We start from the raw sequence: 122,398 nt of genomic DNA, 5'->3' as shown, positions 1-122,398 counted from the left end.
ATTTAGGGATGTCTGTTTCACTTTCCACTCTGCAGGAACATGATTCTGTCAAGGCCTTTGTGTGGTCTTTGGTCCCTAAAAGGCTAGGACCCAGGGTAGATGCTAGTAGCCAAGGATCAGTGCACACGCCGCCACAGCGCTAAGACAAATCCACCCCCCCCCCCACACACACACACTTTTTAGTCACGGAGATAGTGGTAGGTAACACGGGGGACCTGAAGCACTGCATGGCTGTCCTGGGAAGCTCAAGTCTTTCAGTGCCGTGATTCTCAAAATCCAGACCTACCTTGCATTCTTTCAACACTGTGCAAAGGAGCTTCCATGGATGGGGAAAGTTTGGGTCCTGCCCCTGCTGTTTTATACCAGTAGGGCTGGGACAGCAAGTCCTGCACTGTGGCCTGGATCCTCCTCAGGCATGGATGGGGAAAGTTTGGGTCCTGCCCCTGCTGTTTTATACCAGTAGGGCTGGGACAGCAAGTCCTGCACTGTGGCCTGGATCCTCCTCAGGTAGCAAGTGCCTTCCAAGCAGGCTGACCAATCAACCGCTAATGTGACAGATGATCAGTACAAGGAGACAAATGGCCACTGTAATGACTGTACTAGCCCCAAGTATGCAAATGAGAAGTAAAATGTAGACCGAACAAGGCTCAGAAAGACCAGACCTAGTGTGGAGATTTGTATTGAAGGCTTCCCATAGGATGCATAGCTAAGCTAAGTTAGACCATGAATTTGTGTTGGCTAGGTGAAGAAACAGTATGTGCAAAGGCCCTGTGGCAGGGAGTAGCTTGGCACCGAGGGGACTGGAAAGAGGTACAGTGAATGAGTTTCAGTGACAGAAGGGGAAGTTGAGCAAGACTGCAGTGGGGTTGGCCAGGCTACACCCAGATCTCAAAGTACCAGGAGAGCCGCAAGAAGCTATCAAAAGTGTCTATCAATAATACAAAAATGTATAACAAAGCTTATACATTTAAAATAGGTTCCCCCCACCCCTGTTCATGTATTTAGACTGAAATTCAGGCAAAGGGCTCTACTGAAAGCCCTGGGGTCCAAACTGGAGGCTCTAACTAGGAAGTTTAAAGCATGATAGTTTAAAGCACAAGGCCAGACTCAATAGTGTCTTAAGTTTGGGTTTTATTGCTGTAAAGAGACACCATAACCAAGACAACTCTTATAAGGAACAGCATTTAATTGGGACTGACTTACAGGTTCAGAGGTTCAGTCCAATATTATCCTGGCAGGAAGCATGACAGCCTCCAGGCAGGCACGGCGCTGGAGGAACTGAAAATTCTCTATCTTGTTCTAAAGGAGAAGACCACTTACTGTCTTCCAGGCAGCTAGGAGGAGGTCTCAAAGCCCAGCCCTACAGTAACGGGCTTTCTCCAACAAGGCCACACCTCCTTACAACAAGGCCACACCTCCTTACAACAAGACCACACCTCCCAATAGTGCTACTTCTTGGGTCAAGCATATCCAAACCTCCACAAAAGCTGTTAACAGTTGCAGTTGACTTGTGAAGTACAGTTTCTCAGAGGTTTCCTGGGATGAGTGTGGAGATGGAGGGGAGAGAGTTTCAGATGAGAGTGGCAGTCAGTCTGAACAGACTCACAGGGACAGAGAGCCATGAAATGCCCAGTGAGGTGGACATGAAGTATCTTGGGGCTGCAGGGAGAAGTGGGGTTGAAAGAGATCTAGTTTGGAGTTGGAGATCATGGCTGGTGGAATATGACTGGGTTTCAGCAACAAGAGCACAGGCCAAGACACCTCATGAGGAACAGCACCAGCTTGACTTCCTTTACGGTCTGACTGAGAAGTCGGAGTCTCCGAGGAGGCTGAGAAGGAACAGCCAGAGAGGTGGGAGGGAGAGCAGATGAACGTGGAATTATGGGGCCAAACAAAGAGTGTGGCAAGGAGTTTCTGGCGAAGGGTCTGAGCACTGCTGAGCAGCCTTTCAAGAGGAGGCTGGAGGCGCATCCAGGATTTGGCAGCACCGCGCACAGCGAGAGCAGATTTGGCAGGGGATTGGCAGACGTGGGTAGCCAGACGGAAGGGTACTGAGAAGTGAATGGGCCGTGGGAAAGTGGGGGCAGTGTGTTCAGCAGCTCTTGACTGAAGTGTGCCTGGGACAGGAGGGGACACTGTAGGTAACAGGAGGCAATTCTGGGTCCAAGTGGATCCAAGCAGGTGTGACTGTACTTGGCTCTGAGAGAATAGGGCACATGTGTCATTCAGGTGGAGATAGATCACTGGTGGAGGAGGGTGTGGTGCAATCAAACGAAGGTTTCAGGGGACTGAGGAGGACTAAGAATCCAAGTGGGAACACAGCTGGGAAGAGGGTATTTGCCTAAAGGGAGTAGCAGAAACTCATGGGGTTTGGCATGAGAATTGGTAGAGGGAAGTGGGCTACTGGCTCCGAATTCACCATGATGGCTAGGTTCATGGTTGGCTGGAGTTTGGGTGATAGGAGCATATAGAGATGGGAAATTATAGTAACTGGAGGGTAAAAAATAGGAGGGCAGGGCACATGGGTGACTGATGACCAGTCAGTATTAATAATCTGGACACCTCAACTAGAGAAGGCAGGGTTAGCCTTTCTCGGAGACAAGACATAAGAGACTTGGCTCTATTTGCAGGAGAGCATATGCAGTGGGCATGGACCTGAGGGGAAGGATGCAGACTGAATGGGACATGGACCTGGGAGGTTTAGTGTCAGGGTGGAGTAGCAAGCTGAGGAGGAACCCTGGGAGGAGAGGAGGCTCTGTGCATGCAGCTGGGTCCTGGGGTCCTGATAAAGCAAAAGAAGAGACTGCAGGGAGTTGGGGGCATTGTGGAGACAAGGAGAGAGAAGACTAGTAGGGTATTGACCATTTGTCTGGGCATTTCTGTCAGCCAAGGAGAAGGTTGGGGCTTGAGGGGCTAGGATAACTTGGGCCAGAGTCTCCTGAATTCTGGGGCACCTTCAGAGGTCCAGGAATCTCAAGAGGTGGGACTCAACATGGGAGGGATATCAAAGAGAGAGATAGGGTCAGGATGGAGAGGACCCGGGAGAGCTGCAATTGCCTTAGGAAGCCTGTATCTTGAAGCCTGTGATGTCTTTAGCCTGCGGCTTCAGGGGCTCCCAGAGGTCCCACACCTGGAGCCCTTATGTGGTGTTGGAACATAACAAGAAGCAGCAGGGTTGGATTTATTTTTTCAGTCAGCTCTGATTGGCTCACTCATGTGTATGAACCTCTTCCTGTGGACAGTGCTCTTTCTGGCTTGCTCGCAAGCTTACGCTCATCTCAGCTCTCCATTCTTCCCTCTAGGAGGCTCCAGTTCCCAGATTCAGGGCAATGAAACCAGAATAGCACACACAGCAGCTGTGCTGCCTCAATAATACAAACATCTGGGTCCTGGGGCTGCCAGAGGTGGCTGGAGCCTTTCTGCATGCACACAGCCAACATCTTCCTAGTTAGAATTCCCCCCTGCCTACTTTCTCTTTCTTGTCCTCTCTTCCCCTTGGGGTCATTCTAACCCAGGTAGGGTGTTGTTATATGATAAATGATGAGAATGTGTGGTGCTCTCCCTGCCTCTCAGTGAGGAGAAGCAGGTGGGTAGCATACGTGTTCACAGATTCTTTTGGGGCTCTGGCTTCCCTGCAGCAAGTAGGTGGGTCCGTGAGCCTCCCTCCCTCAGAGGCATTGCATAAGCAGCCGCAGCCCTGAGTACATTCCCATGGTTACCGGGCTGGGAAAGGCTGGCCGAGATGGCATCGCCATGGCACCGGCATGGTCCACAGCTCTGCTGGGCGTGGCTCTGGTATGTGTAGCTCTGGTCTCTTGCTGGACAGATGGCCTTCACAGAGGGCCCTCCCAGACATCCAGTGGCCTTGGATATCATGATGTGAGGTAAGCAGACAGGAGCAGTCTGGGTGGAATTTGAGGGCTTCTCATGTCCTCACAGAAGGCCTTCAGTGGCTCAGCCAGCAGCCTTGCTGTGCGGTAGCTCTGAAGCCAGTTTTTCCTCATCAAGGGCTCAGCACAGACCAGATGGGCCAAGCCACAGCTCTGCCCATTGCCTACGCCCCCTTGGAAGCCCCTTACTCAAGCCCATAGGAATGAGGAGCCTGGGCTCCATAGCCATCTGTGTTTGGCCACCCTCAGGCAGGCTGTGCCCAGGAATGCTACAGTCAGGGATAAGATCTTCAGACCTAGGCCTGTCTGGGGGACACAGGAGAGCAAAGGCATGTGAAATGGGTGGTCGAGCTGTCAACGAAGCTGTGGGGATGGCTTGAAAGGAGAAAGTTGGAAAAGGGGGCTGGCAAGAAGGCAGAGGCAAAATTCTGTGTGTCTCTCCATGATCATATCTGCATATGAAGGCTCAAAGCTAGTCTCTGTGGTGCTGGAGCACAGGAAACTCCATGTAGAAGGTAGTTGGATGGGGAGCAAAGATGCTGTGTGGGGCCTGGGGAAAGCTCAGTAGGCATTCCTTCTATAGGGACACCACCAAGTAATTCCCTGAAGCTCAAGTTTGCGTCTGTGATTGTCCTATAAGATGTCCCACAAAGGGTCACCCAGTTCTTCCAGCCAACCAATAAGGATCATCCAAATCGTTCCAACCAGGATGATGTCCTAACCATTCTCTTGCCACAGTTTTCCATGTGTAAGTCACATCATGCTGCATCAGGCTCCATGCAGACCCTAAACTGAGACTCTCTTGTCCTTCACAGCCCATGTAATAAATAGGGACAAAATAAACCTTGTCACCTCCTTGACGTGACATTTTTTTAAAAAGTAGGACACCTGGAACAAAAAAGCAGAGTGTCCTCTCATTTGGCTGAGCACTGTATGTCAAGCCCCTCAAATGGTCCAGAATGTCTGTGGACGTGCAGTAAGTGTCAGCTTTGGAGCTAGACAGCCAGGAAGTCACCTATACAGCAAGGACCAGCTATACATTATCGAAGCATTCCATTTATATGGCCAGTCTTCCTTCTGCTTCACTTACGGCCATATCCACAGATGGAGAGGGTCCTAGTCATGATCCATAGCAGATGTCTGTCTTCAACTGTTTTGTGTTGCTAGAACAAAATGCTTGAAGTTGAGTAATTCGTAAAAACCAGGCATGAGATTAACTCACAGTTCTAGGTGCCCAAGAGCATGGGGACATCTCAGATTTGGTGAGGACCTCTAGGTTCCTCAACACGTGGTAGATGCATTACACTGGGAGCACATGTGGAAGGGTGTGTGTTTGAAGACTTCACAGGGCAAGGCAGAAAGGGGAGTCTGAACATCAGGAACAGCTTTGTAGTACCCCATTCTCTTAAGAATCAACTCATTCCCCAATATCAGCATTAGTTCTTTCCATGAGTACTTCTGACTTAATTACATGCCACGTGGCTCTACTTTCTAATACCTCCTCAACTCTAACACTGCCACCCTGGCATCTTCCAGCACATGTTCTTCCTGGGACACTGTCCAGCCATGGAAGCACCGACATGAACACACGGAGTGCTTATGAGGAAAGGGATAAGGCGTTGCTTTCTAGTGCTAGCCTGGAAAGTCTAGGGGAGAGAGAAGAGAAGGATTCTGGCAGGAAGGGGAGGGTCCCTAAGAAACACCCTTGTCCCACAGTGCCCCGTTATGTCTGTTGTCCCTGTCCTTGTTGTCAGACTCATCATTTGCTCTGGGGGTGGGGGGGGGTGCGATATATGTGCATGGAACAGAGAGCTCTCTCTGGTAGGATGAACATGGTGCAGGCTATGTACACACAGCCTGGCTGAGGACGCCCGGGTCCTGGTCCTGAATAAGCTGAATGTTCATTTGAGTGTGTACATATATGTGAGTGTGCATGCATCAGTGTGCAAGTGTAGGGGTGTGCATGTGTGAGCGTGCAAATGCTTGCTAGTGCACACACATGCTCTCTCGCATGTGTCCCTGAGGGTGAGGCACGTGTGTGAACATGTGCCTGGCCCTACTCTGATGAGGCCTGCTGGCTTGCTAGCAGCTGGAGTGCTTGCTATACTGACAGGGCCTGTAATCACGGGAAATTACCCAGCCCAGAACTAAAATTAAGGCTGAGGCTGCTACCACAAGACCTGCTTACAGAACAGGCTCCCGGAAGAAGGTGGCGGGGAGAGTGGGATGCTGGGGGTGGGGGTGGGGGAGTCTCTGCTGGGAGTTGGGACTTCAGGGGTGGACCAAGCCTGGCTGAGAGGCATGGAAGGGAGAAAGCCCAGATCTTATTGAACACACAGTGCTGGTGCCAGGGGCCACGTTGGCTGCTCACAGGCTGCCTTTTATTTATGTCTCCTCTCACAGCTTGGCTCCCCGCTCTACTACCTAGATGGTAGGAAATGGTCTTCTTTGCTCCCAAGAGCAGAGACTGAGCCTGAGGCTGAGATGTAAGGCTGGTCACTGCAGCTCTCGAAGGGCGGGATTGCCTGACAGCATGATGGTGCCTGGGTAGGGAGAAGGCAAGCTCTCTGGACCCTGTGTGGCTGATCAGTGTGAGTCCTCAAGGGTTTCTATGGCCTTTAACACTTGGTGGTTGGGTGCAAGGGCACCAGGGAGAAACCCAAAAGCAATCCTCCTGGCTTTACCACTCTCCAAGACCGGAAGCATGAGCTCTATGGGAGCTCACTCAGCTCTCCCGGGAGCTCAGTGAGACACACACTAGTCTATTGAGCCCTGCTCCCAGGCTTCACACCTTTGGACCTTATGGTTTCAGAGCTCTCCATGTTCACCTAGGGAACGTGGGACAAGGCTTTTCAGACATGTCTAGCATCAGTGTCTCTGCAAAGACCTCTCTGTGATCCTGTGAGTGAATCTTCTCCCAAGCCAGTGAGTGGATTGTTCATGGACAATGGATGGGGTCTGCAAGCGGGTCCAGGGCCGGGTGGATGGTTAGACATAGGTCCACTTTACTCCTACTCACCTGATCCCAGGAGAACCTAAATCATTAAATGTGGAGGTTACAGAGAGAAAAAGTGCTAGCCCAAGGCCCCATATGGCATTTGCTGGCACACAATCTTCTGGCCTGCAGCCAAGGAGTGGCTGCATCTGACTGAGCAATGAAAAAATGATCCAAGTGCCAGGCGCTGTTCTAGGACTCAAGTGTGTGCACGCACACCATTTAAAGAGCCTGCTGAACAGTTATCACCAGCTCCAAGTCACAAGTGAGGAAAGAGGCAGCTAGCTCTGTGATTTTGGGCACAGCTGAGTGGAAATGGCATGTGACCCTTCTACCAGCAGTCTGGCAGCAAAGTGTACAATCTACTCTGAATATGACTGAATATGTCCAATGTAGAAACTCATTCTGTATAGCCCCTGAAAATGCTCAGCAGGAAGAAAGCTCACTTTTCAGAGGTCCCGAAGCAACACCCTAAGTTGAGGTCTCATGCTGGACATGACTTGGAAAAGACAGTCACAAGGCTATGTGCATGTATCCTCTCAGTGGTGGTGAGCTGCCATGTGGGTGCTGGGAACTAAACCTGGCTTCCTTGCAAGAGTAGCAAGTGCCGTTAACCACCAAGCTATATCTAGGGTCCCTTGTTTCACTTTTTAAGCTTCATAAAGTTTGGAAACATTCAGCCCATTTCATAGATGAGAAGTTGAGATTTGGAGAAGTTAATCTGCTTGCCCCTCTTAGCTTCTGGGCTCAGCTCTGGGTCACGAGCTTTATCTGTTTTGTATCTCTGAGCTCTGGATACCCTGAGCACAAACAGATGTGGGCCTACCCTTTACCTTACCTCATTGGTCATCTCCCTCTTTATCCCGAACAAGTTCCCTCAGGACACCTTCCTGGAAGCACTAAAGGATTCTATTGGTCTGGGTAGAAGCAATAGTTTCCTCTGGTGATCTAGAGGCTTGCGAGAAGTGGGCCAGACTGAGGGGGTCATGCCTGGTTCCAGTGGGGTCTGTTGAGCAATCCATGGGCCCAGACTCACCCATCCCGAGGACTTTGCTAGTCTCTTCTTTGGCCTTCAGTCCACAGGGAGCAGCTGCAGGTGGGTAGACACTACACTTCTAGAGGCTGATGTATCATAGGAACCGATACTGCTCAGAGTGGCTCAGACCACAGCATTAACTGCTCCTTAGGCCTGCCTCCTTCTCCCATTGGCCCAAGTCCCTAGCTCAGGGCTCACCTTCAGGGCTAATGGGCTCTGAACTCTTGGCCTCTTCTTCCTGGGGGGGGGGGGGGCAAGTGAGGGGTGGACTCACTATGTAAGCTAGTCAGCTCCCCAGTCCACAGCCTGTCCCCTCCTATTGCTTATACCACTCAATCTATATCATTTGCCCAGGTTTCCTGGGGTTCCTTACTTCACTCAGAGCCAAACACTGAGCACCTGGAAGGCCTGTGTGCCTTGCATCAGGACCATCTTTTGCTTTTACTTCATTGACTTCGTTCCAGCAGGCTGGTCTATTTACTGTTCCTCATCCAGGCTCTTTGCACCCGCCATGTCCTCAGATGTCTGCATGGGTTACTCCTTCACCTCAGTGGGCTCTCCTGAGCAGATGGCTCCTTCTACTCAGAACCATGCCACTTCCTCTCTCTGCAGTTTTCTGTGTGTCCCCTCTTGTTGGGATGCATCTTAGCTCCCTTACTTAGCTTTTCATTGTTTCCCTGCATTGGAATATGCGTTCCATGAAGGTGGACGTCTTTGTTTAGTGTGTTCAATATCACCTGTGTCGGGACAGGCATTAGGGAGACGAGACTGTACCAGCCAGAGACATGGGCCAGTTCTGTGTGCTCTGGAAGCAAGACTCCGGGTGGGATCTCACCAGTAGGCTGTGGCGATGTTTAATTAATTTGCACCATATCTTACACATTATAAATGCCAAATAAATCATTATCATAAGGAAGAAATGGCAATTTGTGATGTGAAAAAAAAAGGAAAGAAAATGCTTAGAAATAAAATCAGATAAAAGTAGGTATAAAGAAGACTGGAACTCTGAATTCTTCCTTAACTCCCGAAAACTACTTTTCTAAATTCCTTGAGCCCAAGATCTCCTGCTCATCTGTTTCTGAGGCTCTTTTTTTGGGTTTTTTTTTTTTTTTTTTTGCCCCAGTGTCCTTTCCCTGTGTGGAATTCTGCTTTGGTACAGGACCTGGCCCCATACTGCTGGCTGCAAACCTACATGAAGCACCCTGGGCCAGGCTTCATAAGGAAGACTGCTCACAAAGACGTGCCAAGCAGACGGTATCTGCTCAGGGAGGTCAAGGACATAGGCTGCAGTGGTGTGTGCCTGACTAGGATTCCCTTCCTGCGGGCACCACGGAAACAGCTTTGGGTCTTCAGGACTCAGAACTTGTGCCAGTAACAAGACAGTGGGAGCGGTTTGACGGTGGCCATGCAGGAAATCTGCATCCAGGCAGGGGCTGAAAGCAGATCTCTGGCCTCCCAGCCTGAGATCCTCCAACTGCTTTACATGTGATCTTTGGAACTCTTGCAGGCAGCCTGGGTCCCCCTAGAGAATGCCATGGCCTTGACCCTGTGAAGTCTACAGGGCTCTTTCAGCACCCCTGGGGCCAAGGAACTCCGGGTTGCTGAGTTCTGCAGGGCTGGCTGGAGGCGTGGGAGTCAGGGCAAAGCTAGTTCTCACTGCAGCCCTTACTCGATCTGAACTCCCTTCTCTCTTGCAACCTTTCCAGGATCTGAACTCCCATGCTCCCCCTTGCCCTTTGAGATGGACAGTCCTTTCTGAATGTCTCTGGGGAGACCATTGCTTACCTTCTTGGGATAGACTCTCCCAAGGCCCAAGAGAAACGTGATCATCAGAGCTAGAGGGCTTTTTTTTTTTTTAAGATTTTTTTTTTAATGTAAGTACAGTGTAGCTGTCAGACACACCAGAAGAGGGCATCGGATCCCATTATAGATGGTTGTGAGCCACCATGTGGTTGCTGGGAATTGAAGTCAGGACTTCTGAAAGAGTTGTCAGGGCTCTTAGCCACTGAGCCATCTCTGCAGCCCACTAGAGGGCTATTGATACCTTCTTGCCATACTGGAAACTAGGAACTAAGGGCATGAAAGAGAAGTGACTCAGTTAAGGTCTAGGGCAGCCAGGGAACAAGAGGCAAGGCAGGTGTGCCTCAGACTCCAAGTTTTTGTTTGTTTGTTTGTTTGTTTGTTTGTTTGTTTGTTTTTGCTTTATTTGGCTGGTGTCCGGGCATCTACCTCACATGCTTGGTAACAGTATATTCACTGGGTCAGTTTATTAGTATTTAGAACTTCCTGTCTGCCCTTGCTCTCCTGACCCAGGCTCAAGGGTCAAGTCCGTAGCCATAGAGCCCTTCCTGTTTCCTCAGCTGGTGCCTTGAGGGACCCCCTACTAGCTGGGTCCTGGAGGGGACTCTCCATCTCCACAGCACACAAAAGGTCAGAGACTATGCTTGCTCATCCTTCTCTCTCGTGTATTCAGATTTTTCTGTTGAGCCTCTGCTCTGCTGTGTGCCAGAAACGGTTCCAGTGATCAAAACACACTGGTGAAAACAAATAATGCTGGAACCCCAAGGATTTTACTGGCCGTGCCTTTGACTCGTTCTCACCCACAGCATAGTCTTGAGCAGCTGAGAGGCCTGTAGCCAAAAGAGCAACCGGTCAAGGCTACAGCACGGATCTGAAGCACAAGTCGGGGCGAGACTAGGTTAAGACACAGCCATGCTTTTCTCTAGCTAGAAATCACAGGGGTTCCCTTTGACCCTCTCAGGACTGGAGGCGGAGGAGTCCCTGGGGACATCGTGAACATCTGGTAGCTAGGCCAGGGCAGAGAGCAAGAAGGACAAATAGACCCAGGTATCTTCCTGCTCCTAAGTCCCTGCCTTCAGGTTATGCTGGTCTGGTTGTCCCTACCCCAACCCCCAACTCCCAGCCATTCACTCTGGCACTCCCTCCATCTCCCTCTTGGTATGACCCTGCTCCTCCACATTTCAGGGCCCATTTGGGAGATTAGCTCTCCACAGGCTGAGAGGCAAGGGTCTGAGATAAGAGGTTCAGATGTGGGAGGAGGCTGCAGCTGGGGCGGGATGAAGACTTCTTGCAGGAGAGGAGGTCAGCTTTGGAGAGACTGGAGTAGGGTTGAGGTGAGATACCAGAGCAGTGAGCTCATAGTATATGATTGGAAATGAAGTGGTTGTAACTTGAGGACCCAAGGTAGCACAGGCTCCTCAGTTCTCCCTCAAATCCTCATCTTGAGCTTTCAAACCCTACTGCCTAAAATGTGCTCATTTGCACCTAGAACTTTTCACTGTATTTTCGGTGGTGCTGAGTGGCGGTGGAACCTGAGAGCGCAGACGTGCTAGGCACATGCTCTAACTGAGCTATACCTGAAGTCTAACCAGGGCTTTAAAGATGTCATTAAGGTAAAATGATATCCCTGGGGAGGCTCTAAGCCAATATGTTGGTGTCATGATGAGAAGAGGTGATTGAGGCAGAGGCAGAAAAGAAGAAAAGTCATATGAAAGAGGAAATACACCCACAAGCCAAGGAGTGAGGTCTCAGAGCACAGCCTTCCAAGGCAATGATTTTGGGCTCCTAGCCATGTGGAACTATGAGGCAACAAATTTCTGTTCTAGGAGTATCCTAGCCGGGATTGTTTGTCACAGTGGTCCCAGCTAAGTCATCTAGGAGTCAGGCTATTTGATTATGATTGTGTTCTCTGTCTCAGACGTGCATGTCTATGGACCACATGGAGGGCCCATTATCCAAGGACTCTGCTGGGAAAAGACAAATACTAGGGACAGAAGCCTGGTTTATTATTTCCATGTGTTTTAGTTAAATGGAGCCTCTTGTATCTATGAGGCACACCCAGAAGAGAAGGTGACATTCTTTATGTGAAAATCAGGCTGGCCTTTGAAGGGAATTGGTGATTTGTCTTTGCTTTCAATAATGCAAGTGAAAAGCAGATGCAACAATGCCAGTACAAGAAGATGGGTCAGCTGTGGCCCAGCTGCTGTCTTCATCATGGGCACTTCAAGGAGGGAGGTGGCTGTTTTACTCCTGAAGCCATCACAAAGCCTACAAGGACGAGTTCTTAAACACACAGCTCCGGGCTGGTGAGATGGCTCAGTGGGTAAGAGCACCCGACTGCTCTTCCAAAGGTCCAGAGTTCAAATCCCAGCAACCACATGGTGGTTCACAACCATCCGTAACGAGATATGACGCCCTCTTCTGGAGTGTCTGAAGATAGCTACAATGTACTTACATATAATAAATAAATAAATCTTAAAAAAAAAAACACACACACACACACAGCTCCTGCCTAGGAGGTCACTCATGAGACTTCTGGATGTGGCAGGGGCCAAAGGGAGACATTGGCTGTCCATGGCATAATGATAAGGATAGCTAACCTTCATATTCTCTAGACACTACAGACTCCGAGTTCTAAACAACAGTCTTGTCCTCTTTACTGCGCCTCAGCACAGTCCAGTGATGCAACACTGCTTCTCCCCTTGCTTTATCTTATGAGAAAAGTGAGGTGCAGAGATTCCATGACAAAGCCTGCCACCGAAGTTAAGAAGGGTGAGCAATACAGTCAGGTGTGATGGGGATGTGAAAAGGGAAGGCGCCCCCCCTCACCCCCGGGAAGAGGCTAGGGAACAACCATCTGGGCCACCCCTCCAAAGTCTTGCCCTCAAGAGGGACTTTAGGACACTCACTAGACTGTCAGAGAAGAGTGACTGGCTCTTGTTTGGGAACAGGGAGCAATCGGGATGAGGAAGACAAGTTGTACGAGGCTACTGGCTACAGGGCTGAGTAATGCAACGTCAGATGGATAAAGTGTGAACGATGACACACAGCTACCTTGGGTACTGGGAGACAGCTTGAAGCATGCAGATTTGTTAAGCACCTAGTCTTTCCTGAACAGTACAGTGGTAAGTGCTCTGGCTTATCTTGTGTGTATGTATGTATGTATGTATGTATGTATGTATGTATGTATGTTTGTATGTATTTACACAACATCAACCATGCTCATATTTGGCATCTTTTTCCCAGATTTTTAAAATATTTTACTTATTCATTTTACACCCTGCTCTCTGCCCCTTCCCAGTCATCCCCTTCCACAGTTCTTTCCCCACCCACTTCCCTTCTCCTCTGACTGGATGGGGTCCCCCTGGATATCCTCCCACCCTGGCACACCAAATCTCTGTGAGGCTAAGCACATGCTCTCCCACTGAAGCCAGACAAGGCAGCCCAGCTAGAAGAACACACTCCAAGTACAGGCAACGGCAGATTTGGTTTCCTATTTGGGTTCCTTTATAGAGTACAGACAGTGGAAAGAACCGTGGCTATAGTTGGCTGTCTTTGTGTGCACACCGTGACTTGCTGTGTCGCCCATGAAGCAAGGCAAGTATCTCTAGCAACATTACAGTGGTCCCTGTGATGCCCACAAAGAGATTTTAGTATAGTGGTTCCCATGGCACCCCTAAAGTCATTAGAGCACAGTGGCCCTATGTGGGTGTTAAGTATTCAGGAAAAAAATATTATCAGTTCTGGTCGTGCACAGATTTGTTTTTCTGGTAAGTACAATAATTATTTGCTTGGCACTTATTTTATATTGGGTAATATAAGAATTCCAGAGATGTTTTAAATATACTAAATGTGTGTGAAGCATGAAGACCGTGCTGTTCTGTGTTAGGAACTTTACTGTCTCAGGATTTTGGTATCCAACGGATATCTCAGACGTAAGATCACATGGCTGGTGAGGGAGGAATGACTTCATGGCTCTACTCTAGTCTCTCAGATGTGTCTACATCTATTTCTAGTACTTTGGTATGCTTTCCTCCAGAGGTCTGTAAAAGTTATTTTTGCAGCCAGGGGTGGTGGCGCACACTTTTAATCCCAGCACTTGGGAGGCAGAGGCAGGTGGATTTCTGAGTTTGAGGCCAGCCTGGTCTACAGAGTGAGTTCCAGGACAACCAGGGCTACACAGAGAAACCCTGTCTCGAAAAACCAAAAAAAATAATACATATATATACATATATATATATTTGCCTCCTAGCTTTAGGTATTAAATATTCAGACACATCCCCTTTATTCATCATGTTGTTTTTGTGGCCCCTGCTTCATTTCTTTGGCTCTTCACTGATTTGTGGACCAGAGAGTCCCATTATCTAATGCTATTTCTTTGGAGGCCATTTTGCTTCCTGAAATTTTTCCTCCTATACTTGGGATGATAATTCAAGATCTCCAGTTGATTCTTGGGTCTGCCAGATGTGGGGGCTAAGTGGTAATGACTAATGGTTTCTGGTTCTCCAGATGACTCCTGTCAGCTTGAGAAAACTTGGACTAGTTCTAGAAGACTTGAGTAAGAGGAGGACTTGGCGTCATAAGGTAGGTGAATAGATAAGACCCAGTTGGCTATGGAGTTTTCCTTTCAGAGGCTCAGAGAGATAGGGTGAGGACAAGTATGTCTTCATAGGGCGAAGCAAGTCAGGATGCTTCCCAGGGCTGATGGGAGGTCTGACACCCATGCTTCCACAGCTGCGGGAAGGAGCTGCTCTAGTTTCTAACCAAGGCCCTGGGTCTGCAGTCAGGTCTGGAACAGTGGCCATAGAATAGGCAATCAGAAGCAATGAGCTGTGTGCCCCCCCCCCTTCTTCTGGATGAACACTCCATTTAATAAGCTCAAGGAAAACAATCCCGAAACTGGAAAAATAAAGAAAGGGCCATTAGTTGTCTATGTTCTCCGCACATGTGATGTCTTTGTTGTGATCACAGGAACTGTCACCTGAGAACATATGTTTCTGTGTCCTGATGCCTCCTCCAGGGAGGGAGGCTGGTTCAAGGGGAACACACCATGTAGTTACAGGGTGAGCACAAGAGAGAAGAGACAGAGGATAGACGGTGACAGCAGCAGTCCTGGGGAAAGGTGATGACAGCCTAGGGAGGAAGGATGGATGTTAGGACCCTGTGCAGGTTTATTTCTCAGCTGGGGATGTGCCAGCTGGATGATATGAGTGGGAGGTACCAGAGTGGCATCCATGACCGCAAATTTATCCCCTTATCTGCTCAGCTACAGAGGATTTTGAGAAAGGTTGCCTCTTCTGGCCTCTCGTCCCTTGGGGTGGGAGTTGGGTTAGCTTTAGGAATCCAGCCCAACTCCTCCCATCCCAGACCCTCCCTACGCCCCCCCCACCGCCCCTGCCAAGGAAGAGCCTGTCACAGGAGAAGGATAACACTCCCGTGTCCAAGTCTTCATTTCACTTGCAGCTCGGCACTAATCCAATTGCTGCCTCTAACCTAATTCTCCATTGTTGCTAGAGTCCTTTGCTTTGCTGATATTAAAACTCTTTTCATTTAATTGTGCAGAAGATAGATCCTCCTTGGCCATCAGGTGGTAAATATAGAATAGCTGATGTGTAGCTCTAATTTCTTCCCTGGCAGGCCTCCTGCAGCTCTGAGTAATTGGGGACCACAATATTCTGAAGGGAAGGAGACAGGAAGGGAGAACAGGAACAGGTCTTGTGCCTGACATTATCAGGAGGTCATAGGTACAAGGCGTCTGCCTATGTCCATAGGGTCAGCTGCTTCTCCCCTGACTTTTATGTTACATGATGACTAGTAACCCTGAGATGCACAGGAATCTAGCACTTCTGAACCAAAGGTGACTAAGAGATGTTGTTCCACTGTAAAGAATGTGAGGGTTCATATGATCCCCAAGAATTGGATAATAAGCCCCTCACTCTCTTTAAGGGTAGAAAGTCCAAGTCTCTGTGCAAGGTCAACAAAGAGCCATACAAGAGCTCTTTTGATCTCTGAGGCCCCAAGTGACGATGGTGGACTGTAATCTTGTTTGGTGATCACAAGGTTTCCCAGCAAGTCACGGAAGGGGGGGGGGCATCAGTGCAGATGTCCTGATTTCCATGTGGGGGAGAAATAGTGTGTGGAAGGTGGGGTCATTGTGTGTTCCCGTGGTGGGGAGGGACAACGGTTCTGGGTACCCTTAGCATACAATAGGTTCCAGGTACCCAAGGTCTTTTCCATTCAAAGGGTGGGGGTTCCAGTGTCAATCACTGATCTAGTCTACAATCACAGCCAGCTGTGGAGGAAGAAGGAAGCATCCTTGAATGAACCTGTTTGGCTGTGACTGCAACTTCCTGGATACTCATGCTTTCCTAATTTCCCTAAGCTCTGGAAAACACAGCAACCCTCTCCATTTCCTTCAGGAGAATGGCAGCTTCCTCTGGGCCATATGCTAACTCCTCGAGCTTCTAGGGTCATCCCAAAAGACCATGGGTTTTGAGAGTGGTCCAGTTTCCCATCAGAGACTCCCCTGCACTGCAGTTCACTGGCTTCTCCTATCACCACTGCTCTTTAAGGACTGGTAAGAACATTTCTCCCAGGCTGGGTCCTAGGCTACCTATTTTTTGTCTCCAGCCTTATAATGAGACATGAGTTTGCTGAAGCTCCTTTCTCCTCAATACTTAGGGATCCTTGAGGGTCCATTCCTTCCAGGTCCTGTTACCTGGCACACCCATACTACAGCACAGCATGTCTCTGCAAAGACCTGCCTCTCCACTTCCCTGCCTGTTGCTGACCCAGGACCCTCAGAGCAAAGGGAGAAGACTCTCAGGGTTCAAGTAGCTATGGAACCCTCTCAACTATGGTCCTGAAGACACCAGGGTGCTTTCCAAGACTCTCTCCTGAATTTGTCTCCACTGATGCTTATCTCAGATTATAGGACCAAGCTTCTTAGCCTACAGGAGAATCGCCCTCCTAGACTTTACATTTTCAGAACCAGGAACAGCAGGGCATGCGACAGCTGGAAATACTGGTCCAGATAGTTTATTCATAGGTGTATCAGGGCCGGAATCATCACAGTTCTCGGGTCCTTTCAGTTCAGACAAGGAATCGAGGCCCTGAGGCCGGGTCTAGAAGGTATGCTCACTCAGGCTCCTGCATGACATCCTAAGGATCTTAAAATTTCAGATTCTGATCTAAGATCAGCATTTCTGATACTGTAGTGGAACACAGATGGAGGCCTCACAAGAACAATGGTCAGAACCACAGAAATCTAACTCCATCTCCATCTCACATGCTACCTAACCTCTCTGGCCATCAGTTTCTTAATCTATAAGATGAGGATTACAGTGGTACCTGTCTCCTGAGGTGGCCTGAGATACTATAGAGATAGCCTTTCCAAAGCACAGCACAGCATCTGGCAAGAGACACATGATTATTAATTACCTCACACTTCCCCTCAAACCAGTGCAAACCATAATGAGCTCTAGCGGTTCCAGCAATCACCAAGCAAGCATTTAATTTATTGACTTGGAAAATGGAAGGGCTCTGTATCAAGGGACCATTTGGATGAAGTTTTCAGAAAGAAGGAATGCACAGATGTCTTTTTTCTCCTCCATAGAAATTTCCTAGCACTAGGAAGAGGGTGCAGACTCACTCTGTCCGTCTTCAAACAGCCAACAGGAAGCAGGGGGGCAGGCACAAAGTCAGACCACTGCTGGCTTTCCCTGGGGCCTTGCAAAAGTCAGGGATGCCTTGACTCCTGCATGCTTTTCTTGTTTTTTTTTTTTCCCTAATGACTTCTGCTGCATGGGGAGCGGGGAGGGGGGAACATCTCAGGAAGCTGTTGGCAGAGTGCTAAGCAAAGATGTGAGCTCTCCCCAGTGATGGGAATAGAGGAACCTCACTTGCCCAGCACAAAACACTAAAGGAACACCGCAAGCTCAGAACAGTAGCTCCCTTTGATTGTGCATCGTCCTACGGTTCAAAATAAACTTATGGATTAGGCATAATAGCATAGTAAGAGAGAGACGAGCAACTATTAATAAAGAACAGCCATAGCATAACTGCAATAAAAGGTGCAAGGCCATAGTCATTTTCTCTGTCAGAGTATCTTAATGTACTGAGCCCACATAGTCTGGGATGCTGTGGGTGACCTAATGTCCGGGTGCTATGATGAAAAGACAGGGATGGTACTGGAGAGCCTACTAGGCTATGAGGAGAGAGGGTTCTGGAAGGCAAACCATTGGATGCTACGAGAATGGAGCTGAGAGCCAGTACAGCTGTTGAGTGGCCAGTAGGTCAGTGGGAGTAGACTCACAGTGGACACCATAGACCAAGGGATAATTCCTGCTTCCTCCTGGTGGGTGTGTATTGAGTTGGACGGTATGAATGTCGTCACATTCCCCAGATTAGTTCTGGAATTTTCCACTTAGTATTTTAGGCTGTGGCTGAGCAGAAGCAACTGAAATCAAAGAAAGCTCAAGGGAGGGCTATTGTAATATTTTATTAACATGATGTATTAAAAGATTAAAAATTAGTTTTAAAAAATCCATGAAAACCAAAGCATCAAACTTTTAAGCAGACGCTAAGCTGTGGCCCCTGAAAGCAACTGCTTTCTGCCTAATGTGCCTGATCTTGAGGATTAACTCTTCTGGGACCAGTGTTGTCTGTGGCTCTTAGAATTCAGACTTCTGAAAGCTCCATAGTAGCTCAGCAATGAGAGGCTGGAATGCATCAGCCTTCTCTGGAATGAAGTTACCTGCAAGATAACTGCCAAGGGCCCCAGCATTTTGCTTTCCTGCATCTATATGAGGCTCTTACTGTGGTTCACTTTGTACAGAAACTTAAAGAACTATGGACTGATGCCATGTATGAACCCATGCTGTCATGGAGGACACCGTGAGTTAGTGTTTTCCACTCCAGATATCAGGAGTCCTCTCTGCTGGTTTACCTCCTGTGCGACTTTCAGGCCCAGCCTAGTCTTCCCAGTTATCTTCACAATCATCCAGTCCCAGGGGTCTTTCCCTCAAGCACACATTTGAGACTTGACTGTGTCCTGAGCTGTGGCGTAGCCACACAGTTTTGAATTTTAAACTAGCATCAGCATACATTCAAAGTTAAATTGTACTGAAAGGCTCAGAGTGAAGTGGAGGAGATTACACACAGGTCCACTTTCTCCATGCCCAGTCTCACCTCTAGGGTGCAGTCACCCATAATTCTTTCGGCCATTTCCTCCTTTATTTAGCTCCACTGTCTTTAATAGGTGTATACATGGTATCACTCACTCACTCACTCATTCACTCATCCATTCATTTATTCTTTCATTCATTTACCTTTTTACAGCAAATATGGCTTAACTTCCTCATGTCCTTTCTGCTCCCTTTCCCTCCCTCTTCTCAACCAGCTGTTTTGTTGTTGAATAAAAGCAACCATTTTTTAAAAGCAACTACTGAGTCCTATTGTACCTTGGAGTTCATTCTCCTTTATCCAATGCTCGCTTTCCCTCAAATTAAATGTCTCCTTTCTTGTTACCTGATGTCTTTTGTCTAGGACTCTTCTTTCCAAATCTGGCTGGCTAGTGTCTGTCTCCTTCATCCACAGGTGCCTGCCTCATTCACTTCCTCTATTCTGGTTCGAAGCTACAGTTTGCTGGGGTTGACACATAGGTGTGTCTTAGGACACCAAATCTCATCATGTAACAGTCCTTTTTCTGCTTCCCTCTGTTAAGTTCCTCACACCCTGGATCTCTTTTCTTCCCCCTCCTTGGTTTGGGCTCTTGTCTCAGTGGCACACTGCCTTCCAGAGCAACTGAGGACAGGCACCCTGGCAGCAGCACTCGTAGGTACTGTCTGCCTGAAAATGTCTTAAACTTGGTGTTCCAGAGCACAGAGATGTGGGCTAGAAACATTTATCTCCATATCTTCTTTTGCTTATTTGAATTTTTGACACAGGGTATCACACTGTAGCCCACAAGGGTCTTGTCTTCTTCCTGATCCTCCTGCCAAGTGCTGGGAGTGCAGGGGCCATCATGGCTGGCTTCAAAGTACTAGCATAGTTCTCTGTTAAGCCCAGAACCATCTTGCTTTTGTGATTCCTGGGCCTGGACAGCTGAAAGGCCTCGGAAGATCCTAAAGTCTGATTATAAATATTTGTTTGCAATCGTCTCCACTGTTCTGGATGCTGGGTGAGTTCTTTGCATACAGACACTGTGTCCTACTAGCCTGGTAAACTTTTAGGTGTAATGTCCTTGATAACATCTTCATTCTGCTCTCACATTCTAGACTTTTCTCTGGGTAGTTGTTGGAATTTCTAGGCGGAGCTATACATTTTGTTGTATTTATTTATTTATTTATTTATTTATTTATTTATTTATTTTTATGTCCTACATTGGATTTAAAACACATTTTTTCCCCTCATGATTTCCATTTGCTTTGTCTTCTACTCTTGTATTTGATGCTGTTCTTTTCTATTTGGCTTGATTTTCAATAGTTCTTTTCTATTGTACTTACCTTCTTCACAGTTTCCTTGTGTCTAGATACAACACTCACACACACACACACACACACACACACACACACACACACACGAAGGAGGGAGGGAGGGAGGGAGGGAGGGAGGGAGGGAGGGAGGGAGGGAGAAGGAGAGCATTAGTTCACTGTTGGTGGGAGTGTAAACTGGCTCAACTAGTTTGGGAATCAATGTGGAGATTCCTCAAAAAGCTAGAAGTAGTTGATAAATCTATCATCTATGTGGTGGTTTGGATAGATATGCTCCTTTCAGAAGGCAAATGTTGCCAAGTAAAAAGCCTAGTGCCAGGTTTGAAATACCTCCCTTCAAGTTGTCAGGGATATCCTGGGGAAAGTCCAAAATAATACAAGCTATATTGCCATTTGTGATGGGTACTATTGGCTTTTAACTTGACTACATCTGGTATGAGCTACAACTCAAGCAGCTGGGAACACCTGTGAGGGATTTTTCTTAATTAAATCATTTGAAGTGGGAAGACCCACCTTTAATCTGGTTTACACTTCCTGTGGCAGCCTATATCAAGCATGGTGTGATGGGGCATGCCTTTAAGTCTGTGAGTTCAAGGCCAGCCTTGTCTACAGAGTGAGTTTCTGGACAGCCAGGGCCATTACACATTAAACCCTGCCTTGAAAGAAAAGGAGCTTTGGCTCTTAGTCTGCTTGAGCTCATTCTTTCTGGCAACTTCATTCCTTCATTGGTATTAGAGCCTACTTCTGCAGGATTCTGGAGTATACTGAGGACTACTTGAGACATCCAGACTCCTGGAGTGAACAACTGTTGGATTCTTGGACTTTCCATTGGTTGACAGCCCTTGTTAAACTAACTGCACCACAGCCTGTAACATGTTAATAAACCCCCTTTATACCATTCCCCCAAGTCATTCGTTCTATCAGTCCTGTGTTTCTAGAGAATTCTTTCTAATGTTCTATTGATCTTGATTGCTGTCTAGAACTTGAAGGTAAGACTATTGCTGAAGACACCATATTCTTTGGTCACTGGATATGGAGAATTCAGCTGGCACTGACAGGAAAGCATCCTCCCTGCTGGCTAGGTTTCATAGTTCTGAGAAATGCTTCCAGGAGAGAAAACTGTTATGAACACTGCAGGCTACAGCAATGACCAGCCTGGAAAATTCTGCCCAAGGGCACAGCAGTGGCACTCACGTTGTAGGAGTAGCCAATGGCCTTTTGATTGGATTTAAAGCTTGCTCCACAGGAGGAAAACACATTTCTGGTACATAAATATGTCCAAGAACACATGTCTGGAAGAGTTAATAAACTCTAGGGGTTCACCCACTATTATTAGTTTGATAAATGGACATAATATCAAAGTGTCCTTCAAATCTCTATTAGTGAGGCTCTCACTCCTTATCAGGGAAGGGAAGCTTCTTTGAGCACTATCTGGTGGCTAACACAGACATTCACAGCTGTTCAAAGAGCAGTGCATGTGTCTGTGTTATGTGCTCAGCCATAAACAGGACATCAATATAGTACCCTTCATCTCTAAAGCTCAGGAAACATCACAGAAGAAAAGATGTGATACTTGTAAGAGCCATTGACTGGGGAGAACCAGGACAAAGTAGTGTCTTCTAAATATGACTAAACCACTGGACTCATAAACCCACCACAACTGTGGTTACCTGCATAACACTTGTCCTAGATCAAACCAATGAACATTCCAACCTGGATGGGCCAGGAGGGCCATGAGTCTCCCCACCTACAGAAGGAGATATTAATGCTTACTGGATGCTAGGGGAGGAAGTGTCAGTTTTCTTTAATGATGTGGTCCCTGGTAGGCTGGCCACATTCTAGTGGGTGCAACACAAATGAGGCTCTGAAGGTTATTATTATTTTTAAGAGGACATAAAATTAGGAGAGGAACTCTGATGGGATGAGATGAAGTAGATCCAGTAGGGGTTAGGGGAGGAGTGTGTGTTTGCCTGTGCCTGTGCGTGTGTGTGATATGATAAGAAAGCTTTGTAATCATGTATACAATTTTTAAAAGAATTAATAGAACTATTATACTAAAAATAGGTGGCATGCTAGAGCAGGGCTTGTGATTCCAACCTCTAACATAGCCACGTGTCCAAAGATCGGGGCAGGAGGATCAAAAGTTAAGGCCAGCTTGCTCAAGAGAGTTCAAGACCAGCTTAGATGAGGGAAGTTTACTTTGGTTCATGGTTTCAGAGGGATCAGTCCATGTTCACTGGGCTCCATTGTTTCTGGACTGTGGTGAGGTAACTCATCATGTGAGGGCTTGGAGCAAGCAGAGCAGAGCTGCTTTCGTCAGAATGGCCATGAAGGAGACAGAGTGAAAAGGAGAAAGAAGATGATGGCAATGTACAGCCCCTAAGGGCATGCCCCTAAGATCTCAACACCTTCCACCAAGTAGGCACAGCCTTATTGTCAGCACTTCCTCACCATGCCATTTAATTATAAATCTATCCTCGAATCTATCGATGGATGCAGAGCCCTTGCGTTCTGATCATCTCTGTAGAGCCCCTCTTCTGACTGCTGATGCATTAGAGCACATCTTCAACACCTGGGCTCGGGGAGGGATGTTCACACTCAACCACAGAGAATCACTATTGTATGTGTGCGTGTGCATGTTTTCCCAGCATTATTTTAACCTCCTGTTTGTTTAGTTTGCTTTTCTTCTGTGTATTTCATAGTGTGTCTGGACTTCAGTCTGAAGTAGCAGGCTCTCCTCGGATGTCTGATGGCCTTTAGTTTGAGAATCTTTCATCATCATCTTGAAAGTTTCGCTTCCTCTCTTTTCAGCTGACTCCTCTATGTCCTGAATCACAGACTTCCTATTTCTTGGTTAGTTTCTTTCTTTGGAGTAGCATTTGCCAGGAACTTTCTAAGAAACACAGAGGAGGTGATTTTGTGAGCTCTTCATGTCTGACTACACATATTTTCCTTCTTTTATTCATTGTTTTACCTATAGGATGAGTGGCTTGATTAGAGATGGAACTCTAGGTTGCAAATGAGCTTCTGTGGAGCCTTCCGATGTTTCACTCAGTCATGCTCAGGCTTCCAGTGTTGCCGTGGAAACGCCTGATGCCATTTTAAGCCCTGCCCTGTGTACACCATCAATCAGTTCTCCTCTTGTTTAATTTTTTTTTTCTTCTGTCCCTGATGTTCTGAATTTCATGCCTTCTCATGTCTTCAGTGATTTGTTCCATAATTCATGGGCGTTTTCAAAGCAGAAACTCACATCCGTGAATTCTGGAAAAATCTCCTCTCTTCTGTTTGAAGGTATAGTTCCCTGTCTTCTCGCTGCTCTCCCACTCTGAAACTCCTGCCAATGAGATATTAGACTTTATGCTTTGAAGCCCCCATTTCATATCGCTTCTTACTCGTCATTTTATACTACTTTCCAAAAATATATTCCATTGCAACCTTTCTGCTTTTTAACTGAAGGTTTACTTCAAGATGTGACACTTTTCTATTTATTCTCTAAGAATGTTGCGTACTCTCTGGGTATTCAGTTAAAAATAGCATTCTGTTTTTAAGGAATGTTTCTCCAATAGTCTTTATTAACTTTTCCAAGACATTAGCTTCAACTTCAGCTTTTCCACATTACCTACCTGTTTCTGTGTCCTCTCACTTGAGTCCTCTATCTGAATCCGTCTTTGCTTCTCTCTTTGTCACAGAGCCTTCATATTGGAGCCATTTCTAATGTGTAAAGGTCTGTATCCCAGACAGAGATACTCATCATCTGAGAGAGTCTGTGCAGAGACACAGCTTGCCACATTCCAGCTTCTCTGGGGGCATTCGAGTGGTGTGGTGAGTAAGAATGAGTAAGAATGGCTCCTGTAGGTTCGTGTATTGGAATGCTTGATCTCTGGTTTATGGAACTATTTGGGAAGGATTAGGGGATATGGCTTTGTTGGAGGAGGTGTGTTACGGGAGTTTGAGGTTTCAAAAGCCCACACCATTCCCAGTTAGCACTCTGTCTGCCTCTCTGTCTGTCTGCCTCTCTGTCTGTCTGTCTGTCTATCTGTCTCTCCCTCTCTCCCTCCCACCCCAAACCTCCTGCCTTGTGCTTTTGGCTCAGCTACTGCTCTAGCGCCATGGACACCTGCTGTCATGCTCCCCACCATCAGAAAATGAACACTAAACCTCTGGAGCTTTGACCAACCCCCAAACTAAGGACTTTCTTTGATAAGTTATCTTGGTCATGTGTTTTATCGGGCAACAGAAAGAAAATAAGACCGGTGGCAAGCCCGAGTGTCTCTTTCTTGAGGTCTTTCCTTTTGAACTGGTAAACCTTTCCTGAGGAAACCTTTCATGCCTCGTGGCGATGTTGGGTAGAAGCTGGAGGCTTAAGTTAAGCTGTGTTCTGCTTTCTAAGAAGTCTTCCTTAACCCTGTCCTGGCCCTGACTGGCCAAGATTGAGGAAAAGACCTTGCACTGTTGTCTTCAACTTGGTGCCAAAGCCCCCTTGACCCACCAGTCTTGCTTGCCATGGAATTTTCAGCTTTATGAAGGAGGGCTTGCTGCAGACTTGCAGAAGGTATGTGCTTCCATTTACCCTGTCTCCCCAGCTGAACCCAGTGCTAGGGTAAAGTAGCTTTGGATTTGTTGAATTCATAAATGAATGCTATAATTAAAGTATGATTATATATAAATTATATACTTAATGTATAATTATGTAAGTCATAGATTGATGTTATAGCTCATTTATGGGAACATTAAATACTTGATAACTTAATGAGCCTATAGTCATGAATGACCGAAGTCCATTTTGGTATGGGCAGAGGGCAGAAAAGGGGGAACCATCCAGGAGTTCTCAAAGAAGTCCTTATAAGTCACCCAGACCTGGCCTCCCTGAGCCCCTAAAGAGAAAGCAGATGGGAGTTGAGCCACAACAATTCATCTGCTATAGCTGACTTGCTGCTGGAGGTGGAGCAGAAGATCCAGGGTTGGGGCACTATGTGTGCCTCCTGCACCAGCTCCATCTGGTCTTCTGAATGAAGCCAGAGAGGCAGAGTGTCTCCATGGGGAACCAGAGAGTCTGGACAGTGCCTCCAGCCCTCTCCCTTGGCATTCTGATATTGCTTGTGCTGCTATTTCATGCCATCACAGAATTCTCTGGCCATCTCAAACCCCCAGCCCCTCTTTCCACTGCTCCAACTGCAGGGGCTAGTTGTCAGTCTGGCTGGCTCAGTCTCCTAGTAATCATTTTTTGTTCCTACTACCTGACACATTGCCCATCTTGGGTGGACCTTGGCAGGAGCACAAACAGGCACAGGGCCAAAAACTCTGGAGTGAATGTCTGGGTGTGGTACAAGAATCCCTTACCACTCCTGCCCTGGTTTTCTAGTCTATAAACCATGTGTGAAAACGACATCAATTTATTGGATTGTTCAGTGGGTTAGCCACAAATTGCTGAGAACTCTGCCTGGTACACACCCACCTTACAAATGTGTTTCCCATGATCACCAAGCAAGTGCTTAGGAAAGATCTGCTGGGTTAATTGAATCAGGTGTTAGCAGTGGGATTATCACTCAGCTCTGGCAACCATGGCCTCCCTGTTGGACTTTCTGCCTCCCTCTGATCTCTTTCAGTCTGCCCTCTGTTCTGGATGCTCACAGCTTTGGGGAGGTCAAGCCTATTCTGCTCAACACTGTTCTATTTCTCTGCCTCTCCCCAATCCCACATGCACATGTGCACACAGATTGCTGAATGTGTTCACATACATGGGAGTATTTGCTCTTCCCATGGTCTCTTATGCTCCAGTCTGGTCCCATTCTCCCAGCTTTTTCTCCTCTCTCTGCAAACTCCTGTCCAGTTTTTAGTCCTGGAAACCCTCATGATGCCTTTGGCTCTGTTATCTTCACCCCTGGAAGGCAATTATTTTCAGCTATATCTAGTGCTACAGAGATTACCCTGTTAGACTTTCCCATTTTGTTACTCTCCTGAACTTCTTGAGGAGGCTCCCATCACAACTCTTTAGCCTATAGGAGCCCTCCACCCCCATTTGTTGATGAGCCCCACATGGACCTTAGGAAGAGTGTTGACCACCTCGGGCACAGTGACTTCCTTATGCTTCACTGGCTTTCTGTTCACCTGGGGAACAGTATTCTGAGGGCCTCAGGCTAAAGCAGTTCTTTTGTTTGTCTTGGCTGGGTCTCAGAGTTCTACTGGGCTCAGGACTGGGTTTGTCTTTTCTGCTCACCACTTCTGCACTATGCCATTCATCTCTCCCCTGTCTCTAGGCCCTTCCCTCATTACCCAACTTAGACTTAAAGGCTTAGGGCAGAGTTGAGGGTGAGCTGCCCTGTTCCATCAGCAGCTTCACCTACGCCCCCCATCATACCTTCCATCTGCTCTTTGCCCAGCTCCTGAGTTGTTGAGGAGGCAATGGAAGTAAAGCAAGGGAAAGGACTTGCACAGAGGTAGTGAATGGAGCTAGGATTGAGTTGTTTCAGTTGTGGGTATGAAGGGTATTCCCTGGCCTTCCGCCCCCACACCCTGGCAGCATCTCTCTTCTCCCATTGACATTAACTCTTCAGTACTCCACTTGGTACTGGACCACTTGTGCCACCCTGAAGGCATGGCCAAAAGTATTGCGTGGTGAGGAGCTGTCCTGAGGCTGAAGTGCTGAGGGATCAGGCACCAGTGCACATGAAGGGCATTGTCCAGGGTGGGTCCCGGAGTGAGCGCCTACTCCAGTGTTCTTTTCAGAGGGGTGCAAGGTTTGCTGCCTGGCTCTATGGGACTTGAAGTCTCATCTCAAAGGCCTTTTCCATGGCCACCTACAGCTCATCTGTCACTTTTACCTTAGTGTGAATGAGATCATGTTTTTTTTCTGTGAGTGCAGCCTCTCATTATTGAGGGCCCTAGAGATGGAGATGGAAATATATTTCCTGAGTTCACAGCCTACGCCAGGTGGTCTAGAAAGACTCCCTAAGCCTACATCTCACAGCCAAGGCTGCTCCTCAGGGCCCCCTGAGACACCCTTGTCACCATTCTCTGCCTGTACTCCCTGAAAGGAGACACTGAGTAGACACACAGGAAGCTGCAGGATGGCTATGGGCATGAGGAAAAGAGAGCAGACCCAGGAAGAAAAATGAAGTCCCTTGAACATTAGCAAACCTCTACTCTCTGCCTTGGCCTAGCACAAATCCCCAAATTCCCAGGGTTGCCTTTCTTTGGGGAGGACTGTAGGGGGTAGGGATAGTCTTTGTTTTGGGCCCCAGCCTGGCCTTGTGCCCTTTCCCTCTGAACTGTGGGTGATGTCTTCATTGTTGTTTTTGCAGTGTTTTTGGCATCTAGAGTGAACTCTGGTTGCCATGGCAACTCCAGCAAGGGAAAAAGGGAGAGGGTTGAGGGTATTGAATATATTCCACTCTCGGCTCCTTTTCTATGTGGGGTTCTATGAGGGCTAAGGCTAAGACTTTCCCCCAGAAAGCCCCCCCCCCTCAGCACCCCATATCTCTCCTGCCTGGCTTGACTTCATGCTGGCCACAGCACCTTGCTAGCAAGATTCCTTTAAGAGTGAAACCTGGGCTTCCTTCCCTGCAGCCGAAGGATGTGTTAGAATGGGGGAGGGGAGACCTCAAAGAAACATCCCCAGTTGGGAAACCACACAGACCCCTAGTTCTTCTGGGTACAAGGGAACAACAGGCAGGGCAGGAAGCCATCTAAGTGCTTAGAGAGTCAAGAGGCCTTGCTCTCTCTTTTAGGCCTCAGCAACAAAGGTGTGGAAGTCACTCTAGTGACGTGAGAGTCAGGTTTCTCAGGGTATCCAGGGAGCCCTCCAACACCTCAGGCTTCAGAGGCCTCTGCTGAAGTTCTTGCCTACATGTTCTACACTGAGAGGAAGGAGCCAGTGTACCAGGCTCGTCCTTTGCTGACTAGGGTTTGGCCATATTCTTTCTATTCTGAATCTCTAGCACAAGGTCTGTCCCCAAACAAGATTTGCAAGGATGCCTGCTGGGTGAAGGAAGGGGTTCTTACAGGAAAAAGTGAGCAAGTCTAGGGGAGACTCAGGAGAGGGGGCCGTTGGGGGACAGTATGTCACTGTGGAAGATGCACTTTTGAAGATGCTCCAGGTAACAGAGACTGGCTGGCCACTTCAGAGCACCTTTGGCTCTATATTCTAGACCCTTGACACCAGTTGGTAGTGGCGGTATGCCCATATATTTCACCTCCTTCCTTGGGTGATCCAGTGAGGGAGAGGCAGAGGCTTGGGGAAGCAAATGAAGAAGGTAGAAAAGAAAACCAGAAGCAGAACTAGTAAGAGGGAGGGGGTGGAGGGGAGGAGGCGGAGGGGACAGGGGAAAGGAGGATACAAAGCAGAGGAGTTGCAAGAGGGAGTATCCAGAAACATGATGAAGCGGTTCCACATCTCAGCCTGTACCACCTTCAGCCTGACAAAGCAGAATCTGTGTGTTTGTTGTGAATGTGTCCTTGGGGCGTCTTTATCTGGTGAGTTTAGATTCTTAGGCTGTAGATCAGATCACTCTAGGGCTCTAACCTAGTTCCTTGAGCAAGCTGACCAGAAACTGGCTCCTTCCCTGGTCTTTAGATATCCCATTCTTGGAACCAGGAGGCTTGTGATACCTAAGAGAATGTAGGATAAATCTACCCAGGCTTAGATGCCTCCCAGATGATCTCTAAGTGATTCGATGGCAAATACTTTCAATGCTTTCAGCTTCTGTGTGATAATATCTAAGTGGGACAATACCAACACTCTTTCCCTTGGAGGTGGTGTGAGGTTTGAATGACGCAATCCAGCTAGAGCACTAAGCCTGGGCATCATAAGGATTGTAGAAGTCTGTGCTTTTGTTCCTCGGAACCTTCTGTGTGGATGAGGAAGAATCCTACACTGAACTTCTGCACGTGATTCCTTGCTCACAGAGAGGGGTCAGTGATCCTGGCTCAGAAAGCAGCCAAGGATAGCATTAGAGCTTATGCTAAACAGGAGCAAGTAGCACGTTTCCCCTGTCTGATCCCCTCCTGGGCTTTTAAAAACATTTCCTTTCCTGCTCTATCTTTGATGAAGTGTCCACTGTACAGATGAGGAAACTCAGGCTGGAGGAAGAGAGGGGCTTGCTCGGGTCACATGGAAGATCCAAACAACTAAAGAAGTGGGGACTCACTGCCCAGGAGGTTCCTTTCAATGTGGACTCCGGCAGGGAGCTTGGGGACTGTAGGAGGACAGGGGACAGGCTCAGTTCCTGCCAACGGCACTCATTACCTCCCACTTACTGTTCTTTTGCTGATTCTGAACAGCAGGTACCAGGTCTTAATGCCACCATTGCCTCTCCACATCAGGAAGAGAAAATTGGACTAAAATGGCTTGGTGCTTTTACCTCACTGTTTGGAAGGGAATGAAAGGACAGCATAGGGCAAGTAGGCAGGGAAAGGATGGTTTCTGGATGGAATCAAGGCATGCCAGCCTGCAAGGGGCTCAAAAGCAGCAGTCCCTGAAAAGCAGATGCCTGGGGAGAGGCAAAGGTAAGGGCTTAGCAGGGCTCAGACCTCTCACTTACAAGATTTAGGTGTCTGAACCTCTTTCAGTGAATGAATGGTCTTTAAATATATTGGAGGGCATCTCCATGTGGGGCCTGGCAGAAAGACAAGGTTCACCTATAAATATAAGGTGGTTGAAACCACTGAGGAGACAAAGCTTGGTACTCAGCTGGATGAACGCAGGGAACAGGGAAGCACCAGAGCATCAGCAAAGATGTCAGCTTTCCCTGGGGCTGGAAATAGAGGGATCTCACTTATCTAGCATGCAGTGTGCAAGAGATGCCATAAACGCAGGGCATTAGCTTCTCTTTTTCATGCATCATCTTGAGACCTGCAGCCTGTGGCTCAGGACAAACTAACTATACAGTGCACTTCCAACAGAGATTGGGTTCTGTCCCCAATGCAGGGGCAGCCTAAGTGCTACTGATAAGATGATGGCCTGTGGACCACTGTCATTGAGAGGCAATGAGGGGAGTACTCAGAGGCACAGGAGGAATGGTAAAAGGGCTGAAGGTCTGTTCATTGTCATCCAGTGCTCCAGAGGCAAGTGAAGCAAGGTATGGGCCTGGTAGGAGCTTGTGGAAACCTATCATAACATGAAGTCTGTGGATAGAAAAGCCCAGATCTCAGAAGCCATGGCAGGACTACCATTTCTGCTCCCAAGGAGCAGTTTGGGGGACATCTTAAACATCTTGAAATGTGCCTTCTCCCATCACTCTGAACAAATACCTGAGCAAAAGCAACCTAAAGGGGGAAAGGTTTCTTTTGGCTTGTGGTTCAGAAGTCATGGCAGGGAAGACAAGAAGATGGAATGCTTGGTGTGTGGTGCACCTAGAAAACAGAGAAAGGATAATGACAGTGTTCAGTGGACTCCTTCCTCCTTTTCTGTGTGCGTATGACATCTGCATGTATGTGTACAGTGTGTGCAGGAATGTACATGTCTGTGAATGTGTGTGTGTGGGGTGGCTAGAAGTCAATGTCACTGTCTCTCTATTGCTCTCTATCTTATCTTTTGAGATAAATGTTTCTTACATAACTGGAATATCTCTAGTTTGGCTAGACTAGATCCAAGCTTCCAGGATCCACAGCTCTGTCTTTCAGGAGTGGGATTACAGGTAAACACCATCATGCTCAGTCCATTATGGACGCTTGGACATCCAAATGCAGGCATTAGTGCTTATGAGACAGGCACTTTTACAACGCCATCTTCCCGGTACCCCTTCTGCTTTGGATTCAGTATGGAACTCCACCATTTTAGATGGTGCTGTAGTTATTTTTCCATTGCTGTGACATAACACCATCATTGAGACAATGGAAGAGAGACTTTATTTGGGCTTTCAGTTTTAGAGGGAGAGTCTATAATGATGATAGAGGCATGGTCGGAGGCTAGAGCAGGAAGCTGAGAAATGACACTTTCAACCACACACATGAAGCAGAGAGCTAACTGGAAGTAGGATGACATTATGAACTCTCAAGGTCCATTCCCAATGACATATTCCTCCAGCAAGGCTGCACTTTCTGAAGGTTCTATAACATCCCCCAAATAGAGCTATCAACTAGGTACCAAGTGTTCCAATAGCTGAGTCTACGGGGACTTTTCTCATTCAAATCACTACAGATGGTGCCATCTATATTCAGGTGAGCTTTCCCTCCTCAGTTAAGCCACACTGGAAACATCTCACAGATATGCCAAAGGTAACAGATGTTCATCGTTAATGTCCCAGGTGTTTACTAATCCTATCTAGTCCACAACTGAAACTCATGAGTCTTATCCCTTTCAGCTTGACACTCAAACATCATAAATAGTAATATTTAACCCATAACATTCCACCCATCATCCTTCTTAGGCTCATGGAGATCTCACAAATGGAAAATGCATTCATTAGAGCATCAAAAGTTCTCATAGTCTTAAATACTAACACTTGTTCAAAAGCCCAAAGGTTCTTTCAAGACTCAAGGCAATCTCTACACAAAAGCATGTTGAAACATCTAAACCACAATAGCACATAGTAAATATCCCCTTACCCAAATGAAGCAAAGAAAGATTTGGCTCAAGCAAGGCCAAAACACAAGAGGGAAAACATTAAGTCTTTCAGCTCCATCCATGTTCAGCCCCTGGGGATCTTAATGACATCATCTGGGCTCCAATAGCCATTCCTCTGTTGATGCTACACGCAGCATATATCAACTCTCTTTCTCTTGGTCCAGATCCATTCAATGCAGCAGTTTCCTTCTACAGATTTCCCATGGTTTTAACATCACCAGCAGCCACAGGTCTCTACCGAAGCCTAGGCTTCACCATTACATTTTCACATAACTGAGACACACAGACACATGGACTGGCCTTGGTTGCTTTCTGAAAACGTGACCCAGCCTCCATGCCCCTCAGCTTGTATTGTGCAAATCTGCAAAGCAGCACCGCATGGATGATACCTTTAAGTTCTGCTCCCAGCTTGAGATGTAGCATGGGACCTTTATGCCACAGTGGTACTGGTCTCTATGCCAGCTGGGGTTGTCTTTTACAGGCAGCTTAGCTGGTCTCTGCCTCTTGCTCTGCTGTTCTGTAGGGGTCTCTCAGAAGTCCCTACCTCTTATCAACGTTTGGAGAAGTAGGAACCTGGTGCATCTGATCAGTTTCAGGGATCAGAAAGATGACAAACAAACATGAATGAACCTGAAAAAAACAAAACAAAACCAAACCTTCCTTCATTTTTGTCTAGCATAAGGACTCCCACATTCCCTTTAGTGAACAGGAAACCCCTGAAGAATTTTCAGCCCACTCTCTATTCTTTGAAAAGACTTTGCATTCCTAAAATATTTTATTTTTTCCTACTTGTAATTATGTACAAGTGTGTGTATATGCATTTGAGTATATGTAGGTGACAGTAGGTGCCCATGGTATTTAGAGACATTGGATTCCTCGGTACTGCAGAGTTGTGAACTGTTTGATTTGGTGCCAAGAACTGAACTAGGCTTCTCTGCAAAAGAAGTATGCAATCTTAGCCTTCGAGCCATCTCTCCAGTCTTGAATATGCAGTTTTATAAGGGGGAATCCTTCAAAGTGTGGGGTCTTACCATTAAGGAGAGTAAATGCTTGGTTTCTCTGTAACTGTTCTAACTTCATTAACAGTTATGGGAGGTATATCTACACGCCCCTGTTTACAACTTTAAATTGCCTCATGCTGTTTCCTTGTCAGGCTGCACAGTGGTTTTTCATTTGTTTGTTTGTTATCCTTCTGATCCCTGAAACTGATCAGATGTCCCAGGTTCCTACTTCTCCAAGATTTGATAAGAGGTAGGGACTGCTGAGAAACCCCTGCAGAACAGCAGGGCAAGAGGCAGAGACCAGCGAAGCTGCCCGGGAGAGACACTCCCCAACCTTCGGAGCTATTCTCAAGTTTTGGGTTTTCAGATTTTGTGAGCTATCACCCATGCTGGGATGGGATGAGATTTGGATAATGCAACCACCTTTGAGTCATTTCTGCCCCTGTATGTAATCCATCATCTGCACTCCTGCCAGCAACCTAATAAAGCTCATTGGTTCATAAGTTTGGACTCTGCTGTCATCCTTACTTTGCTCTGTTATCAATTCCCTATCTTGGGTTAGTGGGATTTAATTCACATTTCCCTGGAAATACTGTCACACAACAAGTTGACAGTCAAAATTAGCAATTATATGGAAATGATGTGGAAGCCAAGATTATAAGGAGTCTATTCTTGTGTGTGTTCAAAATTCATTATTTAATTATAGTATATATACATACATATATATATATATATACATACATATATGTGTATAATGTTCTTATATAATATATTTTGATCACATTCTTTCCCTTACTCAAGCTCCTCTCATATACTTACCACTTCCCTACCTGTCAAACTTAATGGGTTTTTTTTCTTTTTCTCTTAAAAAAATAAAAAAACAACACCTGGAAAAGTAAAAACAGAAACAGAAAATGAAAAATGAAAATCAAAACAGACAAACCTAAAAAAGAGAAAATAAATAAAAAAATAGCAAAACAGAACAAAATTAAAAAGTACAGGGAAAGAGGGGACATGGGGCACATGGAGTTCTTTTATCACAGCCAACTTCCTACAGCCTGCCCTGGGTGTTTTTGATAAGCCTAGTGATAGATACTCCATTGGAAAACCTGAATCAATTACAAATGGCTTTCTTGTTAGGAGCAGGACTTTGTGTCCACTTCCTCTTCTTGAGGCTGGTAGTTTGTCTGGTCTTGTGTATGCTGCCACAGTCCCTGTGAGTTCATGTATGTTTCAGTACTGTTGTTGTTGTTGTTGTTGTTGTTGTTGTTTTGGAGTTGTCTGCCATCTCTAGCTGTTATAATCTGTCTGCACTCTCTTTTGTACAGATGCCTGAGCCTTGATGGAATGGATTTGATACAAATATCTCACAGTGCCGAGTGCTCCAAAGTCTCTTACCCGTGGCATGATGCAGTCATGGATTTCTTTGCTAGTTACTATCTTCTACAAGAAGACACTTCTCTAACAGGGTTTGGGTGATGCTCTGATCTGTAGGCAGAGCACTTAGGAGTCATTTTATTGCTGTGTTCTTTTAGAAAAATAATATTAAGTTTTTTCATAGACCCATGACCTATCTAAAAAATCAGGGTTTTGGCCACTTTCTTAGTGTCATATATGGCCTAAATCCAAGTTTTAAAAAATGGCTGCTTACTCCCATGACATTTGTGCCCTTATTGTACCAGAATATGCTACAGGTCGGGCTCTTGTTGTAGGTTTCAGACTTTATAGCTTGGTGAAATTAGAGAACACCTTTCTCCTTCTATAGTGTGCTAAGTACCTTTCAGCACCCCAAATGCTAGTCAGTAGGTGTGAAGTTTCTGGCACCAGCTTCAAGTTTCCATGTTCAATGATATAAATTGTGTCTTCAAAAATAAGGCCTTATCATGAGGCTTAGACAGCCAATAGCCTTGGTAATAATAGCATGCTATGTTTTGGGAGAATCTGTAGGCAATGACTCAATAATGTAACTCATTTCTGGCACTGAAGGTTTTACTTGGTGGAATATGATGTCTAGTTTGGGCAATGTTTACCCCATTATACGGTGGCTCCATTTAAATTCCTTTTATTTATGTTTGTATTTCACGGTGCTTTTGGAGTAGTAAGTTTCTGTATGACTTTGCAAAAGGCCGTTGTTATTAATTGTCCTTCCCCATATTTCCCCATTTACCCTGATTTCCCAACTCCCTCCCCATTTAATCCTCCCATTTCAGTTTCCCCTTTATGTTTTTGTAAAACTATAAGCTATTTCCCCTCCTTTAGAAGATCACCTTCTACTCTCTAGGTCCTTACTAGGCAACTAACCTATGGGGTTTTATGGAGAAACACATATATAAAAAAGCTTGAAAGATAACATCCATATTTATGAGACAGTATACAACTTTTATTTAGGTTTTGGTTAAGGAGGTTAATCTTGTACTTGTGAGATAAGACACGACTATGCAGCTGCTCTGTCCTCTCACAGATCATCTACTCTGCATCTTTCCTCTGCCCTCTTTCCTTCTTTTTTCTCCCCCTCACACTTTTAGAATAGACCTCACACTAGGGAGAATAGACCACACATGTCTGAGTATGTCAGCATCTAGTGGCCTGGACTTTCTCCCCTAAGGATATAGGTATATACAGAGATGGTGACTGCATTTCATACAGGCACACCCACAGCCTATCACTTGGCGTCTCTGATAGATATTTAGAAGAACACTTAGGCTGGGACCAGATTTTGAAATAGCAAAGACCTCCTGCATATTGAACATTAGGGTACTGTCCAGGAGAGTTCAGATGCCCTGTGTAGTTTGGTACAGTAGTCAAAGCCCTGCACCTGACATACTGTGAATGATAGAGACTATTAGCATCCTGTAGTGGGTGCTGATAGCACAGGCCCTTGGCTCTATACTTGGAGCTCCTGATGTTTTTTGTAGCAGCTGTATTATTCTCCTAGCTGATATGCCTGCATACTCAGTCCACTAGTGAGTAGGGGGTTATCTGGACTGAAAACCTGAAGAGGGAGGACCAAGGGAGGTTCCTTATACTCATGCCCTCAGCTGTAGCACTCTCTCCAGGGACTCCCTGGATTCTACTCTAGAACTCAAACATTTTTCAATTATGGAGAATGCCAGGATATGTCCAAACTATGGCTTGCTTGAAAGTGGCTGACTGACAACATAAAGGAGCCCAGAGGGCTGTAAAAGCACAGAAAGGCTTCAGAGAATGCTGTCCAGTATGGTTTCTAATCATGTTTAACATCAGGGCTACAAATCTAACCAGGCGACTCAGTGACTAAGACAGATGACAGCAGAATGAATCTGACTACAGTAGGTTCTGGCCCAAGGCCTGATGACTGATCTCACACTTCCTGCCCAGCCAGGACAACCCTTGGAATGTCCTTGGTTATCCCCTTGGGATAACCCTGGGGAGTCCTAAACTGGTTGTATTTAGTGCTGTTTGAGATGCTGTCTTAGAATTCCCATTGCCATAATGAAATATCATGACCCAAAGTAAGTTTGGGCTGAAAGAGTTTATTTGGTTTATACTTCCACATTGTAGCTCACCATTGAAGAAAGTCAGGCAGGAACCTAAAATCAGGACTGATGCCGAGTCTGTGGAAGGGTGCTGCTTACTGGCCTGCTCTTCCTAGCTTGCTCAGTCTGTTATAGAACCTAGAGGTGATCTTACTCACAATGGGATGGACCCTCCCACATCAATCACTAAGAACATGCCATACAGACTTGCCTTACAGCCTGAACTTATGGAAGCATTTTCTTTTTTTTCTTTTTTTTTTTAGCGTTATCTTATTTTATTTATTTATATATATATTTATTTTTGTTTTTTCTTTTTTATATTTAATATTTTTTTTTGATTTTTAATATTTTTATTACATATTTTCCTCAATTACATTTCCAATGCTATCCCAAAAGTCCCCCATAGCGCCCCCCACTTCCCTACCCACCCATTCCCATTCTTTTGGCCCTGGCATTCCCCTATATTGGGGCATATAAAGTTTGCAAGTCCAATGGGCCTCTCTTTCCATTGATGGCCGACTAGGCCATCTTTCCATACATATGCAGCTAGAGACAAGAGCTCCGGGGTTCTGGTTAGTACATCATGTTGTTCCAACAATAGGGTTGCAGATCCCTTTAGCTCCTTGGGTACTTTCTCTAGCTTCTCCATTGGGAGCCCTGTGATCCATCCAATAGCTGACTGTGAACATCCACTCCTGTGTTTGCTAGGCCCCGGCATCATCTCACAAGAGACAGCTATATTTGGGTCCTTTCAGCAAAATCTTGCTAGTGTATGCAATGGTGTCAGCGTTTAGAAGCTGATTATGGGATGGATCCCTGGATACGGCAGTCTCTAAATGGTCCATCCTTTCATCACAGCTACGAACTTTGTCTCTGTAACTCCTTCCCTGGGTGTTTTGTTCCCAATTCTAAGAAGGTGCACAGTGTCCACACTTTGGTCTTCATTCTTCTTGAGTTTCATGCATTTAGCAAATTGTATCTTATATCTTGGGTATCCTAAGTTTTGGGCTAATATCCACTTATCAGTGAATACATATTGTGTGAGTTCTTTTGTGATTGTGTTACTTCACTCAAGATGATGCCCTCCAGGTCCATCCATTTGGCTAGGAATTTCATAAATTCATTCTTTTTAATAGCTGAGTAGTACTCCATTGTGTAAATGTACCATAATTTCTGTATCCATTCCTCTGTTGAGGGACATCTGGGTTCTTTCCAGCTTCTGGCTATTATAAATAGGGCTGCTATGAACATAGTGGAGCATGTGTCCTTTTTACCGGTTGGGACATCTTCTGGATATATGCCCAGGAGAGGTATTGCTGGATCCTCCGGTAGTACTATGTCCAATTTTCTGAGGAACCGCCAGACTGATTTCCAGAGTGGTTGTACAAGCTTGCAATCCCACCAACAATGGAGGAGTGTTCCTCTTTCTCCACATCCTCGCCAGCATCTGCTGTCACCTGAATTTTTGATCTTAGCCATTCTGACTGGTGTGAGGTGGAATCTCAGGGTTGTTTTGATTTGCATTTCCCTGATGATTAAGGATGTTGAACATTTTTTCAGGTGTTTCTCTGCCATTCGGTATTCCTCAGGTGAGAATTCTTTGTTCAGTTCTGAGCCCCATTTTTTAATGGGGTTATTTGACTTTCTAGAGTCCACCTTCTTGAGTTCTTTATATATATTGGATATTAGTCCCTTATCTGATTTAGGATAGGTGAAGATCCTTTCCCAATCTGTTGGTGGTTTTTTTGTCTTATTGATGGTGTCTTTAGCCTTGCAGAAGCTTTGTAGTTTCATGAGGTCCCACTTGTCAATTCTCGATCTTACAGCACAAGCCATTACTGTTCTATTCAGGAATTTTTCCCCTGTGCCCATATCTTCAAGGCTTTTCCCCACTTTCTCCTCTATAAGTTTCAGTGTCTCTGGTTTTATGTGAAGTTCCTTGATCCACTTAGACTTGACCTTAGTACAAGGAGATAGGAATGGATCGATTCGCATTCTTCTACATGTTAACAACCAGTTGTGCCAGCACCATTTGTTGAAAATGCTGTCTTTCTTCCACTGGATGTTTTTAGCTCCCTTGTCGAAGATCAAGTGACCGTAGGTGTGTGGGTTCATTTCTGGGTCTTCAATTCTATTCCATTGGTCTATTTGTCTGTCACTATACCAGTACCATGCAGTTTTTATCACAATTGCTCTGTAGTAGAGCTTTAGGTCTGGCATGGTGATTCCACCAGAGGTTCTTTTATCCTTGAGAAGAGTTTTTGCTATCCTAGGTTTTTTGTTATTCCAGATGAATTTGCAGATTGCACTTTCTTTCTTTCTTTTTTTTTTGGGGGGGGTTTTTCGAGACAGGGTTTCTCTGTATAGCCCTGGCTGTCCTGGCACTCACTTTGTAGACCAGGCTGGCCTCGAACTCAGAAATCCGCCTGCCTCTGCCTCCCGAGTGCTGGGATTAAAGGCGTGCGCCACCACGCCCGGCTGCTAGATTGCACTTTCTAATTCGTTGAAGAATTGATTTGGAATTTTGATGGGGATTGCATTGAATCTGTAGATTGCTTTTGGCAAGATAGCCATTTTTACAATGTTGATCCTGCCAATCCATGAGCATGGGAGATCTTTCCATCTTCTGAGATCTTCTATAATTTCTTTCTTCAGAGACTTGAAGTTTTTATTATACAGATCTTTCACTTCCTTAGTTAGAGTCACGCCAAGATATTTTATATTATTTGTGACTATTGAGAAGGGTGTTGTTTCCCTAATTTCTTTCTCAGCCTGTTTATTCTTTGTGTAGAGAAAGGCCATTGATTTGTTTGAGTTAATTTTATATCCAGCTACTTCACCGAAGCTGTTTATCAGGCTTAGGAGTTCTCTGGTGGAATTTTTAGGGTCACTTATATATACTATCATATCATCTGCAAAAAGTGATATTTTGACTTCATCTTTTCCAATTTGTATCCCTTTGATCTCCTTTTGTTGTCGAATTGCTCTGGCTAGGACTTCAAGTACAATGTTGAATAGGTATGGAGAAAGTGGACAGCCTTGTCTAGTCCCTGATTTTAGAGGGATTGCTTCAAGCTTCTCACCATTTACTTTGATGTTGGCTACTGGTTTGCTGTAGATTGCTTTTATCATGTTTAGGTATGGGCCTTGAATTCCTGATCTTTCCAAGACTTTTATCATGAATGGGTGTTGGATCTTGTCAAATGCTTTTTCCGCATCTAACGAGATGACCATGTGGTTTTTGTCTTTGAGTTTGTTTATATACTGGATTACGTTGATGGATTTCCGTATATTGAACCATCCCTGCATCCCTGGGATGAAACCTACTTGGTCAGGATGGATGATTGTTTTGATGTGTTCTTGGATTCGGTTAGCAAGAACTTTATTGAGGATTTTTGCATCAATATTCATTCATAAGGGATATTGGTCTGAAGTTTTCTATCTTTGTTGGGTCTTTTTGTGGTTTAGGTATCAGAGTAATTGTGGCTTCATAGAATGAGTTGGGTAGAGTACCTTCTGTTTCTATTTTGTGGAATAGTTTGTGAAGAACTGGGATTAGATCTTCTTTGAAGGTCTGATAGAACTCTGCACTAAACCCATCTGGTCCTGGGCTTTTTTTAGTTGGGAGACTATTAATGACTGCTTCTATTTCTTTGGGGGATATAGGGCTGTTTAGATCATTAACCTGATCTTGATTCAACTTTGGTACCTGGTATCTGTCTAGGAACTTCTCCATTTCATCCAGGTTCTCCAGTTTTGTTGAGTATAGCCTTTGGTAGAAGGATCTGATGGTGTTTTGGATGTCTTCAGGATCTGTTGTTATGTCTCCTTTTTCATTTCTGATTTTGTTAATTAGGATGCTTTCCCTGTACCCTCTAGTGAGTCTGGCTAAGGGTTTATCTATCTTGTTGATTTTCTCAAAGAACCAGCTCCTTGATTGGTTGATTCTTTGAATAGTTTTTCTTGTTTCCACTTGGTTGATTTCACCCCTGAGTTTGATTATTTCCTGCCGTCTACTCCTCTTGGGTGAATTTGCTTCCTTTTGTTCTAGTGCTTTTAGGTGTGTTGTCAAGCTGCTAATGTGTGCTCTCTCTAGTTTCCTTTTGGAGGCACTCAGAGCTATGAGTTTTCCTCTTAGAAATGCTTTCATTGCGTCCCATAAGTTTGGGTATGTTGTGGCTTCATTTTCATTGAACTCTAAAAAGTCCTTAATTTCTTTCTTTATTCCTTCCTTGACCAAGGTATCATTGAGAAGAGTGTTGTTCAGTTTCCACGTGAAGGTTGGCTTTCGATTATTTATTTTGTTATTGAAGATCAGCTTTAGTCCATGGTGATCTGATAGGATGCATGGGACAATTTCAATATTTTTGTATCTGTTGAGGCCTGTTTTGTGACCAATTATGTGGTCAATTTTGGAGAAGGTGCCATGAGGTGCTGAGAAGAAGGTATATCCTTTTGTTTTAGGATAGAATGTTCTGTAGATATCTGGCAGATCCATTTGATTCATAATTTCTCTTAGTTTCTCTGTGTCCCTGTTTAGTTTCTGTTTCCATGATCTGTCCATTGGTGAAAGTGGTGTGTTGAAGTCTCCCACTATTATTGTATGAGGTGCAATGTGTGCTTTGAGATTTACTAAAGTTTCTTTAATGAATGTGGCTGCCTTTGTATTTGGAGCATAGATATTCAGGATTGATAGTTCCTCTTGGGGGATTTTACCTTTGATGAGTATGAAGTGTCCCTCCCTGTCTTTTTTAATGACTTTGGGTTGGAAGTCAATCTTATCAGATATTAGAATGGCTACTCCAGCTTGTTTCTTCATACCATTTGCTTGGAAAATTGTTTTCCAGCCTTTCATTCTGAGGTAGTGTCTATCTTTTTCTCTGAGATGAGTTTCCTGTAAGCAGCAAAATGTTGGGTCTTGTTTGTGTAGCCAGTTTGTTAGTCTATGTCTTTTTATCGGGGAGTTGAGTCCATTGATATTAAGAGATATTAAGGAAAAGTAATTGTTGTTTCCTGTTATTTTTGTTGTTAAAGTTGGCATTCTGTTCTTGTGGCTGTCTTCTTTTAGGTTTGTTGAGGGATTACCTTCTTGTTGTTTCTAGGGCGTGGTTCCTGTCCTTGTATTGGTTTTTTTCTGTTATTATCCTTTGAAGGGCTGGATTCGTGGAGAGATAATGTGTGAATTTGGTTTTGTCGTGGAATACTTTGGTTTCTCCATCTATGTTAATTGAGAGTTTGGCTGGGTATAGTAGCCTGGGCTGGAATTTGTGTTCTTTTAGTGTCTGTATAACATCCGTCCAGGATCTTCTGGCTTTCATAGTCTCTGGTGAAAAATCTGGTGTAATTCTGATAGGCTTGCCTTTATATGTTACTTGGCCTTTTTCTCTTACTGCTTTTAGTATTCTATCTTTATTTAGAGCATTTGTTGTTCTGATTATTATGTGTCGGGAGGTATTTCTTTTCTGGTCCAGTCTATTTGGAGTTCTGTAGGCTTCTTGTATGTTCATGGGCATCTCTTTCTTTAGATTTGGGAAGTTTTCTTCTATAATTTTGTTGAAGATGTTTGCTGGTCCTTTGAGTTGAAAATCTTCATTCTCATCCACTCCTATTATCCGTAGGTTTGGTCTTCTCATTGTGTCCTGTATTTCTTGGATGTTTTGAGTTAGGATCTTTTTGCATTTTACATTTTCCTTGATTGTTGTGCCGATGTTCTCTATGGAATCTTCTGCACCTGAGATTCTCTCTTCCATCTCTTGTATTCTGTTGCTGATGCTGGTATCTATGGTTCCAGATTTCTTTCCTAGGGTTTCTATCTCCAGTGTTGCCTCATTTTGGGTTTTCTTTATTGTGTCTACTTCCCTTTTTAGGTCTAGTATGGTTTTGTTCATTTCCATCATCTGTTTGGATGTGTTTTCCTGTTTTTCTTTAAGGACTTCTACCTGTTTGATTGTGTTATCCTGTTTTTCTTTAAGGACTTCTACCTGTTTGATTGTGTTATCCTGTTTTTCTTTAAGGACTTGTAACTCTTTAGCCATGTTCTCCTGTAATTCTTTAAGTGAGTTATTAAAGTCCTTCTTGATGTCCTCTACCATCATCATGAGATATGCTTTTAGATCCGTGTCTAGCTTTTCCGGTGTGTTGGGGTGCCCTGGACTGGGCGAAGTGGGGGTCCTGGGTTCTGATGATGGTGAGTGGTCTTGGTTTCTGTTAGTAAGATTATTACGTTTACCTTTCGCCATCTGGTAATCTCTGGGGTTAGTTGTTATCGTTGTCACTGTTTAAAGATTGGAGCAGAAGCTGTGTTCCACTCACCAGCAGTCTCAAAATCCTGCGGCGGGGGTCGTGGGAAGCTGGCGGTACCCCGGTGCTGGTCCAGCAGGAAGAGGCCTGTGGTCCTACTCAGGCCGGTTTTCTGCTTCCCTAACTAATGCAGTCTCTGGTCCCGCGTGCAATTGGATTGGAGCAGAAGCTGTGTTCCACTCACCAGAAGTCTTAAGATCCTGTGGCGGGTGTTGTGGGTAGCTGGTGAGTGTCAGCCGACCCTGCACCCTAGCTACTCTGGTGCTTTTCTGGCCGGAAGAGGCTTGTGGCCCTATGTAGGCCGGATTTCTGCCTCCCCAACCAAAGCAGTCTCAGGTCCCGCGTGATTGGACTGGAGCAGAAGCTGTGTTCCACTCACCAGCAGTCTCAAAATCCTGTGGCGGGGGTCGTGGGTAGCTGGCGGGTGTCAGGTAACCCTGCGCTCTAGCTTCCCGGGCGCTGATCCGGCCGGATGAGGCCTGTGGCCCTACTCAGGCCGGTTTCTGCTTCCCTAACTAATGCAGTCTCAGGTCCCGCGCGCAATTGGATTGGAGCAGAAGCTGTGTTCCACTCACCAGAAGTCTTAAGATCCTGTGGAAGCATTTTCTTAATTAAGGTTCCCTACTCTCAAATGACTTTAGCTTGTGTCAAGTTGACATGAAACTACCCAGCACAGATGCTGTCCACAGATTTCTACTTCTCACATTCCATATCCACCTAAATGATTTTCAGATAGGTTCATTGAGGTTAAGACAAAGGAGTAACTTACAAAAATGGCTTTGGCATAGCCAGGGACACCAATGTAGGTTCCTACATCTTAGCCTGGCTTCTCCCAGATGCCCCTGAAAACATCTTCCTGCCTGGTGATTGAATTCCAACAGCTCTGTTTTAGAGAATAATTTTATTGTCCTGATTATGCATTTCAATGTTCTAAGCCACCTCCCATATGCTTTGGAGGCAGGCAGAGGAAACAGTATAAACGCATATATACAATCATTATGCTCCCATTGAGCATCAACTCTGGCATCTGTTACCTTGTGCAATGGAATAAAGGAAGATGAATCTGATCATGGGTCATAGTCAGTGTAAGGTTAGCAGCAGAGGTGCTAGACCCTGGGCCCACCCAGTGGGAAGATAGGATGTCATAGCCCATATACCTGGCAGGCATTGTGATGGTCTGTAGGCCCATGGTGGTTACTTACCATCCCTGCTTTTAGCACGAGTCCTATGGGATCCACTGGCTATAATCTTTGCTAAGTTTGCTAATGTTCCATGCCTCAGTTTCCTCATTGGCATTGTGATAATAAAATCAGCCCTCTTGTTTGAGGCTTGAACCTTGGAGCCTTGGCTTGGACTGGGGCAAGTAGAGGCCTGTCCCAGAAAGCAAAAGTCTAGGGAGGAACCCAATTCTTCACTCTGTTCTGGGATCTCATAGGCCTGTGTGCCATCTGAAACACTGTTTTGTTGAATCTGTGTGAGTGCTACTTTGGGTAAATGTGTAACAGGCATAGTAGCCCTTTGCTTGCCACAATGGAAGAATTTAGGGAGTGTTAGTTTCCTCTGCATTAAGACATGCAGGCTATCCTGAACGCCATGAGGTGGGAAAGAATATTAGAGGTGATGGGAGCAGCTGAGAAGGCCAGGCTAGACTAGAGGAAAATTCCATACTTATCAATTCACCCATTTTCTGGATATGATCTGTGTCTGGTCCCTGGTTGGTATCCTGGGGTAGGTAAGTATGTCTTTATAGTTCTTGCCCATCGTAGCCCCTATGCCAGGGGAAACAGGGTAGATATACAAAAGCTTGCCTGGTGTGTGGAGACACCAGAGGTTGGGGTTGAAGTACAGCTCTAATAATATGTAAATGCCAAACTGATTGAAAGGCATCCCTAGTGGAAGGAGCACATGGACAAACAGGAACAGGAGACCATCAGGTTGTAGCAAGTTGCCTCCCGCTGCTTCCCTTGGCCACCTCATTCAGTGAGCTCAGCACTCTTCCTGGGGGCGTCTCCCTTCCTGGAGGAAAATTCAGAGCTGTAGTAAACGATCAACTGACTAGTCTAGTTCTGAACCAGAGATCAAACCTCAGTGCTGCACAGGTTAACAGTATATATCGCAAACTCAAAGTCTCACCAGAACCTTGGAGAATCAGAGAGGCCAGTGGGAAACCCGAGTAAGGCTAACAGGGGTCCAAAGGCTTCTGGGAGCAGGGGATACCAGAAGAGGAGAAAGCCTTACTAGGAGACCTGAGGTTGCTCAGCCCTATCGCACAGCAGATGCAAGCTGGGAGCTTCTTCATATTATGCCTCACTAAGGAGACAGGCCTCTTCTCAGGCACAAGGCTGACATGTTTTGTTTTCCCCAGATGGGGATAATCAGCCTGTTAGGGAGCAGGGATGACAGCTCCAGCAGCAGGCGGGGGCTGGGGGCGGGAGGCCCCAGGCTGCAGGCAGCTTCCAGCTCTCAAGGGAGCCCAGGCTGCCTGTGTGACAACCTCCAGCAGGTGGGAATTTCTGTTTGCAGCGCAGAGAGGGCTGTGGAGGAATTTAACTCAGTTACATGAGCCCTGAGAATCAGCCTGGATCCCCTTTCCCTTTAATTTATGCCCGAGTGTCTGATTGAAGAACAGCAAGCCAGTCTTCCCCAGTTCCTCTGGAAAGGTTGATCAGGGGCCCTGCCTCGGGCCGAACTGGGCATCTCCAGATCTTGTGCAGAAATGTTGAGTCTAGCTGCCCAACTTCTTTGGGAAGACGCCCATACCTCCTAGTCCCTTGCTGAGATTCTCCTACCCCTACCAGCGCCCCAACCCTCAGCTTCCAGTCCCACATCCCATCCCTTCACTAGGATCTGTGTAAGGTTCTTTCTTGGTTCTGGTTCTGGTAAGGGTGAGGGCAGAGGTTCCTGCCACTTAAGGGGACGATGCCTAGGCAAGCCTGTTCTGAAGCTCGGCCAAGGTCTTTGGCTTGCTGTTAAGCATTTCTGAGCACTAGGCTAGGAGGTCATTTGTATCTTGTCCTGAGTCAGGGCAGAGCCAATGTGATGTCAGCCATTCTTCACCCTGAGGATAATGGGTTTCCTCCTTGAGGGTCTCTAGGAGTCTCAGAAGACCCAGCATCTGCAGACTGCAATGGGCTCCTTTTATATTTTCTTCTCACCCTATGTCAGCTTTCATTATAGGAGATCAGGGTAGGTTGGCCTTTCTGAGGGGATTCATCCCTGGCTCTGTCAAAAAATCCTCCCAATTCTAGGGCTGAGCCAACTCAAGGTTTCTCCGTCATAGCCCTTGGCTTCTCTCCCCAATCTCTTCTCAGCACCCCTTTTCTGGGTCCCACCCAGGATGCAATTTCCATCTCTGTGTTTACTCATTGGCTTTCTGCATATCAGAGTTTGGAGTCTCCTTCCATCTCCAGCTGTTCCTGGGAGCAAGTTTAATAAAGACCTTGAATAAAGTCTGGGGTCTTATCCAGGAAAACCTGCATGTTTATACCCAAGCCTATGTGTTCCTCTGTCTATGTACCTGGCCATCAGAGCCCAGGGTGAGCCAGAGTACTGGCTTAGTCTTCAACACTCCCCCTCAGTGAGCTGGTTAGCCAGGCTCTGCACCTCAGTCCCTCATGTACTTAGTGGTTGAATTCCTGTGAGACCCCAGCAGTATGCAGACAAGGTTGTTGTCCCCCCAAAAAAGCACCTCTGGGACCCCAGGCCATCTGGCCTTCTGCAGCCTCATGGAACAGCTTTCCTCCTCTGTGGTCTCCCTGGCAACACAGAGCCACCTGCCAAGCCTGCTGCCGGGGCCTGGTGCCCGAGCCGATCTTTAGTGCCACATAGAGATGGCTGATGGCAGGAGCCAGGGTGAGGCTCAGCCTTCCCAGCTGTCGCAGTCAGCAAATCAGACAAAGGCTGAGTTGGTGGGGGTGGGGTGCTAGGGCCAGGGGTCCTGGGAAAATAGCTTTGAGGTCCTGGCTGTATCCCTCACAGTGACCTTTGCTCTCCAAAACACTCTGTGGGCTTTTGTGACCTGGACCTCGGTTTCCCTACCTACCAAAGGAAGAGGCAAATTATCTATCTCTCCAGTTTAATGACTGAAGACAAGAATGGAGTTTAGATACAGAATAGACTTCAGGTAGCTAGTGGCCTTTGGACAGCTGCCCTAACTGCCCTACAGGTCTTTGTAGGGTGCATGTCTAATGGGCATTTATTACCAAATATCTCCAAGACCCAGAAGCTACTATGACCATTGCTTCACACTGCTGGGAAAGCATTCTTTCCCAGTCTCTCCCAAGAGCACCAGGTTCTGGTGGCTGAGCATCTATCAGATCATAGGCACTCTGCTAAGGACACACCATTGCTTTCCTGTCTTGAGAAATTGAGATGTTAGAGCTGCTTCTGAGAAAGGAGTCCAAAGGAAGGGTAGGTGTCTGGGAGAGCCCCAGAAACTACTGCTTCTGACCATGGACAACTGGGCAGATCAAGGACAGGACAGGAGGTGCCATTATACTTCAGCAGACTTCCAGGTTCAGAGCAATGATTCAGTAGCTTCATCTAGCCTGCGGCCCATGGGTTCCTAGTCAGGCCTTGTATAGCAGTGGAAATGGCTGATCATAGAGGGTTTCCCTTGGAATTAGGTAACTATTACCAAACAGCAAGTCCATGGGGGTTCCCCTCAGCTGCCGTAGCCCCTTTATGTGAAAGAAAAAGATGCTCTCTTTTCCCAGACTTGACTCTATGGTGAGTGGTCTTCATTCCCTTACACCTCCACAGGCTATAATTGAACCAGAATTGCTATCCATTGCAGATGGCCAAGCAGAAACTGAAGAGCAGCAATTCCTTGACCAAATACTAGAAAATCCAGGGGCAATTCCTGACCAGTCTCATGGGGGAGGTTATGTTGACATTGAGCCTGAGACCCAGAGGCCAGAACAAGGGCTTCAGTTCCTTCAACAAACACTAATTGAGATCACCTGCCTTTGCAAAGGAAGGGCTTGAATCAAGACAGACAAGGTCCCTTTGGTTTTGGTGCTTGTGCTATATAGAGAAGAGACTAGAATAACAGCATGGGAGGTGGGCATGGAGATACCTATACCTTGGGATGAATAGTGACCATAAAGTATTGGTAGATCTGGCATGAAGAAACACATCTGGCAAGATGCTTAGAGCTCTAAGCTACAGCCCACGTAAGAAGATGGATAAACAGAGTAAAGGTCAAAGGGAGAAGCAAAGCACATGGAGAGAACAGGTGGAGAGAATGAACTTGACCTGTCTCATATCACGTGAGGAGGCTGCAGGAACTGCAGCTAATGGCTGAGGAGGATAGAGGTGATGCCTTCTGCAAACTAGGGTCAGATGTGGTGACACTGTCAGCTCCAGGGAAGGGCTGGGACTTTATCTTCAGCACGGTGGGAAGCCATGGCAGCAATTTACAGTGCTTGAGTGAATCTGCTGTGGGGGGAACCATAAAGCAAGGGGACTATTTACACTCCTACTGGCCAGTGCCATTACCACTAGGCACACGTGGTACTTGAATGTTCTGCATGTGGCTGGTTCAAATGCAGATGTGGTGGGAATGTAAAATAAATGCTGGACTTCAGACTTGGCAATGAAAAAGAAGGCAAGACAGCTCATTCATAGTTTATGCTGGTAGAATTTTGAAATAATATTTTGAATTTAGTGGGCTTAATAAAATATACTATTAAAGTAATTCCCCATGTTTTGTTTTAATACAGCTACTAAATGTTTTGAAATTTTATATATGACTCCATTGTGGTTCCCATATTTTTCAGTGGGGCAGTGACAAGTGGCCAGAGATCATCGTGATTAACAGGTTCCTATTTCTAAGCACCAGCATGGTTTCCACATACCACTTGATTTTCACAACTACATAAGGGACGTATCATTCTTATCTTTGATTTATACATGGGGAAGCTGTGTCCCGGAGAGGCTAATTAACTCACCCAAAGCTGCACAGACACTAAGCACATAGCTGGCTGCATAGTCTGGGTGCTGAATCACTTCCTCTGGGGATGAGGTCTGCCCGTGGTGGAAGTGGTGGGGAGGGGTGAGTAGGAGTGAGTCAGAACCTGCGGGGGCTCAGCAGGCATCAGTGTGGGACCAGCAGGTACAGGGAAGCCTAAGGAAAGACAAGGGATCCAAAAGGCACAGGGGATCTAGGTGTGGACAGCAAGAAAGAGTGCTGCCATTCATAGAGATGGAGCGTGAAGGCTGAGAAGAGAGCCTCAGGAGATCTTTGTGTCCTGTCGAGAAGGTGGATAGATTTTCAGTGAGGTGTGGAGTGTAACTAGGTATTGTGGTCAGAGAGCCTTAGAGGTCAACAGGACGACCTACAGAGTTCAGATGTTGAGTGAAGGTCCTGAGTACAGCAGGAAGAAAAGATGGGGGCTAGGAGAGGATCTCGGAGGCAAGGACAGAGAGGCAAGGGGCAAATGCATCAGGGTGGAGGTGATGGTGGGCATAGTTCACTTTCACTTTCATCTCTCATCTTGAGAGATGCCCAAGGCAGAGCATCAGGGATACAGGGCATCCTCAAGCTAAGGCCTACAGGCACCAAGCTCATCCTTGATCCCTAAAAGCTACGTAGCCAGCCCTTCCCATGAAGGGCTATGTCAAGTAGCCTCAGAAATATACGAGCTCTTCAGAATAGACAGTGACCCCAGAAACTTGTTCATTTGGGTTCTGAACACACACTTTCCTTGGAACACTACTTATACAACAAGACTGGATTCTGGTTTGACAAAAGACTTGTGGTCACCTGATTCCTGGTGCAGCCTTGTCTGGCTTCCACTCCTAGCTGGCCCGTTCCTGTTTGTCTAGGGCTGGATTGGGCTCTCCTACCCTTTCATTAGAGCTGCCACCCCAGCTCTCCAGGTCCTCTGTCCCCATCTGTCCCCATCTGTCCCCATCGCTAATCTCTCCATCCCTGGCTTCTCTTCAACTGCACTGCCTGTGGAAACAAGTGCTTTGTCGATGGAAAAGCCCTTTGGGGACAAACACAGGAAATTAAGGAGTATGCACAGTAAGAAAATCCATTCTTCTTCTTGGATTTCTGAAATCTGTGCTATGGCTTCTGCTGAATGATTGGGATCTATTAGCCATTACTTATGCCCATGAGGTTGGCCATGTGGATACTATTAGGATAGTATCTGTTGGGGATACTATTGGGATAGATCTGGTGAGATTCTGCCACACTTTGTCTGTGCTTCTGGGGCTGAAAGGCCAATGGTTGTCAAGATGTCTTTGGTAAAATGAGCCTTCAGGTCATTGGCTAACACCCAGGGCAGATTTGCTGGTAGTCAGCTGAGACGGGAGTATTGTGACAGAGGAGACATATGCACAAGTATCCAAGATGTATGACTCCGAGTGTGATGTGCTAAGGGATAGTTTTCCTCAGGGACAAGATGGAACCAACCACCCTAGGTTTCAGTTCATCGGGTTACTGTTGCTCTTTGGGACTCTGGTTCTGACTACAAAATGAAGGTGTTGGATGGGTTTGGTTTAAGGTCATTTCATATATCACTCAGTCAGCAGCCTTGGCTGTTCATCTCTATGCTAAGACTCACAAGAGCCCCAGTGAATAGTGTCCAGAGCCCTGAATATAAAGGCAGAAACTGCTCCCCTCTCACTTCCCAGGCCAACTGCTACTTTGAAACCAGGCTTAGATGGCAGCTTGCAACCAATGTATCTGAAGCCTCTGCCCAGCAAGGGGGATCAGCTGTGTGTGAGTTCTAAGACCTCATGGAGGGCAGAGAAACATGGCTAAGCTGTGCATGAAGAAATGGAAACATGGCTGCCACAATGGCAGGTGACCCAACAAGGGAGGTGATAGAGTACAGGGGGACACAGTAGCCTTACCTGAAGGAGGAAAGGCAGAGTTGGGTGGTTGAGGTAGAGACTCCTTTAATTTACTTGAGTTGTTTCAATATGTCCCAGTGGGGTAGCCTGTTAGGACTTCCATGAAGAAGGGGGAATCAGCCACTGTCCTGGCCTCAATTCCTTTTTCTTGTCTCACCAGTGTTCCAGGAGCCATCTTATTAGATCTAATGCCATATACGGCAGATCAGGACTCTCTTTGAGGAGTCACAGGAGCCTCATCAGGCAGGGCTTTCATTGGGGCACAGTGACAGCATCACGAGATACAATTGACTAAGGATTTAGAGTTTGAGATTGGCTCAAACACTCTATATAAGTGTATGTGCTTTACAATAAACTCAAATCTGCACCCTGATTCCTGTGATTTGTCATGTGAGCCTCTCACTACCGCCTCCCCCATTCCTGCTCCTGTTCCCACATCTACCCTGGGGAGCAACAACAGTAGAAGATGGGGGCAGAAGAACCATCAGTATGGGGTCTGTGAGGCTAGTTTCACAGACAAACTTCTGTCTTGGTAGGGCTAACCATAGTTCTCTTCCTTTGTAGATGGGATCAACAAAACCACATGGTTAGTTATAAGGGGAATAACTGATAGCTTGAATGCTTATGAGCCTGCAGTATACACCAGTGCTTTCAGACAGGACAGCAGCTGCAGTGACAGAACTCACATACTGGTCCTACACAAAAGGCTCCTTCCTAAGGAGTCCTGTGGTGGCGCACACTCCCTGGTCGTCTTTGCCTAGGTCAGCTGCAATGCCTAGAGAAGCTCCTGACGTGCTGTGTGTGGGAGGGAAGTAGGCAAAGAAAAGAGGGTGATGCCACTCCAGAGCCCTTTATTGCTGAGAGGACAATATATGTCCAATCTGATTTCCATGTCACGTTCCCTATGGCCATTGTCACGGGCTGACTGGGCAGTGGCTAAGGGTCATCACTCTTTCTCATCACCAGGCAGGAAGAGGAGGTGTGAGAGGCCCTGTGGGGACAGGTGCTGAGTTCAGGTCTTCTCACTGTGCCCCTCCTCCCTGAGCCTTCTATCCTGGTGTTTCAGTTCTCATCTATCCAAGTAGTTCTGCCCTTGGTTGCTCGTGAGAGTCCAATGGGGAGCTTTAAGAAAGCCCAATGCCAGATCTTGTCTCAAATCCCTTCCATCAGAATTTGTACATTGTGCCTGGTTAGCCGAATTCTGAAACAGTCTTGTGCTGTCAGGGTGAAGAACTCCTGATTTGTTTCTAACCTCGTGCTTGCTCTTCCAAATTCAATCTTTTCTGAGATCCCCACTTGCCCCATTGATATCCCTTCCTGAGCTTCCTTTAGGATGCCTCAAACCCATCTGGCCCAAGTCCAGTTCTTAATCCATGTGAAGTCTGTCTGTCTCTCTCCAGGCTCCTGCCCCCATCAATGTATCCACCAGGTAGACAATCGTGCAGCCTGGTGACAGCCATAGAATCTGCCAGCTTCGACCTCCAAATGCCTTGTGGGTAGTCCATCATTCTGAAGATCTGCCTCATCAATAGTAACAGTGAGCAGCAGTGTCAGAATGAGAGAGAAGCAGACGCCTTCCTTGCATACTAATCCAAAAGGGCAATTCACACATAAGCTAGATCCTTCTTGTGAAGAAGCAGCGCTCTCCTCTTCACACGGTTACTCTGGGTTACACTATCACACTTCTGTTCCCGCCAATGGGAAGAAGAAAGAGAATGGTGCATCCGTGATTCTCCCTTCAATAGAATATACTCGATGTTTTCATCCCAGTGCCCTAAATGCTATCACATGCTCATACAACCTGCTCCTCAGCCCCACTAGCTGTGCTCTTTAGATGGCCTCTTGTTTCTCCATCTTTCTCTCTCTCTCCTTTCCACAATCTCCTAGTTCAGACTCAACCTGAGTCTGCAGCCAGCCTTTAAGTTCTGTCCTCTGCACCCTCCAGCCTCCTTTCTTTTTTGCATCTTGGGAAATACTGGTCCTCTCTTTAACTGCTTTCCTCTGAGCTGAAGGTTAAGACTCCTGACCATGTGATCTGATAGATATATATCTATCTAGATAGATATATAGATATATAGATAGCTCAAATTCAGTACCTGTCTTTTGCTGACTCTCTAACACATGGTCTGGGTACAGTGGGTCCCATGCATGCTGTACCTTTTCTCCATGGCCTGTGTTTTATGTTTTTTCCACTATAGTTCCCCTGACTCATGCTATTTCCCTGACTTGACCTTCAAATCTAAGATCAGGCAACTTCTTTGGGACAGCATCTTGAAATCTGGTTGGGATCCGACTGACCTGCTTCCCAATGTCAACATTCTAGTTGTGTTCCATTAAGAGCTTAGTCATTGCTTAAATTCTGTGCATTCCATTTGACAAAATGGCCTAAAGGATGCATCCCAGCAATTTCAGTGTGGTAGTGTGACTACCCCTTGAAAATCCTCACTGACACTGCTTGCTGCACAGATTATGAGCAACACACGTGGGAGTAAAACTCAGGGTCCCGACTCCCTAAGAACTCAAAGGAGATACCTTGGTAGGAGATGAGCAATGGGAAGTGTGGAGATAGCAGGCTCTTGTGTTCAACATAGAAATACAGGCCTGGAGGTGTCCCAGACCTGCTGGGCTCAAATGGGCTGCTACACATGTGGGTCTGGACCTCTGGAGTGATATCCTGCTTGGATCAATGAACACTGAATTCTCTATCTAGATTAAGGAGCTCGAAAAGGTAGATGCTACTGAAAAGGTAGTGTGATGGGCAGTCTTTATTGCCAACTTGCTTAGACAGAGAGACATGACCTAGAGAATGAGTCGAAAAAGTCTATGGGTGTGTCCATGAGGGTGTTAACAGAGAGGTACTTGACCTGTGGGATAGGAAGTGATGGGGGAGACTTGCCTTAACTGTGAGTGGCATCATCTATTAGCCTGGCGACCTGGACAGAATGAAAGAAGGAAGAAGCCAGCTAATGCACAGCATGCATAGTGTCACCATGTCTCTCTCCCCTTTCCCTCCTCCTCCCTTCCTTCTCTCCCCTCATGGCCACCAGGAGGTAAGTGACTTCACTCCAGGTGGTGCTGAGTTGAGTCAGCAAATGGCTTCTAGGAATGGCCTCAGCTGGGGTGCTGAGGGAACGAAGAAAACACAACCACCCAGATACATAAAGAAGCTGGGATTGGGTGGGCTCTCAAATGAAGAAACCTCAGCACCCCAGAAGCTTAGCAGGACTATTATAAAGAATTGATAGAGAGAGGCAGAGTGACTCAGTCATTGCAATTGTGAACAAGACACAAGATCATTAGATACAGATAAATAAGGAGGTAGGGTTTATAGCAAACAGCTTGGTCAATGAGGCAGGTTTAGCTAATATCAGGATGAGCAGTCTCTGTAGGGAACAGTCTTTAGGCTGTAAACATCTATGAGGAGAAAGCTATGGTGGAGATTTTCTGCACACTCTATCAACATCTACTAATGGGGCAGAAAGGAAGGCTTTGGAATTTCTTCTCTAGCCCAGAGTCTCACTTCCAGTGGGGAAAGACGAATTTGCTGTTTTCCGAAGGGTCTGAGACTAGGGTCCTGGGTGTGGCTGTGTTCATGTCAACAGCACACTTTCACTCAGGACCTACAGGGTGGTTTCCTTCATAGTCGCTCACCAATTCTATCACCAGACTGCATCTCCATCTCCAACAACATGACGCTGTTCCCATCATCCATGTCTTGACTCTGGGTGGGACTAACATCTGCCCACTGACCTCCACTTAGACTCTTTCTGGACAGAGACTGGAAGGACATTTGGCACAAAGCTACTTCTGAAATTAATGACACACACACACACACACACACACACACACACACACACACACACCAGGGCAGGATGAGTTCAGGAACACGGGAAGGGAGTATGGGCTGCTGTTAGTTTCTAGAAGCCAGTAGGTCTCAGGGAACCGACGATTCTGTAAGAAGAATCCTGTCTTCCGAGAGAGCTCTATGGAGCTGGAAGAAGTTCAAAGATGCCCACTGCTTGGAGACTCTGAGTAGGGTCAGGGCTCTGTCTTGAATGAAGATTACAGGTCATTTTGTGGCCTGAGCCAAGGCTTTCTCAGAAGCTAGGGTTAGAGGCCAGTTTGAGACAGGGTAGGGGGCCAGGCCTGGCTGGGATGCAGTAATGGCTGGCTTGAGTCTATTGTGGGCATGCTCAGGGCTTCTTAGGAACTTCTGCCATCTTTTCTGGGCTCAGTCTTTCTACTCTCCAGACTCTGGGTGTCGCCGTCCTTGCCTTTACCTCCCCATCATTCATGGCACAGACACACTCCAGGCTCTGGGTGTCACCATCCTTGCCTTTACCTCCCCGTCATTCATGGCACAGACACAGGGATTGAGAATTCAGCTATAGAAAACCTTCAGTATCTAAGGTTCTCTGCAGACTGAATCTGAGGACTGTCCTGATCAGGGAGGAGAGGGAAGTGCTGGGGCCTGGGGTCCTGCCAGCACTGGCAGCTGGATGAGCAGCTGTAATGGGATTAGGAACAGTCTTGCCCACCTCCCTCCCCCAGTAGCCTCATTAGGATGCAGTGTTGGCTCTGCTGACTGGGCCAGGCAGCTCTGTCCCCTCCCCCAGCTCTGCCAGTGCCTAGCAACCCTCACAGGGGAGCCCTTTCCCACCGTTCTGTCCACCGGCCCAGCCCTAGGCACACACAAGCATCACTTGCCTTTAAAAAAAAAACACTGAAAGGGAGCCAGCTGGTCTCTCCAGATCTTCCCATGATCCAGTTCTGAGTTTCTTCTGAAAGTCTAGGTTTCCTTTCCAAGTGTCCTGCTTCCTATCAGTGATGCTCGGGTAGTTTTATTGTGGAATCTCTGAGTCATGTGGTCTATTCTAGAAAGCCAAAACCTTCAGGATTTTAGGGCAGGGGTCTCAGACTTGGTAGGCTGGACTCTGGTACTTGGTGACTGTGTTGCAGAGGAGTGTATGGTCTAGAAATGGGGCCTATGGCTGTGGATCAGAGTGACACAGCCAAGAGATGCTGGGAAAACAGAAACTTCTTTTTATTCTCTGGAAGTTCGGTTTCTGAGGGTGCCTAGGGAAGCTGGGATTCAGTCTTCAGTTTCACAACAGTGTCCAGCTACCCTATACTGGGGCTGGAGCAACAAGTGAAGGAAGCCTTGGTCCTCAGGCAGTTTGTGTTGGCTTAGGGGAGACAAGTCTTACAGAAAGAGACAGGTGATGCATAGCATGTGCGCAGAGAACGCTGTGGAAGAAAAGGGCAACAGTGGTGTGGCTGTGCATTAACCCTAGCACTGCCAGGAAGGAAGGAAGGAAGGAAGGAAGGAAGGAAGGAAGGAAGGGCATCTCTGGTCTAGCCTGGGCTAAGTAGGGAGAGCCTGCCAAAAGCAAGCAAGCAAGCAAGTAAACAAACAAAAGTAAAGCAAACAAATTGGCAAAAACAATATGAAAAAAGAAAATTAGCAAGCAAGGAAAAACCTAACTTTATTTTTACATGTTTACCCTATGCTAAGCATCATACATCTCTCCAAGACACAAAGACATACACAGGCACACAGACACACACACACACACACACTTTCCCTAACAACCTTAAATACCCAACACTGTTATTTAGTTTTGCTTTCTCAGTGAGGAAATAGAGGCACAGGAAGTTAAATGTGTCAAACTGGCAGTTTGAACCCTGAAGGCTAGTTCTGAAGTGTCTGTCTTGCCAGTATTGCTTGCTTCAGTGAAGCAGGAGGAGATGACAGGGCTCATGGTGTCCGCGATATGTGAACGAGACTGAGGAAGGTAATGAGTGCAGAGATCTGAAGAAAGGGTTCTGAGCAAATGGGTTCCTTCTGGAGTGGGCTGGTTGCTTCTTCCAGCAATAAGGATGATGGAGGTAGCCCCTTAGTCTGGCACTGAGGGAGGCTTCCCACAGGGGGACTAGTAGAAGCAGCAGGCTCAAAGAGATACTGAGGCTAGCATCTTATGAAGATGCCTTAGCTCACCCCTGGCCAGCATCCTTCTATAACCTTTCCCTCCAGGCCACTGCAGATTAGTTTCCTCATTCTGTGGAAGTGTCCTCAAAACACAAAGAAGTGGCTAAAGAGACAGCCTGGTGACAGAGATGGTCAGTCAGGCTAATTAAGAATAATTGCAAACACCTCTCTCTCTGTGGTGGTCATGCCAGGGTGAAACAGATCCAGGGCTGATTTCCACAGGAACCTGAAGAGAAGGGCAGGGGTCGGGGAGGTAGCTGAGCATCTTTGACTCTTCTTGCACATCTGTCTCCTGATACACAGAAGTAGCATCAGTGACATTAGGGTTGAACCGAGAGGGCTGGCAGCATCTTTGGACAAACAACTTTATCTATCCAAGACTTGGGTTCTTCACCTGCATACATATGATTACCATGTCCCTAACCTATACAGCTTGATGAGTTCCTAAGATGACATCCCAGAGCCTGTCACATTGTAAGCTCCTGAAGAGTGCTGCATACATTGTTTCAGCCTTACCATCTGTGGCTTTGGACAGGTTGATGTAGTTATTTTTCTCTGTCCAGGGCTTTGGACTTCCTACCGAGGTATAATAGCCATAGGGGTTGGAGACTCACTTGTAATCAGCCCAGAGTGGATGCCCAATACTGGGTATGCAACCAGATAAGCACAGCCTCTGATTTCAGAGACCTGCTGTAGCAGGGAGTTCCAGTCCAGTCCGCATACTCCATGATCCAGAAGATGGGGACTGTGGTAGGTTAAAACTTAAGTACCTACAGTCCCTGTCCTTAGTGTGCAGTCCCATACTATCCCACCCTCTTGGGTGTGGACAGGACCTATAATATTGCGTGATTTTGATTTCTTGATTGGAGCTCTTATGAGTCAAAGGACAATGGATCTTGCTGATGTTACTGAGTCTGTTTCCCAGTGAGTTGCCTTTAGGTGTGGGAACAGCGAACTTACTATGAAAGATCTTAAGCCCATCAGATGAGCTCTTTGAAAGAGATATCAAGGGCAGAGAGGCAGCACAATGCTGAGGGTTACAGTGGCAAGATTGGGCTCTCAGCAGCACCTCTAAAAGCTAAGGCCCAAGTTCTACAACCACAGCGACTTAATTCAGCCAACCCCTTGGGATAAGACCCTGTGCCTCCATGGAAACCCTGGGCTGGGTCTCCTTTTGGTTGGTTCCTTATAACATTCCAAGCAGAACTCCCTGTTCAATCCCTGAATCCATGGCACTGTGACACATACCGGGTATATTACCTTAAGCCACTAAGTTTTCAGTAACATTTTGAGTGACACTAGAACATCAAAGCCATACATACTCGATCTTGAATATTTGCAAAGCCTTACGCCAGACCCTTCCCACAAGCTTAGGGTCTGGAGCCCAAGGACCCTATGAATTTTTTGCAGATAGTTCTCCCCATCAGTCACAGCAAAACCATTATTTTATCAGCGGCCAACATGTTCCCAAAGTTGATCATCAAATAACATTCTATTTGCTCTACTTTTAATATAATTATCAACATCATTTGTATGACACCAACTCAGGTCTCAGCCTGTAATAGGCCCTCCATTATTCTGAACTGCTTTTTCTGGGAATGGTTGTATTCATGCCTTACACAGGCTGCCTCCTCCCACACAAATTATCTGCAATTTCTATACCCCTGTGCCTGCAGAGGCTCTTTATTAGAGCCAGGAATGGTGTGGGGCTCGGGCAAACTGTCATTTTTAGAGCAGTTAAGACGGACTCCAGGAAAGTGCAGGGGCAGTAAGTGGGAACTGGCTTTGACTGTGATATCTGCAGGGAGGGAGTAGACGTGATGTATGAATTTATTGTGACAGGAGCTAGAGCTAGCCAGGGGTAGCAGACCTGCTCCTAGCTGAGGGTAGGTATGTGCAAAGTGGCCTTGAATTCATGTGTCCGATTTGTGATATAGGCTGGAGTGGTAATTTCTGCAACTGAAGAGGCTGTGCACAAATACCAGGTATGAAGAAGACAGAGAAAGGGATGTAGGGATATGAAAAGACTCCTATGGGTCAAGGGAGGGAGCAGAAGAGAGAGGGAGGGAGAGAGAGAGAGAGAGAGAGAGAGAGAGAGAGAGAGAGAGAGAGAGGAGATGGTGTGAGAAAAGAACTATTTCATTCTCCATCAACTATGGGTTCTGAGAACGTCTGGCTCCCATGAGTAACCAGTTGAGTCCCTGGGGAAGGCACTACAGAAGGCGAATGGGAAATGTCACTCATTCTCTGACAAGCATTGCCTGAGAGTGATGAAGCCCTGCCTCTGCAGACAGGCCCTGCGGTCTGCTTGCGAGCCCTCAGGAGGGAAGATCTCTATCCCAGAGGAGAAGATGTATATTCTGAGCATGAATCTGCGTGTGGTACCACCCACTGGCTCACACCTCTGGGGGTGCATGCTGCATGGGAAGGTGCACTGAGTATGCATATTTGCCTCTGCACTCCTCTGGGCTGGACTTGCACATCTATGTACATAGGTCAGAGAGATGTAGGTCTGCACAGGTCTCTTGCTTTTCCTCTGGGATCCAAGGAATTATTTATCTCATCCAGTCTACCCTGACACCCATATGTTCCAACTTTCCAGACGCGTAAGTTCTTATCTACGAGTTAGGGAGGCACAGGGCTGGTTCTGATCCAAGACCTGCTCTGCAGGTAGCTATAATGCCTTGTAACTGGAGCATCATTTCTGGTCCTGAGCCTTATGAGTGACAGCCCTAACTCTTGCCCCTGTCACCCCCCCCTGCTTCTCATTCCAAGTAGTCTTTGCCTCACACATCTCTATCCAGGACTGGGCTGTGGAATGGGTAGGGGCCAGAGAGAACTTAAGCCTGGTCTCTGAGGAATGCCTAGTCCCTCTGAAGATGCCCTTCTCTCCTTCTCAACTCCAGGTAGCTTCCAGGGCACCTCAGGGCATTTCAAGTACACCAAGGCCACTGTCTGCACAGCATGGCTCTAGATAGAGAACTAACATGCGTTTCCTTTTATCTCAGGGTGTCCTTAGGTCTGGGGACCAGATCCACCAGGTCCCTGCTCTGACTGTGTGAGCAGACCACTTTGGGAGGCTTGCACGCAAGGCATGGGGAGGGCTTCTCACAGTGTTCCAGAGCACTCCAGCTGTATGTTAAAACACCCTAGGGAGCTTTCAAAAAAACACTCTTACCCAAGCCTCTCCACAGACCAATTATCTAATTATCTGTGGTGGTGAGGCCTGGGCAGGGGTGTTTTTTTCAAAGAGATTCTGTTGAGAATAGTTAAGAAGGGTCCTTTCTCCAGCAGACAGGGCCAGGAATCCTGAGCAGCCTTGGTTCTACAGAGTGGGAGCCTGCCAGGGATGCCAGCTCTTTACCCCGAGACACCTGTGTTCTGGAAGGTATCGCTTATGTCTGAGTGGCGCCAGGGCTGGGCTTGTGTCACGGAAGGAACGGCTGTGCAGGAGAGATGAATGCTGGGTAGGGTGGCCTGGCATTCATCTCCCTCAATCCCTCATCTCAGGAAATTGAATTAAAACCCATATTTTTCAGCTGCTGCCTGCCCAGCTGGCTGGCTTGTGGAGAGGGATGAGGTAGTGAGCACCTCAGGGTAGGAACCGTGGATTTCCTCATTCTCCAATTCTGGGAGGGAAGGTATCTCAAGAGGACTCTGGGAACCTTTAGTTCCGACCCCAATGCTTTCCAGAGCCAGGCCGTGAGGGTGGGGACGGTAAGCTGCCAAGCATGGAGAGTCAAGGTTAGAATTTGACCTAAAGTTGGCTTTTTGGGTGAGTGACCATAGAGATAATGGGAAATCTTGACTCTGTTCTTGGTTCAGGGGACCAGCATTGGTATAGTTCTTATTCATAGGAACACATTTATTAGGAGAGCCGGAGACAAATCCCCGAGTCAGGCACAAGACAAAGAAGCCCATGCTGGGCCTACAGAATGGTGGAGGGCATAACTCACAACACATTCATCTGCTGGGGTCTGGTAAGTCATCTTTGTGCTCCTGTGACGTGAATCAACTAGGAAAAAGCATCACTCTTGGATGACTTCAGGCATACCTGCCTCCGTGTGTCATGGTTTCTCATCCCCCATTCTGCCCTTGAGGGTTCCTTTTAGGTTGGGTACAAGTAGGACCGTAAGTCTGACTGTCCTCTACCTGGAGTCTGCCGGGGACTCAGAGACACAGGCCATAGGCTGTGAAGCAAAGGGAAGACATATGGGTTTACATGAATGTCTCACTTCTTTCTGCACAGCTGGCTGCCTGGATAGAGGAAGACACCCACCATGACTGTCTTTCTCATATACCATGATGTGCACCTGCTAACACACAACAGAAAGCGGGGCTCTGGTTCCCAGACACAGACATGAAGAACCAGCAATATGTAATAAGCCAGGAACTGGATGCACAACCTCAAAGCGTCAGGATTCCCGCAGTGAAGTCCTGACTCTCAACATTTCTGGAGTGATCTGATCTACTGTGGGTAAGTGATTGCATCTCCCCCTCCCTTGCAGCCCCTAGTGCCAATGTCCTATGTTTCATGGTCCACTTCCTATGTGGAGGCTATCAACAGCCCTGCCTCCCCTTGAATGTCTCGCAGTTCGCAGGGTACGTTCACAGGTGACATCTCATTTGATCCGTCCTACATCAAGGCTGGAGGCCAAGTAGAGAAGCTGACCTCCAGTTTGGGAAAACAGACCGGAGAGCGATGCAGTGCGTTCTAGTGCTGATCCTGATTGACTGCTGACTTTCTGCCCAGCGTCTAGCTGTACTCTCACTAGAGGGACCCTGGCCACTCTTAAGAGAGAAGACATATTCCTTTGGAACATGGCCTAAAAGAACACAAGCGAGTGCCAGCTGTCGACGAGGTGACGAAGTGGGACCAGTGCTTCCTGGACTAAGTGGGGAATCGTGAACTTGCTGTCTGTATATAGGACACTCCATACATCTTTCTGGAGCATCAGGTTGCTTCCTATTCTTAGCCTTACTGTTTTCATTGTGAAGTAGGATGTAAAATGATCATGTAGGTCTTACCAGTTAGGGTTCTGTGTGGCTCCCGTTCATGGGTCTTCTCCATGTCCTTGTCCTTTTGTTTTCAGCGAGACTGAGCTTGCTAACAAAAGGCTCAAGTTCTTTCTCCTTCCCTCTTCTTCCTTGAGGGTTCTTCAGAAGGACACACATCAAGGGTGGCTCAGAACTTGCCTGAACAGGCAATGACAGAAGCCAGTTGAGACTAAGTGATGGGGATACAAAGAACTCAGGATGCTGTGACTGGGCACAGTTATGCCAAACTGGAGGTGGCAGGATGTTGGCACTGTGACCTTATTTGACTGAGTTCTGCTCATTAAGCTCCTGCTTATCAAATTGTACCAGAAGAAGGGTGAGCACACCACATCACCAACAACAATAGTAATTTGTTTAGCATCAGTGAATATATGAGCCTAGTACAAGTTTGCTCCTGGCACACAGACTGTTCCTACTCAATGTTGTTCTTCTCATGACCCCAGAAATAGAAACGATGACTGTGGTGCAGGTGAAGAAGTGGAGGCTCAGAAACATCAGGCCGCACACCCAAACTCCCAGAGCTGGCAGGGCAGTCTCATTTATTTTTAACAGACTTCCCGTAAGCACCTCCACTCCTTTTCTGGCTATAGGGGTGTTCTTTGGGGTGTCACAATCGAGGACATCTAGATAGGCACCTGCAATTCAACCCTTGTAGACCCCTGACTGTGAGCAAAGGAGGGCCCAAAGAGGGTCAGGGACTTGCTCAGGTGGCAGGTTGCCAGAGGAGGCTTGGAACACAGAGAGGGAAAGGGCTTTCTTTCGTGGATGTTTTGCGGTTGGACAGAAAGGTGGTGAGCCCTGAGGAAGGCACAACTCAGCCCGGAAGCTCTGCGACAGAACTGGGAAAGGGGGGCTGTTACCTCCGCCTCCGCGCCCTGGGTCCCTGCTGCAGCTCTGGCTTGTGTCAGCGCGGTGGTCCTCATCCAGCTCCCCATCTCTGCCCCCCCACCCCGGCCTAACCCCGCCCCCGGGCTCTCATTGGCCTGCACCCCACCCCCCGCCTGCGAGGTCTGCCGGGGAGGCGGTGGTCTATCGCCTCCCTCGGCCCCGGGCCTGGCTGCGCAGCAGAGGCGGCGCCTCTCCCGCAGGACAGAGCTGGTCGAGCGGCACAGGGTGGGCAAAAGGAGACGAGGGACACCTCGCTCCCATTCCCGACTGCGACTAGCTGCGACTGCGACTAGCTGCGACTTTGGAGCAGCGCGGTCCCTTGTGCAGAACGCACACACCGCGGCGCAGGGACACACAGACTTGGCTGCTCGCGGCCACACGCACCGAGAGACCAGGCTCGGCGCGCGCTCCGCGGCGCACACGCTCCAGCCAGTGCGGCTCTGGGCGCGGATTCGCGGGTTGCGCGCCCTCCTGCACCTTCAGCCCCGGCGCCTAGCAGTCCCGACCAGCCCGGAGGCCATCAGGTAAGGACCACTCCTGGCCTGTCCTTCTGCTCCGCACTCGCCCAGCGCCAGACCCTTTTCCAGTGGGGCCCTTGGACCCCTCCTTCAGCCCAGAGGTCTCCAGGAGCCGCGTGCTCTGCCAAACCCAAAGCCAGCGAGGGCCAACGCGGGGCACAGAGTCGGAGCCCATCCTCTCCCGCCGCCGCGGGCTGCCTACGCTTCTCTCTGCCCCATCCAAGTGTCGGACTGTGGCGTGGAGCACATTATTGTAGACCATTCAGTGAGTATCGGCCTAGCTGTCTCAGCCTTTTCTGGTGCCAGAAAGAGGCATTCAGGGGCACGAATGACACTACGGCCAGGGTTCCCCCAGAGCTCTATCTCCCTGTCTCCAGGTTGGACCAAAGTGCCTACGTGGATTTGGAAAGAAATGCTGGAAGGTCTCTTGGGAACTGGGCTCTATAGTCTGCAGGGCGTTTGAGGGATGGACAAGCTATGTGCTGCGGAGGTAGGATAGGGATCAGTTTAGTTTGTGCCCCCAATGGAGATAACCTTTAGCATTGTTTTTAAAAGGATAGTCCTACGGCTATAGGATTATCCTAAGGATAGTCTTTCCCCTGGGCGCGGGGAGAGGTTGACTAAGAGACACTTGGGGGTTGGTGGTCTAACAAGGAAACGCCCTGCAGGGCCTGTGGGGGAAAACCGCTGTGGGAGTGGGGTTGCTGAAGTGGGCCCATCCGAGACCCCTGATGTTTGTTTTAAAGGCCCAGGCTCTGCAGTAGCTAGCTGACTGCTGGGAGCAGGATCATATTGTCAGCAAGAGCATGGCAGGTTTGGGGGGTTGAAGGGACCAGGCACCAGTTCGTGGAAGTAGATCTCCAGGAGCAAACACGCAGGAAGGATAGGGAGTGGAGCTTCAGTTCTAGGAACCCAGAGCCTTCTGGACCATCTTGGCATGAGAAGGGGTCTGGCTAATTCCTCAGTCCATTTCAGGGCTGCTGTGACTACTTTTCTTTACTCCAGGCTATATGTCCCATAATTCCCTCATGACCTAAAGAAAGAGAAATGGGCATCTGTTTGGATTTTTTTCTTTGGCAGCTCAGGTGCATTCCTGTGAGGGTATGTAGGAATTTAGAGCCCATACAGAGGACGTGGAAGGCAGTCTGCCCCCAGACTGCAGTTGGACTGAGGCAGGCCATTCAGAAGGTCAAGCTGCAGACTGGAGGGTGGCTGTGGGTTTGGGACAAGGGTACTTGTACTGTGATTGAGCCTTTTGGAGCCCAGGGATAGCAGGTAGCTCTTTGTTCAGGCCTTGAGATGCATCTGATATGGTGGCAGGTAAGGCTGGAGGAGCCCCCATTCCCAAGTGCAGGCCTAGGACTCCTGCTCCTCACTGACCTTGGAAAGAACAGGCAAAGGCCCCAGTCTGGACACAAGCCAAACTCGGAACACACAAATTAAAGACAGGACATGCTGGAGCCGGCCTTGAGCCAGATCTTCTGACCAATCCATCAACAAGTGTGTGTGGTGTGACCAGGAGTCAGATGTGGTCCTTCCTACTTTCTGCCATCAGCAGTGGTTCATGGGTGGTGGTACATCTGTGCTGAGATCCTCAAGGGTCTGTCTGTCTGTCTCTGTGTAGTGAGGAAACACGTCTGTGGTGAGCCTGGAGGAGGACCTTTTCCTGTACTTCCAAGACTGAGCCAGACTAAAGCTCGCATTCACATCCTGTGTGTGTGTGTGTGTGTGTGTGTTTCAGGCTCATGGGGGGCTGATTGGGGAAGCACTTTGGAGCTCTTGTTTTCTCACGTGGTCACCTCTCTGTCATGCTCCTACTTCTGGACATTCCTTTCTTCCATTTGTATTGAATGGTGACATGGACTCAGTGGATATTTATAGATCAGCACCCAGGTGAGAGTCTACAAAGGACAGTAGCTAGGGCCACAAGGCGGTTTTCTCACTGAGGAGGTGGTCTGGCAGGGATGTGTTCTGTTCATCGCTCAGGATTTTTGACCAAATGGCAGGACCCAGGGCACCCAGTGCAGAGGTTTGCCTAGGATCAGGAGTGCCATGCTTACCCGAGAGCCACTGGCTTTGGAGCTGACCCTGAGGTGACTGAAGGGCCCGAGAATGTGTGTGAGGAGAGCTGTGATGCCCCAGGCAAGAGAGGTGGGGGCCTTTTTACCCCCCCCCCCCCAGAAGGCAGAGAGGCCTCAGAAGCTTCCGGCCACCTCTGACTAGAAGGAGCTGGGCTTGTACGTCTGAATGGATTGGCCCTCACGCTCCAGCTGCCTGGGAACATGGAGGCAGGAAAACCCTTTGCTGTGATGTGTTTGTACTGAGCTCTGGATGCCGTCAGAAGCACACAATGATACCCACCCCCACACTGACACACAGAGGAGTGACACACAGCTGGGAAGGCATGTACGCGTCCCTTGACACCTGCCTGGGCGCCGGGATGAGAGAGGGAGGTAGGGAGCAACAGAAAGACATTCTCACGCAAGGTCTGGGAACACTTGGTCACAAAGCCAGCCTTAATGAAGGTTCAGGTGTGTGTATGTGTGGTGTGTGTGTGTATACACTGTGTTGCAGGAGCCTAGAACATGGGATGTGACTCCCCCCCCCCGCCCCCTCCCCCGTGAATCTAGTTAGTATTTTAGACTCTGTAGGCATTGCACTTGACTATAATGACTTTGTCCTGCAGAGGATGTATGAACAGAAACTAAACGTGATTATGTTTTAGCAAACATTGCAGACACCCAATATTTTGATTTCATGCAATTCATTCTTCAGGCAATTCAATTTTTAAAAAATTTCCTGGCTACTTAAAAAATGCACTGATTAGAAACTGTACTTGACTTTCTGGTTGTTCAAAAATTAGGAACAAAGTGAATCTGAGCAGCCAGAAAGATTCGCTAGCTCCCGGGATGGAAGGTTAGAGGTGAGAGGGTCTAAAAGGTTGAAGAGAAAGGATGTCTGATCTGGGGGCTCAAGGTGCCTGAGCACAAGCTGTTCCACTTGGTCTCCAAGAGGCATCTGTCTGTCAGTCCTGGGGGAAGTCTCCACTGTACTCAGAGGATGCCCCCACCCTTGCAGTGTCGCTGGAGCCAGCACACCTTAAATACCTCTGATGTTGTCTTAGCATGCTGATTCGTTCTTGAACCCCTTCTCCTGTTCCTCCTAAGAGGGAGACGACAACCCTAAATCTCACCTTGGGTCTCGCAGTAAACTTGGCAAGACCTCAACAGCCTTGTTCAGGGCTGGGCGCCAGAGGGTAGAGCGAGTAAGTGCACTGGTGGGCTTCCAGGAGGCAGTGTTCCAAGGCTAGGGTGGTCTCTCTCCTCCCAGCTCTCCTTGGATTCTGAGTAGTGCCTGGCTTCCTCCACTTTCTCCCTGGCAGATGGGCATGTGGCGTACTGGCTGAGAGTCCTGGCAGCCACTATGCACCTTGGAATCTCCTCACTGAGAACCTATGGCTCGCGTAGCAAGCTCACCCTCCCCTCTGCTTCTCTCTTGTCCTGCTGTCCTCCTGGGACCTTTCTTTCCTGACACATCTTCCAGGGATCCTTCGTTGTCATGTTGTCTCAGACCTCAGAATTCTGCCCACTTTCCATCAACCTAGTCCTTATCCCAAATGGCTCTCTGGTGGCTCCACTCAGTGGCCATGAAAATCTCTTCCCTTGGTGGGGGTGTAGCAATAGTTTCTCACTCAGTGCCATCCCCCTTTCCTGGCATAGCCCTTTAGTGTCCCTAGCTGTTAGACTGGCTCCAGCCTCCCCTACCTCCTCCTTGCCTCCTGCTGTTTTGCTCTAGAGGTGGCTCTATGGAGGGCATGTGTGGAACCCAGGTCTGTATGGAGAAGCGAGGGATGGACCCCTGATGTGCTCTGTCCTCTTTAGGTGCTCCTTAGGGCGAAGGAATTCAGGGTACAGGAAGGATGCAGAGAGATACCAGACTTCCACTGAAGGTCTGGAGGAGCTGAGGGAGGAGTTGTGAGTGGCCTGCAGCAGAAGCCACGCCCCCGCTGAGAGTGGAAGGTGGCCTCTGCTGGGTTTGGTGCAGTGAGGGTGCTGAAGGGTCTGCAGATCCCCCCTTCTTCTGACAAGGAATGTCTCGAGGTCTGTGAGTCACCGGTTCTTCAGTGCTGACTGGTGATGCAGCCTTGGCTCTCAGTTCCTGCTCAGCTCAGCTTCAGGACTGCTAGGGCCCAGGGAGGGCAGACTTTCTCTGGGTGGAGGGGTGGGCATGTTCTGGGGGTCTCCAACATTCCCCGCAGTCCAGTCCACATCCCATTCCTGCTTGGCACATCCCTAGGCTCTCTATCCCATGTAACCTTGCGGAACATCCTTCCTACTGGGATGCTTTCTGTGTCTTAGTTTCACAGTGATGAAGCAGCTTTTCAAGTTGATCTCAGGCAGGATGGAAATGTTCTGTTCATAACTGCTCTTCCTGAAGACGGGGCAGGTACAGGTAGGCCTGCATCTCTTTTGCACGGGCATGTGACAGCCAGGAGCAGAAGATCTTCACACCTCTGATGGTGTGAGAGGTCACATGGGGGGTTCAGCAGGCTCCTTTCCAAATGACAGAGCAGCAGAAGACGAGGGGGCATATACGGTTTGGAGCCACATTTTAGTTCTCTGGGATGCTCTCTGTGTGACCTTGGAGAAGTTGCACAGACTTTCTGGGCCTCTGTTGCCTCCCCTATAAAACGAGGTGAGTGTCAGGATCTCCTTCGTGTCAGTCAAGTTACAGGAGTTGATGGGTATTCAACTTGGAGGTGTGCACAGCACATACTGACCATTAGGAGATAAAGAGTAGCAGGCTGGCTGTGCCCAGTGAATGTGATACAGGGTGGAGGTGATAGTGCAGTGGCACAAGAGTCATGAGCACAGAGAGGGAGACACTTCACAGACGCCAGGCTGTGGCACATACTCGAAGTGCTGCCCATGGATCAGGCATGGCTGTCATTCCCACTTTGCAGACAACATGCAGAGGCTGAGCAGGAAGCTTAAGTACCTGGCCTGGGGTCAAGGCTAAAACCTACAGGGGAAACTTCCCACCTCAGTTCCACTAGGAGCTTGGAGGCAGAGCTTCCCTGTTCTCTGAGCCACCTGCCCGGCACAATTTGAACCCCAGAGAGAGAGCAGGGGGCATGCAGGGGAGTCAAGAAAGGGCCTGATGTCCCTCCTTAGGGTGGGGTGTTTGACAGATCTGTGGTGGCCTGACTTAGTCCATGACAGGGACACCTGCATCTCTAAGGAGTTGTGAGGCAGAGGTAGCCTAGGAAAAGAGGAGCATCAGTGTCACATCTTGGAAGGCACAGAACACTGGAACGCAAGCACCAGGGGCTGCTGGGAAAGGGTAGGGACTGGAAAGAAACACCCGGAAGAGCAGAGAGTGGTGCTATGTGAGGTCTCCAGAGACAGGAAGAGATGCCAGGGACTAGATGGGGCAGCAGTGGTATCCAGGCTCAGTGATCGCCCCACCTGAGATATTCACCTGTGTGCATTCATGGCTCCTGTGTCAGCACCATGGATATCTCCCTGAGTTATGATCTGTCTAGGAGACTGTACCATAGAACTGAGGGTTCCTGTACATATCCATGGAGGCAGGGCATGCGTGATGTGTCTGAGCTCATATCTTCACAGGAACATTTACTGTACATGGTTCGGGGACATATGAGGAGAGGGGAGGGAAGTTGACATCGCAGTTGATGCTTTCAAGTGGAAGCACTAGGATAAAGGTGCTTTAGTGTTTGTGGACCTGGCATGATTTTATGCTCCTTTGCTTTAAAAAGAGGTGCATGAAGAGAGAGAGAGAGACAGAGAGACAGAGAGACAGAGACAGAGAGACAGAGAGACAGAGAGACAGAGACAGAGAGACAGAGACAGACAGAGACAGAGACAGAGAGACAGACAGACAGAGACAGACAGACACACACACACAGAGAGACAGACAGACAGACACACACACACACACACACACACACAGAGAGAGAGAGAGAGAGAGAGAGAGAGAGGCTCCCTACCATCATGTTCCCGCCGCCAGAGGGAACCTTAGAGCTTCAGCTCTGTGTCCCTGTGTAAGTCCCAAGGTTCTCACACAGGTTAAAGCAGACCCACTGTAATCCATATGGCATCAGCTGAAGGGCCAGCCTGGCAGGGGTCCCAGGCTGCACTAGGCTGAGAGAGCCTGGGATGCAGAGGAAGTAGAAGGTATGTCTGGTCCTGAAGGGCTTCCCTGGGGGCCACAGCTCTGTTTTGGAGTCTTTAGATTACTCAAGGTGAAAGAGAGTAACCCCTGAGTTCAGAGGACATCCCATTCTTACTGGTTTTTCTGACCTGGACTAACTGGGAAAGATGGCCTCTAACTGAGGCCTGCTGAGGTCCCCAGAACTAGATAGTCTCCCATCCTAATCAAGCCTGAGGTCATTTCTGCAGACAGGGTCTGGGATCTCAGACTGGTACAGGCGAGAATACTTTTGAGGATCCACCAGTGTTACACCCACAGTGCCTGTACCCACTAGGAGTGGATGGGGTCTTGGGGGAGGTGCAGGCCCTTAAGCCTGTGTGCCTGACCCCTTTTCATTCCCCAGCTTCTCCCAATCTACTGAACCCTACCTTCTCCCTTCCCCCAGTACCTATCAGCTATCGGAGATCTCCTTACGATCTCCGAGTGAGTGAGCTGGAGAAGGGCACTCTTCTCTCTTTATCTTCTTATCGCTGGTTTTCTTCCTTATTTTGGATGTCTGTTTATTACCCGATTGAGCCAAAAAAATGTTGAAAGAGGGTGTTAAGGCCAAGCACTTGAGGCACAGAGGCATGGGAGGTAAAAGCTGGACCTACACGGTGCATGGGATATAGGGGCAGGCTTGTTTCACATTCTCGCAGCATCCATAGTGAACTGCTTTTTGTGTTAGCTGTGCTCTGAATTGGGCTACTTAATAATCCTTCCCACAGCAATGGAGCAATGACCACCATCGCTCTGAAGGGATGACAGCACTCTGCTTAGCAGGGGCAGTGTGTTGCTGCTGCAATGAGTAGCCTCATGTATGTTGCTCTCTGTCCAAGGGCAAACCTTTCCCAGTGCAGAGCTCCTTAGTGGCCAGGCATTTGTGTCAATGGTCAATTTTAGAAGCAGAGCAGGCTCAGGTGGAGTGTGAGCTCGGTCCCCATGGTTTCAATTATCTGCAGCTTCTCTGGTCCCTCCTTGGGTCCTGCTCCTCACACACCTGTCCTTGAGGTCCAGCAGCACTGTGATGTGACCACACCCTTTAGAAGTCAAAGTAGGGTGAGATGGGGTTAAAGGAGAATGTGCTTGTCCCAACTCTGCACTGAGAGCAAAGAGGCCCTTTCAGCGTGAACAGATGGTATAGAAGCTTGCTTCTCCATACCAGAGCTGTGTGGAGTTAGCTAGGTCACACAGGCTAGAGAGGCGTCTCGCTGTCCCAGCCCGCTCAGGGATGCTGGCTTCTATCCCATTGTCATCCTCTAACCCCCGGGACATTATTCAGTTTGCCATGGAAGAGGTGGGCCCTGTACTTAAGTAAAGCAGCAGACAAGACATGTGCCTGGAACAAGGGAGCCTGCTAAATGTCACTGCTAGGTGGGCATGCATATGCCAGCCAAAACGCTGCTTCTGTGTGGCAGCAGAGAATGCTGAGACGTGGAGACAGCTGGTCTATGCAGAGGAATAAGCTGCTCTGGAGTGCTCCAGTAGCCTGGTGGCTGAGCTGGCATGTACCCACCACATTCAGTGCCCTACTGTGGGAGCAGGGCAGATGGTGCTCAACTTGTGTTGGTGGGATGGAAGAGTGAAGGGGTGCAGGCCCCAAAGGTTAACCAGGACTGGAAGCCTGGACTGGGAACCCGCTGTAGGTGACACGGTGTGCTGTCTTTCCTTCCCTTCAGCGCTGCGTGAACAGTGGAGGGTGACGACTGACTCCCCAAGGCTGGGAGCAACAGCCAGAGACAGTGGCTGGGAAGCACCATGGCCAGAACCCTGCAGCTCTCCCTGACTGCTCTCCTCCTGCTGCCTGCGGTAAGGGCCCAGAGTCTGCCTCTACGACTGTACGGAGCCTCCCTCCACCTGGAGGACCAGTGACTTCTGAGTACTCTCAGCCAAGCCGACCCAAAGCTGGCATTTCTGCCAACAACCCTCCCCCGCCCCGGTCCCTCTCCACACACACCATGGAGTTGTTACAGAACTTGCAAATCTGTTCAGATGGTGACGTGTGCTATGGCACCTAGAGTTGCATGGTATCTGGCTAGCTCAGCCGTGCTCAGGGTCCCTGGTCAGGGCCACATGATGGTCTTCTGGTCCTCATGCCATGAGGCCCTCTGACACCTAAATTCAGAATCCTGTCCTCTGTTCGTATCTCTCTTGAGCAAGGGTGAAGATCAGGAGTGAGAGGAAGAGGGTTCCATTTAGCTCCATTTGGGCCAGGGCGAGGCTGTCCTCAGAGCCTGAGGTTCCCCTCCTACTCCTATTCCTTGCATATCAGGACATGCACATCTCACTCGCAGTGAGCAGGTGGGATTGGATCTGTCTTTGTACATGGCCCTTGGCAGTTCAGATTCCTTGCCAAGAGAATCATTCCTGACTTGGGGTTTGATAGACATGAACGTGAACATCATCTATCATGATAGCAGGGTATGGCTGTGAAGACCCTGGACCTGCTATGGGACCTGAGCTGAGCTTTGTACCTGTCTTTCCCCTTCTGAAATGGAGTGGAGAGGAGACCTGTGAATCCGACTGTTACCCTTTTGTCTGCTGTGGAAGGGCTTTTGTTAACAACGTAGTTCTCAGTTCATTAGCCCTCACCTCCCCATAAAGTGCAGCAGGAGCCAGAACATCAGATTCAAATCCTGTTACCCTGCCTACTAAGTCATGTGATTTGAAACAAGTTAAATAACATCTCGACTTGGTTACACGTTTGCAACAGTAAATGAAGTAAACAAAAATAGTTCCTCCTTCCTAGTGTTTATGAGTTTCTAGCATGGATGCACATACATACCCAGCCACTAGAGGGCAGTACATGCAATTGTTAATGTCACTATAGCATGGAGACTGTGGTTTAGGGGCCTGTGGGACTCACACATTGAGTTGGGGCCTGGGGACAGTCCACATGGCATCTGTTACATAGCAGATGTTGGTCTGTCACCCTCCTGCCACGCCCATCCCTAACACACTTCTCCTGAGTTGAAGCAGAGGGGCTGTGTCAGTGGGCTCCATGCCCTCTCATCGTCTGCTCTCCATATCCTACAGGCTATTGCTATGCACTCTGACTGCATCTTCAAGAAAGAGCAAGCCATGTGCCTGGAGAGGATCCAGAGGGCCAACGACCTGATGGGCCTAAATGAGTCTTCCCCAGGTGAGTGAGGCAGCGGACAGTCTTGGTGTCCTCAGCGTCCACAGGTTAGCCTTGCAAGAATGGTGGAAGGGTGTGCATCTCTGTAGAAAGCTCGCTGAGACCACAGTGCCCCATATCTGCAACTCTCCTTGTGCCAGTCTGAGCTGGGATGTTCTGGGTGGCTTAAAGTGGCTGCTGTTTTCTCCTGGGTCTGGTCTGGAGAGCAGCTGCCAGCACACTTGTTCCTAGGCCACCTGGGACCAGCCACAGCAGGAATGCAGCTGTTACGGTGGCTGGGCTACAGACTATCTGGCCAGCTGGAGGAAAGGCTGTGGGGTCATTTCCTACTTGCTGGCTCCAGCAGAAGCCAGGGTGGAAGGCAGCAGTCAACCCCAGGGCTTCCCCCAGTGTGGGGCTTCTATGGCAGCTGCTGTGTCAGATGCTGCATGTATGGTCCTATATACCTTTATTCTGTTCCTCCAAATGATTCCGAGGATTTCAGAAAGTACCTTCTAACAAGTTCATGTCCTGAGGGAGAGGCACAACTTCTGGTAAGATTCTAGGGATCTTCTTCCATCTGCCCCAGAAGGAGCAGGGGAGGTTGGGTGGGCATCTTGGTTATGCCATGCCTTTCTCCTGCTCTGGCCTGCAGAACAGGCTAAAGCTACCTAGTGGTGGGGCTCCAGGGCTCCACTACAGCCTTAGTGGTACACCTTTCTCTCTGGACTCAATAAACATCTGCCTGAAGACTTTATTAATCTACAGCCCAGTTAAACAGAATTCCTGCTGGGCCAGATTCGTGCCAGCAGCTTCTTCGCAAAGACTGACCAGGGGAAGGTGTTCCCAACCTAGCAGGGCTGCTTTGCTGCCAGACCAGAACTTTAGCCCATATCAACCAGGGAGACTGAGGAATGGGGTCAGATGGGTACACAGTGGGAGGAAACCCCAAAACTGTGCGAAGAATCTATGATCTAAGTGTCTTGTTTGTGTGGGTGGGAAACTAGGTCCTGAAGGCAATAGCTACCCAGTGCCTGTCTACCATGTGGGTAGACACCATAAAGCCTGCCTCCTGACATGGAGTTGTTGGTTCCAAATGGTGGCTCTTAGAGGGGGAGGGGAGAGAGATGAGGGCTTACTGTGTGAGGCTGTGCTCAGTGTAATTACACTCCTCAGCTGAACTCTGGTCCAAAGGAGCTGACAGGACAGGCTTGCTCGTAGGGCGTTCTTGTCTGAAGGCTAAAGCTAAAGAAGACAGGTATGAGCATAGCCCTAAGGAAAGGATAGGCAGATGCTAGTGGGAGGGGCTCCCCTGGTAGCTTCAGAGAAGAGGTAAGGACTGGGAGGAGCAGGTGGGGCTTGAATAGCCTAGAATACCCAGAGGACCTTTTAGGAGACCATCCACAAACCACAGTGCAGATTAACCCAGAATCTTGGCTTGGCATAGTTACCTGATATTCAGCAGCTCCCAGGAGGCTCTGGTGAGACGCTAGAGCCATGAAAGCCAATCCAAGAGAGGGGTGGACGTTGGACTTCAGGTGAGCCGGGAGCAGAGGAGAACACTGAAGGTGCAGGGCATGTGTAATCACTCCTACTTCATAGACGAAGAAATGGGTGTAAAGAGAGCCTGCACCTTACTTCAGACTGTAGCTCATTGTGACCAGAGCCTGAATTTAGGCAGTTGATGTCCTCAGTCACTAGAATGTACCGCCTTAGGACAGCGCACCCTGAAGCCTAGCATGATTTCTACGTCACCTTTGAAGACATGTGCTGCCTTAATTTTCTTGGGCGAAATGGAGAGGAGAGTGATGCCTAGCAGCTGCAGTCTACAGGAAGCTGTAGAGGCTTGAGGACTTCAGGGTCACTACATCTGTGAGGCTCCACATAGTGCAGAAAGCTCCAGGCGTCCCACCTTCTTGCTAGGTCAGAGGTAGATGCCATTTGGAACCGCCTGGAAGGGCTTTCTGAAAGAGAAGAGAGAGCTGAGAACCAGCTCTGGTTTCAGAGAGCTGAGGAGAGGAGGGAGGGTGAGAGATGGAACCTAGGCAGGGGGAGCCTAACTTATCCAGGTGAGCGCTGTGGGCTAGCACTTACAGAGCAGGCTCTAGCAGGGCAGACATGTGTCCTCAGCGTTCATACGTGTACTCAGCTTGCCAGCCTAAGTGAACAGTGGTGGGCGTTTCCTTCCACCTGAGGGCACCCACTTGGAGTTCCTTTCTTGCTTCTTTGCCCATCACCTTGAAGCCCACACCAGGGTGGTAGAGCCTGTGTGTACTATGGGATAGGTCCAGAGGTACCAGCTCCCCCAGGCCACTCCAATCCTGCAACTGGAGAGGCAAAGTCTTTCTGCTAACAGATTTCTTCCCTGCTGAACGCATAAGCAGGAGAGAAGTTTGTGGAGGAGAAGGTCTTAGGTCTGTGTTCAAGAGAGGCCTGCACTGATCAGAGCAGAGCCCCATTAAGGCAAAGGGTGCTTGCATAAGTGCTTCAGTGGTGGAAGGTTCTACTGAGGAAGGGCAAGGGCAGAGGAATGGAGTCCCTGGGGAAGGCCATGCTGAGTGTAGCATCCCTCAAGTCCCTGTCTGAAAGTCCCATGGTATGATCTACAGAAACAGGCATCTGGGCAGGCAGGCTCTGGGCACCTTGCCAAGGTTCAGGGTTTAGGACAGCTAAACCCCGTTGTCAGCCCCCAAGGGAGAGCCTTCATGTCTTCTGAGCCTCATATGAGGCTCACGCCTGCCTTTAAGAATGTCTTCACCTGGGTCTTTGAACTAAACAATCTTGTGTCCCTAAAGCAGGGCCCATCTCACTGTACTGTGCCATGCCATTGAAGTCCTTAGGTACACTTTAAGGTGTCTGTCAATGAACAGTCCTTCAGCACACACAGCCAAGGTCAGAAACATCTGGACTCAGATTCCAAGGAGGTATGTCCTCAGAGCCTGCCTCTGGCTGACTGTAAAGTTTATACAAGTTTAATCACCCTAGAGAAGAAGCACCCCTACTGCTGGGCCCAGGCGATGTCGGGTGTGAGAGATAAGGCCAAGGAGCAGGTGAATCGGCCCAAGATCTCATTATATTTGGAAGTGACACAGGATTAAGAGCTGAGCTGTGTTGTTAGCCTTGGTTGGGGAGAGCAGGGAATCAGTCAACTGTACTCTCCCCTTGCCTCTCCAACTATGTTGTCCCTGAGCAGTTACCAGCACAGACAGCACCAGAAAGTAGTGACAACTCGGAGACACATTTGAAAATGAAGAAGAAAGCCTGCCAGTTTGCTTCCGTGCCTGCCCGGGACTGTAAACACAGCGCAGCTTTCATGCATATGCACACACAGCCATTCGGCAGCTTCTCAGTGTCAGGGCCAGCTGAGAATGGTGGGGTTGGGCAGGCTCTGAGACCACCACACAGCTCAAGAATACAGACCTCGGTGGCTGGGTCCGCACTTTGTGCAGTCGAGAGACTGTAAACAGGAGACGTGAGTGTAAGTGACGTGGAACAATGCTTTATCCTGTGAAATAATGATAAAAGTGCAGTTCACTAGATTTGAGGACCAAGACTGTCAGTTATTTTACACCATACGTAAATGTGCTTTTTCACATGACTGGCAATGAGGTAGTGTTCCCACCAGCATCCACACAAACAGGCTGCTGGTGGGGATGTCTCAGCTCTAGTATAGGTTAGGAGACAGCCATGGCATATCTAGTAAGCTGAGTCTGTTGTAGTAAAAGCTTGGGGATTTTTGGAAGCAAGGACCGCATGTGACACTGTGTGGTGGTACCCATATTCTCTCACCTCCCTGTCTTCAGGGTTGGAGATGCCACCCCGTTGTCTTGGGCATGGGTTGCAGGGGTTTCTTGGGAGGAGGATCAGGGATGGAGGTTTATTTCATTTCTCATTCCAAATCCCTGGATCCCACATGGGCCCTGAGCCCATATCCGAGCCTGGCTCTGCCACATGACATATGAAGCAGTTTGAGCCAGAGGTGCTGTCACTAACAAGTCACATGCAGAGTCTCAGCCAGCTCTGGGTGGGTGCCCAGAACTCCCGACTGGGGAGTTCCCTTTCTGCTGCACTGCCTGTGCCCTTGGAGGAGGAAGAGGAGAAGGAGTTGGGGCTGGTCTATGCACAACAGGCCGTGTAGGCTCATTCTTTGATCCTTCCATCTGGATCAGGGCTTGTTTGTCTAGACTGTAGCCAGTAGGGCCTTGGACTGTGAGCCTGGGGACCTTCCTGTGTCCAGGAAGAGCTGGTCTTGCTAGGCTGCAGTACAGGCCACGTGCTGAGATCGATGAGCAAGGTCTGAAGTATTGTGGCCGGTCAGGAGCTAGGTCTTCATGCTGCCTTTCTAGACTTGTCCTAGAGAGCGTTCACGTGCCTTGACCAGCTCCCCACCCCCATTGGCCTCCTAGCTGCTCCAACACTGACCAGGACCAACCACGAGAGACCCTTGCTCTGAGAATCTTACCCTACGTAGGGTTCATAGGAACCTGACTGAGGGGTTTTCTAATACTCATATTTTCCAGAGCTGGTCCTGTCAGAACTCAAGCCTGTGTCAGACTCTCGTGACGGTTTGTTAAGACTTTTGGGTGGTCCCAGGGTATCTCGTACCTAGGTCTGAGTGGGGCCTGAGTGTCTGCAGTCCGGGAGGCTACCAGTTGTGTTTCTGGCTTCCGGTCACACTTAGGAGACCTGCTGCCTTCAGCTCTGCTTCTTCTCTCCCATCCTCAGAGGGGGAGGGGGAGGGGGAGGGCTGCTCATTCAATGAAACAGGAAACCTTGACTGTCAAGTGAATTTCAGGAAATTGAGTTGTTTTTCACTTTCAAATTGTGTGCACAAATGAAGGCCTTTCTTTAAGAAAGCCTGAATATCCCTGGATGGGTCCTGAAAGGAAGGGAGGATCTTGGCTTTGTCTGTCACTCTGGTGTCTCTGGGCTCAAGAGTTTTGAACTCTATGTGGAACTGGACAGAAATATCACCATGACAACCTCTGATTAGCTCTTCATTCTGTATCCTTCAAAGACTAATGGCTCATGCATTCTCTCTCAGCTCTATTCCTGAGTATATTCTGTGCCCCCAACCCCCCTTTTCCCCACCCCCTGCTGTCACACGAGTCACTGCTGCTTGGCATAGAGTGTCAGGGGGAATGTGGGCACAATCCTCAAACTGTGCAGTAGTGCTCCCTGGCCCATGGTGCCCTCATTTCTCAGTGGGGTTTGTGTAGATGGAGCTGGGAGAGTTAGGGGTGGGGCTGGAGTAGAACTGCAGGGGAGAGGGGTTAGGGTGGGGGAGGAATCAAGTGAAGCTAGCTCTAAAGAAACAAGGCCTGCCTTAGAGGAGGACAGGGAGGAGGGTGTTTGAGCATCTTCTCTCTGGAACTGGCGTACCTGGCTGCTGTGTCCTGCTTTTCTTCTGCCGTCTTGTTTGCCAGCTCCATTTCTAAGCCTTGGCGTTCTTGTGTGTTCTGTGAACTCATTCTCTCACTGGATAATCATCTACCTACCCTGACCACCTCACCCATCCTTGTCTGGTTTAATTTTGGCTCTTACTACCATCTCAATCCAGCATATGTGAGACCAAACATGATTCTCAACTTGTCTAAATTCTCACCATTTGACTGCTAACTGGTCTTTTTATTGTGGTTGTCTAACCAGCCGCCTACCTTTCTACTTACCATCTACCCACCCATTGCCCACATATCCATTTACCTATCTATACATTCAAACATCCATCCATCCATCTATCCATCCATCCATCCATCCATCCATCCATCCATCCATCCATCCATCCGTCTATCCATCCATCTTCCCACCCATTTATATCTTCATCAGTCCATACAGGTGCCCAAGTCAGAAGCCAGCACGACATCCATCACACTTTCTTACCGCCTTTGTATGTGAGTCAGTGAAGCACAGGGTATACTGCAGTTATGAGCCAACTTACAACTCCAGAGTGACTTTTTTTTTTCGCTTATACAAGTCATAGATTGCTATGTTAGCTGTAGTGAAGAGTTGGAATTTAGCTTTGCCTGGACATTAAGAGACCCAGGTTCCCTGCTGGAACACTGATACCCTTTGTATGTGGTCTCGAGGATGCTACTGAGAAGGAAGAGATAGAAAGATAGAGGTCCCTGAGGGTAGCATTAGAGACTAGGTCACCTCTTTGATATCCTTTCCAAGGGCTTAGAGTTCAGGGGAGTAGTCACATGAGTGACATGGGTGAGTACCAGTCATCTGTGGCACACTCCAGCTCTGTCCTTCATGCCCCGCTGTTCCTGTCTCCAAACTGTCCTACATAGTCCTATCTATCTTTGCTGCCATTACTCTGAATCAAGCCCTTTCATCCTCCCTGGGATACTACCATACGCTGGCATGGCCTTCTGTCTCACTCTTGCTTATCTCTCTGAACCACGAACCTGAATACTTGGTCTGTCTGTCTGTCTGTCTGTCTGGATCTCTGCCCTCTATGGCAGGCAAAGAAAGGTCTTCTGTTACTATCTAGAGATAAATGTTAACTCTCTGCTCCCTAAACCTGCAAATGTTACCTTTCCTGACAGGGTTTTAGTGTGAGTTCTGATGATAGGGAGAGGGTCCTGGGCTGCTTGGGTGAATGTGGTATGAAGTCATTAGCATCTTTAAAAGTGAGAGAAGACAGGAGAGCTAAAGAGGCTTAGGATGCCAGGCTGCTAATTTTGAAGCTGGAGGAAGGGACCATAAACCAAAGAACACTGGCGACCACTTGAATTTAGGATTGTCGAGGAAAGGCTCCTTCCCACAAGCCTCCAGCAGTCTTGCTGATGCTCAGTTTTAACTAGGTGAGACTCATTTTAGGCCCCTGACCTCCAGCATGGTATGACAGTAACTTGTGCTACCCAAAAACACTGAGTTGCTTCATAACCCCCCATCCCCAGTAGGAAATGAGCCTACACCTCACCCAGCAGAGCACTCCTAACCACTGTGAGCTCCGTGAGGCCCAGATTGACTGCTTTTACATCACTCTGCCCTGCAGGACTCATTCACCGAATCTCTTGAATTAATGAATTAGTGAGAAAATGAGAAGGCAAAGTAGAAGGGAGAGAGAGAGAAGGGGAGAGGAGAGGGAAGCTTAGGCATTGTGAAGGCTTCTGCTGCCACTAAAATTAACTGCGCTGCACTGTGGAAACTGCATGCATTTTGTGTGCGTGGTGGGGACATAGGTTTCTGTCCTCAGCTAGAAAACCTCAAGGCCCTCTTGTGAGCCTGCCTTCTGCCCCAAGTCCAAAGGTGGTCAGTCGTTGTGAGTGAGGTCTTTATAGGTTCTGGGGTCATAGGGATCTTGTTCTGGGCTTTCTTTCTATCCTGGCCTTGTGAGAAGACAAAACTGGCAACAGAGAGAAGGACTGGGAGAGTTTCCAGGCTTGTGACAGGTAGATCATTGGGAATTTCAGACAAGGAACTAGACAGAGGAGCCAGAAAGTAGTCCCAGTGGCATTTGCTATTCCTAAGACACCAGCAAGTCCCGTTAGCCCACAGTTCCTGATTTCAGCTCTGACAAATCCAAGTTGGGGTACCAACAGATACTCAGCCCTTGTTCTGACACTAACCTGTGAATTACAGCCTAGAAGACCACAACATAAATCTGGTGTCTCCTAGGCAGGTTCAGAACGGGGGCCCTGCCTTTCCTCCAACCTTGTCCTCTTATAACTTCTTGTGCATCTAACACAGGAAAGGCATGCAAAACTCTTATTAAGGACGTGCGTTATTTTCCCCTGCCTCTACCTCTGATCCGCAGCTCTGGATCCTGGCTGCTGCCACTCCCTGCCCCCCAGCCCTCACATTCATGCCCTCTCACCCCAGCATTGTCAGCTGGAATAGCAGCTGCTTGTGCCAGGGCCTAATGTTCCACATTACGGGAACATCTGCTGGCCAAGGATTCTGGGGTATGGGCCAGACATGGTCATACTCCATGGGCATTTCACAGTCAGCATGGGCCATGGCAGCCAAAGATGTACTGTTGGGTCTCTTTCAAGGACATGATGTCACGGTGCTGTGCTGGCAAGACATCCTGGGTAGACAGGAATCATTGATAGCTGCTTGTGGAGATAGGTGGCTTTCCTCCTCTGGTCCTCCGAGTCCTTGTCCACTTGGCCTCTCACAGCATACAGAGCTTTAGCATGTCTCCTAGCTCCTAGAGGACGTCACTGTACAAGCAGGATGCCACAGGCCAGTGTCACTAGTGTGAATGCCAATGTGGCAAGAGCTAACTTCTGAGAGACCTAGAAACTGGGGATGTCTTCTGCTGCCGGAAGTCATGACTTGGACAGAGGAAACATGATGATATGAAGCCTGCCCCAGGCTGTCACACTCAGGTTTCCTCTGAGCTTCTCAGTAGGTGGCCATTTAACTTCTGTCTCCCCAGCGGGGTCACCCCTCTCCTAAGGCCTGATTCCCAGAAGCCTCTAGTGGCAATCAAGGAATTAAGGTCAGTGGCAACTCCAACATGTATGGAGTGTGGTGCTGTTCATAGAACTGTCCATGTTGGAACTCATTTGTTCTCCTAACAGTACTGGGAGGCAGTATGTGGGTACTCACTCACTTCCCTATGGGACACAGGTTCTCCTGTCTGTAGACTCCCTGTACATAGTAGGTCAGGTTGCTTTCCTGAAGCTCTCTGCTGCTCTCTGACCTCCTGTGTTTCTGCATCACTCTCCATCCCACTGTACCTTTGTCATATGCTCTTTGTTAACCCCCAAGTGTGGTGTCCTGGGGCTCCCTCCTCCTTGTTCTTCTTCATCACATCCTTTCCTTGGGAGACATGACTCATGGACTGGAGAGATGGCTCATCCATTAAAGGCTAGGCTCGCAACCAAAAGACATGTCTCACCACTCAATTGCTCAAGGGGAAGCAGGCCTGGCAAGGCCAGGTAGGGATAGGGACAACAGGTGTCATACCTAGGAACTGGGGTGTGAGGCATACCGATTTTCAAGGTGGATGATAAGGAGTCACCAAGCTCGGTGTGTATTTGGAAAGGATTTGCTCCTAGCTGAGAGAGATCTAGGAAGAGGCAGTGGCTGTGACGTCAGCAAGAGCTTCTAGCTCTGGTGGATGTCTGAAGGGAACCAAGCAGGACTCGATGCCACCCATGATGTAACGGGAGTGAATGACTCTCAGGGATCTAGCTGGGCTGAAACAGTGTGGGTTTAGTAGGAGGGTCTGGGTGGATTCTAGGACTCCCACGTTGGACTTGGCTTTGGCCCCTCAAAGTAGGAACATGTAGCAAAAAGATGACCCTGGGGTTAACCCAGAGAATGGCTGGAGGCCAAAGACTGGAGATGTCTACATGTCATTCTGTTATGTCCCTGAGCAGGGTGAGCTAATCCAAAATGAGTGGGCGGGTAGCCCAAGACAGGATGACTTCCAGAAGCTATAGCCAGTCAAGTGGGCAGAGTCTAGCTTGGCTGGGGTTGGAACTATTCTTCAGACTTGGCAGCCAAGAGGTTGTTGATGACCTTGATGAGTGTTGCTGCAGTGTAGAGGAGGGGCAGAGAGATGGTGGCCAGAGGACAGCAGAGGGCTCTGTCCAGGAGCCGTCAGACCCAATCGGAACCAGTCAAGCCTGACATTATCTTCTTCCTCACTGCTTACCCTAGGGAGACCTAGTGATTCCTGAGTACCTCTCTGTGAACCTGTCCCTTCCCCTCTGCCAGCTGATCCCCACGACGAGGCTTTGACCTTGGCCTCCTCCAGGACTCTGCCTCCATCGCCTTTCTGTTCCAAGTCTTTCCACAGTCACTTCCGAGCAAGCGTCTCTCAGCTGGGCAAGCTGTGACCTCACTCCAGGTGCCAGCTTTGTGGGTGGCAGCTTCTTGCTCTAGGCCTGGGCTGAGAGGGAGGTGGGCTATGGGGGGCATCCTCAGAGCTGGTTTGACCTCAACCCCACCTTCACGGAGAAATGAGCCTCACTGTGGTGGCTATGAGGCCAGACCCCAGAATGGCAGTGAGGCTGGGAGGACAAGAAGAGGAGGCCTTCTACAGGGACCCCTGCCCTGCAGTTCTTGCAGTGCCTTTGTGGACTACTCTTGGGGTGTTTTTCTAGGTGCGGGAGCAAGCCTTCCTCACACAGGAAGACTCACCTTCTCTCCTTGTAAGCTCTTTGTTCTCTGCAAGAGCCAGCTTCTCAGCAGTCCATGATAAATGTGCGCATGTGTGTGTGCTCTCAGTTTCAGGGGCTTTGTGTCTGGTCAGAGAGGCACAGGGGAGCAACCCAGCTCACATTATGGTGCCTCAGAAGTACAGGGATCAGGGGGTGCCAGCACTCCATTAGCTTTCTTCTTTCCTCCTGCCCACCCACAGATAGTACTGCCCAGGTTCATGGTGGCTCTTTCCTCCTTTGTTAATCCTCTCTGATGATGCTCCTACCATCACCAGAGCAGGGCAAGTTGATATCTAAAACTAGCCACTACAGAGGGGCATCTCAGTGTACGCATCAGTTTTATATATATACACCACACACACACACACACACACACACACACACACACACACACACACACCACACACACCACTCACACCACTCACACACACGCGCGCGTGTGTGGTGTGTGTGAGTGTTGTGCCTGTGTGTACCTGCACATGTGGGATGTGTATGGTGTATCTGTGTCTGGTTATGGCCCTCTCCTCCAGGTTGCCCTGGCATGTGGGACAATATCACATGTTGGAAGCCTGCTCAAATAGGTGAGATGGTCCTTGTGAGCTGCCCTGAGGTCTTCCGGATCTTCAACCCGGACCAAGGTAAGGAGAACTCAGAATCTCTCCCGACTGTGCTGGTTTAACCTGCAGTCCACACAGCCATGCCTCTTCCTGGAACTAATCTTTAAAAACTCAGCTTCCCCCCCAGATGGCAGCTGATAGCTGGCCGGCAGGATGGGATGGTGCCCTTCATGCTGGTATAGGGAGAACATGGAGACACCACTTCTCCAGCACTGCACCTAGTGCCAGGTCTGCATTGCCAGGTGTCTCTCAGGGCATGTGAGAGCAATCTGGGCTTAGGCATAGTCCATGGCAACACTACTGTCTACCCCACTGGGCACCTTCAGCAAGGCAGATTATCACTCAAGTTGTTGGCCTGCCGGATGGCCATGTGACACGGTGGCTGTTTCCCCAGGTGGTCTGTGAGGATAAAGCCAGGTCACCTATGGAGATGTATGTAGCGCAGCACCTGGTGCATTTTGCATATTTAATAGTAAAGTTAGCTGACATCATCATAGTTACCATGATGACGACATAGGCAGAGATGTCTCAGAAGCCCGTCGGAAGATATGGATGGGACTGTATGACCAAACACCCTGTTCTTTTTTTTTTTTTTCCTGAGACAGGGTTTCTCTGTATAGCCTTGGCTGTCCTGGAACTCACGTTGTAGACCAGGCTGGCCTCAAACTCAGAAATCTGCCTGCCTCTGCCTCCTGAGTGCTGGGATTAAAGGCGAGCACCACCACGCCCAACAAAACACCCTGGTTATAGTTAGGGTTTCTATTGCTGTGAAGAGACACCATGACCACATTCTTTCACCACTTGATGTGGGCAGATGCCCAAACCTCCAGCCTAGCACCAGTCTGCTAGTCCACCAGTGCACACACACATGCTAAGAAAGGGCTGTCTCTGGTCCTTGCTGCCCTCAGATGGTCATGAGGATTTAGAGGAGAAGGAGAGAGGGCCCTGCTCCACTAACCCAGGCTGTCTAAGAGATGGCCTCAGACACCAAGGAAAGTAGCCTGTGACATGTAGATATAGGCTTCAGGGACATATGTGAAGGCCTGGTGCCGGGAAACCAAAGCTGTCGACTGCAGCTTCTGTGGATCTCACATGTCATGTCTGCTCATGGTCTCTAGTGCCACTGACCATGATGTCACTGTAGAGTTCCCGGGCCAAATTGGGATCCCATGAGTGGGTGCAGTGGTGGAGCTGTGATATTGGATCCATAAATGTGGAAGAAGACAGGACCCCCACGGGCCTGACTTCATGGAGGGGATGTCTGGCCCTGTCTGTGAGGCCACCACCAGCGGATTGCAGGAGGAGGGGAGAAAGAATAGTATGCATTAGAGTCTGGAGCCTCCATCTTTGAGTTTCTATCCAGAGCTCAGAGAAGGCCAGGTTTATCTTGATACCTCACCTCTCCTTATCCCACATCTTACCCACCTCCTGCTAGTCTGGTTTCTGAATGCTCCTATCCTGAGGGGTAAGCGCTGGAGGAGGCTGTAAACAGAGAGAGTGAATAGGGGGAAGATAGGGGCTGTCAGCGACAGGGCCTGTGATTCAGCTAGCTCCTAAGATTGATTCCTCTGCAAGGCAGCTTAATCACTTCCTCCATGTGCCCATTGCTTTACTTCAGTTAGTTATGTGAAGCTCGTGGCACATCCTCTCTCGGCAGGATTCCAGCCACAAACCCTTCCTTTCCTACAGCCGCAGTCACAAGAGGTGACAGGAAGGAGGGTAAAATGATTTCCCTCAGCTGCTCCCGCCTCAGGGAGCAGGGATGTTATTTACACCTGCCTCTTAATGGTTCATTAAAGCAGGGCCTTTAGCGCCTCTCTTCACAAGCTTGGTAGTGAGACTTGCCCTCCCCACAGAAGCAACTAGACTCACTGTCTCATTTGCTCTCACCTTCCCAGGAAGCTCAGTCATGGTGCTGTTGGCCTCCCTGTGGTGCTGGCTTTCTGGGAGCCCTGGTCAGTGTCTCCCCTTCCTCCTGTGCTGACCTGGAGGTGGAGTTAGATCTGCCCCTGCCCCTGTGAACCTGCCAGGTTGTAGCATAGGTTCCTCAGGCCTTTAGGACCCTACCTGGGGTTTCTCAGAGTTGGGGCAAGGGGTGGCGCGAATAACCTGTGAGAACAAATCTGACTTCAGTCCTGGTCACCTCTGCATTTCTACTCATGTTCTCTCTCTTTCTCTCTTCCTCTACATACAGTCTGGATGACAGAAACCATAGGTAAGAGGACCCCTGGGAGGGCAGACTGAGTTTCACTAGCCCGTCAGAGCCCAGCCTGAGGAGATCTGATGCTCCTGGATGCTGGGATGATGGTGGGGCAGCAATCATAGAAGGATCATCAGCGATCAACGCCTTCCCTCCGCCCATCCTGGAGGGGGTAGGAGGGATGGAAGACACAGTGTTGGGCTTCAAGGCCCTTTCAAGCTGGGTCGGGTGTTTGAATCACCAATGGAGAGATTGGAAAACATCTGTTTGTGTGCATAGTGCATGCATGTTTCTATGTGCAGGACAGCCCCGTTCTTGAGTTCACACAGACTCTGTCATTCCAGAAGCTACGAGGTGGGAATGCACAAGGTAGATTATGCAGTCAGGACAGGAAAGAGGTCAGGGCAGACTTCCTGAAGGAGGTAACACTTCAGCTTAGAAATGGGATTTTGAAAAGTCGAGAGTAAATGGGGTTAACTTCTAGGCCATCTTGAGATAAATATAAAGGTTATGGAGTGGGGAGAAAACTGTCTACAGATAAACTCTTTGGGCTTTGGGTGTCCCTTTGGTGAAAAACAGACTTGGAGTAGAGGCAGGAGTTGAACTTCAAAGAAAACTCCCAAGCCCCAGGCTTATTCACTCCATTTCCTCCCTCCATGAAGGCTCTCTGGTGGGGACCATTACCACACACCACTGTGAGCATCACCCTCTCTCCATAAAGACTCTCTGGTAGGGACCATGCCACACACCACTGTGAGCATCACAGCCATGCAGCTGCTGCTCTGGTGAGACTGGAGCTGCTAGAGACAGTGAGCCAGAGCGAAGTGTGGCTCCCGAGGTTCAGTCTCTTGATCCCCTGCCCACTCTCCACAGACTAGGCAGCCCTAGCCTTAGCTGATGGGGCAACTTATAGGCAGGCACAGCCTTCTGACTGACCCATGCTTGTGTTTCGCAGGGGATTCTGGCTTTGCTGATAGTAATTCCTTGGAGATCACAGGTGAGGGGTGTGCTGGAGTCACCTTGGGCTGGTGGGGTGGAGGGCAGCTGCTTTGTAGCTGGGCTTTCTCCTCTGTGTGCTCTAGAGTGTGTACCTTCTCTGATAGAGCTGTGTGTTGTCTTCTTGGAAGATGGTGCCCAAGTACCCAGAGAAAAGACTCCATCATGCTTGTAACCATGTGCTGTGGGGGAGTCATGGGTATCTTGGGGCCTATCATGGGCTGTAAGTGGGGAGCCTTTGTACTAGAAGGTGTTTGGTGGTTTTGAACTTCCCGTAGAAGTTCTCAGGGTTCAGCTATGCACTTCAGTCAACTGGATGGGGCTGAGCCATGCACCACTCTGAGCATCACAGCCAATCACCCACAACCCTGGTGAGCCTGGAGCTGCAAGAGGCAGGGTGTCAGGAGGATGTATGGCTTCCCTATCCCAATCCCGCTCTCTGCAGTCTCGGTAAAGGGCAGATTCCGGGGTCTCACCGGAGTCTCTGATTTAGCCAGCTGGATCGAGGCAAGATGCTTGGCTACCATATCTAGACGATATGGTGGGATACTATCAGGGAGCGTGCTATGCTGCTATGATGATGCTGGAGCAAAACAGTCTAGCAAAAGAGATGCTGTCATTCAAGGTTTGGCAGTCTGGAGAGTGCTCCATCTTCCGGAGATTTCTACCAGAACAATAGTCATAGAGCAATTTTGGGAACAAAAACATTTATGTTTATCCAAGCCTACTTCGTGTTATTAAAATAAAGAGGGAAAATAAAAGAAAAGAAATGGCTTTTCCCTCTAGGAAGCTTTTTGTAAAAATTGATTTTCAAGTTTCTGTACCCTCTGTCTCTTTCTTCCTCTTACCTCTATGAGGTGGGCAAGTCGGAGTTTACTGAAGCCCAGGGAGGGCAGTGGCTCAGCCACTCTGACTCTCAGTTGAGATGGACGAGGCATTCAGACATTCTGAACTGTTCCGGGGACCTTGCAGGGAGGCTGCCAGCAGCAGCCAGAGACATACTTTTCTGAAAAAGAGACAATCTGATGAAATTGCTAAAAGTGACCCAGGCTGCTGCAGTCCCTTCTTGGCTTGTGTCACAGGTGTCAGAGAAGCTGCAGAGACTCTCCCATTCTGGGCAGACTGTTCTTGTGGGCAGGCTCTATCATTCCTCCCAGGAAGGGTATGTCCAACTCTCTGACACCTTCCAAGTCCACCAGCAGGAGTGGGTGCTGGTTAGAAAAGAGAGGGGGTAGCCAGGTGGGTGGTGGTGCATGCCTTTAATCCCAGCACTCAGGAGGTAGAGCCAGGCAGATCTTTGAGTTCAAGGCCAGCCTGGTTTACAGAATGAGTTCCAGGAGAGCAAGGACTACTGTCTGGAAAAATGAGGAGTCTTTTCCTCTCTCTTTTGTTCTGCACTGACCCATTGCCTCCTTGTAGAGCTTTCCAGAGACCACCTTGATCACAGAGGACAAGCAGTGTGTGCTCCAAACACCCTGTCCACAGAGGTCTCTTACCACACACTGGTCACTCGCCCCTGAAACCCATAGACTGACTGTATCACACACTCCAGGATGAGGCTGTAGCATCTGCACTCTACCAAGTCCACAAGGTGCTACAACTGAAATTTGAAAAATCCTGATTTTTGTCTCTGGAGATTTAAGATTACCCTGAATCCTGTTCCTTTCCATATGCCCTAAGAGATTGGTAGCTCTTGGGCTGTCAGGTAGGGGCAAATATCTGGGGCCATACTTAGGTGCTAGCTGGAAGAAAAGGCCTACTTGCTAGGTGCTCTCCTGGACCTTAGTAGCTCTCACCAGCTCAGGAGAATGACGTGATGTCATTCAAGGCCGAAGCAACCCACTTATGTGAAAAATAGCCTGCGCTCTGCTTTGCAGGTAGCAAGCGCCTCTTTCAGTAGCCGTGACTGCTCCATCCCTCCAGCCTCCCACACAATGAACTTTAAGTCAATCCGAAGAGAAGGAATGCACATTGGTGATGGGAGGCAGATGAAAACTCTGAAAGGCAAATATGAAACAACAAACAAAACTCCACTGAGTTTGTATCTTTGTAAGGCTGGCGGTAAAATAGAGTATTCCTGGGCTTGCTAAAAAGCAATAAAGCCAGGGGATTCATTGGTGTGAGATGTTACAGCTGCTGGTAGGCACCCAACAGTCCCCTACAGAAGGAGGCCTTGAATATCCTGAATGGCTTGTTAGGGACCCTGGGGTTTGGCTTGAGCGTAGCATTTGTGACAAGTTTCTAGGTGGTTTCTGCACATTGACATTTTGAGTAGTGCTGATCTAGGGTCCTGGGTGAGCTCCAGATCTTCTTCTGTTGAGTGTTCAGGAATATTACAGGAGAGATACAGACATGCTGGATTCTCAATGAAGGGATCAGGTCGCTCATTCACCTGCTCCCCATCTCCCTTGCCATTAGTGAAGGACACATGCCAGGTCTTTGGCAATCACTCCATCTCATGCCTTCTAGCTTGAGCCACCCCGTTGAACACATGTACTTTCAGGAAGTCCCACTATGAAATCATTTTTCAGGGTCATTTTAAGCCATTCACATGCCTTGCCTAGTTTTCTGTTCTCTGCAGACATGGGGGTCGTGGGCCGGAACTGCACTGAGGATGGCTGGTCGGAGCCCTTCCCCCATTACTTCGATGCTTGTGGGTTTGATGACTATGAGCCTGAGTCTGGGGATCAGGTAAGTAAGGTGATGGGTTAGTTCTGAAGAGCTCAGGGCTGTGGGCGGCACTCATGAGTGCCTGCCTGCTGTATACTGAGCCTGGAGCATAGAGGGTAGGATGTTGTTCATTCACCCTGCTGGGTTCTGTCCCCACAACTTGCACAAGTCCCCTCAACCATGGCTACTTGTTCAGGACACTGTCCTCCAGATAGCCCAGAAACTGATGACTTAATTCTGGGTTTAGCAGGGAGCTTCTTCAACCTGTATTCAGGCTAGGGCTGTGTTCAGATCTGATTGATCAGTGCCCTTGCCTTCAGTACATTCTGAAAAGGTTTAGAGTACTGACCCTATACAGAGAGGAACAGGCATCCAGCCAGGAGTGGAGTGATGGCAGAGATGGGGGAGATGTTGGGCCCCAAGGGCCTGGTCTGGGACACTGGGTGTGGGCCCTAGGGGGGCAGTGACTGGTCCCAAGCAGAGCCCTGCATGTCCTGTGCCCTGCTCCAGGATTATTACTACCTGTCGGTGAAGGCCCTCTACACAGTCGGCTACAGCACCTCCCTCGTCACCCTCACCACTGCCATGGTCATCTTGTGCCGCTTCCGGTGAGAGCCCAGTAGAGTTAGAGCCAGAATTGTCCATCCCATCATCCCTGGAAAGTCCCTTGGAAGGCAGACCCTGTCCCTAGTAGAGCAGATGGGAAGGTGGCCTGAGAGGGCAGCTCGTATGTCCGGGACCACACAATCAGACAATCCCTTCCAGAATTTCCTTTGCTTGCTTGCTCTAATCTTCCTGGTCTAGGTAGAGAGGCTACAGGAGGGAGAAGTCTGGCCAGTGGATGACCAGGGTGGGGAAGGCAGAGGGTTATCGAAGGGGGAGAAGAGGGTAGTCTGGGAGAGGGACCCCATTAAGACCAACCATGAGTAGGCCCAGAGCAGCCCCACCCTGAGAGTGTGAAGTACTGTGAACTCATGGCCTTCCCATCCTGGTCCATGTAGGAAGCTGCACTGTACCCGTAACTTCATCCACATGAACCTGTTTGTATCCTTCATGCTGAGGGCTATCTCTGTCTTCATCAAAGACTGGATCTTGTACGCCGAGCAGGACAGCAGTCACTGCTTCGTTTCCACCGTAAGTGAGTGAAGCAACTCAGTACCCCAGGACTCTGTCCTGATAACACCCTACAGGGAATGTGTCTATGCAGGTGAAGGTCTTATTCTAAGTCTTGTGAACGTTCAGGAGTTATAGAGTGGTTACCATAGCCAGTATATAACCTCACTCCAATACAAAACACAGCCAGGCCCTTAGCCTCATTCTTGGGCCAGGAGGGTTAGGTGAGAATGAGGCTCAGATAGGGATAAGCCAGTCCCTTGGCATGCTACCAGTCATGTGGCATTTTGTGTGCCAGCTGTCCAGGGCCTTTGTCAGTGCCTTCCCAAGCACAGCTGTGTGAAGGAGATATATGCAGAAGACTGGCTTTTGATACGCTGGGATAAGAACAGACTAGCCTTGGGGGGTTTCACTAGAAAGACATGTTTGGAGGATGTGATTGAGAAGAGATTTTCCATGGCTAAGGTATGTGTCTCCACCTTCAGTGTGTCCAGATCCTCGTTTTGTAAGCAGTCTCCTGTGGGGAATGCCTACAGTTTTAGGCTTTGAGATACCTGAAAGCTGGGTATGCCAGTGCTGATAGCCCTCAGGATTTCCCCGCATCCTGTAGAGCTGCACTTCAGGATTTACCTGGGGACACGGCAGGGAGCTCAGCTTTCCTCTCTGGCTGCCTCTGTAGGTGGAATGCAAAGCTGTCATGGTTTTCTTTCACTACTGTGTGGTGTCCAACTACTTCTGGCTGTTCATTGAAGGCCTGTACCTCTTTACACTGCTGGTGGAGACCTTCTTCCCTGAGAGGAGATATTTCTACTGGTACACCATCATTGGCTGGGGTAGGTCACTGCCTGGGTCTGGATGGGCTCAGGCCACTTGGTCAGCTGTGTCCTTGGTCCTAGCTTTAGGAGGCATTGGATAATAGAGCCCATACTAGGCTGTGGGCTTCTTGTTTCCTAGAACCCCCACTTTTTAACTTTCTTTTTGTGGGACACCCATTATACTTAGGAGTCATGTTAGGAGACAAGGTGGTCTGAAGCTGGAGGGAGGAAGCTGGAATATGAGGAAAATAGGGTCCCCAGGAACCCAAGGCTAAGAGTATTCTGGGCAAATGGGGCTTCCTTTTCTTGTTCTCCAGGGACACCTACTGTGTGTGTAACTGTGTGGGCTGTGCTGAGGCTCTACTTTGATGATGCAGGGTAAGTATAACCAGTGAAGCAGGCTATAGTACAGAGTCTATTGTATGCATGGGCTTCAGTGTCTGCCTAGCTTCATGTGAACTTCCCAATGTGCATCCTTGGGTACTACCTGAGTCCTCACCCCATGGATCGGTCCTGTCCCAGCCCCAGACCAATGCCTGCCCTCAGGCCGTTCTTCAGCCCTTACTCTTTGTGGTTAGCCTTGTCTTAATTGACAATCCAGCAAGAGAATGGGTAAATTTCTGAGCTCATCTACTTTGGGGCAAATTTGGTGAAGCTCTGAACATCTGGTATCCTTTGGCGGTCAGGAGAAGAATGTTGAGTGTGAGGTCACTCTCAAACCCAAGGACCCTGGATCTGAATGGGAGGAGATATGTCCTTTCCTAGGATCTCACTATGACTCTGATTCTTAGACTACAGTCTCTGCCATGACAGGAACAGAGAAAAAGCAAGCCTTGGGTGAGGGGTCTTCTAGCCACACTACCTCAACCTCCAGATTTCTCTGGTCAGGGGTACACAGAGGGTGAGAAGAGCAGGCACCCAGCTAGTCATGTGCTGCTCTGCAGGGTCTGTTATGATTTCTCCTCTTTGCCCATCTTTCAGATGCTGGGATATGAATGACAGCACAGCTCTGTGGTGGGTGATCAAAGGCCCTGTAGTTGGCTCTATAATGGTGAGTGTCTTTGGGGCGGGGCGGGGGGGGGCCGGGAGGGCAGAGCAGGCAGAGAGTATAGAGAGAAGGGAAAGAGAGGGTCTTTGTCACAGCTGTATTATATTCTGTAGCACTGGCACACACATTATTCAGTTATTCTAGTGTCTATTCTGGACAAGCCTATTATTCTATTTTTAATCCTCATGCAAGGTGCAATCCTTATGGAAGCTGCTACCAGGAATAATTTCATGAATACTTATGAGCATTTGTGAGATTTTTTTTTCTTTAAAACAGATCTGTAGAGGCGGAATTGCTGGTCAAGTGGATATAGACTTAACATTTCAGATGTTTTAGCATTTTGTAAATGTGCTTTAACAGTGTTTACAACTCCCCTGGAAAGGTGACTCCATCCCCAGTCACTCCCTGTACTCCCAGTACCATCATTTGATGGTGTATGGTCCTGTGGAGGGGGAGGGTGGCTCCTGAAGAGCATGTCTGTTTCTCTGTGTTGGATGTGGCTTTGAGCACTTAGGCTAAACAGCATTTTTGGTGGCTTATGCTTATGACATTCTTGCGAACTTTTGTTCTGTCCTCTAGCAGATTGTCTTTTTGATCAGGCAAAGAGCAGTGACTTCTCTTCTATACTTTGTCATGTTCCCGGCCAGCATGACTTCCCTGCACTGGGATCCTTGGGCTTCCCCTCTCTGGTTGTTGGCCTTATTTCTTATTTATGGAGGATTCTCATCAGTGTGAGCTATACAAATCTCTTAATTGCTTCGCAGCATTGCTGTGGTTTAGGTTAACAAGACAGACGTATCTTTAAGAAAGATTCTATTAAATCTCTGTCTTTACTAAAATGCTAGTGTTTTTACATTTCTATTTTTTTTTTTTTTTTTGGTTTTTCGAGACAGGGTTTCTCTGTGTAGCCCTGGCTGTCCTGGCACTCACTTTGTAGACCAGGCTGGCCTCGAACTCAGAAATCCGCCTGCCTCTGCCTCCCGAGTGCTGGGACTAAAGGCGTGCGCCACCACGCCCGGCTACATTTCTATTTTTGATGGCTGCAAATTTCCCATTCTCAGTCACTTTACATAAACCTATAGGTTGAAAAGTTATTTATCATTGTGGACTGGAGACCTTCACTTTCATACTACTAATATGTTTGCCCAGGGGACTGTGCCAGCTACTGTGACCCTGTATGTTTTACCATGTTATATACAAATTTCTCATTTGTTCTGTTGAATTTTTTTTTTTTGCACATCCACTTAGCTAGGTAGACTTTTGAACAGGAAGTGACTTGACTTTTAACTCATAAGAAAAGGTCTGGTGAAGATCTGCATTGAATTATATACCAATTTGGAGGAAAATCGATTGTCTCCAAGAATATAGCAGAACACGCTGTCTGTCCTGGTTTTCTTTGCTTCCTCTGAGATATTCTCCAGCCTGGGCACTGATTGAGTCTAGGGGTCTTTCCTTCCCTGTATTGTCTGGCAGGTTATTGGGGCCATCTAGGGAAGAGATCAGCTTTTGTGACTTCTTGGCTTCGTTAAATTTTTGAATTCTCTCAAGAATTTAATCTCCTTTTTATTTGGTTCACATGGGCTTTCTACATAGCAAATTATGCAACCTGTAAATGAAAACAGCCTTTTGCCCATCTTTCCCAATGTTTGTTCCTTTTATTCCTTGTTTTTATGGAGGACAATGTTTGCTCTGGTTTTTGGCAGTTGTCTTGCATGCAATTGGGCAAGTTTCTCTTCCTGGTTGGCTTTTGTGTGTGTTGTTATAAAACCAAGCACGGGTATTTCATTTTATCAGACATGCTGAAGAGATCATGCTGTTATGACAGAATAGCATAAATGTACTATTTTGGTTTTTCTCTAGTGCTGTGGATATATTCACCTGGCTTTGAGCATGTGTGGTTGTGTCTTTGGGATAAATCGCTAGGAATAAGATTCTGGGACACAGACTCTGGGCGCTTACTGTTCACATGGCTATGGCCAGGGAGCAAGAGGCTTCCTTCCTGTGCTCCCACCTCTGTGCTGATGTCTCTATTACTAATTCCTTGCCAGTCTCTCAGGGATGGTGGAGCCTGTTGTTTTCATTGACATAGAAGGCATAGCAGAGTATTTCTTTGTATTCTAAGGGTGAGATCTTTGTGGGCATGATCCACCTGCTCTTTCCATGTACCACCAACTTCTTCTGTTCCTATTCTTCACTATTCACCAGGTGTATTAAATGTCTGTGTGGGCTTAGTTTTGCATTCCTGCATGGCTTTTGTTTTGTTTTGCCTTTTGAAACAGGGTCACACTACATAGCCAAGGTTAGCCACTGACTCATGATCTTCCTTTTCCTACCCCTTTCTTTGTCTGTGTCTGTCCCCACCCCCACTGTGTGTGTGTGTGTGTGTGTATGTGTGTGTGTGTGTGTGTGTGTGTGTAGGTCCGAGACCAATCTCTAGTGTTACTCTTCAGAATTCTGCCTATTTGGATTTTTTCTTTTTTGGAAGGGTTTCTCACTGGCTTGGAATCCAGTCCAGGATCTGCCTGTCTCTGCCTCTTCAGCCCGGGGATTCTAAGTACACGCTGCCATACCTATCTTTTCCCCATTTTTTAACCCGAGTCACCAGGAATCACACTCAGTCCTCACCCTTGAGAGCCTTTACTGGCTGAGCTATCCCTGTGTCCTCTTTTTGTTTGGTTTTTGAAGTAGGATCTTTGAGACTTTGTGCTTGTATGCTCTGAAATAATTCCATGTCTGAGAAGCTGCCGCCTTTTGTTTACATGTTTGTAAGGTGACCTAGGCCTGGTGCACAGATTGTGGACGACAGTTAAACGTCCTGATGATACCATTGCTCTTCTTGCTTTCCACCTAGTCGGTGTTTAGAGGCTGGCTTTCCTTTAGGGAAGCTGATCCTGTTCTTGCTCAGTTTAGTTTTCTGGGTTTGGTCAATGGTCTCTCATGATTTGAAATAGTCTGTTTATCTCTTGTCTTGTCCTCTTCCTCACCCCTAGATATTTAATTGTACTTTCTCCTTGGCAATATTTGCTGAGTTAATTCCAACATTAATTAGACAGCGGCAGAAGCAGGAACAAGCATGGTCGGGCAGGGGTGTGCTTTGTTGTTCTAACTGATCCAGGAAACAAAGAAAAAAGCAAACAGGAGCTTTTCTGAGTAAGCCTGCTATGGTTTCCAGTTTCCCTATCGTGACTTTTTACCTTCATCAGTTTCCTTCTTACACTCAACTTGAAGGCAATCCTTCCGATCATTCCTCGGCTTTTGGTTGCTTAGTTGTTTTCAGTAGCTGTTATTGTTTTTTAAAGAATCGTGTTGTTCTTTTCTTGAGGGCGACTTTGGCTCTGGCCCAGAGATGTGGCTGTGCCGTGCAGTCTTCTTGTTATGCCTCCTTTGCATTTATTTGCAGCCCTCCCTCCCTCCTCCTTTCTTAGTGCACAGGCAGCTTCCCACTTTGTTTGGGAAAGCATCTGTCCCTGATGGCACACGCTGCTGTTGCTGTTCCCAGGCAGCCCTCTAATTAGGAATGCTGTGGCTGCTTTCCTGTATTCCGCTACTCTGAACATGAACTTTCTCTCCCCACCCCCACCCCACCTCTTTATCCCTGAGGCAGGGTCTTGCTATATATCCAAGGCTTCCCTGGAATGCCCTATCCTCCTGCTTTGGCCTTGAGAGTGCTGGGATTACAGACCTGCATCAGCACCACCGGGCTGGGCTTGGGGTCACCTGTGTGACACCTCTTCTCCATCACCTTTCTCTTTCTGCTTCAGACAGTGCTTGCCCCCTGGCTTACTCTCCGTGCTCTCTATTTCCAGGTTTTTGTGTAGAATTATTATTATTATTATTATTATTATTATTATTATTATTATTGTTATTTTGGATGTTTTCCTTCATATGAATGACTCAGTGAGAGGCAGAGAAGTCTGCAAGGGAAGTTGCGTGGCTAGAGAGGGTCCTGTTAGGGAGTCCCAGGCTGGGCAGAGATTTTAGTCTGCCTTTCTTTCACTCCCTAGGTTAACTTTGTGCTTTTCATCGGCATCATCATCATCCTTGTGCAGAAGCTGCAGTCCCCAGACATGGGAGGCAACGAGTCGAGCATCTACTTGTAAGTATGCCATGCGGATATGGGACTGCCACAGCCGTTTCCGACCACATGGCCTGCACGCAGGTCATAGGCAGGACAAAGCTTGAACTTTGCTGGCAGGTTGACCTAGCATGGGCAATTGCAAGATTTCTTCCTGATTAAAGTGCCTGTGAACTACAACTGCCCTGCCAGGCCTGAGCCAATGCAGAGCGCCTCAGCTCCATGGACATTGCATGGAAAGGGAAAGAGAGAGAAAGGGAGACAGAACCTCTACGATGGCAGGAAAATTATTGGAGAGCCCCACATTCCCTGGGGTAGCTAAGGCCTTGGTTGTTTGGAAGCTGGCTTTCCTTTGTGGATGCTGATTCTGGGAAGATGAGCAGATGGAGGTGTGGCTGTGATAGGACACACCCCACATCCACGGGCAGAAGCTTCTAAGTGCCTGGCAGTCAGCAGGGGGATCTTCTCCTTGGTCATACACTGCATGGGGATTTTCTTTCTCGTACCTTGCCTCAGGACAGCCCTGTCCACCTCTGTATCTGTGTGGTTTTCTGCCTCAACACCTTCTGTCCCTATCAGAGGAATACCAGCTCTGTGATTGCTACTGAGTGCAAGGCTTCCGCTGCGCTTATAGACATTTGTGTTCCAAGAACCAGCTTTTCAGTGGCTACCCTAAAAACACATGACTACCTCAATCCCAGACCTGTCCTGTTCTGAAATCAGACAGAGCTCCTGCTGCCTCACCTTCGGGGCTCAGGAATGGGTTATGGGGTATGGAGACACGTCTCCACACTGATGCCAAAGAGAAAGGTCATGGGCTCTGTAAGGTGGATTTGAAGGGCATAGCAGCCAAGGATCTGAGAGGTGTGAGACTCTCACAGCATCACTGGGGTCTTCCTTAGAGATCCACCCTCAGGCTTACAACTTTCATGGCTTCCCTGAGAAAAATGAGGAGGATCATAGAGAGAGTGAAGCAGAGAGTTCTACTAGCCATTCTCTTAGGGAGAGAAAGAGCTCTGCAAAGAGACTGAGTGCCAGGTCCTCCTCCAGGCTCCTTTGATGGGGAATGAAACTGCCTTTGGTCCTTCTAGACTGCAGGGTACCACCTCTTCTCCTATGCTGGTGGTCAGCACAATGCTTTTATTGTATAGCATATGTTCTTTGTCTCTGCAATAATGGCACAACATTGAAAAAGGACAACGTTGTGGTTATTTCGCTGCCCATCCCCATCCCCATTCCTGTTTCATGTTTTTGTTATTTATTTATCTGTTTATTTATTTGCCAACTCTTTATTTGTTCATTTTTCATGTTTTGCCAGTTATCTATTTATTATCTTAACCAATCCTCACTTGTCTGTATCTATGATGTAACAGGAAGTTAACATGGGATATAAGCCATGACGTCTTGGTAGGGCAACGATTCTGTTGTTCTTGGCCTGCACTAGAGAGATAACCTTGTCCCAGAGTCACAAAACAGGCCCCTTGTTCCCCTCTCCTGCTTCCCTGTCCAGTGTAGGAAGCTGAAGTCACGCCTTTATGTCTGGCCTCAGTTTCTCCTGCTTGCCTGTGAACTGGCTCCCCTACTGACTGTCACCTCTTGCGATTGGGACTGGTGAGAAGCTAAGTTAGCCTCATTCTCTCCTGAGCACTGCCAACCTTCCTTTGTCTCCTCCCCTTCCTGGTAGGATTTGGGTCTTCTAAGGCTTCTGAGCCATCTTCTTTGGGCTCAATGAAAAGATTCCTCCAGCTTCTCCCTGCTTTGCCTATGTAGAGATATGCATGGGAGCTCAGCCTTAGTAAATAAAGATGCTCTGGGAAGTCTGATCACATATTTGCCATCTCAAATGCCCTGTCCCAGACAGCAACACTTACTCCTGGTCTGATGGGGAAGGGCAGGGGCCCTTCCTAATGCATGGATAAGAACCACTTGTGATTAGCACATGGTTTATATATTTGATGTTTTCCAGAACTCTAAAGAAGCAGCTAGTTGGTTTACTTCTTTAGTGTAAAAACTGTACAGGCTTAGCCAGGTCTATTTGGTAGAGAAAACCAAACCTATGATAATCTCCAGCCCCAAAGATTAAAAACTCAGGTGGATGATGTCTGTAAGCTAGGGAAAGGCTAAGGCTAGACCAGGGATCAGCTTGCACCTGTTGGATTCAGCCGTATGTCTGGTGTCACCAGGGTCAAGGAGACCATATCGATCCTGGCGACAAAGCCTCCGAGAGCTGCAGAGCATGTAAAAACACTTGCACACAGTTGATGCTCACAGACAGTACAGAGCCATGGCAAGCTGGACAAGCCATTGCCAAGTAGAAGCCTCTTTTACAGCAGAGGACATAGTGTCTCATGAAGCTTGGTGAATCCTGCAGGAAGGAGCTAGGCTGTGGTTACAGTGCAGGCAATGGGCACCAGAGCTGGCTTGTGTTGTTCTTCCCTCATAGACTCTATTTGCCCCGCCCCCCCCCCAATATAGAAGTACTCCACTCCAAGGGCGTTAGGGGATCTGGCTCTAAGGGGAGGCTCCTGCACTGGGGAAGAGGGAGAATCTAGGGTGGGCTTGGTGGGAGATTCCAGGGCTGTGCCTGGGGCCCCAGATGTGTGTATTCTTCTGTAAAGCCCCTCCTGGTCTGCCCACAATAGCTCTCTGGTTTTTTCCTCTGTTTCCAGAACAAATTTAAGACTGAGAGTCCCCAAGAAAGCCCGAGAGGACCCCCTGCCTGTGCCCTCAGACCAGCATTCACCCCCTTTCCTGTAGGTTGGTTCCAGCCATTCAGATGCTAAGGGTTTGTTCACTGTCAACCAATGTGCTCCTGACTCAGCCTTGAAGGACCTGTTGGATGTGAGGCCTTGCCAAGGGTTGGGTGGGGAGACTGGGCCTGCGTTAGGGTCAGCAGGGCCTCAGATTAGGGCTGTGCAAGCATTCGGTTCTGGGCTGGGCAGGGTTAGCTTGTTTTGGCCTGAAGCCAGGCACAGCTCCCTGACTCTGGAGGGTGGAGGAGAACGAGGTTTTCTGGAAGACTCAGAGTGAGAAAGGAGTGGCTCAGGCCAGTCACGGAGTACCTTGGCTTCGTTCTCATTGCTATGACCTGCTCTACTCTTAGAGATGGGCGTGGGTATCTGCCTCTTAGGTCTGAGGTGGGGCCAGGAAACCTATGTGTAACCTTCTTAGGGATTCCTCCATCACATCCTTGGACAGGCTCTGTGTTGCATGGCAGGCTTTCAGTAAGGATGCCCTGCAAGAGGCTTTGCCTGCAGGTCTAGTCTCTGCCTTCTAGTCCCTGTACCCCATAATGCCCACCTTGTTAAGGAACATCTGCCCCAGAGTTCTGTCAGGGATGATTTAGGGAACTTGTTATCCAAAAACAAACAAACAACCTAATAATAATAAATTAATAATAATAAAATAATAATAATAATAATCAACCCTGGAAAAGAAAATTGCCCACTAAGTCAGTGGTCACAAAAAATCGAGCCTGGTGTGGACCCCCTCTGGGAACCCAGGTTCATTCTGCCGCCCTGTTGGAGGAGGAAGTGGTGTTGAACTATACCCCAGCAGGGATGCTATTTCTGAGAACTGCTTCCTGCAGACCGGGCAGAGCTGCCAGGGAGTGTAAGTAGCATCAGAAAACTACCACTGCCAAGGAAGCACTATTACATGAATTCCTAGGGTCCAAGGTGGAGAAGAGGGGAATGCTCTCTGCATAGGCATGGGCAGTGTCTGTCTACTCTCCTATAGGATGTTTCCTGGGGCTGCAGTCCAGCCAGGTCTTTACATAAAAGGCTCTGTAGAAACTGTGTGCCAAATCACCGGGAGTAGACATGAGAGCTGAGACCCTTGACCTTCTTGCAGATGAAGAAAAACCATGCCAGAGCTGGGCCTGGAAGCTGAGGCTCCCTCACCTTCAGATGGGGCTCTGTGCCAGCCTCTAGCCAAATTCCCACAGGCCAGCAACTCCCACTGACCAGCAGAGGTCTCTGTCTTGAGTCTCCTGTGCTTCCTTGGACTCAGGGTGGCCCTCCAAGCTGACCAAGGTGATCTTTAGATGACACCATGCTCCCTTCTTGCTTAGTTGTCCTGCGAGTTCCATGCTCGCCTTTCCCACGCTCCAGGTCAGCTCTTCTGCCCCTGTGCATCTTGTTGCTTGTCAGTGAGTCTGTTTGTAAGTCACTGCAGGCCAGGGGCAGGGTCTTGGGAGAGGGCCTCTTCCCCTCTTTCTCTGGAGATAGTCTCCCCTGGGATCTCTCTGGATGTCACCCTTGCTTTTGTTGCTCCTTTAGGTGACCTTCCCGTCCCATCCCAGTGAACTTCTCATTAAACTGTCCTTTCGATATTTTCAAGATAATTTAAAGGAAAATCAGAGGAGCCATTCTTACTATAAGATGTCATGGATTCCCCAAAAGGGAGGAACATGGGAAGTGTTGGGGGAAAGGGAGAGGTCTTAGGGGAGAAAGGCTAAAGCTTGGAATTCAAGGTGGCACCAGTTGAGCAACAGATATGCAGATGTGCAGTAACTCAGACTGGTCCTGGCTCTCTCTCTCTCTCTCTCTCTCTCTCTCTCTCTCTCTCTCTAACACACACACACACACACACACACACACACACCCCAATCCCTTGTCATTCACAAGAAACTTCTGAGATCCATGAATACCTTACAATAGGGCTTCCTCAGTCCATTCCCAGACTGTGGTTGAAATGTAGCTACTGAGCTGGTGGGTCAGTAGGCCAGGGAGGCATGTGGTCAAGTACTGTTCCTGCTGCTGGGCTAGGGACTACTTGAGTAGCAAGGCATTAAATAACACCTACAAAATGGGCCTCCAGCATCCACCAGCTTATAGGTGATATGAAATGAAAGATGCCATCTATTGAATGAGCACCACAAGCTTGGAAGGAAACAGCCTGCTGGGCAGACTGCAGTTTGCTTGGCTTATCTGGAAATTAGCAATATGTGCTCTTGCCTTAGCAAAATAACATGTCCCCAGACGCTAGTTGTCTTTAGATCCACTCTCAGCTGGAGTCAGACAGCAGGTCTTTGGATGTCCAGTACCTAACCGAGCCTGCATATTTGTCCTCATTGGCATCTAACACCTGATTATGCATTCACTAGGCAGTATGAGGTGCTTCAGTTATCTCTGCATCGAGATTGTTATCTAAGCTGACAAAATTCTTGATCTCTGGTAGGGAAACTAGTGTCCCTGGGTTATGCCAGCTCAAGCATGAGCAGGACCAGAAAGAATCAGCAGAAGCAGGAGGAGTATGTCTAGATGCCTGTAACTGAAGGCAGTAGGATGCACAGCCAGCCTGGGCCCTGTGCTGCCTCCTCAAAGCAATGTGTGTCTTCAGGCTTTTGCTCTTCATCCCTGTCCATATACCTGGATGGAGCAGTCTAGCTGAGCATTGTCTTATGGCACTCTGCAAATGGCCTGTGTTTCTGTGTCCAGCATCACCACTAGCCATATGTGACTAGTAAGCCCTAATACCGTGATTAGACTGATCGAGGAAGTAGAGTTTTCTTTCTATTGGATTTTCATTAATTTTCATTTGAATAGCCACTTAGGATAGTGGCTACCTTAATAGGTAAGTAGAGGTTTAGACTAATGATCAGTCCATTAAGCCTGGCTTGCTTAAGCCTGTGTATGCTTACACTGAGAGGAGGTTGGGGTGAGGCGAGGAGAGATAGTCAGAACACATGTGGTGATCCTTGCTATCAAGCCCAGAAGTCTATCTCCTCATGCCAGCCATGTGTGAGACCTACATTATGAGTGTCCAGTTATTTATTCATCTTACTGGGTGACCTTGGCAAAGCGATGTTCTAAGTCTGGGGCTGATACCAGAGGTAGCCTCTGGCTTCCTGTCTGAATCCTATCTCAGGCCTCATCTCTCCTGAACATATCTACCTTTTACTATCTACTTGCCTATTAGTGGCTCCAGTGTGTGTTTTTGTGTGTCTGTGTGTGTATTACAACCATGTACACACATGTATACTTATGGACATACATCCCCTTGTCCAAAGCTGACTGTTTTATTCCTTGGCTTCCCCATCTTACTCTGGTTGACGTCCTTAGTTGTCTCCATCCCCTCACTTCTCTGCCCTCCCCGTGCCCTGTGAATTGAGTCTTGCCAAGTCCTACTGCAGTTTCTTCATTGCCCAATGTCCCCAGCTGACAGAAGTGCTAATCTTGTCACACCCAGCAGCTGCGTGCAGAAATGCTACTGCAAGCCACAGCGGGCTCAGCAGCACTCTTGCAAGATGTCAGAACTATCCACCATTACTCTGTAAGTGTGTGTGGCTGTGGCCAGGTGTCCTGGAGGGGTGGGGGATTTGCATGTTGCTGTTGTCGCCACTGCCTGGTGCTTGTGTTCTGCTGGGCTGGAGGAGTGTGGAGAGCTGCCCGAGCCTCCCAGCCTACCCTATTCCTGGCTGTTGCATGTTGATATGTGCCTTGTGAGTTCCTTGCAGTCTTGTGGGTGGGGCTGAAGGGCATGTGGGTATTGGAGCTGTGGCCTCGCAGGGACATCTTGACTTGGCTGCTACTGATGCCTACCTATCTCCCTCCACCATCAGCAGTTAGTGGCTGCTGACAGAAGTGTGTCCTTCCTCAGGCCCCCACTTCTCTGGGCTTTAGTCTTGGCAGCTGCAAAACTGTAAAAGCTCAGAGCTGGGATGAACTCACCATGTGCTGAGCACGTTGTGTGCAGCTTGGCTTAAGCTCAGTCTCCACAGGGCTCCTATAAGGTGGCTCCTTACACAGTCTCCATTCTATAGATGAGAAACTGGAGCTTGACGAGGTAGAGTAAGTCATGTGACCGGGACAGCAAGGACAGGAGCATCCTAAGAATCACACCTTAGGTCACCCATGACACCCACAGAGTAGGAAGTGTGGCCTTCCTGGAAATCTACTGACATAGCATGGATAGTTCTGATCTCTTTGGAGCTATAGGACTCCTCTTCCTCTTTGTGAGAGGAGGGCAGAGGTAGAGGCTGTGTCATGGTCTCTCTGGGTTAGTCACAGTTCACAGTGTATCAGCTCAGAGGTCTACAGGTCCCACACACTGGGTTCACGAATCCTCCTCATCTGTCACCACTCCCTGTCTGCCAATGGCCCCTGAGGTATCCCTGGCTGGCATCTCTGCCTATGCCAGAGCAGCATCAGAGCTGTGAAAGGGCTCATGGGCCACACCCTGGGAAATCCTCTACTCAGAACCACATCTGCCCTGTGGCTGGGAAGGGTCTGGCACTGTCCCTGAACCCAAGAAATCTAATGCCACTATGAACACTGGAGAGGCTTGGCAATTGGTACCCAGGTTCTGTTTATCTCTGCTGGAGCAAGAACCTGGAGTGGGTCCACTGTAGAAGGGAAGCAGGGGGTGAAAAGCAGGACCCTCACCTGCTCCAGGACCCAACAGAACCCCCATGCACATACTTTTCTAGGCACCTCTTTCAGCTCTTCCAACCTCCATTCTATCTCCAGACACACCCTGCTGCTTTTCTGGTGTCACATCCTGGGCACTGAGAGGCAAGCAGGACCTGGTGTCAGGGAGATGTTGAGTTTTAAGGGTTCTAGCTTATGAATCTGGGTAGTCCTGTTGCTCTTCCATAGAATGGGCATTTCCATTATGACTATGTGCCTAAAGATATTTGCTGTGAGACCTAATAGATAAAAGAGGGGCTTTCTCCAGGGCCACTAGGTATGGACAGCCATGAGGACAGACTGCTAGAAACCCGCATGGGCTCATTACAGGAACTCACTCAGATCCCATTGGCCCTGTCCTGGTCTAGGGACCCTCGGTGACTATAGAATGTGCTGCCTTTGAGCAACGAGAGGACTGTGAGAACCATAATTGTAGGCTTCCTCTTTTCTGGGCTGAACCTTCTCCTAAAGGCCACCTCAAGCTCATTTTCCTCCTTTCCTTCTTCCCCAACCCCTGCTCTCTGTTCCTCTCCCTCCTCCTTCTTGTCTTCCCTCTAATAGAAGGTAAGACATCAAGGACCTGATACAGAAGCTAGTGATTTGACTTTTCTAGAAATCTGGATTCCATCATCCAATGGAATGCTTTCTTCCAGAAACACTCAGAGTGGAAGATGAGGGGCATACAGTAGACTTGCTCTCAGTCAAATAAATGGTTACCCTTATATATGCTGTCCATGTCTAAGGGCTCAACCGTGACAAGATATGGTGAAGCCAATGGTCCCGGGAGGATGGGTACAGCTGAGGGAAAACATCTAGAGAGGAGAGCTTGGCTTTTGGGGGGAGACTACAGGGGGCCAGTGTCCTGGGAAGGGCAGAAATGGGGCCCTCCTCTGGGAAGGCCCTGTAATAATTTACTCCCCCAGCCCATGTGTACCCGATGTCCTCCCTTTGGACTTCTGCCCCTGTATTATTATACAGGGTCTTACCCTGCTCTTGGCTCTACACCAAGAGCTAAGAGTAGGAGAGGATCACAGAAGAACTGGTGGGATCTCTTGCTGTCCCATCCTCAGGATGGACATCCTTCCCACCCATTGACTCAGTTTCTGGGGCAGCATCTCTCTCCTGTGCAGGCAGAGTTTCTGCTCAGTCTTCCAGTCCTTCCTTGAAGCTCTCCCAAGTTCTTCTTTAGCCTACTTAGAACCCTCCCTCCTGGTCATCAGCAATACACCAAATGTCCCTAGCTATACCCAGACACAGAAGAGTCCTATTCCCCGGGGTCTTAGGAGAGCTATGTTTGATTTCATGTTGCTTTCTTCTGAGACAGGATAGGTTTGCTTTGGCTCAGGACTCTGGAATCCCATCCTGAGTTTTCCTGTGACTTTACACATTACTCAAGAGAGATCTATAAAATGGAACATTTTCAGTGGTCCTGGAGGATACCAGCTAGGTGCCCTGCAGACCAGGGAGGCCCCCACACAGCATCCTAGGGACCCTGGGCTAGGTTGCTTCCAAACTCTCTGCACCAGTAAAGGATGCCAAGTAGTCTGTAAACAGGAGCACTGAAGGGTAGCTAAGACCAACGTCAGGCCCTCTGCCCTCCATGCTCCCAAGCCCTGCAGACCCCAGAACAGATGTTTGCTTTTTCCTGACAGACGGCTGGCCCGCTCCACCCTGCTGCTCATCCCACTCTTTGGAATCCACTACACAGTATTTGCCTTCTCTCCAGAGAACGTCAGCAAGAGGGAAAGACTTGTGTTTGAGCTTGGACTGGGCTCCTTCCAGGTAGGCACGGTATATGCAGAGTTTGTTGGAAACTAAGCCCTGACCTCTGACCTGCTGCCACCCCTGTAACCTTGTGAACCCCGACTTCTAACCTCAGGGTTTGTCTCTGGCATGAGTCCTAGAGCAGATGTCTTCTGTAGTTCTGTCTGCTGCTGTAAGAAGATGTAATGAAGTTTGCCTGTCACTGTGCCTGGGGATCCTGATCAGGGACCCCTGAGTGACTTGAGAGGAAATCTCTCCATAAAGCCCAGGCATTAGGATCCTGTGCTGTGTCCACATCCCAACTTCAGCCACACACTCCAGCAACAGGAGGACTGGAGTTCTGTCTTATCCACTCTGGCACAGGCGATCCAGATACAGGGCTGGACACAGAGAAATGAATGTGTCTGGGCTGATGCTTAAATGAATGGGCACATGGTGCGGGGCAAGAGGAGAAGAACAAGGAGCGCTTAAGCAGCAGAGAATAGGCAGCTATAAGCAAGTGTGTGCCTCGCAGAATGAAGCAGTTGCAGTGGGCTGTAAAGGGGAGTGTCCTCTCACTTGTTTAAATTAGCACTTGAGCTTGACAGGTCAGAAAATACTCTGCAATTGACTTGGGTTTTCACTCTCAGCTGTTTTCCTGGATTCATGTTCTTACTCTGATGAGAATGAGAGTCTTAGAGATGAAGTTCTGACCTAGAAATTACACTCCAAGGCTCCCATCATTGTGTTCACTGGCATATTCCAACCATTGTTCCTCTGGCATTTCTAAATGACAGCCCGAGGCACTGAGGTGCTATGGACCTGGTTTTAGGCATTCAGGAAAAGGTTGCTTTGTTTGGTGTAGAAGAGCTAAGCTCATATGCTGTCAAGTACTTGCCACACATCCCTTGCTTCACTGTGTTGTGTATAGATGCCGCTTGCCAATGGAGGGCAGAGGAGGGAGTAGTGATAGATGAAGATGATGTGTGTCTATTCTGTTTAGGAGGAGTCCTGCTTCCAGGAGCCTGAGCACCAGTGACTTCCTCTAGAAAGGGCGAGTTGCTTCCATAGGACATGGGATGAAGGTAGTCTTTGGCGAGGGCAAGTGTTTGTCTAAGTGAGTGTGAGATCCGAGATGAGGTGTTTATCAGTGGGAGCTGCTCTATCAGCCATTTGGCTTCACAGCAGTGCTTGTCTTAGTGGAACATGGCATCCTCAGACTCACTAGTGTCTTGGGCAGGTATACCCTGTCTAGACTGTGGTGTTTTCTTCTTTCTGGTGTCTTTTCTAGTGCTAGTCCTCCCAAATGCCCACAGTGTGTCAGGGGGTGTGGATGGGTCTCTAGCTGGTTGGCTCATGGTTGTTTGTCTTCTCTCCCCAGGGCTTTGTGGTGGCTGTACTCTACTGCTTCCTGAATGGGGAGGTAAGACAGTTTGGCCACCTTTCTCAGCAGTACAGGTGGGGTTCATTGGGGAGAGACTGGGAGCAGATTTGTCAGGTGAGATCTTCCAGGTTGCCAGGACTGAGGATAGGGAGTGAGTGGCTTAGCTCTCAGTGTTATATGCTACCAACATCTCCTGACATCTCCCACCACTTCCAGAATCATTCCACTTCTGCCAATTGAGGTTAAAAGTGCAGACAGAGCACTTCACTCTACAGATATAGTGAAGACACCATATCTGCTGAGAACACAACCCCAGGTCTTCTCCAAAATGCGTGCCTTAGTGGGTAGGAGTGAGTACCTACATATAGGTCATCAGGCTGTGATGGGCCATGCTGCTGAGCCACAGTGGGCCACTTTGTCTGTCTATCCCTGCTAGAGCAGAGCTTATGGAGAAACCTGCAACCTTCCAGAGGTGATTCATTTCCAGAGCTATCTTTTGGGGGCCCCCTCTCTAGCCTGTTGGGATAATGATCTAAAGTAGAGCCTAGGATAGAGGTGCCTGGGAAGTGATGGGGGCTGGCTCAATGGAGAGGAGCATTTGCCCTGAGGCTCTGGTCCAAACTTGGTCTTAGCAGGTTCTTCCTCTTATTTGCATCTAAGACTCAGGACAGCTAGCCTCCACGATGGGAAGGCCAACCTATAGCGAAGATCAGGATATAACAGATCAGATCAAGAGAGCCCAGAGAGAGCCTTGCTTAAAGATCTTTGGGGAGCCAAGATGTGGGAGTATGGGCAGCTAGGTGGGAGTTTGCCAAGGGAGTGGAAGCACGAAGTGGGGAAATTGGGCACTGGTGTTGCTTCTAGTCATGCAGCTTGTGTAATGCATGAAGGTTTTGGCTGGAGTGGCATATGGGGGCTGAGGCTTTCTTGGCATGACCACCATTTACTATATGGAGAGCTACATGGGGAGGGGGGATATTTGTCAAGAGACATGGACTCTTTTATAACTCTGAGTCTCAGAAGTCTTCTCATCTTGGAAGCATCCAAAGCTGTGGATTTCTAGGTCTTCTTCAGAGATGTTGATACCACCATTCACGGGCTTTGGGCACCTGGGCTATTTCAGGCTGAGTAAATCTTATCTACATCCCATTGTGGTAAACAAGGGCGAGGATCTTTAGTTGATCCAGATGCTTCGAGGAGAAGTTGCTAGGAAAGACTTCTTGACAATTCTCAACGACCGGTGTTGGAGAGGCCCAATCAGCAGGAACTTTGCCAAGACAGAGCAGGGCAAAGCTGCAGGTTACAGCTTGGGGCATGGGAGGTGGGTGGGCAGCTGTGATTCGATGGCAGCTGGTGAAGCTCCAGGCCAGTTCACAGAAGGTACTGGGAAGCCGCATGAATGTTTCTCATTGCAGGTACAGGCAGAGATTAAGAGGAAATGGAGGAGCTGGAAGGTTAACCGTTACTTCACTATGGACTTCAAGCACCGGCACCCATCCCTGGCCAGCAGTGGAGTGAACGGGGGCACCCAGCTGTCCATCCTGAGCAAGAGCAGCTCTCAGCTCCGCATGTCCAGCCTCCCGGCCGACAACTTGGCCACCTGAGCCCTGTCTCCCTTCTTCTTCTGCACAGGCTGGGGCTGCGGGCCAGTGCCTGCGCATGTTTGTGCCTCTCCCCTCTCCTTGGGCAGGCCCTGGGTAGGAAGCTGGGCTCCTCCTCAAAGGGGAAGAGAGAGATAGGGTATAGGCTGATATTGCCCCTCCTGTTTGGGTCCCATCTACTGTGGTCCACTGAGCCCAATTTGATATGTAAATACACCTCAAATTTGGAAAGTTGCCCCATCTCTCCCCCCCAACCCATGCCCCTGCTCACCTCTGCCAGGTTCCAGCTTGACCTACTGTGTCAAGGCCAGCCTCGGTGATGGCCTGATCCCAGGTACAAGGCCTTGTGAACTGAGATTGAAACATGCCTGCTTTGGAGAGACTGGGGTAGTGAACACCCCGGCAGCCTTTCAGCAAATTGGCTTTGGACATGGATCCTTCTCAGCCTGTACCAAGTACTGTAGTTGGCCAGGGATGCCGCTCAGTGTCCTGAGCATCCTTTGGAGCAGGTCAACCTGAGGCTCCTTTGGCTTACATCTAAGTTGTCCAGGTGCTCAGCTCCTGTGTGCCTGGATGATGAGAGGGCTCTAGGGCTCTTTCAGTCAGAGACTTACATTGAGGTGGGGTGAGGGTCAGAGAAAGTTCTGGTGCTTTTCATTTGCTCTAAGAGCTGAGAGCCAGAAATGCAGATTCAATTCGGAAAGAGATGGGATAGCTGAAGAACTTACCACGTCCATGACTGTGCCCTGACTCAAGACTGTATCATGTGGTGGCTTTATTTCTATACTTCTTGCCCACCATGGATGGTCTGAAGAAGCTGTTCTCCAGCCACAACAACCACAGAAAACCCCTCGCTCTCCCCTCTCTGTTTCCCCATTAATCAAAGCCATGTCTAGAATGGACCAGCCACCTTGCAGTAAAATCAATGAGCTTTGAAGCAACCTTCAATTTTCATAAGCCAAGTCTTGGGTCCAGGGAACTCCACAGTGCCCCCACCCCCACCCCCTCTACTGATTACAAGGAATCCTACATGCCATCTTCAGCCTGGACTCAATTACTAAACTCAGATTTGTCTGCAAGACTTTCTCCACGTGCCCTTGACATTGGAATCACTTGTGGGGCCTCCTAGGGTGTTTGGAGGCGATACCGTGTCTATCATGTGCATAGGCAGAAGCTGCTGGTGGAGGGAGTGGTGACTCTCTAGTGCCCATCTTGGCTCTCCAGCTGCAAGTTGCACAGCCATAACCTAAGACTTTAAAATAAGGCTACACCCAGATTTGGGAAGGTAGAGGGGGAAAAAAGTAGTGCCATGGGGCCATGGGGCCCAGCTTATTCTGTGTAGATGCTTGTTTTTGTCCCTGCCTCCGTGGACTTGTTCATGATTGTGCTCTGGACTGCATGGGGAGTGTGGGGTGCTGCCTTGCTTGCTGTTGTATTAAGTAGAAGGAGTTCTAGGAGATTCGAGACAGTGCTTCTGGAGGGGCCATTGGAAAGACTGGAGAAGATTCTAATGGATAGGATTTAGAGATGTGCTCTGTGTTCTTGACCAGTGAAGTGTTCTTGGGTCTTTGGCAAAGCTGGAAAGAGAAAGGGCCTCCTTGTTCTTTCCCAGAAACATTCAGTGGCTTGGACCAACCACTGAGTATATACATTGGCTCTTTTCCCCCTGTACCTTGTCTCTCCCCTCCATCCCCTCCCCTGTTCTGAGAACCAGGTTATTAGCCAAACAAGAATCAGTTGATCCCCTTGCACTTTGGACACTTCTATGGAGCCTGAGCTGCTTAGAAGAAGCCTTGGTTCAGGATTCCAGCTGGGTTCATGACTGTGAACACAATGTGCCCTGAGCTGGGCCACAGCTTCCTTGTTTATGAAGTGAGGTGGTTTCTAGTGCTTTTCCAAGTTCTGCATTAGTTAAAAACTAAGGCAGGTAAACAGAGATGTATCCTTGTGAAAATCATCTAAGGGGTGTGTGCGTGCATGTGTGCATGCTGTGTATTGAGGGGGATGACATCCTGTTTATTTTCCCATTTGGATGCCACATGGTATCCAAAGCTGGTAGAGCAGATATCATGCCTCAGGCCATGGACATTTGAATGGGGCCTCAGGCATGATGTGCAGAAACAGCCTTCTACACCAGGCAGGGACAGGTTGCCTGTGGCCCCCTCAATCTGAGGCGCACCCCTTGGGCTACGAACCCCATGCCCTTGCCATCACCCCCTCCAGCGGGTCTGCTTCACTGTGGAAGGAGAAACTGTGACTTTCTGGTTACATTACTGCAAAACAGCAAAAACCGGATAACCTGAGCCCTGCTGCTTCCTGAGCCCTGGACCTGTGTCCTCCTAGAACTTCCAGGTTCCCATTGCTTTGCTTTTCTGTCTGAAGGAATCTTTTTCTTAGTCTTGTGAGCAGATGTACCTGAAGGATTCTGCTGTTCCATGAGGGTCTGGCTCTCAGGCTGTAGGCAGCGAAGGGGCAGCACGGGCTGGGTAAAGCCCTTCCCCTTTGACCTTCTTACATAGTGCAAGCAATAAGACTTACTGGTCTGTGTGTATCCCAGTGTTCCTCTGGGGTTCTGTCTAAACACCAACCATCTTGTCTTGGAATGGGCCCCAGGCAAGGCTTGCAGTAATATAGCCTGGACCCAGCAAAGGGAAAACGATAAGGAAATTCTGTCTGGTAGGTGCAAAGGGCTTCATGGATTTGGAAACCTGGAGGCAGGAATATAGCAGATTTAAGGGGTACCCAGCCGGTGGAAGGTCATTCTTGGGAAGTTGGGGCTTGTTTTATGAAACCTTAAAGGCCAAACGGACTGTTCCATTTTGGGGGTCAGGACATCCCTGTCATTATTTCCTGTCATAGCTGTCCAACTGCAGGGTAAGGAGCAAGTTGTGAGGAGAGGGTTTGGTCCTCAGAACATGGGATTCCACATCAGGAATCCTTAGGCTGCCAGGAAGCCAGAGGGGTTTAGAGGTGCTCAGCTTTGAGCCCCAGTATGCATCATGCTTAAGCTCTGACGACTCTTGCGTGCAGCAAGGAGGTCCTCCCTGACATGCTCAGCATCCTGCAGTGATTCCTCTCCTAGCCCTGGGATGGGGCTTGGTTAGGGCGTCATGATGGAAATAACCCTGCACCTGTTGCCCATTACCAGGGCCTCTGCTGTTTGGTCTTCACCCTCTCTTCCTTGGAGGGAAAGCTACAAGAGACTCTCTTTTTAATTCCTTGAGTACCCTTTGCCCCCCTACGAAGAGAAGACAGCAAGTCCCCTGATACTGAAAATTTCATTTGAGCCTAGGGAGCTGGGAAACCAGTTGGGCCCAGTCTGTTTTTGAATTGCATTGCATTGAGTTGTACTGGTATTGCACAGCCCTGCGTGTGAGCCAGATGTTACACTCCAAGCAGCTGTGAAATACAATGTACCTTTTGCAGGAGTGGTTGTACCTGCAGAAAGCCCAGGAGTCCACAGTACAGTGCAGGAGAAGCAACTGAGTTGGCCTGGTCTAAGGATACCCCCTAGCAAACATGGCCCTCTCCATCTGTTCTGGGTCTCTAGACTTCCCTAACCTCAGTCCCTGCTCTGCAATGAGGTGGCCGTGGTTACACCATCATCTACCCTCTAGCTAGGGATGAGGTGGAGGTGAAATGCTCGCTGTGAGTTTACAGGCTCTGAAAACACCACCACCATGTGCTCATTCTTAGAGTGAAGACCCTGAAAGGTATCTCCATTTGCAACCTGTCTACTGTTTTGAGCCCTTTAGGGGTAACTCATTTGTAAAACCACCAGCATGAGCTCAAGGATGAGGCCACAGGGCTCTGGTGGACATCAACTCCCAGCTTTACCGTCATCACTGTTCAGTTTTCTTTGAAGGTAAGGATGAGGAGAAATCTTCTATGAGCAACTCCGTGCTGTCTGCCTAGGAATCCTTCAGTGGGATGGGACACTCCTCAAGTGAGCCAAATGCCCATTCTTTTTCCCTTCCCTGAACTCCAGGTCCTGTGCTGTGTCTGTACTCAGCCATGTGTGTTTTGTCTGCTGTCTGTCTTCTGAGGCTTAGCATCTGTCAGGGCTGGGGTGGTTCAGCCCTTGGTACTCCAGATGTGGTTCCAGGCTCCCTCGTGGGAGCTGGACCGGTCTGGGTTTAATCTCCCACAATAAAGATAAACCCCACGGACCTCACTGCTACTGCTGCCTCCATTAACGCTGTGCTCACACATTGTCTGGGATTTTAAGGATGTCAAACTGCTGTAGATGACTCAATAAATGTCTTATCGTTTTTCTTGGTGCCTGTAAATTGCTGAAAGTGGAGGGCAGGGGAAAGAGGCAGGAGGGGAGGGGACTTCGCCTCCCCCTTCCCATCTGATGATTCCACAGTAATGTAGTCTGCAAGGCCTTTGAGTTCTGGAAGAGGGGAATAGGATGGAGTTGGGACAGGTGAAGATAGAGGGGGGAAAGAAAAGAAGCCTTGGCCTTGAAAGGCCATGCATGTGATGTGTGGAGCTCAGTTCACTTGGGCGTCTGAAAATGGAAGTGGCTTACCCCAACGTCAGTGTTCCTGAGAGTGAGAGCCACCCCTCTCCCTGTCACACAAGGTAATGAATTCCAAGTAGCTCTCCTTTCCTTGAGGGCCTAGTGACTGTTTATAAATCTCTAGCTCATGATGTTAGTAAAATTTTAATTGCCAACAAAAGAATGTTAGGAAAAGTCACAGAATTCATGTCAGGGGGAAGAACCAAGATGAGTTACCCAAAGCTACATGCCATGCCAGGAAACTGATAACCAGGTTGTTGTCACAGCAGTTGTCACAATCCCAACTGATGAGTCTGTTACGCTGGGGTATTGACATTGCAGTTGCCACTGCCTCTGAAGTCCACTGCTTGAGACATTTTTTTCCAGGAAAGTTGCTTCAGATATTTTGCCAGCAAAGCATCCCACATGTAGCATCCTGCCTCTGATGGTGCATTTCTTGTCAAAGCTGCATCTGGTAGCTTTGCAAGGGGAGGTTCTACTTGTGGGCATGGCGCTCTAAGGGCTTCATCTAAAAGCAGGTCATGGTTACAAATCTGGGGATTTTAAAATCATTCCCAAAGTATTAAGGGGGCCTGAGAATAGAAAGTACTGGCCACAATGAACTGGAAGTCTACAGTCATTACAGAGCTAACTCCGCCAGCTATTGGACCACTCTGAAGTGACAGCAGTGAGATAAGTTGAAAGACAACAGATGTCAGTTTTCCACTTGGATAGGTCCTAGAGGGTCTTTCTCCCATGTCTAGAAGGCTAGCTTGTTCTGCCTTTTGAGGATGCATCTGCCCTTTTCTTCTTTTGGGACATTGATACGCTGTGTTCCTTGACTCAGTCTGAAAGATAATCTCTCAGTGAGTCAGTCTGCTGGCTGGTCTCTTGGAAGACTTTCCTAGAGCGGTGGTCATTTGAACCAGGAAAAATGGAGGCTCCATATTTCATTCTTAGAGGTCATACTCAAGAAGCAAAGCTGACGAGCCAAGCGCGGGTTGGAAATATTGAGTTCCATAAGGTGACATTTCCTGGCAAATGTAAACATCAATCTTTGTCCTGAGCATGAGGAATATTTCAGCCTCTTTCTTCCTATGTCCTGCAGAAGTCCCAAACTCCAGTTTTTCCCAGGTAACTCCTGGTTATTCTTTGGTAACAAGTGAAATCCCTTTTAGGCATCCAGGGACCACCCTACGTTGCTGGTCACACCTGCACAGTACCTGAAGCAGCATGTCTCTCTTCATTTGGTTTTTATTGCTCTGAAGAGACACTATGACCATGGCAACTCTTATAAAAGCACACATTTAATTGGGGTTGGCCTACAGTTTCAGAGCTTTAGTCCATTATGTCATGATGAGAGACAGGGCAGCAAGCACACATGGTGCCAGAGAAGAAGTGGAGAGTTCTACATCTTGATCCACCCACAGCAGAAGGAGACTGTGTGACATCCTGGGTACAACTTTAGCATGTAAGACTTCAAAGCATGCCTCTACAGCGACACACATTTCCTTCAGCAAGGCCACACTTCCTGTTAGGGCCATTCTCTATGGCCAAACATTCATACACATGAGTCTATGGGAACCATCCCCACTGAAACCACCACAGGGTCCGAGTTTGGTTTTAACAGTGCTTGTGGCTAGCACTGCAAGAACTACTGTTCCACCCATCCTACTCAAGGAGACATGGCTGGATACACCAGTCTGTGAGCCTTCGACTTGAGCAGGGGTTCACCTCTTAAGGGTAGAGAGTAAATAGACACTGACGGTATGAGGTCACTGTTTCTCTTTCTCTCTCTTTTCTGAAAGTGAAAAACATCAGGTTTATTTGGGGTCAGCTCTTGGGCTGATTCATCTCTCCTAAGGAGTAGGGCCAGGGAAATCACCAAGCAGATACGGAGATGTGGGAGGGAGGGGGATATGCCCATGCAGGGAGAAATTCAGAGAGAGAAATTGGTGAGGGAAGTGGAGAGAGAGAAAGAGAGACAGAGACAGAGACAGAGAGACAGAGAGAGACAGAGCTCAGTGTCTCTCTTAAGAGGCCCAAAGATCCACAAGAAGATTGGCCTTTAGATGGCCTTTCAGGCTAAGTTCTGTAGACTACCAGAGATAATCTAAGGATCCAGATCCAAGAATACGAATCAACTTGAGCCACCTTGGAGATAATTAGGGTCAAATTTAGAGGCCATAACTGAAAACCCCCAATAAAAAGGCCTAAAGGAGGCAGAATTTTATTTTCCTCACATTGAGTCTGAAGTAGAGAATCTAGAACTGGTACCATGACTTCACTGTCTCCCAAGGGGCTACTCCTTAGAATGTGAGTCCAGGTCCCAAGGTCAAAATGGCAGCTGGAACTCTGGATGGCACTTTATTCAAGAGTGAAGGGACAGAAAGCAAGTATCTTCCCACTTACTTCCCATTGGCCATTGTCTAGTCACGTGACCACACCTCACTTCAAGGCGGTTGTCTTAGTCGGTATTCTATTACTGGGAAGATACTCCATAAGCACAGCAATTCTTACAAGAGAAAGCATTTAATTGGTGCTGGCTTACAGTTTCAGAGGCTTAGTCCATTATCGCCATGGTGGGAAGCATGGCAGCACACAGGCAGACATGGTGCTGGAGAAGTAGCTGAGAGTTCTACATCTAGATCAGCAGGAAGAGAGAGCTACTGGGCCTAGCTCAGGGTTAAGAAACCTCAAAGTCCACCCCCTGTAACACATTTCCTCCAACAAGGCCACACCTCCTAATCCTTCCTAAGTAGTGCCACTCCCTGGTGCCTAAGCATTCAAATGTATGAGCCTATAGGGGGTGGGGTAATTTTTTTCTTACTCAAACCATCACAACCGGCAAACTAACATACCTTCTATTATGCTGGAAGGAAATGTGTACACTGACTATAAAATGGTAGTTTATGTCATACTTTCAAGCCCCCGAGTCTCTGGCAAGTCTAATGGTTCTCTCCTGGCTCTTCCCACATCTGTGGGAGGGTAGAGACTGTCTTTCTGTAAATCCCCACTTTATTTGAAACAAACAAGGGGCATGAATTGTCCAATGTGGGTCACAGAATGACCTTGCAGTCCCTCAAGGCTGATTGCTCCTACCCTCTGCAGCCTTGCTTACACCAAGGGATGGACCCGTGCTTCAGCGTTCTGGGTTTCCTTCAGTCTTTGAGATCCATCATACGTCTGTATCCATGAGTGTGCTTTGTGCTGTAGGATCTTCTTTACTCATTACATTTTAACTTTTAACTTTTTAATCAATGAGCTCATTAATTAATTAGCTTTTCAATTAGGGTGATCTTAAGAGATAGTTCTCTTGGTGATGAGAACGAACATCATAATTGGCATGGATTCATAATTGTCACCTCAAGCAGACTCAAGCGAAATGCTTCTCAGCTTCTGGCTTTGTTAGGTTGCCCTCTAGTAGACATCAGGGTGTGGTTGTGCTGATGAGAGCTCAGTCCCTATTCAGTTAAGGATGCAAGGTTAGGAATTCCCTGTGGGAATCTGGGTACCAGCCACTATTCCTTACACCCATTTTAGGTTAGAGAAGCAGTTGTTAGCAGAGGACTTTGTCCAGAAGCAAACTTTGTCTTTGAGACATCATCGTCATAAAGGTCAGTTTTCTTTACTTGTGCGTTTATTCCTGGGTTTCCATTAAGAGGAAGACCGGGCACAGCAGTGACCGGGCCTGTGGCTTTCATCTGTCTATTCTAGTAGCTACTTGTTGAGCTTCCATTCCTCCCTGGACTACTCTGAGTGCCTCCCCTCCCCCGTCATGTTCTGCTGAGTCAGCCATAAGGAAAGGAACAGAATAGGATTTTTTTGGTGGAAGTTGGTGCCGTGAAGAAAATGGAGCAGTTAAAGAGAGAACATTCCTGGGGCAGGGTAGGTATTTTTAGAGTGGATAACCGGAAAGCCTGAGATGTAGGAATTTGAAAATTATAATGTTTTGAGCTTTACAACTTTATTAGGATCTCCCCAAAAGGCCCATTGGAAGAGCATCCCAGGTAAAGGGCTCCCACAGGTGAGTGCTCTGGTGTTTGGGATGAGGCTCACTCATTATGTGTAGTGCCTTCCTACAGATACCACAATAAATTGCTACAGGCCTGAGGAGGGGCTGTAAGACATCTGACATCTGACATCTATTCTCTCACAATTCTTGAGTCTAGACATCAAGCTAAAGTGCTGTTGGGGCCGTGCTCTGCTTGAAGGCTCTGAGGAGAACGTTTATCTTCTATTGTTGAATCCCATATCTTGTAGGTGATTTTCTTTCAGCATTTATTGGCTTGGAGACCTTCTTCCATCACCAGCATGGACTTCTCTACACCCGTGTCTCTGTCCTTGCTGTAATTCATTGTAAGGACACAAGTCCTATTTGATTTAGGGTTCACCACAATCCAGTATGATTTCAACTCATCTCCTCTTGAGAGACTTATTGCCAATCTGGTTCCATCCATAGACACTCAGAGTCAAGATTTCAGTATATTATCTTGAGGGACATAACTTACCTGTAGGAATGAACAAGAGTTTATAGTTTCACTGGCTGACCTGACACTTGGGCTACTCATAAAGATGAGAACCCAAGCCAGGAACCCTGGAGGTAGGAATTGAAGCAGAGACCACGAAGCAACACTGTTTCCTGGCTTGCTTCTCATGGCTTATTCAGTTTGCATTCTTTTACAACTTAGGACCACATGACTGGAATAGTACTGTTCCGGTGGGCTGGGCCCTCCAATATATCAAAATTATCAATCAAGAAAATGCCCCATGGAAATACTTAGAGGTCACATTGGTGGAGACAACCATGACCTTAGTTGCTGACCTGGGCCTAACCTCTAGGCACAGTGCATAACATGGGCACTTGACTGTGCAGGACTTCCTGTGTGAGCTTCCTGTCCAGCACCACAGACAGCTCCACAACACTGAGCTTTCTGGAGAATTCCTGTACGTTGTCTGCTGTGAACCTGGCAGATGGCGGTCCTATGGGGTCTGATATTCCTAATATTTAGGGCTTCCTCTTTGACACAAAACAGGAAAAATGATGTTTTCCCCTTTTGTATGGCAACAATCATAAGAACAATGATAACGTTTTGGTGTATTCTTTATTGAACGTTTTTTAATGACATTGTTATAGTTAATTGAAATATAGTTTAGTCCTAAAGTTAAAATGGAGGTTTGTTTTTGTTTGTTTGTTTTTGATTGGTCTCTCTAGTGATGAAAACAGAATCTTCCAATTAAAAGCTCACATACATAACAGGTGATGGGTATGTTTTGCAGAATACAGCCTGGATCCCTGTCTTTTTCCAGTACCAGAGGGCATCTTCATGCCATGATACCCCATGCCATCTAGCCCTGTGTATGGTAGGGAATAGAGCATAACAACTTTAAAGTGAAATAGCCTTTCTTTATCCATAACCCATAAAACTAGGCTGAACAGATCTCTGACAACTTCTCCTTGGCTCGGTCACTCATGTGTGAGAGGGTGAGATGAAAGGAAACCGTGGTGCAGTACGGCTGTGTGCTCACCCAATCAGGGACAAACACAGTTCTGAGATTCTGGCAACTGGCAACTGAGCAGTGGCTGAGACCTAAGCCTATTGGTCACCAGAGGAAGAATCTTCCTCTGCTAACATATATAATGCTCCTCTTCATGGACCCAGAGACTTCTACGTTTCACCCCCTCGATGACTTCGTACGTTCCAGAAGCATTCAGTCACCCCGCTCAGCACTAAGAGGTAGTATGAGGAGATACTAAACAACGCCAGTAACAATGTAACACACTTTGCACTCATAGTCACATGGTGCCTCTGTTTGTTTCTCTGTTGCTGGCCAGAAACAAGGTAGGGAGAAAGTGTTTATTTAGCTTACACTCTGAAGTCCATCTTAAAGAAAGTGAAAGTAGGTATTCAAGGAAGGAAACTGAAGCCAGGAACTGAAAGAGAGATGTTTCTCTGCTTTTGCTGTGTACTGGCTTGCTCCTCATGGCCTGCACAACCCAGGATCTCCTGACTAAGGGTGCCACTGCTCACAATGGTCTGGACCATCCCTTATCAATAATTTTATTAAAGAAAATACCCCACAGATAGTCTGCCAGGCCAATTTGATGGAAACAACTCCCCAACTGAGTTTCCATCTTCTCAGGTGACTCTAGTCTGTGTCAAGTTGACAGAAGCTTACCATCACAGATGGAGAAGACTGGAAAAAAAACCCGATCAACAGTGTATATGATGTCACCATACTTACACTATCTAGGGATCCAGGAGTGTGTGACTCAGATGACTGTTTGTAGCTATCACTTCTATTTCCTACCATTCCTTCCAAGAAGTTCCTAACTTGAGGAACAATTGCTCTTTCATAACTGCACAAATTATGCTCTCTCATAACAAGCCCACTTCCTGGTTAAAAGGCAGGCCTGTGAGCTGCATGAGAAAGCTACCTCCCAGGTTTCTAGGAAAGAGGAAGGAGCTCATTAGAGTATGACATTCAGGTGCCACAGCCATCTACAGTTAGGAGAGAGGCACTCAGTAGGAAACCCAGAGGTGAATCAGACAATGGTGGAGATGGGAGAGAGGCATAAAGAGAAACAGGGGTCCTGGTACTGTCATTTGACCTATTGGATCTAGCCTTGACTGAAGGCTACCCTCCACCTCTATGATTTTTCTATGGACTGATGGTGAAAGGGTTGTTTGAACAGGTTGCACAGAGGTAAAATGTCTTCTTACAATTAATTTTTCAAATAATTTCACCAAAGTATAAAGACACATATGACACATACACAAACCTACTCCAGAGAGAGCACATGAATATATTATCTGCTTTAATTAACATATTTTTCTTTTTAAAATATTTTGTTAAGTCTTTAAGACTTTCATACAGTTTGTATTAGCCTTGATTGCATCTGCCTCCTCTTACCTCCTCCCATATCTCCCCTCTCCACCTTTGCTCTCTACCCATTTCACTTTGAGTTTTCTTCTCTTTTCCCATTGAGTAGAGTTTGAGTTGCCCAACTACCAAGACTGCCTCCTGTGGAAGTCTCTGCAGATGCCACAGCCATCAGACTAATGATTCACATGGAGCGAGAAGGAAATACATTCCAAGCCAACACAGTAACTGATGTTAGTCCAAACATTTTGTGTCTTTCACACTGGGTAGTTTGTTTTAGCCATATTTAAGCAGGGAAAATTTTTCTTGATAATCCACTCAATTCCCTATGTACAATAAAGCTTAAAGCATGTTTACATTGAAACTCTTTATAAAGTACCTATGACCTCTTCCATAAAGATGGATTCTATTGACTGAGAAACAATGGCCAAGATAAGAGTCTAGGGAGAATGAATGAGTAAGATAGACATAAAAGTCTGTGGGAGTCAGGAGTGCCCTGGTGCTACAGATAGCCCAGAAGTTACCTAAGCTATTGTAAAGTACATGTGACTCGAGGGTGGATTCTATTGACTGAGAAACAGTGCTCAAGTTGAAGGTCTCATGAGCAAGACTCTGCGCTAAGCATCGTAGTCTGGGGAGACTCAAGTGTGTTCAGACCTTACAGACAGCACAGGTCACCAGGCTGTTACCTATTTCCACTCTCTGCTTTCTGGGTGGAAAACAGGTATGCATATCTTTTATTGAATAGACTGCCATGCATGCATAGATATGGGGACTTGGGGACAGCTAGCAGGAGGTGCTCTTGGCTTAGGTGAGGGGAGGAAAAGGACCTGGCCTCAAGGCTCCTGGCTAGAGCTGAGGGAGGAGGAAGTCTCTTAAGGAAATAGTTTGTCACAAGGAGGCAATGTTCAGTAAAAGGTCAGTCAGGAGAGGGAGAAGGCAGTTCTGATGTGACATTATCCAGACCTGACATCATCAGGAGGCATTGTAAACTTACAAATGCAAGAAAAGCTAAGGGTAGCATCTCTCAGCACCAAAGTGAGTGCTCACCCAGAACCGAATTCCAATGTCAGTGGTTGCCCTGTGAATCAAGATGAAAGTCTTATCATTGTCTGGATAGTATTCTGGTCTCAGAACAGAAATGGAGGACTCCCTTCGCTGCTAGCAGGGCTTCCACTTTCTCCGACCTTGTTTGGGGAGTCCAGACTCCCCCCACCCCCCACAACCTTTACCTACAAAATATCATAAAGCCTTAGTCAGATTACAGGTTCAACTTCCTTCCTCCTGATCAGAAGCTGTTCAGCTAGCGCCTGAGATTCCTGGAATGCCTCTCTATGCTAATGAGTTATCTCAGTATCTTAAACCTTCAGCCAATGACTGCTGCCCACCCTGGATGTTCTGACCTCTCAGTCCCCCAAGCTATGGAAGCCTTAAATCACCCTAAGTAAAGTTGATCTGCCTGCCCACAGCTGGTCCCTGTGTCGCCATTTCCAAGGTTTCCAACCCCTCTGTCTGTCATCTCTGTTCCATTTGCCTGCATAGATTGATATTGGCTGACAATCACAGGCCGTGGTAAAGAAAGTGTTCTCAGACAGTGCGCTTGGCATTTTGGTGGTCCCTGAAACTGAAGCAGCAACCAGTTCTAATAACCTAGCCACACAGCCTTGGGTCTCCGGGTTTTCTTGTCTCCAGGCCTTTAATATCCCCCTTTGGGCCTTTTGATGAAGCATTTTATCCATCCTCCCTCTAGAGAGGATCCTGAGACAGCCGACTGGGGGCTTTTCTGGGACATAGAGAAAGCCACCAAGGAGCTGACAACAGACAGACAATGAGACTCAACCCCATCAACAGAGGAAGAAAGTACATTGACAGGGGAGTCCGAGGAGGACCCCAGTAACCAGGTGTGGTTGCCTGTGTCAAGTGCTGTTAAAGGCTCATGGTGACTGGGCTACAAAGTATCTGTATCCGTTGCTTAGAAGTCCAGTAGCTTTGTTTTGAGCCGCCCCTCGCTCTGGCTGGATGGACAGGCCATTTTGCTTGTAGAAACAAGAGTAACCTCCCCAGAAAAAGCGTAGACTCCTGTGGCCTCCCCAGGGCTACCACCTGGAAATCTCTTCTAAGTGGCTCTATAAGAGGATGGGTGGGTAGTGGTGGTTTTACAGTCCTCTTTGGATTAGGTTGGTAGACATAGACCACACGTGCTCAGGACCACAGGACTTCTTTCATTAAAGCACTCTGCAACTGGTTTGAGGGTCAGAGGCGCTTGCCTCCAGATTGGATGGCCTTAGCCCAGGGAAGATAGATACTGGGAGATTTCTTTGGAAAGAACCTAGATTCAGGAAGGAGTGGGCAGATCCAGGCTTCAGAATAAGGGTCTGGAAACATTTATATAGTGGAGGAGGTCCCTGCTTGGAAAGAGGTTCCTATTCCCAGCTTCTATTGGCCCCTAAGGACACTGCTGGAAAAGAAACTTTCTACTGAAGCCAGAGGGCTGCAGAGGAAGAGAGAGGGCGAGGACAGACTGGTCTGTGATCTTTGACAGACATAAGTAAACACTCCCTCTGTGGTTCACTTAAGCAATAGGATCTACCCTTGGCCTTCTAATGTTTCCCATTTCGACTTTGAGTGGGTACCTAAGGACCAGATGGGGCTCATCTCTGGTGGGAAGCACACACTCAAATCTAGGGAGATGTTTGCATGAGACCCGAGTCTCACAGAGTGGCCCCGGTACGTGAACCCTGAGACTGCTTGCTCCCTGGCCATAAGGCAGCACTCACGGACTACTGGGGTTGGGGTTAGAGGTCAGCCTTGTGAGCTTTGCAGGTGGCATGGTGGTGGAAAAAGCCTATTCTGTCATTTGGTTATACCTTTGCATCAGGAGCAGAGGGAGGCCTAAAACAGGGCATGGCATGAGCACAGTTTTTAACCCAAGGAGCTAGAGAGAGAGGCGGAAGCCTTGAGAATA

General features: G+C 48.2%; 1 protein-coding gene and 1 long non-coding RNA gene across 8 annotated transcripts; both read left to right on the top strand.

Moving 5' to 3' along the window:
* Positions 1-3,733: 3,733 nt before the first annotated feature.
* LOC110295571 (uncharacterized) lies at positions 3,734-62,456 on the top strand. 2 transcript variants are annotated; one of them, XR_003836943.1, is made up of 5 exons: positions 3,734-3,884; positions 12,673-12,846; positions 14,231-14,305; positions 60,698-60,925; positions 61,043-62,456. It is a non-coding gene; the product is annotated as an uncharacterized LOC110295571 (long non-coding RNA). The 2 variants fall into 2 exon arrangements; XR_015047634.1 differs by lacking the exon at positions 3,734-3,884 and adding an exon at positions 6,417-6,481.
* A 37-nt stretch (positions 62,457-62,493) lies between these two features.
* Positions 62,494-112,299, top strand: Adcyap1r1 (ADCYAP receptor type I). Of its 6 annotated transcripts, XM_085840602.1 has the most exons (18): positions 62,494-62,918; positions 70,805-70,934; positions 72,162-72,267; positions 82,901-83,008; positions 85,182-85,202; positions 86,143-86,184; positions 88,765-88,874; positions 89,364-89,461; positions 89,855-89,987; positions 90,646-90,799; positions 91,099-91,159; positions 91,763-91,832; positions 95,834-95,925; positions 98,574-98,657; positions 102,097-102,180; positions 104,969-105,098; positions 106,441-106,482; positions 107,859-112,299. In XM_085840602.1, exons 2-18 carry the CDS (start codon positions 70,884-70,886, stop codon positions 108,045-108,047), a joined length of 1,575 nt encoding a protein of 524 aa, XP_085696728.1. In that variant the 5' UTR covers positions 62,494-62,918; positions 70,805-70,883; the 3' UTR covers positions 108,048-112,299. The 6 variants fall into 6 exon arrangements, with proteins under 6 accessions (XP_085696728.1, XP_029334514.1, XP_021020411.1 ...); XM_029478654.2 differs by lacking the exon at positions 98,574-98,657 and having other exon boundaries at positions 62,495-62,918; positions 102,100-102,180; XM_021164752.3 differs by lacking the exon at positions 98,574-98,657 and having other exon boundaries at positions 62,495-62,918.
* Positions 112,300-122,398: the final 10,099 nt, after the last annotated feature.

This window comes from Mus caroli, unplaced genomic scaffold, assembly GCF_978045245.1.
Source record: "Mus caroli unplaced genomic scaffold, Mus_caroli_1 scaffold_7, whole genome shotgun sequence".
Lineage (NCBI taxonomy): Eukaryota > Metazoa > Chordata > Mammalia > Rodentia > Muridae > Mus > Mus caroli.
This window is presented reverse-complemented; position numbering and strand designations above follow the sequence as displayed.

Bases quoted from the DNA above. Each gene is read 5' to 3' on its own strand.
- Adcyap1r1 (XM_085840602.1), top strand. From the start codon at position 70,884: ATGGCCAGAACCCTGCAGCTCTCCCTGACTGCTCTCCTCCTGCTGCCT. The intron at 90,800-91,098 runs GTAGGTCACTGC...CTTGTTCTCCAG, and splicing joins GTACACCATCATTGGCTGGG to GGACACCTACTGTGTGTGTA. The intron at 91,833-95,833 runs GTGAGTGTCTTT...TTCACTCCCTAG, and splicing joins CTGTAGTTGGCTCTATAATG to GTTAACTTTGTGCTTTTCAT.